Genomic DNA, 123453 nt, shown 5'->3' with positions numbered 1-123453 from the left:
AACACAAATACAACAACTATGGGTACCTACTGTTTTAAAGTGGAAGGGCTGAACTTCCTTAGAATCTTGACAAATAATATAGAATACCCTCTTCTCGTTCCTTCCCCTCTCTCAGTGTTTGTTGATGCTCCAAGGCTGTTGGCCTGTGCAAAAGCTCTACTCCTCTCTCCCTTTCTTTTGCTTCTTGTTCTTCTTCTATGGGGTTTCACGGCAGCAAGTTGCATCCATCCACGATGCTGCATTTGGAACTCCATATGAAGAGGTAGTTGCCATTAAGTGATGTCATCCTTTCATCTTCCGACAGAACATTCCATGTGGAAAAACTGTTCTGATATCGAATGACAAGTTTGGAACTTAGAACTGTGGAGCGCAGCATTATTCCTCTGAGTGTACAGCCTGCTTGAAATCATATATATACTGTACACACTGTGGCTCCAAAGAGGTTTGGATTATTACCCCCACCCCTATCATTATCAGTTGGAAATGCTGGGTCTTACATTACTGTATGTAAACTTTACCTTTGTTGTGGATTTTAGAAAGGTCATAGCACAAATGTCATATAGACCCAGCCTATTCAAATGCTTAATACTTAAGTCGTACTCGCTCTTTTGTTTTTGTTCAGATTTTTGTTAAAGCACATTTTAGTGCTTGTTTAGTTGTCCTGCTGACATTAAGCAGTGGTTGGCCCCAACTATTCTTCATTTAAACAATGAGAAAACGGAATGTATTGTGTTCGGGGATACTGTGATGGATGGCTTTGGCACCTTGTCCTCAAAACTCAGTCCAAACATCAGGAATTTGGGAGTGACCTTTGACAGCCATCTGAGGTTTGATAAACATAAGCAACGTTGTCAGGACTAGTTTTTTCCAGTTGCATCTGCTGGCCAAAGTTAAAACGTTTTTAAGCCGTCACGACCTTGAGAAAGCCATACATGCTACTTACTGCAATGCACTGTATGTTGGCATTTCCCAGTCACCTTCAACTTGTTCAAAACGCTGCTGCCCGTCTTTTAACCAACACTAATAGAAGAGAGCACATCACCCCTGTTCTTCACTCTCTCCATTGGCTTCCAGTCTCTTTTAGAATCGATTTTAAACTTTTAATGTTTGCTTTTAAAGCTCTTCATGATCTTGCCCCATCTTATTTATCTGAGCTTTTAACTGTCCGTGATCTGGGTAGAGCTCTGATGTCAAACAACCAAATGTTGTTGGAAGTGCCTAGGTCAAAGTATAAACACTGGGGTGATCGAGCCTTTGCTGTTGCTGCTCCCAGGCTCTGGAATAAACTCCCTGTTGAGATGCGTCTTATCTCTGACCTGGGCCTCTTCAAATCAAGGCTAAAGACCTATTTATTTAGGATGGCTTTTAATACCGAGTAGTATGGTGACACTTTTTTATCTTTTATCTTATTCTATCTTATTTTATCTTGCACTATTTTATTGTTTTTACTGTTTTTAATTACTTTTATTTGTTTCCTCTTTATTTATTTAATTGTTGTAAAGCACTTTGGATCACTGAAAGGATTGTTGTAAAGGGCTGTATAAATAAAGTACATTTACATTTACATTTTACAATCCATCAAGTTTCTTCTTTTTATTAGGGGTCCAAGCCCAGCTGGGACTGGGAGGAATTGCATGCAAAGCATAGCATCACTTCCAGTGCCAGGTAGTAGCAGTTAGAATGGGAACCTTTTCACCAGGATTTTACCAACTGTACCACGAGGAAAAGGAAAAGCAATTACACTTAAACTGCGAGATGTTCTTTCTTTCTACTTTTCTACTCCGCACATCATTGAACTCTCAAAAACAACTTCACAGCAACAGTTTACCAAAGCTCGCGTATACAAAGACACAATTAATGAAATACATACAGTAGATATCTCCAAGAGCAGTTTATTGCAATATAATAAGTGTTTACAAAAGAGTGATGCAACGTCATAGGAACAGCACTTTCAAATAATGGGCTGGTATAGTTTTATAATGCAACAATGTTAAAACCAGCAGTATAGAATGGATTATTGGATGATCTCGTCTCTGCAAGATACTATACAATACATGGAATTTTAAATCGATACCTTGTAAAAGTGGCAATATACAGTATAAACCGATCACATTAAAAGTTAGAAAAAACATCATCATTACTGTTCTAGAAATTCTCTCTCTATATATATACTTATACACACAAGGATAACAACCTTTTTCATGCACATTTTAGACTCGTGGGCATTAACTACTCAGGCACAGAAATGGAAACACTGCTGCTTCGTGACTGAAAGATACGGTGTAATCACATCACAAAGTTGAGCTCACTATATCAAAACAACAACAAAAAAGGTCTTTTTAGCACCAGCACTTGATGTGTGAATTCTTTTTTTTTTTTTTTTTTACCACAATGCACTTGAAAAATTATTAATCTCAGTAACTTATCTATTATAATGGCACATGTGTCAAAGTTGCTACTTCCCCACCCAAAAAGGAGGTTCCACAATCAGGGTTGGGTCTGTCTGAAATAATAATTTCTGCATTTTGTTGTCTCTGGACAGAAAAATCTACTGTAAAATAAGAAAAAAAGAAAAAAAATCACACTGTGATAGTTGGAGTGTAAATCACACATGGCATGTACATGCTCATGTATTGCTGGTCAATAGATTATTCATTGTGAATTAGGTGCCGAGTGAATCATTTAATGAATTAATTGCTGTTTAATCCTCTATACAGGTACACACTGTACTGTACAATATTAAAATGCCTCGACTAAAAAAATAAAAGTAGAGAGCTACTATGAACTGATGAAAACATATATAAAAGAAACAAAAACAGGAAAACGTTAAGGGTAAAGTTAGAGGCACCGTGAAGTCACCCTTTGTAGTTACTATTGTGTAATGCACCCACCTGAAAGCTCCCAGAAATGCTATTAAGTTATAAATCCCAATGTTTCTCAGTAATAGTTTGTAATAACTCAAATATCAACAGTGAGCTGGAGGAAAACGAGAAACAGCAGAGAGGGGATCATTCTCTATGTTCAGGATTAATTAGGTGACAAGTATCTTACCACTGGAACTGAATAATTAAAAAAATAGTAATGCAACTTTGTAGTAAAATAAATGTCAGCAAATCACAATAAAATAAACACAATAAGAAGGCTCCAGTGACAAGAAATGTGTGCTTTCATCTGACAAGGTGGCAGATACACAGTAGAAGTTTACAGTTGGAGCCATTTCTGCTGAGGTCCATAAAAGTATAATACATTTTTAGGTTAAAAAAAAATATGATGTGTGGCTGAGTTGAGTTGAAGCTTTTTTGTGCAGGTTTAAAAAAAAACAACAAAAAAAAATCTGGATATTTAACGATGGACCTCAACTCACATTTCTTTACAAACACTGACAATCTGAAACAACACAGAACACTCCAAAATAATATATGTACTCCAAAGGCCTTTTTCATTACACTTAGCTGCCATGATGGTGATAGGCCTGGTGGATTGCATACACATTTACATGATCTTCTATTATACAGTGATGTATTTTTTTTTACAAATATGCAAAGTTGTTTCTTGCAAGCCATAAGAACTATTTTTTCCCCCCATATCAAATAAACAGAAATACGTGAGGCCTACACATGCTGTAGAGACTATGTACAGAGATATAAAAAAGAATTTACAGACAAATACATACACAGATCTTCTCAAAAAACACACCCAGGCCCCCAAAGTGATCTCTTTTCAACAGAAAGCACATTTTCATCCATCGTTAGTGTTGAACTCTAATTTGTCGCCTATATCTTCTGCAGATTTAGCAAAGAATCTGATCGGCTACATATTCAAAATATGGCTCCTTAATCTGACATTTTTTTCACCTCCAATTACCAGATATTGCAAAATTTGTAGACACAATAGACAGCCAATCAAAGTAACGTGGGCAGTACCTCTGTAAAGTTTCCCTTTTTCTGGAAATAACCATCATTCAGATTTTCTTTACTTCTAAATATTTTTTATCTTGAGCTGGTGGACTACTGAACAATTAACTTGTTTCTGAAAGTGACAGGAATGTTGGCCAAAGCTATCAAATGGTCTCTATTATTGTTATATGTGCTTTAACCTGCTAATAATCTTATTTTAAAATATCTGTCAACTGTCTGTTATGGTGAAGCAGGAAAATCAAGGGCTGAAATTAAAAGCGGGATGTCACAACATGCGTCTTTTTTTTAACATAAACACCATGGCAACCCACTGTCTGCGGACATCTACTTCCATCATGTTTGGCAGTTTGAAGCATCTTCATAAAATAAAACAAACAAAAAAAACTATTTTGTGCCAAATTAGTTGTCAGAACAAGTGGCTAAACCATAACAGGACGTTCAATATTTAATTTATAACCATTTAAGGATGACCTATGGCCTGAACACACACACACATCAACTACATAGATTTTGATATACAATTGTTATGGCAAATCATTTTTATAATTCTGTTTAAAGGTTGCATCTTACTGTCATAGTTGTAGCCAGTATACTGTTAAAAACTGAACTCACCACAGTGAATGTAACATGACACATATGTACTTTTCAGGTGTCTGCACAATCACCAACCAAAACAGTTGCAAGGTAAATGAAACCTCCAGCAACCATAATAGCACTGGTGATGTTCCAAACACAGCTATGGGGCATTATTGCTCACATGCAGAAGTAAACAAATGCTCTACTGGAGTCCAATGAGGAAAAATTAAATAATATGTTATGTGTGTTATTTCTGTTTTTCTTCTCAACATCAAACTTGGCTTGTGTATTGCTGCAGACCCAATGAGGTACGGTGTTGACTGTGGAAGATTTTTGAACGAGCACTTTTTGAGAAAGTTTTAAACATTGCTTTTCTATGTGGTACCTAACCTGAAAAACAAATGCAGAGCTACACAGTGCAGTACCAGCCCAATGTGCAGCATGGGAACGTCAGGGTTTTAAGAAAGTTTGAAGTGCAACTGCGATGGAGGAGATGTGGACACAACTGTGTTATGGCAGGTCGTCGAGTCTGCGAGTGAGGTTGTTTGGCTGATGCTCTGCTGAACAGAATCTCTACAGAGACCATGATGAATTCAATTTTATGCTATGATATACTGGTTTGAACCAAACTATGACAATAAGATGCAGCCTTGCTGATAAAGCAGCCTGAAACAACATGTCAGCAGCTGATTCCACCTTGTTGTCAATGATGTTGCACAGGGATCTAACTACTGCTTATAATGTGTCAGTCAGCACTTTGGCATCATCTATCATTCATGGGTGTTTTCGGTTCGTACGGCAAATGTTTTCTTTTACTCTGATTATGCTGAAAATGCAGAATAGAACTCAATTAGGGTAACTGTGTCAAAAAGAGCCAGTCATGTGTCAACTGGAAGGTCTGACAGGAAGAGTCAAACAGTCAAAGCATTTGAAAGGAACTAAAAGGCTACCAACTACTCAGATTTGTGGCAGTAAAGATCTTTAAGGGCTTTAAGTTCTTCGATTAGAGTCTTGTTTTGGTTCTCCAGGACGGCCACTCGGTTTTCCAGACACTTAACATACTCCTTCTTCTTCCTGCGACATTCACGCGCTGCCTCTCTGTAGGAAGGACAAGACATTTTTGGTTTTGATTGTTCTGTTTTTATGGGTTTGGAGAGATTTGGGAGTATTATTTCTCGTGGCAAAAACACATGATTGATATGATTAATAAAACTATTTGGAAACCCTATTAATTCTAATTTTTTCTTTAATAAACAGACTTCTTTGTCTGATAGACCCAAACAACGACTTCACTAGGAACACCATACTGACATTGGGTACTTCCTACTCATTAGAAATAAGCAAACAACAAAAAACTCAGTTTTGGTTCCACAAGATATCGGAAACTTTCCTTTGAGGGCACTGAAAATCATAGAATTACGAATCATGTTCACAGAACCAGCCATTTGAGAATGGTAACCTGGCATCTAGAATAGTGAACGTGGTTAGTAACAACAGTCAGACATGCTGTGGCATTCGCAACAGCAATCTGGACTGCTGACTTAAGGTAAGCTGAGTCCATGGATTTGCACCGTTGACGCCAAATTCTGACCCTGCCCTCTTCATGCCTCAGCAGAAATCCAGATGTATATTCATATTTACTATTGTCTCACTGATTCTGCTGCTTGATATGAACATTAACTGAGGGTCCTGCTCTTTATCTGCAGGATCCAATGCTGCCATGTCATTGGCTGATTGGATAAATGCATTAATAAGAAGTCGTGCAGACATATTCAGAGGGTGTAAGACAATGTTTTATACTACTTTGAAAAATTATTTGGCTGAGGATCATGAGGAATCAGATTACAGCGATATATATATGTTCCTGTTCATACCTGTTCTTCATGAGGCGGACCTCCCGTTTGCGTGTGACCTCTTCTGTGGCTCCCTGCACAGGGAGGGCAGGGGTAGAGGTCATGACCACACCAGGGGCGATGGTGCTAGTAGGGGCTGCCCGAATCTGATATGCCTGGACCTCTCCAGAGGCAGCTGAATGTCAGATGGTAGAAAGTGTATGTTACATTTTGTATGTGCTGCTAAAAACAACATTACCTTTACATAACAAGGAACATTAAATAAACTGGGTATATTAATCAACAGATCCCCATTCTCACCTTGGACGACCACCTGATTACTGGGAACCAGTATCTGTTGGCCATCGCTGGTCTGTGCATACTGAAGGATTGTAGCTCCTTGCTGTGCAGCTGCTGCATTCGTCATGGTCAGAGTTTGAAGGCCCTGGACCCCATCTGTGCCGTTATTAGCCAGCTGAATGGCGCCACCCTGTGTTATTGCAACTGTGTGATTTTGGAAGAAGGGACAGGAGGTTATACAGGGTATATGCAGGAATCCTGAAGTTAATTTCAATACCTTTTTTAAGACTTTTTCAAGACTGCCTCAAAATATTTTAAGACCTTATTGCCACTTCAAGCTGTAATAAGCAACACATATTTAACTTACAAAACCATTTTAGTTTGCAATAAACTAACATTTTCCCATGTCTGTCGATTTTTGGAGTTTATTTTGTGCGATTTTGGAAGTTATTTTGCGCCAGGACGAGCGCGTTCACATGAAATCATGATTAAGACTTTTTAATACTTTTTAAGGACATTCATTTTCTCAAAATTGATTTATCAACTTTTAATACTTTTTCAAGATCTCGCGGACACCCTGTGATGTCAGAGTCACACCTAACTTGACTGGAAACAAACAAACAAACTTTGTCCTGCTAGCAGGGTTCGTACACTTTTTTAGCAATAGTTTTCATTGACTTTCCAAGACCGAAAATCGGTGCCATCACACAGTCTTACATGAATGTCCATTTGTTTTGACTGCAAGTCTTTATTAAGACTTTCGTCAAATAAAAAAAACATATGCAGTTTGTTGCGACACGTCTTTCATTATCAGCATTTTGCACGTCCGTGGTCTGCGTCTTTTAGTAGCCAAAGTTTAAAGCTCTCCTTAAAAAGCCGCTCTGTCGTAACTTTCTTTCATACTTCATTGATTTGAATTATTATATTAATAATGCTTTAAGCAATGGTTAAAAGAGAGGAAGTGGTTGTATTCAGTAAGGGCTTTTTTGTTGTTCACATTTTGGTTCACGCCTGCAGTATACACTTACAGCCACTGTATGCATTGTGTGCATGTGAATTGTTGTCCCCTATAGGCGTTTTTTTTTTTTTTTTACCTCAGAGTAACGCTCCAGGAAGTGTGTTGCCTTGTGTTTTTAGCTTCTCCGTGAGCTTTTGTGTGTTAGCCGGCGAAACCCACACGCCAGGACTGAATGATCGTCTCCGTATGCCTTATTCGCAGTTAAATCATATCACACTCGTTGAAACTACACTTTCCTGGCATTTTGTTGTTGAATAGAGCGCAAAATCCATGTGAGGACTGGAGGGTCGCTAAGCACTGCGCCAGTGATCTGCTTGTTTCCGCTTGGCACTTCCGTGTCAATTTAAATTATAATCATGCATTACATCATTTTATTTATGTTTTACGCTTCCAAAATATTATCCATGCAATATTTCATGACTTTTCCAAAACTTTACAGGACATTTTGTTTTTCATGAACTTTTCAAGGACCTAGAAAATGCATTTTCAATTCCAAAACTATTCCAGGTTTTTCATGACCGTACGAACCCTGTGCTAGAGTAATTTTTTCCATGCATCATGAAGAACATACAAAACAAAAATCCTACATTCCCTTTCTTGACACAATTATTTGGCTTTAAATTGTACTGTTATAAACTTCTTTTACCAGGTTTTATAACAATTCCACTGAGCCCACTATCACCTACTATATTGGCCGCTGCTGGTTTGGTAGATGGGTGTGGGGACAGTAACAGTGGTAATTGCATGCGTGGCAGACACAGCATCCTCCTCCGCCCTTTCCTCTTCGATTCGCGGAACAGCCGGCACATCGGACGAAAGGTCGTTCAGGATTTTCCTGTGACAACAAAGAACCATGGGAGTTACTCAGGGAAAAAAAAACAGTGGGCAGAGTTACTGGGATGTCTAGTTATAGAAAATGAAAAAAATATACAATGATATTGGCTGAAAGAAAGCTGGTGGTTCGTGAAACTCTTCCTCAGACAATCCTAAAGTCTCACTCCTGCTCTGCTCACATGCCCTAACCTGTAAGCAAGTTGGGGGGAAAAAAGTAAAAATAAAACATGAATTAGTATTTTTTCCTAACAAGTTACCTGTATGAAGGGCGTCTTGACAGAATCTCTCTGCGTTTCTGTGAGTCAGTCACACTGTCTACTGACTCCTGTGAATCCTCACTTTCTGCTATGGTGGAGATCTGGAACAAACCAACAAACCAGACTGTACCTTCTAACTTTAGCTGCTTACAGGTCTGTGTTTGAGCTTGTGTGTGTGTGTGTGAGTGTGTGTTTTACCTGTACAGTCTGGACCTGCGGGGACTGGATGACTGAAGGCTGTGCAGCCTGGATGACACCATGGACCTGAACTGTTTGTCCATTAGGAAGTTGGACCAATGTGACCGTGGGACCTGTTGCTGAGGAGTGACCCGTTGCCATGGATACCTGAAATTGAAAAAGTAACATGCCAATAATGTTGGTGATAAACAGCACAACATTAAACCTACAGCCATCGGAACTATAAACAAGCTTTTTGCAATATTGAATTATGCACATTCCACCTGCGTTACCTGTGCCAAAGTAGCGATCTGTGCCGAGGTGATCTGGTGGCTCTCAACCTCTGACATGACAGACTCCTGAGCCTCCACTGCTGACTCCATCTTCATTGGCTAAGCTGAGGATGGAGTTTTGAAGAGCAGCTGATACAGAAGAATGTGGAGCTGCCGCTACAGCATCTGTAATACCAAGATCTGCCGTTAATGAGACCAAGTCAAGACAAAGAGGACTACATACTGTATGAATTATCGTATGGCTGAGTTACTTTGACTAAAAAGTAAAAACAGAATCTTGTGGTGACAACCTGTTCAATAAGTAACACGTATAAATGTTTTTATATTGTATTCAATTCATTCCAATTTCAATAATTTCAAGTCAATTAATTCAACCATTAAGTTATTTGAAATGTAAAGCAATCATACGATAATAAAAACACATTTAAGGGTAATTCTGCCAATAAATGCTTCAAAAAGTTACACACTGGACCTTTAACCCTCATATATCGTTTATATTTGAAGTTTCCATCTCAGTATGGTCAAGCTGTGTCTGATATTGACAAATTGATGATTAAACCTTTAAGTATCGCTCATTGAAATGTAGTGTTTGTGTAATTTTTTGGTGAATTTGTTTTCATTTAGGAGAAATTGAAAATAAAAAAATTAAAAATAGTTGATATTTTACAAGATAATTGTCATGTGATTGTAAATGAATTGCTGATTTTGGCTGTCAGCAACCCACAGTGGACAAACTAAACATCTTGTGGATTTAAAATGTTAACCGAAGGCAACATATGAGTGATGAGGGAACATGCAGCTTCATCCATCCATCCATTATCTACCACTTTATCTTCCAACGGTGGGTTACGGGGGTGCTGTGTGTATCTCAGCTGACATAGGGTGATAGGTGGGGTACACCCTGGCAGTTCGCCAGTCAATCACAGGGCCACATATAGAGACAAACAACCATTCACTCACACTCTCACGCCTATGGTCAAGTAAGAGTGACCAATTCACCTAATGCCCATAAAGCATGTTTTTGTACTGTGGGAGGAACCTGGAGAACATGCACACTCCTTGCAGAAAGGGTTGTTCCAACTGGGGCTCGAAGTTGTTCATGCAGCTTCATGTTGCAGCCAAATAAGGTTTCACATGTTGCAGCTTGTAAGGTTTCACACAGACTTGTATAAAATACGTAAAAAGGGAAACTATGAGAAAGTATGAGGAAGTTGAGGTCACTTTTTAGTGTAAAACTATAGTGTAAAGCAGCTCATCAAAAAGACTTGAAAAACTCTATATAAATACAGACCATAACAACTCTTCTTCTTCTTTTATTTGAAAGTAAAGCAAAGACAGATAGTCCGCATGTAATGGTGTAAAAGTTGCTAAAATACATAAATGACAAAGTACAGATACTTGAATTGTACTTAAGTACAGTAACAATTAAAGCATAACAACACTGGATTCACACAACTGGTTTTTGGAGAAAAACATCCACTGTGACACAAAGTCCTGTCCTGTTTCAATGTCAAAATGAGTTTGGCAATATTCAGTTTAGAGTAGTAGTACGCGTAAAGGATTGTTATTATTATTATTCATTTTTTAAATAATATATCAGTTTTACAAATGCAGGCTCCGGTGTGTGGCAGATTTGAGAGAGAGAGAGAGAGAGAGATCTCGGAAGTGTTAAGTGATCTCACACAGTGCGTAGCTTCCCTGTGCTGCATGATTGGCTTTACACATTTCTCCCTCTGCTTTTCAAAAATCACTTGGACGATGTCTCTCTGAGTGTGTGTGTGTGTGACAGCAGAGACACATGGCCGGGCAACGCCCCCCTCGACTCACACAGACCGGTCACATCCACGAAGGCGAGCGAACATTTAAAACCTCTACCCCGACTTTAACAGAAACACCATGTGCGTAAAAGTCAAATCTCCAGGCCCGAGTACATTTTTTTTTCTTCGTGCATCCCAAACACCACGGCCTGCTACGTACGATTTCTGCCCACACTACATTTATGTATAACCATAAAAAACAACAATTGTCCGATTTGTAGATGCGATATAAGCAGCTGCATGTTACTACTGATCAAAAATAAAGCGAGTACAGTTGCAGAGATGGAGGGAAATATCACGACTAGTGGTTTGGCGCCGTGAAGAAAACGGCGCAATTTAGCGCGCAAAAAGCGTTTTCCCTCGCTGTAGCCGAATGAAAGAGTTGAGCGTACTAACGCAGCTGTGGTGTAGTTACAGTATGTGACGCGCGAACACATTAACTATCTCTGCTGCTTCACTGTCAGAACCACACACTGGCTCCGTTTTCTCCCAAAACAGCCACAGCCGCAGCCTCCCCTCCCTCCATTCTGCTACAAACGCACCGCGGCGCCATGATCTCTTTGTTTTCTTCGGGCCGAACCCGACCAGACCGACACTTCCAAGCGGCCGCGTGCCGCGACTCCGAGCTGCGGACACCGCTCCGTCCTTACCGATACTGGCTTCTTTCGTCACTCCCGGTCCTCCGGAGCTCCACTTTTATTCTGGCCGACACGTAAGAGCCCGCGTCAGGCTACACCTCCGCCGCGTCACCGGGAACAACAACACGGAGATTGGAGAAGGACGAGAAAGCAGATGGCGACACTCACCGGAAATCAACGAAGTGCACACGGAGACGGCCGGAAAAGTCCGAAAAGAAGCGAATCGAGACGACAGAGAAGACACATATATCAATGTCCATGAGGTTTTTCAATCTTTTTTTCTTTTTAATGACATAATTAGACATAGACATAGAGATACATACATATATCGTTTTAACCAGCATATTTCAATTCTAAAGTCTGTGTAGACTCTCCTTTTACATCAAATCGTATGCATAGTTTTGACACCACAACGGAAAACAAAAAAAAACAAACGCCTATTTTCACTGTTTGTTCGAACACATCAATGTAGTAGATCATTGGTAATGTTACGAGTAACAACACTTATTATTCTGATGTTGTGACCAATGTGGAGCCATTCTCACAAACACCACTAGAGGGAAGCAAAAGACTATAATTTAATACATTTATTGGCGCGTTTTTCTCTGGATTACTCACCACAGACCAGTGGCGTGCACAGACAGGGGCAGGGGCAGACATTAAAAGGGTACCTACTATGCACCAATGAGGCCTGTACCACTAGTATATAATTTCCCACATTCTCACACACCTGTGCATACAATGCAGGGACATCTTTTACAGCACATTTATCACTGAGATGGCCATTTTCTATACAGCATTGAATATCATTTCCTCTAAGAACACCCATAACGGCATCCTTTTTGATTTGGGCACCCATAGGAAACAAAGTTGCAAGGGCATCTTTTAGGGCACTGCATCACCTCTTCACTAAAAAATTAAAACAAATATAAATAAATGTGATAAACCATAACTGGCCACATGTCCAGGGTGTATCCCCGTCTTTTGAACTATGTCAGCAGAGATCAAATAGCTTTTGCAACATGAGACTCATACCAGACTTATAATAAAAATAAAAAAAAAATAAAAAAAATGAATATATACATATATATATATATATACACACATTTCAGGATGGAATAAACCCTGCTTCAATATTCTCCACCACACCAGATGACTGGGAAAACTGGGATAGAAATATAACTTCAACATGTTAACTCATCATAGCATTACCCAACTCTTTCTATTTACAGTACAACCTCAATCAGATGTCAAATTTCAAACAAAATAAAATATGACAGAAAACTATGACACAACCTTACATGCTTATGCTGACACTGAGCTATCTTTTAACTGCATTCAATCATGGAAATATTAAAATATTAAAAAGGCACCAGCGTCCCCCGCAAACCCTCATGTGAAGGATAAAGCTGTAGAAGATGAATGAATGAAAGAAGGAATGAAAATAATAAAACTATTTATTTATTTGTTGTCTATTGTCTTATTGATCCCGAGTTGGACACAGGCATGGGAAGGCAGAGTGTTTTTTTTTTATTCTCCCAGATGGTGGCACTGTAAAGCTGTGTGAACTCCGTGACCATGTGCCGTCTCTGCCTCCACTCCTCCTCCCCAGTGACGGTGCTGCTGGTGTGTCATCACACAGATATGTGGAGTTTATCAAGGCAATTCCTTTTATAATCCTCCTGATGCTCGTTGCCGGTGTTTTATCTGTTTAATAGCATTTTACTGCTACACACCATAAAGTACACCCTTTTTATTGTGACACCAAACACATTGTTTGGGGAATTGACCCTGCCTGGGTAATGAACAGCAGTGATTTTGAAGCTAGTTATAAAAAACGGGTGGAGGGGTTTAGGGGGTTGACAATTTTGACCTGCAGAGGCGAAGAGGAATATTTAGTGTTTTACAGGAGGGAGGATGAAGCCTCTTCTCCACCCTCCATTTGACATTTTAGCACGGCTGATTTTAAAATAACACCATATATATATTAGACGAGTGGTTGTCAAACTTTTTATACTGAGCACCACCTGAGAAAATATCGAGCTCTTGAAGTAACACCATTACGGCGCTGAGCGAAGTCGGCTGCAGACTTTTCACAGGAGGCAGATTTATTCCCAATAAGATCATTTGCTCTCTCATCATCCTCCTCTTCCTCACACATACTTCAGACACTGGTCTAGCCAAAGATGGAGCGAGAGATAAGGTGATTCTTATTATTACCACCAGAGGAAGCTTGCATACCACAGTTTGAGAACCATGGCTTTAGACCACTGTACAAAGCGTATAACTACAGACAGAAAATTCACAAAAAAAAATAAAATGGAAGAAATGGGTGGAGAAACGAAGCAAACACGTACTCACAAGAGTTCACTGGGTTTAAAATCTGGCCTTCACCAACATGGACATCACAACACCAAACTCAGAGAAAGCACTCGGGGAGCTCAGTTTCCACAGAAAGTCAGTACATTCCCCCTGTCTTGGTTAACAAAAAAACTCCTGAATCCTCATCGGCTCACCACCAAATTCATCAAACCTGAGTTATGGTGCTCACAAACAGACAAACAATAGCCACAAAGATATACTCCTCGGTGGGGGACGTTTTGAAAGGTCTTCATTACTGCAGTAAAGCTGAGAAAATCGGGGAGTTTATGTCATGTGTAGTTGTGCCCTCTACCGTTTTAGGATCTTAGACGTAAATCAACACCTGCTCAGGTTTGCTGCTAATATTCTGTAAAAGCACTACTTTTGCTGCTTTATTCTGCACATGAGGGTCAAAGGGGGGCGCTGGTGCCAATCCCAGCTGACAGAGACAACAACCATCCCCTCGGCAAATTTGTCTTATCACCAAATCTGCACCTTTTCGGACTACGGACCATGGAGAAATCCCATACACACCAACAAACAAGGAGACCATTCCATGCAAGGCCCTTGTTCCAACCGGGTCATGGACCCAGGTCTTCTTGCTGCAAAGTAAGAGTGCTAACCACTAATGGCAGTTCTATCATTCATATTTTGGTCAAGCAGATGAGCCATTGCATCATGTCAGAAACTTCATCAACCTCAGCAACAGACAATCGAGGAAGCTTAATGGACAAGTGAAGACATCCAGAGACTCTTTGGAAAGCAAGAGTTCAGAAAACTCGGGTGAACCAGACAATATATCAGAGACAGAAAGATACAGGGACACAATATCCATCTAAAAATGCAAATAAAGTAATAATGAGATGAAAGAAAATCACAGGAATGAATAAAGGATATCATCGCACAGAGTGGAACATTAAAAAAAAAGAACAAAAAAACTATGAGGTGGTTTTATCCAATCCAGGTCTAATGGCAGTGCATTCTGCATTAAAGGCACGCACGCCAATTTTTCACATGCGGTTCAATTTACTTGTCACAGGGAGTTCATCCACAAGCCTGTGGAAACAGTTGAATAATGCATTCCGCAGCTCTAAATGGACCTTTCCACAGATTGAAAAACAGCATCAGGATCTAATGAAAAATGCTGTACAGTTGCATTATGGGAAGTGTAGGATCTAGTGTTTCTCCAGATGAATACTTTTTTTCAAACATGTTTTTGGTACGTTGCCAATTTATATGGAGATTCAACACTTTATCCATCAGTTACCATTCGAGGGCTAGAGGGGGAGCTGGAGCCAATCCCAGCTGACACAGGCAAAAGGCAGGGGATAGTTTGGTCAGGTCACTATATCACAGGGCCTGGATCTGTTATTGCTGTGACAGGTGGGATTCAACATTTCCACGGCTGTCACCGATGAGTTATATGTATACATAATTTAGATCTTGCTTTGAAGTGGAGAGCTTATACAAGCACAAATATGTGTACATCGCAGTCAGCACGTTCTTTTCTTTTTATTGAATTTAAACTCCTGCTACTCATTTTAGGAGTTTGGGAGTCAGTAAAAGAAACAGGGCATATGACATTGTCATTGTGGATGTATGTTTGTGTTTAAAATAAATATAGATTAGAAGTTTACTGACAAAACAAGATTCATGTCACTAAATAATAGAGAATGACTTATTATGATGAAGAAGTCCATTTTTGACCAAAGGAGTGCGGGGGAATATTTCAAAGAGGGAGAGGGAAGTGTGTTCCCCACCTTCCTCAACTACACACACACACACACAGAAGAAGATAAATAATCAATAGAGGCATTTGGTCTATTATCATAAATGTGTGTGTGTGTGTGTGTGTGTGTGTGTGTGCGTGCGTGAAAAGAATAGTGTTTTTATCTCCAGATGGTTGACTGAGACTTGGCTGGATGGTACAGAGAGTCAGAGAGAGAAACAGGCAGAAGGCGTCTTTTCTACTTGAGCTTGACTAAAATGTGTGTGTGTGTGTGTGTGTGTGTATACCATGTCTGCCAACCTGCCTGCTTGTGTGTGTGTGTGTGTGTGATTGACCTTGAGAGAGGAGGCTCAGTTGGAGGAGAGAGGGAGAGAGGGATGAGAAGTCTACCCCCCCACCCCACGCTGTGGCTCCCCCCCTGGGTAAAGGACGACTGGCTTCTCATTCTCCGTCTGTCCTCTCTTTCCTCCTTCTTTCTTCTGTCATCTTTTGCTTTTCCCTCCTCTACTTTCCTCTTCTCTGCTCATGTGTCACATGTTACAGCATTCCTCTCCTTTTCCCTCTCCTTGTTCCTTCTCATCTGCTCATCTATCCCCTTTCATTTACTCACCTTGTTTCCTCTCATTCACTCTCCCTCTCTTGTCTCCTTGTCTCCTCTCCTTTCATGTGCTTTTTTTTTGCAGTATCCCTCTCTTCGCCTCCTCTTTCCTCTCTTCTCCTTTCCTGTTGTTTCCTCTCCCTGCATGTCATGTCTCTTCACATGGAATAAATGTGGACTCCTCCAACAGTTCCTTTCAGCAGCCAAGGTGTTTTGCATAAAAAGAGAAGAGAAGGAAACGAAGGTGAAAGAAACACAGACCAAAGAAAAGGAGAGAAGGGATTCAAATGCCAAGCTAAAAGCTTTTTGAAAAGCTTCGGAGGTGGCAGGATGTCCCTGCCATGGTAAATGGTCAAAGAGAAGGTGTGACAGTCAAACTGTGATATGATTCATATTCACAAAGGGTGCGGAAGCGGTACTTCAACACTTGTATCAGCATGCTCCAGTGTGTTACATGTTTGGTTGGCTTTTCAAATAGACGTCAATTCATCACAATGTGTCCGTGTGCTGCTTCGCATTTCTGTTTAGTCACCGGCGGGAAACGCAACTAAAATCCCTCGCCTTAATTGGAATTTGTGCAGTATGAAATCTTGATATTTACAAATGTGAGAAATCATCTCTTTCAACCAGAGCATCTGTTTCATCTAGAATGTGGTGGAAAGTGGAAAAAGGAAAAAAAAAAATCAAACACAAACAAGGAGTTTCTGTAGACTTGCCGTTTCCGCTTCATCCATCTTTTCCTTATTTTCACTGTGACCTTTTAAAAGAGTGGAAAAAAGAGACACAAGTGGAAGCAAGACCTTTATCAGTGGACTGTGTCCTTATCTTATACGTTTCCACTTTATCTTTCTACTCTTACATTTACCAGTGTTCACTAAGTAGATGCTCCTTGCTGTTTGGAAGCTGTCACATCCGTTTTACAGTGTAAATACCTCATCATTTATGCGTTTTGATTTAAAGCGGACCTAGACCGGAAGTTCCAATTAATGCTGTTTTTTAGTGTGTATCTGCGTTATTACCTTGTTTAAGAAGCCCTGAATTTTCTAAACAAACAGTTCAGCCACTGCTGAGAACGCTGTGTTTTATTGTAATCTCAGGCTCAGTGAGATCTCTGAAAAAACCCGGTCCGGTTACGTAAACAACGGTTCTCCGGAACAGCAGATCGTCCTGCTCCGGGCACATCCGGTTGCGTACATTGAACTGCAGAGGAAGAATAACGTCTGTTGTGGAGGTGATCACGAGCGACAGTGTCTTCTGACTCTGGGTCAAAGTCATAAAAGGGACTGCGGCGGGGAGTCCTGATGAAACTGTTTTGATAATGAGGAGCAGTGCATCCACCGTTCCAGAGGGGGGAGCTGCGCTTCTGAGAGCGGGTGTGCTGAATATGTCACTTCCGGGTACTGGCCAATCACACGACAGTTGGGAAGCCGGGGTGAGAGTTGAGTCTGAAACATCGTGGCTGGGGAACAGCGTCAGAAAAGAGGATTTCTATCGGCTCGTTTACAGCAACTAGGAGGTTTTTGACCATAAAAACGAATGTAAGTAGACCTCCATAACTAACATATGTGCAACAAGACGACCAGCATCTCAGACAAAAACAAATGTAATGCCCGATATCAAATGCATATAGAAGTACAATCAATACTGTATAAAGTTACCACGTGTACAGATGAGCCAACACAAAACACAGCTGTTGTGCAGACTGGTACATTGGTAAATTCATCCATTGGTCAGTGCTGTTGTTGCCGTCTGAGATTCATTCCACGTTGTACTTGATGACCTGTCGTGCTTTATGTGGCTGCTGAGTCATGATCGGACAGTTACTGCTTGTTTGATGGGTTTAGCAAATGTTCAGCTAATTACAGTCGTAATTCAATTCCTCACATTCAGCTATGGAAAGTTTTCGCCTCTCAGAAAAAAAGTTACTTTTATTTACTTTTTTTCCTGAAACAATACACATTAATCTACATTATAATTATGTAAATGACCTTGTTTTCATGTACATCTAAAGTTTATCTTGTAAATTATGCAGAACAACAATACAGTATGTTTTTTTAATGCCTCTGCTCAAACACTCTTCATAATCAATTACGCAAAAGGAGACAAAAAAAAAAATCACTTAACATCACGGTTTAGTTTAGCATTGACTTTCCATACGTCTGCTCTGTGACATAAATTAACCTAATTAATACGTAACATATTAACAAAGACAGGACACTCCATTTAGCGAACACAAATCTAGATCAGATGAGATCACAGTGGTTTTCCACAACCTACTTCCCTGATGATTCCTATTCATGCACTGACAAGGAACTTTATTACTGCGTTGCAGTGGAGGAGCAGACATCTCATTTTTCTGTCTGCGCTTCCTAGTTTCTACATTTAATGTCTGGGCAGAGCAGTTCCTCATTTCCCCTGAGCAGAGTCTGAGTGCATGCAGAGGAGGAGGAGTGGGAGGTGAGGGGAGGCAGCGACACAGGCCTAAGCAGGGCTATTTTTATGAGGTACATAACAACGATATGGAGATGAAGTATCTACATGCTGAAAGACCTCTTCACTCCGAGTCTGGCCTGACAACCTCTTCTCTTGTTTCTGCTCTCCATCTCCCATGGTGGACTGAAAGAACAGAACCGAGATGAACGAGAACAATAACCCCACTGTCAGGAGAAAGAGAGCGAGAGAGCAATGGTCACCATGGTATAAACACTGGAGTGAAAGCTTGCAGGTCTATGGTTCTATTTATACTATGGCACTGAGGGGTGGAGGTGGCAAAGGAGAAAAGAGGGATGGAGGGAGGGAAGGAAGAGGAAGTGCTATGAAAATGTGAAGTCTGCATTATTCATGGACCCTGTGGAGGAGCATGGAACGGCAGCTAGGACTGCTCCCACAGCCAGCGCACACACACAGTTGTTCTTAGACACTTGTGGGGACGCTCGCTGACATTAAAGGACAATGTCAATATGTGTGTGTGTTTTCCGTGTTTTTTTTTTTTTTTTTAACCTGTCCTGTCCAGTACCTTGGGCATGCACTATGGTTGACTGCATGTCTGTTGGTGTTGAACAGATTTTGCTGTTTGCAGGGCGAGTGATTATAGCGCTGTAATGCCCGTCCTGCTATTTATTTTTATGCACATTTTGGATGCGCACAAACAAATTTGAATGTTTGAGGGAGGTGGAAAAACGTGAATGCAAATGAGTGCAGCAGTGAATAAAAGAGAATGTTAAGAAATCACGTGACTGACAGGCCCCTCCCACTTCCGCATTTGACTGCACTTGAAATATAGCGAGAAGGGTTCAACTGCAGTTGCAGCCACTCGGGAGAGTTTTCCACACAACACAACCACTGACCTTAACCTTTTTAGAACAGAGGTTTCAAACTGATGGCCTGAGGCCCACATTTTGCCCCCCACTCAATTTTATGTGGCCCATTACCTGAGATTATAAACAGAATATAATACTAAATATGATAGCAATCATCATTAGCAGTGAGGAATATTTGTATAATAATAATTATACCTAAGGTTATATGAATGACACTCTCATTATGTAATAAATCTAAAGCAACTGGTAATAAAATCCTCCTAATATGTCACAGAGACTCAGGAATAATGTTCATCACTCACCAACAACAACAGTACAGACAAAATATTTTGCAGACTGCAAATCATGTTTGTGTTTTTAAATCATGTTTTGGCATGTGGCGCCACCTACCGCCATCTACCAATCATTGCAGTCTCAGCTGCCGAGCAACCACGGGTTGCCAGTTACGTCAGTAAACCAAACCTAAAAGACTTCTGTAGTTTGAATTTGTATGTAGTAACTGTTTTTGGCCACATTCTTACATATGGTACCTTTAAATGTATTCAACGTAAAATTATATATATGCGTTTTTATTACAGTTGTCAATGTTATTATTTAATTCTTGATTTCAATTTGCATCATAAATATGTTTTTTTTCATTATTATTATTGTGAACTTTGTATTATTCCACATCACAGCACATCACAGTGAAATATCATCATGCATATATAGTGTGGCTGTGGCTGCAGTATTTGAAAATAGTAGAAACGCTGATAGTACAAGAAGCAAATGTTACTACAATAATGAACTAAAGCAGCAAGGAAATGTGATATAAACAGCTATTACTACTCTTTATTAGTTGATTTCTTATCCTTCTGTAGTAACAGTGACTTGTGCACTGCACTCACTGCTTATCTCGGTGAACTCACCGTCAATATTCATTTAACAGCAGATAAAATGTGTATTTTCCTTGAAAATCAGATTAGAATCTAGAAAACATTTTCAAGGAAACCTATAATATTGGACTTCATTGGGGAACACAAACACACACTTTGTGGCCCTTAGTAAAAATGAAGTGTCGGTGTTCATCATCCTTGTGGAGTACCTGTTTACGTTTATGTGTATGTCCTATATACTGTACGTATGCACCTCATCCAGATTTCATTGCTCTTGACCATGAAATGTTCCTCTTGGGTCATATTTAGCATCTCCTATTTTATAGCAACTTTATGGATTTATTCATGTCCGCATCTGATATCCTTGTGCGTCTCAGTATCGTTGTCCTATGCGGTGCGTGTTTGTTCATGGATGCCGTATTGTTTACATGCATGAGTGTCCTTCACAGGGTCGTGTCACGCTCAGTAAACCCGTGCGGAGTTTTCAGTCGCCTGCTCGTTCCCTCGGTCCGGGACAAATATCATGTTCTCCTATGACCGAGCTTCATGAAACAAACAGGTTTATGTTGCACACTAAAGTCTTATAGACTCACACGACAGCAGGCTTTCACCAACGGTGTGAAGAATAGGTCTGTCTGCTTATGTAATGTAACTATTATTATTATATTAACATATCTGCTTCCTCATCTCATTGTTTCTCTTCTAAATATATTCCATAGAGGCACGAGTGGGCACTGGAGTATGGAAAATGATTCTGGAGTGCTTTCATTTCCTTGTAAACAGTAAATCTTGTGAATATAAAGTCATTGTGCACCTAATGTGAACATATAGCCTCCCCTAATGTCAATAGTTGTTCACATTGTTTGTACAATGTGTTAACTAGTGAGTTAATCATCACTGCAGCTGAGTGGCGGTGTGACATGTTGTAACTTTGATACAGCACTCTCAGCTCGTGGCGAGAAAGAGAATAAGCAATGTGGAACAACTGCTTTACAAAACTCATGGGACGCTGAATATAAAGTATTGAAATAAATTGAAAATATCAGCAATGGCGTGAACATTTTGGAAGACACTGGGGAACAGGATATACGACCTCTATAATTCAGATGAACGATAACAGTTATCACTGAGTATGGAGATTAAAAGAAGATTGAATCTTAAACCATACACAGCTCTTTCTTCACACGTGTCAAACGTGGCAGGTTTTATGGCCTGGTACACATTTTAACTCACCATTACAGCGCACACACGCATACATCATCATATATGACACTTTGTGTTAGATAAACTGAAACCACATGACTGTGTTTTTATTGCTTCATCATTCAATCAAATAGAAGTATTCCAAATAACATGTGCATCATCTACGACGCAACATTCAGCCTGATGTATGTGACGGGTACGGAGCGTGTACTGTGGGTGTGGAAGGGAAAAGCAGTTTGTTTTAGTGGTGATTAAGTTTTACCTTTCCATGTCGTCAAATTCCTCTTCGACCCTTTCCACTAATCCTCCACTTGTGTTTCAGGTGGCAAAGAGGTATGGATTTATTGTAATGACCCAGTCTTCATTGGTGACCATGATGAAATTGTGCCATTGCTCAACCCGACCGCTCGCCTCACCTCGGCTGATGGAGCAGCATTGTCCTGCAGAGACACGGAAGACACAGAGACAGAGACCCGGGCAGAAGACAGAGGAGAGGTAAACAAAAGGGAGGATGTAATCTATCTGCAGCTGCTCGGCTGCTGGACATGATGCTGCAGCTGTAACATCCTTAATCTGACTGGCAAGGCCTGATGCTGATCTGACAGCCCCTGCTGATGTACCGCGGAGAGAAGCGATAGCACACTGACGCGCACGCACGCATGAACACACAAACACACACGTTGTGTTGTTGCAGGGAAGTCTCCACTCCCCCCCCCAAACCCAAAGACATCACAGGGTTCCAGGATGTTATTAATAATTTAATCATAACTGCTGCTGCGTGATGGCTGAAGAAGTGTCCAAACTGAATGACGAAATACGTTGTTTGTTAAATTGCCCTTTAGAGTGACAAAAGGAAGTGTTTTATGATGCGGCGCCTCTAACGGCAAGCGTGACCTCATTTGTCAGTGCTTCTAAAACGGCTACAAATTAGGCCCTGCTGGGTTACACTTTTATTTTAAGGCCCTTTATTTAGCATTTATGTGCATTATACACCAGCATCCACTAATGGATTCCCACAGGAGGAGTTATAGCTGTTGACAAAATTATTAACATACAATTATATCTGCTATACTGTCTGTAAATATTAAAAGGACACGTTACTAAAATAACTATACATGCCAGATGGCTAAAATATATCTTTTATTTTATTTTCCTCACGTAGCCAGTGGGAAAATGTGAGTGAAATGATTGATCTGTCATGTCTCTACTATTTTTTATGATCATCTCTGCCAAGAAGGTTATATGTTTTTGCTTGCACTTGTCTGTTCGTGAGCAGCATAAGACAAAGTAAAGGACATCTTTTGATAACATTTACTGGGGGTGAAGGATTTGGCCCCTGGGAAGAAATTATTAGATTTAGGTGGCGATCTGGATATCCATTATCCACCATTTGAGTGAACTGGCACAGTGGGAAATTGAGAGGCCTTGGCCTTGAGGTTTGTGCTGTCTCGATTTATATAAATATTTTTTTTTCCCCCCAAACAAATCTCCAATTCAAGTCAACTTCTCATATATTTAGTGAGTACTCTTGATACAGTAATGCTGAACTAGTTCAAGATTTCATGTCACTTCCCAACATCTGGCGCTAATTAAACAGTGTGAATATGTCCAGGAAATAAAACTAACAAACTGTATAATGAGCTAATTAACTTCAAAAGAACAGACTCCATTGTTCTGACAGTCCCAGGTGAGCCCACACACACACACACACACACACACACACACACACACACACACACACACACACACACACACACACACACACACACACACACACACACACACAGGGGACTAGTCTTCCAGGAACAGTATGAGGGGGGAGGGCTGTTTGGTGACGTGCTGTTCAGAAGCGAAATCACAGAAAAAACATGACAAAGCAGGATTCCTGTTATAAGTCAGAGTTTGTGTTAGCCAGCACATGAACTTCTCCTCTTTTCTTGCAGTCAGTGAATAAAGTGAATTTCTCTCTCTCCATCTCATCCTCCTGTCAAAACCACCGTTCCCCTGCTTTTTCCATTGTTGTACGACCGCGACAAAGCGATGACCTCCTCTGTCATCATCACCTACATCATCAACGTCAAGCCCCAATTAGCAGGGGAAAAAAGCACAGGTGTTACTTTAACGAAGGCTCTCTTCAGTTCATGTACAGTATGTCGAGGACAGTGTGAAAGTGAGCGAGCGTGGCACCCTGAAAATGACAAAACTTAACTCAGCCATCATTAAATCGAGTATTTACACCTGTGATTTTCTTACTGTGCCCTGTCAAAAATGGCTGCTGTGCAAAGTGCCCATTGTGTAAAATGTAGATTTATTTCCACATTCAGTGGATTAAGTGGGTTAGGTGCTCTTCCCCGGTGTAGGCTTTTTTTTTTATAGTCTTGTCTGCCTAGGGGGTGAAAGGATATGTAGAATGTTGTAGAGATAAAACAGTCCTGTGTGGAAAATTTGTACCAGGCTATATAAATAAGAAGTTTTTCTTTGGATGCTTAAACCCTGGAGTTTTTGATCTGCTTTTGTGTACTTGTGAGAGTCGATAGAGTCTTGGCCAGCAGTGTAGACAGCAGAGAAATCAATGTTCTCCAAAAAAAAATCTGGTTTTTGTCATCTTCTACCCTTGATTATAGAAACACACAGTTTCTTCTATACATAACCTTTCGGAAATCATCTTACAGGAAAAGGTGACTCAGCTGCTTAAATGCATGTAAGCACATTGATTTACACAGGCTATCTTCATTTACCTGAGCAGGCCTCGCCACTATCAAACCTGAGGCTGCAGTTGTTGGCTGTCTCACTAGGAAGCATAAATCAGACGGCTAATTAGGGAACAGCGCTTATTATTTGTCAAGTTTCCGTTGCATGCGAGGCGACGCCACGTTTATTTTTGTGTTTATTATTCTTCTAATGCTACGTTCAGCTGAGACACGGGAGAAGAAAATGATGCATAATCAGTAATGACAGTCCCACAGCCCTCTGATCCTTATTCTGTTCAGTGTGTGTGACTAGAATAGCAGGTGACTTGTTTTGGTGCTGGGCCCCATATGTGTAGAGGGGGATATGTGTGTGCGTGTGTGTGTGTGTTTTCTAGCTCTTCATGTGTGGCTGAGTGCACTCAACAACAACACCCCATCACCAGACAGACAGGCTGGCCGGCAGGGACCCCTGTCCACCATCTGTGTGTGTGCGCGCGTGTGTGAGTGTGTGTGTATGCGTGCGTGTGTAAATGACACACACATAAACACACATAAACACACGCAGACTGGTGGTAGTGATGGTCTGGTCTCCACCTGTCCCCCCCTGTCATTACCCAGGAGGTGATGGAGGGGAACAGCGAGAGAAATGAGGGAGGAGGCACAGGAAGGAGGGAGCAAAGGGTAGAAAACAGGGAAGATAAACAGAAAAGGAAAAAAAAAGAGACAGAAAGAGCAGAGAATCCAGTGCGACAGAATCACAGGTGAAGAGACCAGACGGAGACGCTGAGAGACTGCAGCAAAGATCTGATGCGACAGTGATAGAGAGACAGGATGGGGATGGACAGATAGACACGAGGTTGGTTAGGGAAAGGACAAATCAAAGAGGAGGAGTGATATGGAGGGAGAACGTAGAGAAGAGTTTAAGAAATTTGAGGAGTTAAGCAAAAATTCCCAGGGGGCCCTTCCGACCAGTGTTCATCACCATTATGTTACAAATAATCTGACAGCAATGAAAAATGTATGAGTTCAAAATATTTTTTTTTTTCAAAATGAATGAAATAACATGGAAAAACCTTGTAATTATGTAAAGTATGTGGAAAATATAAATGTAAATAACAATATACTGTAAATAGCTTTTAAAAAAACTATATAAACTTAGTAAAAAAGATACATTACACTTATGTAATGCAAATAATCCGCTTCATTTTCCAACTTGCAGAACAATAACTTCACAGAGGTTAAAGTGAGGTGGGGCCCCTTTAGGGAGGTTTCCTACTGAGATCAATCATTGCAAATCGCCCATTGTTGTTTAAGAGGGACGGGGATGCGCCTGGTCACTGCACATTTCAGCAAAAACAGCCCTCAGGCTCCAAGTGTCGGGGGCCCCCTATCGGCTCGGGGGCCCCAAGCAGTTGCCTGCCTTGCCTGTTCACAAGCTGCGCCTCTGTGAACATGTACCATATAGAAAAGTAAAGGTGCAGGACTGAGGACAGGCTGAAGACAGAAAGCTGTCACATTTAGCCAAGAGTGAATGTGACAAAGAAAATACAGATACTACGCTGTAACTTGTAATATTATAATAAGAATAAAACATGTTTAGTGTGCAATAAGATAATAAAATGTCTTGTTTTAGAATTGTTCCACCTAACACCTGGGTTTTGCCATTTCCAAAATCTGAGCTACTAAAGCATGAACACAAACAAGTTGTGAACAAGACCACAACATTTATTTCCCTTAACGTCTATTTTAAGTGACCATATTTCATCAGCTAAGCAACCCTATAGGATTAAACATATGCCATCATAAATGAGACGACAGTGGTACTAATAGTGACAGTGCCATGACATGTTGGTGGAAGAGAACACGTTGCAGAAGTGAATATGGTTCTTGCATATTGGTGTGATGAAGCAGTTCATTGTCCATCTGTTTTGTGTTTAAGTGCCTCCATCTGGTGCCGCTCTGCACTCGCACAAATTCATTGTTTCCTCTCTCTTGAATGTTGCTTCGCCCCAGAGGTCTTTGCAAACAATGTTAGTACGCCATTTAACAGTAATGCAACACAAACACGATGTTCATGAACACTCAATCTGACCAACTGAGGATGTGGATAATATGCCAATGATTATTTTAGGTTTTATTTTCATTTTGTGTAAAAGGCTGTCGTGTTCAGTAATTCAAGACAAACAGTAAACTGTTGTTGTCAAACAGTGATTTAGTGAAGCACAGTTTTTTTGATGAATGGCTGTATAAGGTTCTGACACATATTCAGAAAAGACTAAACACACCACCTGCACCAGGAACCACCAGAGTTGACTTATCTAGTAATGCTTAAGTATATGATATCTTAATGACATCAGGCAGGTCTTTTCTGGCAGGAAAATTAAGATAAGATAAGATAAGATAAGGAAAGGAAAGTAAAGGAAAGGAAAGGAAAGGAAAGGAAAAGGAAATACATTTTTTGGAATTCATCTTTATATACTGTATTGTACATTTTTTTGGTAATGCATGTTTATTATTTATTACCTTTATCTTTACTGTCTTTACTACTGTAACAATGTTAAAAGTGCCATATGTAAAAACAGTTACTACATTCAAATGCAAAATACAGAGGTCTTTTAGGTTTCATTTTCTGAGGTGGCACCACATGCCAAAACATGATTTCAAAACATAAACATGATTTGCAGTCTGCTAAAGATTTTTTTTAATGCAAATATTTTGTCTGTACTGTTGTTGTTGGTGAGTTCAGTTTGTTACATGAACATTATTCTTGAGTCTCTGTGACATATTAGGAGGATTTTATGGCCAGTTGCTTTAGAATTATTACATAATGCACCTTAAATTTCCAAATCTTATCTTAAAATTAAGCTTGTAAACTTTCCTGCACAAAAGTAAAAATTAAAGTGAAAGTTAAAATCCACTTTTTTAGCTCATGGGGATACGAGAGCTGCTGGTCTGATGCTGCATTGTTTGGTATTTTTGTGTCACTAGGTTAATCTGAACCAAGATTTCAATCATTAAAGTCTCTCAGGTATTTGAACTTATTTTTATTGAAATTTGGTGCAGGGAGTGAGTGGAAGACACAATCTTCAGTTTCCAGTCAGATGGCTGTCCAATACAGCAGCAACCAATAATGTGTAAGATGACATCATCTTAAACATGAGCCTTTTTTAATCTGCTAAAATCAGCTCGTCTTTGTGTCCTCGCTGACAGCCTTGTTTCGAGTGAGTAAGAGCATCTGTGTCTCAGAAATGGTAACATGCTTAATATAGAAGTAATGACGATGTGTCTTCAAAAAAAACAAACCCTTGCTTTCCTTTGTTTTGCTTAACCTTTAAGTTCAAATAAAAACTTAATGAGAGTGAGCGTCAACCTTGAACTCATGCAGCCAAAAGCCATCCTGCCCTGCTGTTCTCTTCTGTGGTTTTCAGCCTGAGGGTTAACGTAGGGTTAAGTCAACTTTTCAAAGCTGAGGACACACACACACACACACACACACACACACACACACACACACACACACACACACACACACACACACACACACACACACACACACACACACACACACACACACACACACACACACACACACACACACACACACTCTCTCCTCCATCCCTCCAGCTCAGCACAATTCAGATGTCATATGTGTCGCCTCCCTGGATCAAAGGGAGGTCACGTTAATTAACCAATTTCACACTCCTCTGCCAGCATACATACACAAACACGAATACACACAGACACACACGCGCGCGGTCGCGTACACACGCATTCATGATCCACTGTCACACAGACATGTTAATTACAGAATGCAGCACAGAGAGCCAATAATAAGGCTCGCTCATGATGAACTGTTGATCTGGTGAAGTCAAGCTTGACTGTTGAGCTGCCGCTGTTTGACAGAACCTTCCACTACAACGCACTGCTTCATGTCATATGTGCTGCTTTCTGAATTACACATGTAGGGAGTGCACATATAGAAGACATTTTCAAAAAGGGTGGGGGGAGGAGAAGCAGAGGGTGCCTCCTTTTCACCATGGCAATGTGGGCTTACACTGTGCATTTTCACCAGTAGGTATAATAATATAATTTGTTTATTTACCGCATCTGTGTCAATAAGCTGAACAAGCCGTATGCATTACAAACATAGAGTATATACTCTATATACTCATAACTTTAATGTGCATTGAAATCACAGATCATAGACAAACACAGTCTGTGATATACTGAAGATAAGGACATGAAATACTGGCATCTATTGCAATGTCAGCGTCCTCAAATTAGTTTTTATCGCTCAAGTGTTGTGAAGAGGTTGGAAGCTGTTGCTAGGAAACAGCTTCCACTTGTTCAAACAGTAGTATTATTCCATTTATAAATCTATGAATACATAATTAATGATTGCTTACAAGTGACGATATTAGCAGGATAGAGTTGTTCTCTCTGGCCAATGAAGTTATATATATATAAAAAGCAACAGTGGAAACGGCTGTCCATATGGCACGGTGCAATTTACCATTACCAGAAACTGCAGCCTCCAAAATGACCGTAAATTTGAAGAAAAACACCTCTCTCAGACATTTTCAACACAAAACGCGGCATCATAACCTTCATGAAGGAAGGATTTGTGGCAAGACAGATGTATTGGTGCTTTGTGTTCCTGACAAAGTGGCATCTGAGTGCATTTTTCATACAGTAAAATGCTATTGCATCCATAATTGTGCCTGTATGCATGAGTTAAAGGATGGGTTCACAGTTTTTCAAGTCTATCTACAAACAAAGGGAAGCTACTTAGGTAAAGATAGAAAATAGCCTTTCTTTGTTCTTATTGTTTCTTCTGTTCAAATTGACCATTAGAAGATCTATAAAGCACATTCAGTGTAAGTGACGAAGGACAAAAAAACCCACTTGATTTGTCTTACTCAGACTATTGAAGCCTCATTAGCCTCAGACAAACCTCTGCGTACGTTTTTGCACAAAATGAAGTCTGGGGATTTCATTTCCCGTCACTTCCTCTGAAAGCACATCAGGGAAGGAGCCATTCCGGCTCAGTGTGATCAGGGGGGCAGCATCACAATATACACAACAACTATGTTCACGTAGGGAACTGCTATTGCTTACAAAAACATGTCCCATAAATGGTTTTAGGCAAAAGCTTGTTCCCTTTATGACAAAGTATTCGGTAATTTCTCCCAATATTTTCTTGCCAGCAGGTTTTTCCTGCAGCAGCATGTCTGTTTACACATGTGCATATGAAAGACTCTGGAGATTTTGGCCATCTGTGCATGTTTGTGTGTTTCCTGCATCTCTGCATGATCCACACCTGGTACGTAACCCCCCCAAATTACACACATCTTAGTATAATGATGCACCTGCACACACACACACACCTTGGCTGTGGGAATCTGTCTATCCATCCATTATCTATACAATTTAGATCACATTGGACAAAAGGCAAGCAACACCCTGGACAGGTCACCATCAAACAACCATTCACACTCATTACACTACATTTAGTCATTTAAAATATGCTTTTATTCAAAGCAACTCACAAGTCATCAGTGTATTATGGTATATTGCAACATAGATTATACAATAATATGCAGGAGCAGAAAGTATTATTGCTTGAGAAAACAATCTGCTAAATAATAAGGAATTTCAATCGTCCCTTTCATAGTGCAAACATGTTCTGACTCTACACTATGATAGTATTTTATTTTAGACGTAACCTGATATCTTGATATCTTCCTGACCACATTAGCAATCTCACAAAATCATCACTTCAATCTTTCACCATTTTAGAAGTTCAGCCGTGTTTATACTGTATGTTGAAGCTATGAATTATTTTTTTCAACCAGGTTGATGGACACTTTTCTCAGTTACCTTCAAATTGACATCTCAATGCAATGCAGGGAGATTTTAAATAAATCAATACATGATGGAAGGAATGTGCCCGCATAAAAACTTATACCCAAAATATGAATTCCAGCCTGAGGCAGATATTCTCGAGGCAGTGTTTCTCAATGTGGGGGTCAGAGGCCTTGAGGGTTAGATGCATCTGATGGGTTGTGAGACGATTAAAAACGACAGGAGAAGACATTTCCATCACACAAAATCATTTGTTTCCTTCCCTCAAATCTTCTACTTCTTCAACACAAGTAACTTTTACCACCAAATGTCCTTACCCCTCTCTTGATAAATTATGGTAACTTTGGTTGATTCCAAAACTGGCATCAACATGGGGGAAAATGTTTGGATTATCAAGTCATCTTTAAGTATAACATGTAATTAAAGAGTGTTTCTACTCGTGGTTTAACATTGAATAAAACATTGAATTATTTCCTTTGAAAGTGGGCACTTCCATTCACAATCACGGAATTGTTATGGGACAATGAAAAGCTTACAGTTCATTAACCAAAGCCCTTCTCTTTGTACTAAGATAAAACCCTGCTGCTGAATTCCGGTCATGCTCCGTCATTGATTCAGCTCTGCTCCCTCTATACTCTTATTGCTGTGTTAAACTGAGTATAAATGGACGACACGGTGCTATCTCAGAAAGGCCAAAGGTCAAACCCTCAGGATCCTAAACAGCCTCAAGCAGCTGCTGCTCTGACCCGACAACCTTGTTGAAACAGTCTCAGAGGACTCACGGAAAAGAAGGAGAACAAAGGAAGAAAGACTGTGACTGTGCACAGAATTACAGCACACCTGAATACATCACAGCCAGGCATGTAATGGCATTGTTTCATTTGAAGGAAAAAAAAAATCATTTTCTCCCCTGATTTGGCCTTCAGTCAACACTCAGCCAGCTGATTCCACCCCCAAGCTTTTCAAAAATGCTATTCACTTCACAGTAAATGGAAACAAAAAAGATGGCCTTGCCTTTCTAGAGAACAGAGCCTTCTCAACACAATGTTGAAAAGCTGTGAACCTTCAGAAAAACACATACAAATACACACAGAAAAAAATACTCACCATAGTGAGAGACAAGATATGGATCAAAGCCTTCACTCTGCAGCACACTGATCCTTGCTATGCAGTATGTTGATACTGGACGAAAGCACAGTCATCAAATATAGACAAAAAGAAGAAAGAAAGAAAAATAATTAGATCTAGAAGTTTCAATATGAAAAGTATATATCTTATACATTATACGACAATTTTAGCTGCCATACATTGGCAGCATCTTGATTTGATTTTTCAGCATGCATCTTTTATTATGTTGGTTTGCTCTCACAGCTCTTAGGCTGCAGCAGGCACACTATGTACGCTATCAGCAAAGCACCAAACAGCAGAAAGACAAAATGGTGATCAGTACAAAAAAAATGATATTGCCGTTTTCTAAATGTAAAAATTACAAATGTCTTAAATTTGTTTATTTATTTATATTTAACTGATGGATTTTTACCGTGGAAGAAGTGACTTAAGTAAACCAGGCTTTTAGCTAGGATTTTTCTAGAGGGTGTCCCCCCCTTGCCCTTTGGTCCTGTGCACAGCCCCTGCTGACTGTTCTTCTCTCTCCTGCATTGTGCACCGCACAATGGATAATTTCTCTATGCGCAGTTTTATCCCCACATCCATATATGACACATACATAAGGATGTTTATGACGAGGATCGAGTACAGTCACGATGAAATACAGGGGATCCAAGTAGATCGTAGTAAAAGGTGTTGACAGATTCTCAAGAGCGCACTTCTCATTGTCATCACTCCATGGTCTCAATCTTTGTTTAGAAGACGCTTTAGCGCTGTTATTAAGGGAATAACAGATGCATCAGATGAGCTGATCTCTTTAGTTAACTGCTCAAAAAGAGAGAAAGAAGAGAGTTCTGTCCCGGGGAGTTCATAATCTGCGCTGAAGCCAAGTTTTGCTTTTTCGCTTTTGAGACATTCCAGCATTTAATAGTTGTTGTTTCACCGTGTCCTCACATCTTGTTGGAATCGTTTTATTGGCGTTCCAAACTGATCTTTTGCGGCCAGCGCACACCTGTCTACACCCGTGCGTCATCACAACATCGTTTCGGTGGTTTCCAGGGGAAACAGGAGGACTTTGAAATTGTATTTTAATCATAATCAATCAAGATTTTGGTTTCTCATTAATATAAGTGTTTGATTTTGAAAGCAATCAAGCACTCCCTGAACAGCTGACTGACTACGTGTCTGCAGTCACAGCTGCTGCTGTTTTCTTTACCACGCAGCTCCAAGTTTCAACACCACAGAAACATCACACAACTGCATCACTTCTTTCTCTTCACTCTCACTGTGTGTGTGTGTGTGTGTGTGTGTGTGTGTGTGTGTGTGTGTGTGTGTGTGTGTGTGTGTGTGTGTGTGTGTGTGTGTGTGTGTGTGTGTGTGTGTGTGTGTGTGTGTGTGTGAGAGAGAGAGAGGGTGGGGTGGGGTGGGGTGGGAAAGAGAAAACTAGATCATAGCATAGAGCAGCCACTTTGAAATATGAAAATCCTTTGTGGTCCATACCCAAACCTTATATCACAACACTAGACTATAATCAGTAATTCCCATACATATTGTTTTGGATTTTAAAATAATAATAATAATAATAATCAGCGCACATTAATCAGTCCACTACTTTATTTCTGAACTTGAAACTGAAACCGAAAACTGAAACCACAGACCCTACTTTTGTTTAAAGCAGAACTAGACCGGAAGTTCCTATTAACGCTGTTTTTTTGGTGTGTATCTGCGTCATTACCTTGTTTATGAAGCCCTGAAGGTTCAAAACAAACAGTTCAGCCATTGCTGAGAATGTTGTGTTTTATTGTTATCTCGGGGCTCAACGAGATCACTGAAAATCCCGTAGTAGTTACGTAAGCAGCGGTTCTCCTGAACAACCGATCGTCCTGCTCCTGGCACTAGTCCGGGCACATCCGGTTGCATGAACCGCAGAAAAAGAATAACGTCCGTTGTGGAGGTGTTTCACGAGCAACAGTGTCTTCTGACTCTGGGTCTGACTCCGGGTCAAAGTCATAAAAGGGACTGCGGCGGGGAGTCGTGACGAAGCTATTTTTAAACACTGTTAAAACAATGTTTTGATAATGAGGAGCAGTGCATCCACCGTACCAGAGGGGGGCGCTGCGCTTCTCTGAGAATGGATGTGCTGGATATTACTGGCCAATCACAAGACTCTGTCTTCTGGGGGTGAAAGTTCACTCTGAAATCTCGCAGCAGAAATACACCGTCAGAAAAGTGGATTTCTATCAGCTCATTTAGAGCAACAAGGAGGTTTTTGACCATAAAAACAAGTTAATATATGTAAGTAGACCTCCATAACTAACATTTATGTGCAACAGGACCACTCTATGTCACCTTTAAAACGCAGTCAAACTTATCACTGTCATTGTTTTTTTGTAAAATCGGAATAAAAAGAGTTGGAAATAAACCCCACTGTCAAACTAATGAATAGTTCAAAAATATATCAAAGTATTTGATCATCAATTGACAACTAAATAGTTGTAAAATATTTTGAGAGTCTTGTTGAAGCCCGAGACTAAAACACTTTGTTTGTGATGCTTGAATGACACTTTGTCATGTCAAAAAAATCCAAAAATGTAGATAAACAGGGATGTGTGTCAAGTTATAACACTAACATTATAGATACACAGTAGATAATGTTAAAATGAGAGAATAATATCTGTAAGTAGTTTTCTTCTTGCATGTGACTGCGAGCTTTTAGAAAGCACAAATCTCAAGTCCCTACACTGCATGAGAACTGTTTCATTCATAAACTATGCTTTCAAATGCAGCCGCATTACATTGTCATCTCTGCGCACATGACTACGGTTTGGCTGTAGTCTTTTCCGCTCCAGAACAAAGTGCAAGTTCATTCATGACTTCAACAGCAATGTCACTGATTAAAGCCGCAGGACTGATTCACAGCTTCATGTAGCCTTTAAACAGCGGCACACAGCAGCAGTGAGACGCTCTGAGTCAGAACTCAGAACAAGGTTAGAGACCTGCAGGAGTATCAGACTGGTAATTACTGAGACACACACACACACACACACACACACACACACACACACACACACACACACACACACACACACACACACACACACACACACACACACACACACACACACACACAGAGTCATCTGACATCTGCAGGCAACTGGTGCCATGGCAGCTAGCAGCTAATTGGATCATTGTCTGGAAAGGAGAGAGGAGAAGCAAGGGACGAAAGAAGAAAAAAAGAGAGCGAGAGAGGAAAACTGGCAGGAGAGAGCAAACAAGAGATTAATGAGACCAACAGCTCTCATGAGACTCCTGGGCAAGGTGACACTCTCCAGGGATAAGTGCTTTAGATTTATGTTTTCAAGCAGTTATGCAAAAACACATTTTGTATGTTATTACCATGAACACCCTTGATTTTCTGCTCAGTATAACATCTTGATCTTGTATCATTCAGACGTGAGAGCATCAATAAAACAAAAACACACTGAGCTGCATCGCTGGATCACAGCAATATTTCAATTTCATGGAATAATATGGAAATGCACACAATCAGTACATCCATCCATCCATCTTCCAAGCCGGAGAACCCAGAGAAAACCCATGCACACATGGAGAGAACATGCAAAGAGAAAGGACCTTGAGCTGACCACGTCACAAACCCGGGTCTTCTTGCTGCGTGTGGCCCACAATGACTACATTTTCCCCCCCACAAAAAAGTTTTCAATACTTCTGCAGCTCTGTAAAGACGTTTTTTGATTCAATCTGGAAACTATGACACATATGAAGAAAGCAAAAGGAAATTCCCAGAGTCAAACACAGTCCCAAAAGTAGGAAAACTCTGGAACTTCCAGAGAGTTGAGAGTTTGCACCTAGGTCATGTGTGCAGAAGGCAGGACACATGCCCACTCCCTCGCTGTGGATTCTTTTCTGCTGTAATGTCACATGTGCTGACTCTGACATTTAATGGTAATTTCACTATAGGGGTCTCGCAGGAAAGGTTCTAGTAAACGTCTAGAGTGGCATTTGTGGGAAAATATCTGCACATCAGTGCTTGTGTGAAAGCAACTTAAGCTAGTGGAGTAAATTGGAACATTTTAATTAAAAAGAAAGATTTCTTCTGTCAGGAGTTGGCATTGAGCTTCTTCGATTTTAATTTTTGGCAGTAAGAGAGTAGGGAGGGGTGTGTTTAATGGTAGTTTAGTGAACAAAACAAAATTAAACTGCGCTTAGGCTAAAAAGAGAATTTTTGATTTTAAAAAGTAAAGAATTACTTTTCCTGAATGAACCTCGTCTTCATGTGTGTGTGTGTGTGTGTGTGTGTGTGTGTGTGTTCTTTAGGACCTATTTCTTGCCAGTGGTCCTAATAGAGACCAAACCTAGTCTTAATAAGGAAGAATTTCATTTCTGATGAAGTGATTACATTTATGGTTGAGATCTGAATTGTTGGTTACAATTGGGCATGAATAGGACATGGTTGAGACTCGAGATAAGGATTTATTTAGGCTGTCTCAATGAATGTAGTGTCCCAAGAAGAATAGCAGTGCAAACATGTGTGTGGGTGTTTTAACTGGAAACTGAAGTCAGTGGAAGAATGACTCATGGATAGTCGAGTGAGACAATGAGGCTAACTGGAGGCTATCACTATGCATGACCGTGTGTGTGTATCTATGTGTGTGTGTTATGTGTGTTACAGTGCTGATTGAGGGAATGTCACAGTGCAATGAGAAGGAACCAGGCCAACTGCCACCAGAGTGCTGACGGTCAATTTGGACGGACTGTCACAGTGGCTCACCTCATCGTCTGCATCATCTTCTTCCCCCTGTTGCTCTCCAAGTGCTAACAGCACACTGTGTGGGTGATCAGTGTGTACGTGCAAGTGTTTATGTGTGTGTTCGCTGGCCTATATCTGACATTAGTATAGCCTTATAGCCAGATGGTAATGATGCCCCACTGGCACTGTGGATGTGAAGCACCAATGAGCAGTGACAGCACCAAAGCTTCTGCTGCTGCCACCACTGGATACAGCAAGGACAGGCTGAATCGCGCACACACACACGCACACAGACACACACACACCATCAGAAAGGATGAAACAGGAAGCTTAATAACAATGTGTTTACATTGATATTCTGCATAAAAACACTGACGAACAGTGACGTTCACAGACTTTGGTGCCCACTAAACTGTGTGTTTGACACGTCCACAGCGTCTCAGAGCAGAAAATGTTGTTGAATTTGAAATTATTTGAAACTTAATTTTTCAAATATGACAAGGTGGTTAGAAGCAAATGTTCCTGTGGGCTGAGAGAAGAGATATGACTTTAACCCTTAGAACACAGAGCATTTGTGTTTCTTTCTTCCATTACTATATTAAAAATGTATATACAGAGGCTAAGAACGTACAATATGCATCTTATATCCTGAATTTAGCACAATCTATAGGCAATCTGAATCTGGTTTTTATGAAAAATAGAAGAAAAACAGGCTATTTTTGCTTAACTATCACTACGCCCGTAGAATTAATCATAACTGACTCAACAAGAACATGAAAAAACAGATTTTGTAAAGCATGAAGATATGATCTATAAACACATACAGGATGTCCATATAAGGAGTTAGGAGTTGCATGAGTCATCAGTTAATGCCTCACCCTAATCTTAACATGACCACAATTCAAATCTTACCTTTAAGGAAATAACTCAGAAATTATGTTATGCTTCTTTAGGACGAGGTTTTGGTCTCTATGAGGACTGCTGGTCCTGACAAGGACAGCGTTTATGCGAGATGAGGTTCGGCAGAGATAACAAACACACACGCACACAGACGCATGAACAGAGAGAAAAGAAAAGGATTGTGATCCTGAAAGCAGCTACATTGATAGATTTTTTTTGACACAATCACAGAATCAAATGACTTCCTGCACCATCATAGGTTTCTCCTAGATATCTGAGATGTCAGAAATGGTATGGTCTTGCTCAAAAATCCCGACTGAATTTGTCATTTGATTTTCAAACGGCCCCAACATGCTGATGCAGTACTTCTTACTTACATGGAAAATACTTGTGAGTGATCTCATCATGGTCAGTCAAGACATGGAGGAACAATAGCAGTGTCTGATAATCTGAAAGAGATAAGAGACACAGTAAGACGAGCTTCAGGATATCACATTTATGGCTGTGATCTCTTTTGTTTTTGTAAATCAAGGTGGACCCTCTTCATGTCCAGAAGAGGGTCCACCAACTCCCCGTTGGTGGTAATGGTGTGTGAGTCCACCTGCACCATAACGTTGTGCTGCACCTTAACCATCTTGATCTGTCGCTGTGTTTTTGTTGTTTTTTCACTTCACAAACACTGATTTTATTTGACACATTTAACAGTTTTACAATGAATATATCTATACTTGACGTTTCACACATGAAAATGAACATGAACCACACATGTTTTTCCTCTGATTGTGACTACACGCTGCAGGAAAATACAGTAATCTGTGTGTGGGACTGTGTGTTGTTTTCTCTTTTTCCAGCTGTATCACAGCAGATCCTTGAACGAGGACCGGAGGACCTTGACTCTGAAGGAAGTGATTGTTACATGTGTGAATAGGCTTAGCCGCGTAAATGTGTGTATGTGGGTGTGTGTGTGTGTGTTTGTGTGTGTGTGTGTGTGTGTGTGTGTGTGTGAGTGTGTATTACTGCAGGCTTCCTTTTCCTTTTCCTGCTCCACAATGCACAATGCATCAGGTGCAGAAAACATACAAATGGGACTAAACACATGCACACACACACACACACACACAGAAAACCCGAAGGTTATACACAAGACGAGATTCTTTGTGAATCACCTGTCTATCCAGTGATGCCTCCTAGTTTATTGTACACATCGTTCATCTTTGTCACATCTCTGACATCTTAAAAACATCTTAATTTCTTAAAAAAAATACCCCGTCTTCAGTGTGAAATATTATCTAAAATATCTGAACAGCATTCAGTAGATACTTATTGATCAACCTTGAATCTAGAGAGGTGAAAAGCGCTTTAAAGGCTTCTCTTTCACAGCTCAATACAACAAGATCCACTTAAGCAGCTTTTTATACTGTTAAACACATTATGTGATAATTATAGAAAGAAGCAGAAAACTTGAGGCTTTCAGCGGCATGGACAGTTTAAATCATGAACGCGCCTACAAATCTCTTAAAAAAAAAGGCATCTCCATGGCCAACATGAGCAGCTCCTGTAACTTGTGTGTTCCTGGTGGACATCGGTGGTGAAAAGAGACTTTACGGGTCATAAACCAGCTCACGCTGCAGTACGGTCATTTGGAGGCTGCCCCGCAAAGTTCAAAAACCTCAGTGCTTTATTGTTTCTGTCGTACAGTTTTCCTACAGTGTCCTAAAAAAGTTTGACGGACCAAAGGAGAAAATCTGATTCACAACAAATAAATATAAATATGAAGTTTCTCTGCATGGATTAAAGAACTGTCAAGGTTATTTTAAAACTAATTGGACTCTGTATAATAATGACACTAGAGGACATGACAATATGTAATGAAAAAACTAGACATTATATAATCTACAATGTACTTATGACATATGTTCATACTGACCACAGGCCACAATATCCGTGTAATGATACTATTATGCGGATTTATGACTCTATACCATTATTTTGTGGCCTATTTGATCAGTATAATTATATAATTTGACAATATATAACACTATTGACACTAAAGCACAATATAAACATATTAATAGTGTTTACAAATCATGTAATGCAATGCAACAAAAGCATTCATCAACACTGATAACAGCTACTCTAATACAGTATAGCATATACTCATATAAGGTATAAATGGTGTATTGTAGCATATGAGGATAAAGACCACTGTACATCACTTAATCCACAGCTGCTGAACACCATTCACACTTATATCTGCAGTAAAACACCATCGACAAACAGAGGATGTGTTTATTCTGGTAAAAGCTGCCTAAACTGCTGTTGGTGCAGTGACATGAAAGAGGAGGTAGAAGCTGCTGCTACAGAAAATCTCTCCCTCACTCTCTCAATCTGTGCTTGCACTGAATTATTTAAAGCTTTACAGTAGAGCCAATGATAAAGTCGAAACCAAACAGCAGAAGCTCTGCCTGAAACAGAGGAACATGATGGTAGAAACACTTGTGCTGGATATTTGACTACCTATGATAGGCAGAACAAGCAGCTCTCATCATTACTGCTTCAGATAAAACCATGTTACCGGATTCCATCGTAATCATATTCAGGAGGCTCTCACTAACTGAATTTGAGGAACTATAGTATTATAGCATTTTGAGGCTTCATTTTTAGTTTAAATCATTCTTTGGATATATAGCTTTCATTTATTATTATTAAATGCTGACATGTGCATGAAAAACCATCCAAAAATCACTCATATGTGCTGTGATCATCAATTTTCCTCCAAACGGGCGCATAATTCACTGAATTTGCTTCATGTTCTGTTGAAGAAGACCTGAAACTAGCAGGTGAGAACATTAACTCCCCAGGAAAATATTTATTGATGTTATAAATCAAGTCAGTAATAGGCTAATTTTCACATAGACTTCTATTCAAACAGAATTCCTTGTACAACCCATGGAGTCGCCCCCTGGTGGCTAACTGCTACTTCCGTGCTACTTCCTGGGCTTCAGTTTTAAAACCAAAACACTACATCGATTTTTAAATACAGTCTATGGCCTATACTGGCTGAGAGAGAGAGAGAGAGCTAGTGAAGTGTGGAGGAAGCAGCGACTGACAGGGAGAAACAAGATTGGCGATGATAGCAGGCTAATGTGTGTTTGACCTCCTGAGTGGCTGTAAGCAGCAGATAAGCTAAAGACTTAATTGTCTGTGGACCTTTGCAGACACTCGTTGTAATTAGTTCATCTACGTGAACATGTAAAGACACTAGCTACACCGGCCGCTTATCTGCGCTCCACTGAGCCCTGAAAGCAATGACCTCTGACCTGTGCAGAATAAGTCCCTGCGGTCAAAGAGAAGTCCATTTGTTGTTTCCCCATCGCTAAAAGTCACCACATACACAGGATACGTGCATTTCAATCAGGAGAGACAAGTGAATGAAAATTAATCTAATCTAAAATTACTAAACTGAACAAAATGATGTGTGCTGATTGAACACAATAATGTGTATTTTGTCTTAAAAGGTTGAGTATGCAGGAATTGTGCGAGCTGATTGCTGAACTGAAAATTGGCCCCTCCTCCTCCGCTCACTACCAGTAGCATATAATCTGCGATAATAAAGCAGGATGTATTATATGAACTAGATAGAGCTCCGCCCCCTCTGCTTTGAAGACAATTTTTACATGGTGGCTACTGTGGGTACTGCAACAGAAAACCCCATGGAGCCCAAAAGCAATTTTCCCATTGACCGCAATAGTAAAAGAGACGCCTGTAAAAGTGTCCACAGGACACGTCGAGACATGGACACGGTCTTTTATAGATCTTTATATGCTAGTGACACTACTGCGCATGCTCTATGGGCCCCATAACCCGGAAATAAACGCAGTCAAAAGTCAAAAACTTTTTTGGCATATGCGCTGGGTGAGCAGCTTCATAGGAATGAACGGAAGCAAGGAGCGGTGCTCTATCCAGTTCATATAATACATCCATGTAATAAAGTCACTAACACCTGAGAGCCACACAGTGGAACTACAGGTATGCTAGCACATGTGATAGCTAGCATTAGCCACAGTGGAGTTCAAACTTAGAAGTACAGACCTCCAGGGTTAGTTTGTCAAAACCTACAGTTATTAGCAGTAGTTCACAGTATATACACTATGTATACTGTATTCCATACTACAGCAGGAATGTTATACATTTGTTGTAGAAATGCTTATAGTTAAGCTAGTCAAGCTACTCATGCTAACTGGTACAACTTACCTGTCTAACAGATAAGAGGCCACCTCTGTGTTGCACTTCATCCCCATCTTCTCTGCCAGTGCTCGCCAGCACATGAAGGACGGCCCCTGATCCACAGCTGAGCCTTCAGCCTCGCTAAACTAGCATTGTTTCAGTGCCATGTCTGCCATGACAGCAGGTTCTGCCCATGGGTGCACCTGCCTGGCTGTCACCTGATTACCCCACCCCCTCCCCTTATTGGCTGGAGGATATGCCCCAACCCACAGCAAAACAAAGAGAAAACAGTAAATACCAGCAGAGGGCAGCATCTCAGCAGATAAATACATTACCACACAATTTTAGTAGCTCAATAAGGATGATTGACAAGGATTACTTTTGGATTAATCTGTTCTGTATTTTTTTTTTTTTATGTAAATGCTGCATACTGTACTGTATAGCGTTCAAAACAATACATTTTTGCGACTTTGGAGTGTGTGATCACTGTCTTGCTTTAAGGCCGAGTCTAATATTAGTCACACTCGTACTGCTAAGCACCAAAACATGTTTTTTTTTTAAAGCAAGCTATACAAATATTACACATTATTATATTCTACTTTCATTGAGCTGATTTTCTTTTCTGACCATCTGACCTAATTATTCATGTCAAATACTCATACATTTTTAAAGATTTTAACCCTTTAATTGGCAGGTTTTTGTGATGACGTCACCATGTTTTTCGATTAAAAAACAATAAACATATATTAAAGGTGTAAGAATGTGGCCAAAAACGGTTACTACATTCAAATTCAAAATACCGAGGTTTTTTAGGTTTTGTTTTCTGACGTAACTGGCAACCTGTGGTTGCTCGGCAGCTGAGACTCTACTGACTGCAATGATTGGTAGACGGCGGTAGGTGGCGCCACAAAACACGATTTCAAAACATAAACATGATTTGCAGTCTGCAAAAAAATGTTTTAATGCAAATATTTAGGCTGTACTGTTGTTGTTGGTGAGTTCAGTTTGTTATATGAACATTATTCCTGAGTCTCTGTGACATATTAGGAGATTTTTATGGCCAGTTGCTTTAGATTTATTACATAATGCACCTTTAATTATTTTCAATATGTTAGATGCACGGTCATTTTTTATGTTGCGTTATTACAGCCTGGAGTATGTCAATGATTAACAGAAACACTCGTGACATAGCTATCTCGTGGAAATAGCATGTTTTTTTCTCCATATGTCAAATATGGGCAAAATGAAAATCTGGTGGAGAGAAAATGATAAATTCCAAGATATAACAAAATGCATGAAGTACGCTTTAATTGAAGTGCGATCGAAAATTGTTTGAATGGGTTTCGATGGCACATTTATTGCTCTTAACGCTATGAGTGTAACACTTGTGTGTACACAGTGTATTTTAGCCTTACTGTAGGAGCTGAACTGGATATAACAAGATCAAATAAAAATACCTGAAAAACTCATACCATATACATGAACACATGCGCTTAAATGCGCACAAACGTCACTCACATGTTGTTTCCCCATTTTCCAGGAGCAGTGGACATACTGTGCTTCTTGCATCTTTTGAGTGTTTTTAAAGCATATTTGGTGCTTAGACACAAGGAGGAGGAGAAATCCAAGTTTAGGACATTTGTTTCTGAGCGGTGACTAGGAAAATACCCTTATGTCGAGACACTGGTGGTGACCGTGGTTGGTGATCTGATGAGACTAATGAAGGGTGAAGAATGATGGATGATGGAGGTGGAGGGTGCACATGACAAGCAAACAAGAGAACTAAGGCAGAGAGAGGCAGCAAGGAGATGATTGGCTAATGAGTTAGGCGTGTAGCAACACTATGAGGCAGATGAGACCAGCTGACAAAGCAGACATACTCACAGCAGAGTAAAATCTCCCTGACTGAACTGATGCTAGAGCTTCATTAAACTGAAAGGGATTTTTTTCCGGAGGAAATTATTTCTGGTTCTTGTCTTGTTTTAGCAAGGCTAGGACAAAACTGGGCCCGGGAGACAGGCGAGCAAACATTATCAACACTGAGTCAATCTTAGAAAGCTAGAGTCTGAAATTGAGGACGACAGAGTCACAACTAATCAGGTTTCCCACCCCTGTAATCTGGCAGCGGCTGTATTGAGTTTGGCAGCCTGAAACGATCCAGCACACCAGGAAACCAACAGCAGAGAAACACACCTGTCCAAGAGAAACACATGGTTCCTTTTAAATCACAAACAAACACAATGCACCAACAACAAACTCTGCTGTGGGCTTCTCAATAAAAGGATATGTTGGTGAATAAAAAATGTGTTGCTTTATCATTGATGGTTTAATTAAGTCATAAAAACCGATAAAATTACCCTATAAAGACTATCTATCAAATACATGATATGAATCTAACAATCTGACTTGCTTTGGCTTTGTTTCTTCCACAGGTTAAAAAGTCAGAATCAGAATCAGGATAACAGCCTGTTCTATTGCCAAGTACATATTAATATACAAGGAATTTGATCAATGATGATTAAAGCAGAATATAGTAGGGGAATGAGCAAAGGGAAATGTATAATATATACAATACAAAAGGTCCAGCATGCTATATGCTGTACAGTACACTATTTTATGGCATTATTGATAATTCCATAAGGACATTTCAGCACAATGTAAGTCAAGTGATCTGAGAGAGAATGACACTCCTGCACTTCTCTTTACAGCCTTGAAGAAATCTAGTCCACAATGAGAGTGACTGACCAATCACTGACCAGTTTACACAAAGAGAGGATGCTTCCATTACCATACTTGCTTTTCATTCTGGTCCCCTAAGTGCAAAGTTGCCCATCATTCTTTAAGGAAAGGGTAGGGATCATATCTTCCAGGTTCCTCCTGCAGCCAAATAGGAGGTGAAAAAAATAGTGAATAGCCACCAGGGATGAATCATTTTAGAGTGTGCATACGGTGCACAGTTGTGATGCTTTCCTCTGTCCTCGACAAAGCAGTATTTCAGAACTATTAGAAAGGTGGTTGGGCACAATGTGGCCTAAGAGTCAGTCAAATGAGCTGACCTGGTCCTTCAGGGAGATAACCATAGAATATGCTCTGGGGCAGCTCCACCACATTTTAGTTTATTTCTGCTGTTAAAGAGAGCTGATGGCTGCTGTTTCTGTGAACACTTAACAACACGTCCACACTAATCAGCAGTGCGGCTTCACATTTTCTCGCCAACACAGCCCACTGCTGAGGAACAAAGATAGTCCTCTGTGCTTACGCATGTAAACGCAAAGACTGTATTTACAGAAAAGCCATAAGACCACTTAAGATGATTTAAATCACAGAAATGAATATCAGCCTGTCCTTCCAGAGAAATACAATCACAATTTGGTGCCTTTTAATTAGTTAATTAGCAGTTTCTATGTGAGAGGACAAACTTACGGAGCAGATATGCATGTGAGTTCCATTTCCTTCACCTAATTGATCCCCAATTAGCCATTAATTATTTGATTACCCCATTTAGCCTGCATGTCTTGGTTTGTAAGTCATCTCACACAGTGACAAGTTGGCTCTAATTAAAGACCAGGACAGTCTCAGCAGCTTTGGAGAAGCCATTTACAGGCAGGGGAGAGCCATAGATATTCATGAGATTGTTCTAATTTGTAATAAAGACTTAAATTACCCCCGGTGTTGAGAATATGAGCCGTTTTGTTATAGTTATATAGTGTGACGGTGCTTCTTTGTACTGTGCTTCGTTGCTCTTACCAATGGCTGGACAGGGTGTTTCCATCTGCTTTAAATGGCCATTAAGAAGGAATAATGTGCCACCGTGTTACTCATAATTAAAGTCACCTGGGTGTCCATACAAGGGTGATTTCAGTCATTTAGAAGGTTATATTCTGAGTTTCTGGCAGGCCTGTCAAAAGTGAAGAGAAGCAATTAAGATGAAAGGGAAGAAGAACACTATAACTTCATTCATTTAGAATGTGTAGAAAAAAATGTAACTTCAACCCATTCATTTATTCATTCATCCATTCACTCAGTGAGTGGACATATTCTGACTTAAGTTGCCAGCTGAGGCGGTTCGGGCATCTAGGTTAGAATATCTCCTGGACGCCTCCCTCGGGACATTTTTTTAGGCCTCTCCTCAGGGTCGACCCAGGATACACTGGAGGGATTATATCTCTCGGCTAGCCTTGAAATGCTTTGGTATCCTCCCGGAGGAGCTGGCAGAAGTGGCTGGGTCGAGGGCTGTCATGGCTTCCTTGCAAAGGCTGCTGCCCTCCCTGACCCAGACCCCGGATAAGAGGAAGACGACAATGGCGACAATGTTTGTCGGGCAAAACAACACATAATGTTCACCTGAGGCATTAACACTGTTTGATAGGCATGTTTTCTTTATTGCTACTGTATGGGACCAAGAAATCCATCAACTGAGAATGACAATGAAAATGCTTATCTGTGTATGTCTTCTGTTTTAGCAAGCCATTCGTCATCCTGACAGACAATCTTACCACTTTGCCTGGTCACATCATAGGACACCTGTAGCACTGGACGAATAAAGGAATATATTTGTGTATTTAAAGGTGCATTATGTAATAAATCTAAAGCAACTGGCCATAAAATCCTCCTAATATGTCACAGAGACTCAGGAATAATGTTCACATAACATACTGAACTCCCCAACAACAACAGTACAGACATTAAATAAAAAAAAATATTTTGCAGACATTCTGCAAATCATGTTTTGGCATGTGGCGCCACCTACCGCCGTCTACCAATCATTGCAGTCAGTAGAGTCTCAGCTGCCGAGCAACCACGGGAGACGTCAGAAAACGAAACCTAAAAGACCTCGGTATTTTGAATTTGAATGTAGTAACCGTTTTGGCCACATTCTTACATATGGCACCTTTAGCAAAAACAATAGTAAAGTTCCTATTATGAACTTCTATAAACCCCTGTGGACGTCTGAGACACACACACATATTCACACAGAGTATTTGTACTGTATTTTGGTGAGTTACATATCATTTATCTGTTTTGTTTTCTTTTGTGCAGATTGCATTCCAGAATCGTGGAGCTGCGTGGTGCAGGAACAGCAGCAACATCAGTCATGTAGTCAGAATTGGTTTAGAGGAGCACTTGATTTGCTTACATTTCCTTTGGCAGCTCTTGAATTTTCAATAATAGATAATTATGTTTCCGAGACGCCAAAAATTGTTGACTGTGAAGAAAATTGAAAGTTGTGTGAAACCTAACCCAGGGAAATAGTTTGATTGTAGTAGAGATTTGTTACACAATACAGCTTTAAATAAAAAGCAATACTTATCTACATGCTCTGTAAGAGTTGATAATGCATTCTTTCCAGTGCTTATACGGTATAATGTTACTTTTGACAGTAATAAGAGGTTAAAATTTGTAATACAGTAATTACATTACACTTATTGATCTCAGTGATGCCCTGTTATGTTAATCAGAGGTACTTTTCACACATTAGCTGTCATTGCTCGAAGTGGCAGTAGATCCTTCTTAACTGTACAACGTCCTGCGCTGCATTGCCTTTCTATATCTACATGTGTAAAATATTAAAGAATATGTTTTAATAAGTCATGAGTTTGCAGCTTTAAAATGTGTTGAGGGTTATAAAGGTTTAAGATTCAACACAACAGAATATAAGACAGTCGTGTGCAGATTCTACCATTTATTACACATATTACATTCTTAAATAAAAATGCTCCACTTAACAGTTCTTGCATAGATATCTTACAATACCAATTTAGAAAAGAATTATGAAACAGACCAGTAACAAAAATAAATTTTTCTTCTTCCTTAATAAAGAACATTACCATACTAACATCATATAATACAAATAATATTTTAAACAGTTTGTACAGCAAAAAAAAATAATAAAGCAAACTCAAAATAATAATAATGATAAAAAAACAAACAAAAACAAAAAAAAAAATGCACGTAACAGATGTGACCGTGACAGAGGAGAGGAAGGTGGGTGAGATAGTGATTATGGATCAAAGGTTACAGAGCCTCGCTAGCACGTGTGCAAAGAGATGTTATGATTGTGAAGTGATCTACACGTCTATTCATCCCAGAAAACATACAGTTGCTATTACTTAACAGCTGACTGTGGACACACACTAGAAGTTATAGTGTGAGAATACCAGTTTCCACGAGGATCGGTCACTTTATCTAAATATGAGGATTGACACCAAAATCTCCACCAGAGTTTGTCTGGATACTGAAAATGTCAGTTTTTCTGTTCACGTTGATTATTGTGTACTCTCATTTCTGCTGATTACATTTAATACAGGTTCATATCATCATCTTTTGTTTTTGTTAAAAAGGTCTAAAATTATATAAGTTTTTAAATATTAATAAATAATAATCTATAACTTTAAATTGTATCAACTTTTAGTAAATTGATTGCAAATGTTTCCCATGTGCGGAGGAGATTGTTTTTTTTTTTTCTTGGAGAAGTAAGAAAATTACAGCTTGTAGCTGAACAGATGATTACACTGGAACACATAATTAAATGTATTTCAGGCTTGTTGAAGAAAACATTCCAAGGTATCTATTATTTACTGCAGCTTTTGTAGCAGGAACTGATACGATTAAACCCCATAATTACATCAATGATTTTTGTAGCTAACAGATTGATTTGATATTGAACTGTGTTGGAGCTTAATACCAACATACAAACATATCTTTTTTTTGGTACCAATCCTCTTTTCAAACTGGCAAATCAAACAATGGGGCAAATTCTTTATCTAAAAAAAACAAAACAAGAAAGGTTCACGCATCGGAGACTAACTGGCAAGGATGGAAAAGCCCCGATGACGATGGGTCAAATTAAGTTAAACAATTTGACCAAGGACATTTTAGCTGGCAAGGTGGGAACGTTATTGCAGTTTTAACTTCGAACTGCCTAGGGCGCCCAAGCAGCAGAGCTCATCTAAGGACTATGCACATGTTGGGCCTCAGCGGGCTCTGACAGTTGTGGATTTTGGTCGAGAAGGTGTGGTGAAGGTGAGGTGAAACATACAGACACAAGAAGAGGGGTACAGATCTGTGAATCTCTTATACACTGACACATCAAGGATGGACGAACACAGTAGTTACAGACAGACACACACACACACTCCGGGATGCGACTGATACCAAGAAAGGTCTACTGAGTCACAGCATGACTTAAGTACGACATATTCCCCCAGACTGATAAGTGATGAAAAGGCATTGCATTGGGAGTGGATATGTCAGTCTGATGTTCCGCGATTGGACCTATTGTAAATGGTTCTCGGTGGCAAAGTGCATCCTGGATGTGCAACGCATGTTAAGTGGATATTTGACAGAGTGCTCCGACAGACTACGCTAACAGTGAGCGGACGAGAAGAGTGCAAAAGCTAAGTATGATCATGTAGTGCAATGAATGCAAGAGCTAAAACAAATCTATAAGAAATGCTGAAATGTCTGAGACAGTGCTGTCGCCACATACACAGTTAAATTCACACAGAGCAGTCTGTACGATCTTGAGCTATTTACAAAAGCTGCCAGTAGTAACAATCCTTCTTCAGGGGTGACATGGTGGAAAAGCGTGGAAAATGTATTTTGTTACAAAATGATGTCGACAGGCAGGTTTTCACACTGGGTTTGTGAGGAACTATTTAAGGTCATAAATCACATGTTTTTGAAACAAACAAGAGCCTGGAACTGTGTCACGTTTGCACATCTCTTTCCTCAATAAATTGCAACTGTTTCTTATGAGGAATTTTGGCGATCCGATGCAAGAAACATTGTGATCCTACTGGTACAGGGAGGTTTGCTTCTCTACGTTGGAAGTGACCTTGTGTTTGATAAACATCACAGGTGTCATCATGGCAAGTTTGGCTGGAGAAAGAAACTGGAGCAGAGTTCTTAAAGCTCACATAGAGTGGTCCTGTTGCACATATATGTTAGTTATGGAGGTCTACTTACATACATTAACTTGTTTTTATGGTCAAAAACCTCCGAGTTGCTGTAAACGAGCCGATAGAAATCCTCTTTTCTGACCGTGTTTCCCAGCCGCGAGATTTGAGACTCAAATTTTTACGTAACCAGACCGGGTTTTTTTCCGAGATTACAATAAAACACAGCGTTCTCAGCAGTGGCTGAACTGTTTGTTTAGAACCTTCAGGGCTTCATAAACAAGGTAATGACGCAGATTCACACTAAAAAACAGCGTTAATTGGAACTTCCGGTCTAGGTCCGCTTTAACCGTGAGTTCAGATTACAGAAATACAATTTTATCAAATGTGTAAAAGAACTCTTCCCACATTTGAACAAACTGCCAGTGTGAAAAGCTCCTTTAGTACATCTCTCTTGACCATAAATGGTGAACTCATTCAATGTTGGCGATTAAACATTTCCAAAGTCTCCAGTCCACTTTTTCACTCTTTTTGAAATATGAGACATGATAGTGCTATTTGCAGTGTGCTAAGAAGCTAACTTAAACTAAAGCTACTTCATTCCTGCTTAAGCTGCAGGCGCCACTATAGTGCGCCCCCCTATATGACAATGAGAACATTATTTTACATTTTGTGAACAATGAGTTTGGCTCCAGCTGACAGTGGACAGGAGAATGAAAATGATACCAAGCATGAAGATTAGGAGCATACCGGTAATTTAATGGGACGAGTGTGTAAAAAGAGAAAGAGTCCCTCTCCTTCCTTCCTGCTTCCATCTATCACAAATTTTCCGAGCACTGCCTTTCGGCTCATTCCTCTATACTTCCACTACATTCACAGCAGTTAACTTGCAAATATGCAAATCTTTGGGCAAAATGTGTAAAGTGTGCATTCAGCATTCCTGCAGCTGATAGTGCATGGACAACTGCTGTGGACAGAGAGGGACAGATGGGGTCAGGATGGGGGGAAATGATGAATGGCACTTAAATTGGGTAGAAAGAGGGAGGGTTGGAGGACACAGGGTGAACTGAATAGCTGAAGGGACTTTTATTTTATCTGTAACGCATAGTTAAAATGCAGTTTTACTAATGGGTAAATTGCTAATGAGTTTGTTCACATATTTAAACCTCTCGCTGTCTCCTGGCATTTCTGTGTGCTAACAGGATCTTCTATTTTTTTTTTTTTTTCTACATCAACTCTGTCCACTGGGTACAGACCGCTCGTATCAGTCTGGTTGCTGCTCAGTTTCCCTGTGACCCAGAGCCATCTCATTAACTGAACTGCAACCAGAGAGCAGGACCTGGTACAGTGCTTAATGCTAATCAGAGCTGTGAGACGGAAGCATGCTGTGCCCGGAGGAGCCTGAGAGACGGTGGGAGACCTGGAGCGACACAGTGACAGAAAATCTGCTCCAACAAGCTGAGAGACATGGAGGGAACCCGATGTAAATTTGTATCAGAAGTGACTTTCGCATCTGTCACATGACATGATGGAATTTAATTAAAGAGCAGATTTTAACACAGCAGTGAATTAATGCTCCACCATAAAACAGTCACCGATGCTGCACTTTTACATCATTTTACATTTCTCAATGTATCAATTCCCATAAAAACAACAGCTTTTTAAAGCTCATCATATTTTGAAATAGGATGATTATTTTAAATGATCAGCTCAATTAAAACGGTTTTCGGTCACTGTGTATGCAAATGTTGAATTCCAGCTGCAAAATAGCCTCCCTCTTGTCTGTAAATCAGGTCCTCTCGGGGAATTAGCAGCTTATAAAATGAGTCGTTTAAAAAAAATAATAAATGTGTGAGAACCAATGACTACAAAATGCAAATGAGCTGCTGATTCTGCATCTGGCTTCCTTTAATAATTAAACTGCAGTGCTGCAAATGATCATTTTAAGATTAAGAGTTAAATTAGAATATTTGTTGTATTATCATTATTATTGTTATCCCTCCAGTTCTTTAACGACCAGAACAAACACTAAATAATCCTGTTATTTTACGGGAAGGAGAAAACATAAACTATATTGTATAATGAGCCATTAGTGTCGCTTAAATTTCAATTAACTTGTCCGCTTTTAACGTGCTTTAATATTAAGTGCAACTTTGCATCTTATTGACTGATGTCGTCGAGCTCCGCGACTTTTACAAATACATTAATGAATCAAGGGTCAGCGCAAAATCCCAATTAAAACATTGTGGGGCAATTTCTCTGATTAAAAGTGTTTTCCAAGAGCAAATACATCCACCACCAATTCTCCCACGTGGTTGCACACGTTTATCAGTTTAAAAACCAGCTTGCTGAATCGCTGCCTCCCTCACACAGTTTGCCGAATGGGACACATCACATACACACAAATACACATTCACGTCATCAAAAGCCTCAGAAAAGTGCTACGATCTCTATGCCGCTCTGATTGTACATCTTTATATGAGGGCTCCTTCTTCTTTCCCTTTGCATGTCTTGACATTTTTTTTTTTTTTTTTTTTGGCATGACTTTGCCAATTGACACAGATTTACCCAAACCAGTAACAAGTGACATGAAATGAAAAATAACACTGGTTTCATCTGAAATGTGTGTGGATGTATGTTGTATTTTGCAGAAAATGAGTAAGCACAGAAAGCTCCTGCTGGATATGGAGGCCTCATATGGAGGTGATCTCCCACTGATCTCTCCTGACCATGAAGATGAAGTTCCAAGCTGGAGGTTTTTGATAGTGATTGTTTCGAAGCTGCATTATGAACTCCCTCCTAAAGAGGAATGTTTTCACGGTTTCTCCCAATGAGGGCTGGCACATGAGAGGATGTGAAACCAGTGAGCAGCAGCGAGCATTGGACTTTGAGTGACAGGGCATAACAGTACAGGTGGTGGTTGGCAAAATGGTGTCCATCAGTATGTTTACAGTAAGTTATTATGTTAGTCTGACTAAAATTGGACTTTTAAAATACATGTTAGTCTGATTGAAATTGTACTAAATCGAATTTCTCAAAGTCAGACTAAAGGCCACATTATACTTCTCCGACTGCGTAATGCGTTATCTGACCACGGAGACGCCTCGAGCCTTCATACTTCTCCGTCGTGGTGACGGATACGCACTGCAATTTCCCGCCTGATCAGTAGGGGTCGCCACGCAAGGTTGTTGTGCTTCTGGCTACAGTGATCAATGGTGTTCGAGAAAGACGCAGAGACTCTACGAGAGGCTCTCCGTCGACGCAGAGGGCTCTGCGTAACCTACGTAGAGCACTTTACGCAGGAGTATAAATTGGGCTTAACAAACTCAGATCATGTGATAAGGAGCGCGTGCTCCACAGTTACCGCCTCCTGGCTTTGACCCAGAAATAATAGAAGAAGCTGTCACACAGAAGAAATCAGCAAGATAAACATAGCAAAATCCAGAGTTGGACATTTTTGGACTGACAAAGATACCAAATGTATGCTCTGCCAGCTTCAAGATTTAATTAGCTTGAAGTTAATGGATGGTAAAAAAGACATTACATGGCACTGGACATGCTAACTCTAACTGTCTTCTGAGAAACAGCAGGTCAACCAGGAAGTGCCTACTACTAACAAGCTAAAAAATGGGAATACTGTCACCTATTATGATGGAGGTTCATTCAGTAAATGGCTTCCCTGTATGCTGGGACAAAAACAGAAGTCCAGTCAAACGGTGTAGTCGACTTAACTGTGCATGGAAACATACTGACTTTTACTTTTGATGTTGGCCGTATTGTTAATGCCCTAAACACCCTCCAAGGCAGGTTTATTTCTTGTGCAAGCGCAAAGCAAAAGGAACCGGAGTGATGGGGATGTGCTCGCACCAGTTTCTGCCTCTCACCATGTATTATTTCTTATATATGACATTTTAAAGTAAAACTAATTGCATTCAAGGTCACAGAAATGAGCCATTGTTTTCATCAAACATCGGTTGGACTTTGTTCAGTGCAATGTCCACATGTGAGCGAGCTCGCCCAGCTGGTGTGTCTGGCTGGGCAGAAATATCGGGAATCCTGTGTAATGTTTATTCGTGCCAACTGTTGATTAGTGGAGTGGAATTTAAAATGTGCAGTGATGATTTTAACAACACACATTTAAAAAAAACAAACAGAAACGGCTATTACCACCATTCCCCTTAAAGGTGCCATATGTAAGAATGTGGCCAAAAACGGTTACTACATTCAAATTCAAAATTATCGAGGTCTTTTAGGTTTCATTTTCTGACGTAACTGGCAACCTGTGGTTACTCGGCAGCTGAGACTCTACTGACTGCAGTGATTGGTAGACGGCGGTAGGTGGCGCCACATGCCGAAACATGATTTCAAAACATAAACATGATTTGCAGTCTGCAAAATGTTTTTTTAATGCAAATATTTTGTCTGTACTGTTGTTGTTGGTGAGTTCAGTTTGTTATATGAACATTATTCCTGAGTCTCTGTGACATATTAGGAGGATTTTACGGCTTAAGGTTTATTACATAATGCACCTTTAAGGCTTCACAAATTTTTTTGTAGAACTTTTCCAGAAGTGAAAAGTGAGTGTGATAATTCTGGTTTTCATTTTGAGTATAAACTATTGTTTGTACAATTACGGCTACAAAACCTGTTAAAATTGTACTAACTGCTTTTGCTGAAACCAATGGCTCATTGTTACCAACAATGTAACCAGAGTGGGGAGTGAAAAATGCTGATTAAATGAGAGGCACAAACCGTAGTGAGGGGTATGTGGGTGATTGTTGGAACTGAGAACAAGCTGATTTCTCACTTCAAAGGATTTGAAAGCGTTTGTTACCTCCAGCTGAGAGCTAAGATACTCTTCTACTAAACAACAGTCACTAATTTCCTACTGTGAAAAAAGATTTGGGAGCAGAACATATAATTCCTGGAAGAGTGTGCATGTGTGCGCGTGTCCTCGTGAGCTGGTGTGTGTGTGTGTGTGTGTGTGTGCGTTTGCAATAAAGCCTGCCATGCAGTGTTTTGTTTTCTGACTTTGTTCATTAGTTTATTAATTCTTTCCCTAAATCTTATTAGTCTTATCTCACGAAGAGCCGCAAGCAAAGAAACTGCTGTGTGTGTGTGTTTGCTTTGTATGCAACGTGTAGAGCAAAACAGAATTGTTTTTGTAATGTAATTTTTCAAGCCTTTTTTTGATTTTTTTTTCTTTGTCTTTTTCCTTTTTCCATATTTTTTGCAGTAGAAAAAAAAGCACAGATAATATATATATTAAAAAAATCAGTGCTGTCAATGGATACGAAACAGGCAAATTTGACCAGGCCAGTGTGACCGTCTGTTCAGTACCACCACACAGAGGTTAGTTGGCATCTTCAGTCCCGTGAGAAAAACCTCAAAACCACTCTTTCGCCTCCTTTCTTGCCGAGCAGTACTTCCTCAGTGACGTGAGATCTTAGAGTCTGTGAAAGCGATCCAGGACGACTTCAGAATCAACAAAAAGCAAAGAGAAAACAAGACAACGAACCGAGTTTCTTAAGCAAGTCCTCCGTCCGACTCTGATAGTGTGTGAGTCCATGGAGTCTAAAGCAGGGTTTTTCAGCTCCAGTGAATCGTGGGGCAGCAGGAGCAGCACAATAAACCGAAGACCTCTCTGCTTTTGTTTTTGTCCAAAAGAAATACAAATCCGTTTTCTGAGCATTGGTACGATTCTGCTTTTTGTTCATTCTCTGGTTGCTTTCAGACTCCAGAAGCAAAGTCAGTTCACATGGGAATTAAAAGACCAACAACGCTCTCCTTCTCCTCCCACACATTCCGTTGAAGTCATCGTGGATTTTTCAGTTTTCTCTCCAACATTTCAGTGAGTTTTAAGACATGTTCTCCAAGAGAGAAGAAACACAAAGTATCATTCTTTGTAATAACAAAAAAAACAAAGTATTGTCCTCTTAGTAGATAAAAAAGGGAAGAAAGTGTCGCTGCGCATTTCTGTCAGATAGCCAGTGGAGGCCGCAGGCGTCTCGGTGAAGGTGAGATGCAAACACCCACTGGAGGAGAGCCTGAGAGTTGCCGTAGCACCCGCTGACCGAGGTCCCATAGGTGCACCAAAACACCCAGCAACCGAGCCCTGGGTTCGATTGTCAGCCATGCTAGAAGTCAATCTGTACAGTCTCTCTCCTGCAGATTTGCCATTGTTGTTTTCTTCACGTAAATTACTGAAGCTGACTGCAGCAGATGATGATTTCTGATATTTTCCGAGTATGAAAAACGTTACAGAAACAATGAAAAGAAGCTGAGTATTTGATTTGAGAAGCTGGTAAAGCACTAACGACCGACTATACGGATATTTAAAGTTACTCCACTAAACTACCTCCTCACCCAAAGTGACTAAACACGTTGAAAAACAGAGAAAGAAAAAAAGGTGGTGTGTAATGTTTTGTTAAGTTAAGTGTACGTTGATTTGGCAGTGTCCAATCCCCCGGAGCCACATGACAGCCGCCGGGGGTCACCGGGATGATGCATTAAAAGACAAGTGCATTGACTGTTTACTACTGCGAGAGTGTGAATGTGTAATTTTTTAAGAAAAACAACAATCTATCTACTCCTCATTTTCCTCCAATCACCGCCTTCCATGGGAGGGCCGTCATTCCGTCTGATCTTTATGGCCCTTTCAGATGGACGTGCATTATGGCTGCTGACTTGTTTTTGGACTGGGTGAATGAGGCGGGCTGTTGGTGGCTCGACTGCCCATCCCTCCTTCTTCCTCTTTCTCCTCTGCCTCCTCCTCCTCCTCCTCTTCCTCCCCCTGCTTCTTCCTCTCTCCAGCTCATCCTCTTTTCACCCTCAGATGTGCCTCTTCATGTGCAGGGCCAGGTGGTCCGAACGAGAGAAACACCTGCAGAAAAAAAAACAGAAGAAGGAAATAACGGCAGAGGAATTAAATCTACGATCCAACATATGCAAGAAATTGCATAAGAATGACATAAAAAAAGAAGACAAAACGTAAAGCTGTCTCGGGGCAGCAGAAATGAAAAATAATAGAATAAACCTTAACAACTTTCACACATTTAAAGGCGTAAAAACTGACAAGCGAGAGCAAAGGCACAAAAATTAATCACAAGTTACGAGAAATTTGCACAAAAAAACAACCATAGTATGTCATGTTGGCAAGTGTTGCTGATTAGTGCCACAGGCTCTGTGTGCAGTATTAGTGGTGCCACACTCTTTAAATCCCTGCTGGCTCTGTGTATTTTTAATGGGAACTCTCCATAATCTCATGTCCCTTAAACCTCCCACTAGAAATGTTCCACACTCTTCTCCACACTTAACATTTGTCTCTGTGAACACAGTACATGGAAATGATTTGAAGGTGGCGAGAACTTGGCAGCTGGCGTTAACCACAGAATGTAACAAGGTGTTCCATTTTCAGTGTCTGACAACATAAAAAATGAGGGCCTTGAAGTTATCCTTAGGTCAAATGTGTATAAATTACACAGTGGAAAGATTATTGCTGCTGATGCTACTTATGTATTTTATTGATTGTTGATAGAAGCCTGTGGAAAAAAATGATTCCTCAGGGCCAGAGCTGCAAAGTCACCCTTGGTTTTAAGCCTGATTGGGACATCGAGAGTGGGGAGGCGTCAGTCAACAAACCTCAGTGATAGACATAACGTGACGCAGATTTGGACCAATTACAATCATCAAAACATGTATGAATGTCAGAATGTTAGACACATCTGGTCAGGTTGGTTCCTTGTGGCGCTCAGTCGCAGCGGCTCTGATCATCCCTCCATTTAACCTGTCAATTTCGTTATAAAGATCCTCTCCTTTTCTTAAAGCTCACATAGAGTGGTCCTGTTGCACATATATGTTAGTTATGGAGGTCTACTTACATACATTAACTTGTTTTTATGGTCAAAAACCTCCTAGTTGCTGTAAACGAGCCGATAGAAATCCTCTTTTCTGACGGTGTTCCTCAGCCGCGATATTTCAGACTCAACTCTCACCCCGTCTTCCCAACTTTCTTGTGATTGGCCAGTACCCGGAAGTGACATATTCAGCACACCCGCTCTCAGAAGTGCAGCTCCCCCTCTGGAACGGTGGATGCACTGCTACTCATTATAAAAACATTGACACTGTCGCTCGTGAAACACCTCCACAACTGATGTTATTCTTCTTCTGCGGTTCAACCGGATGTGCCCGGACTAGTGTCCGGCGCAGGACGATCTGCTGTTCCGGAAAACCGTTGTTTACGTAACCGGACCGGGTTTTTTCAGAGATCTCGCTGAGCCTGAGATTAGAATACAACACAGCTTTCTCAGCAGTAGCCAAACTTTTTTTTCTTTACCTTGCTTCTTAAACAAGGTAATGATGCAGATACACACTAAAAAACAGCGTTAATTGGAGCTTCCGGTCTAGGTCCACTTTAAAAAAAAAAGTGTTTAACAGTGTTTAAAAACACAAGCGATTAAATACCTGAATACAACTAAACCATAAATCACAGCCATACCGCCACACAGCACTGCAGTCTTTTCCTCAGCTCAGATAAGATTCTCCTGTGGAAACTAATTAGATATGAACTGTGAACACGGACACTAACGCACACAGGCTGGCAGTGCAGTCTGATGCTGGACCATTTAACTCAAGCCAAGACTGCACCTGCTATCAGAATAAAAAACATAAAACCAGGTGCTGGGTGATGCATAATTTAAGATTCACAGAATCATGTCATGTCTTTATAATTGAGTATTTTAATTTAATTACACCATTGTGAAGATATTAATGCTAAACATGCACAATAAAATGAATCATGAATGATACGACTGATGAAGGAGCGGCAAAACAAAAATGTGGGAGAAACAAATTAAAAATTCAATTTTGCCAGAGGCTTGATTCATTATTAATTATGGCCATTCTCTGTGCGTTTGTGAGCAATGAGAGAGGCTGTCGGTCTATCCAGATACGAGCAGACGGAGCCCAAAACACTCACAAGTACAATAGAAAGTTTGTCACGCTGCAGGAGAATCGGATGTCTCTCTTTATCTCGTGGTTTTACTGTGAATCGCTCTCTTAATGTAGCTCTTTAGAAGCAGCAGGAAAGCGGATTTGTGGCACAGTAATTAGGGTCCAAGTTTGCATCAAACAAGCAAGAAATTATCCTTAAAAAAACAAAAATACAAACTTATCTGTGTGAGTATGTTGGTCTGACAAACCTGTATAAACCATTATTATTGATTAGGGACGGACACTTTTTTATGCGCTGATTCACCTTAGTGACCCAGCTAATCAGAAAAAAATGGCATTCGCTGTCACACAAACCAATTTTTACATATATATACAGATGAATAAGAAGCTGGGATAAACTATTTTCTAACTGGTTTGTAACAAAAATAGCTCCTGAACATTCATTGTTGTTTAAATCCCAACACTGACCATCTCCTAATCTGCACATGTATGTATTTGTGGATTTTAATTTCAACATGGTGCGAGCGTAAATGTAACAGAGTTAATTAGTATGATTCCACTTGCCGTATAAGAAAAACTCATCTCACAACACGGAAACTTGCTTGTCCTACGGCAATTAAATGCAGCACCCCTGTAGATTAGGGTCGTGCAACCCTGGGGGGGTAACAGCAGTCGGACCTTGCTGTTTCCCTGGTAGGTGCATGAGCTATGAGCTCCGCCATTGTTTCATATTAATTACTTTTATTTTTAATACTAAGTGGTGGTTTAAGATGTAAATTGTTTAAGCATAAAGCTCCCGAACGGTCGAACATGCCCTTTTTCATAAAAGGTTGACGGTGTTTTCTCTTATTCTTGTTTACAAAATAGCTAGTGCTACACATCGTTAGCTAACCTGCACTTTTTTTTCAGGCATGTGTGTGTGTGTGTGAGAGGAGTCGGGACTGACTGTACAATTGGTATCTCTGCCAGGTACGCTTTGTGCGCATATTGCCTCAAATAAACGGCAAGACTGCCAACCTGAAGGTCTGCTTCGTCTGTTATAAACTACACAACGCGACGTTAAAGTACAACGCCGCTACATACAGTCGAACTTTGCTCCGATGTTTGTAGGGTTGTAGTGTTTTTCCCTCAGCCCCTCGCTGACCATGTGGTACCTTGAATGCACCTTCACTTATCTGTGTGTGAGTGTAGCTGGACAGATGGCCATGCCAGTTACTGTGTCACTGTTGGGGGGCCGACCAGCCACACCAGCTGGTCCCTAAACCCCCCCCCCCCCCCCCCCATCCAACACACACTCTCCTCCTTCTCGATTTCCTCTTCTCCTCCTCTAAACTCTTCCTTCTCCCATTCATTTATTTTCTGTCCTCCTCCTTCCAGCTACATGAAAACATCAGGGGGTCCCCGCTTGATTAGGCAGGATTAATGACAGACTGCCATGTGTGTGTGTGTGTGTGTGTGCGCGCGCGTGCATGTGTGTGTGTGTGTGTGTTTCCCCAAGAGATACACTGTCAGATTGAACAGTCTATCTAATGTTAACCTCTCCATGGTTGCCACTTTTTGCCATTCTCATGTTAATAATTTTTGCGCTCCACCCACCACAGATGTGTGTATGCGTGTGTGTGTGTGTGTGTGTGTGTGTGTGTGTGTGTGTGCTACTGTAAAAAGTGAAGTGTATCATGGCTGTGTTAAGCACATTAGCATTTACCTTACATTTCGAGGTTAAAAATCAGTTTTATTGGTCCAAACCACAGACGTGTGCTTAAACATGAACGCAACATGACAGCAGAACAGGAAGTAGAGTCACGTCGTCAGTCTTTATTGATCAGGACAGAGAACTCAGAAGCTGTGGACGCAACATAATCTTCTCCCAACTTCATGCCGACTTTGAAGCATGTAAATGTGAGTCAGTATTTTCACTCCGGCTTTCTGCATACTGTGCATGCATGCGAGTGCATACTAAGTGCGTGTGAGTGTGTGCCAGAAAGGAGCTAATACAGTCCCAGCTCTCAGCCAGGATTAGAAGCTTCCAGCAGGTTTCTGGAGGGTTTAATATCTTAAACCAAAACTAGAGGGAACCTACAACAGCCAATTACACTGTCTCTAGGGCAAGTGTTTTGTGTGTGTGTGTGTGTGTGTGTGTGTGTGTGTGAGAGAGAGAGAGAGTGTGTGTACCAATCTGAACCACACACAAACAGTGTATGTTAAAGTGGAGCTGGCATCTGGTGCCACTCAATTAGTTGAAACCAGTCTGCCAATATAGCCAGAATCCATTTAACTGGCAGTACAGGGGCATGAATAGGTGCACGTACGCATGCATGCACACACGCACGCACACGCACACGCACACGCACGCACGCACGCACGCACGCACGCACGCACGCACGCACGCACGCACGCACGCACGCACGCACGCACACACACACACACACACACACACACACACACACACACACACAGAACCTAAAGGGCAGAGATGATGTGACTCTCTGGCTTTTGTCACAAGATTCAGTTTGATTTTATTTCAAATGCACACGGCCTCATCTTCTTCGTTTTTTTTTTCTGCACCAAGGTCAAACTGCGTCAGAGGTGAATCAGTGACGAAACGCTCTGAATGATGAGTAAAAAATCTTTCACCGGTGATGAAACGATAACACGACATGAAAGCAACTCAATTTTCCAGACCATTTACACCTCCATTATTAGAAATACATAATGAATTTGCATCATTTAAAGATAATAACAGTCTTGAAACGTAATCATTCTGACGGATGTGAACCCACCTGAGCTCATCTTTGTACACAAATGCTGAAGGAGGAATATAATATTAAAAAAACACTCCTCACATCCACATTTGTGACATTTTTTATTTAATCTGTTTATTAAGGGATTTGATGTCTGCATACGAAATGTTGTTGTAACATAATTGCATTGTCTGTGAAGCCCTTGTGAGATATGTGCGGAGCATGGCTGAAAGAAAGAATTTTGTTATTTATCATTTGTTGAGGCTCTGTGCGACTCCCTGCTGTTTTGAATGAATTGCCAAGCGATGTAGCAGGGGAATTTTTTACAGAAAAGTATATATGTCTGTGATACTGCGGTACTGTTGCCAACTGCTGTTAAGATCACTGTGTTCAAAAGGAAGAGTTATGCAAAGAAAAGTTGTTTGCGAGGCTTGTGTGTGTAGTGAGAACTGGCTTAGTCAAATACACAAGATACTTTTCTTTGTCTGACACATTGACTGTCATGACAGAAAATGAGTCACTGCTTTTAATTCAATTATTTATCAGCAGCTACAGGACCAGAAGTGTCTGAATTTCTCATTATACTTTTGTCTAGTTCTCTAGGTAACAATATACAGTTACAATAAAACTATTGTATTGCATTGTATTTATTGTCCACTGAGGTTGAAATTTGCCCTCGGGTCACCAACATAAAATCATGAAAGGAGACATACAGGAAGTCACCAAAACAACACGTATTTAAATATGATGACAGAAACAAGAGATGGAAATAAGACACAAGTGTAAAAACAAACTGACACAAACAGTGTTACAAGGTGCTTACTAACATATATAAGTTGCATACTAGCTCCTTATTAGTAATCATTAAGCACGTATTAACAACTTATTCTACCTCTATTACAACATCAATTAAGATTTTTCCTCCACACGGTGTTAACGTGCTTAATATTTACTAATAAAGGGCTAGTATGTGACTTACATGCATGTTAGTAAGCACCTAGTTAATGGTGAATAATGTATTCCTTAATCTAAAGTGTTGCCTAAATTACATTAAAGTTGCCGTTTACTACAGCTGTGGATTCAAAGTTTGGTGAAGTTAACAATACATATTGCACTTGGAATGAATGATGGTCACGTTCCATTTAGTTTCATCAGTTTCAGGGGGGCTTGCTGGTTCACTATAGTCACACACTATCAGGAAGTGAATAGAACCATCATTAATGTGATCAGCATCACCTGTGCAAAGGTCTCATTAGTGCAATTTTGGGGACATTGGAGACACATGTGCAAAGTCCAAAGACCTCTCCCCACTTGCTTTTGGTCTGAGCTAAGCTAAGCTAACTCAACTCAGACTTTTATCTGAGCTGTACTCACAAATAGAACAGTTTTCAGTCTTTTCATTTAAATTTAATTAAAGCTGCATTCCAGTGCACCAAAAAAAAAAACAGAACTTCAGATATCTGAGTCTGTGATCTGCCAAAGGGATGCCTGCAGAAAAAACTTCTATAAATAATAATTATGTGGTTAAAAAGATTTAAGAAACCTCGTAGTTACATCTTTTCATATCTGAGGATTTTGCTGCTTTTTTCCAATTTTATAAATCGGTTTCTGTTTTTCAAATAAGTTTTTATTTGTTTTGAATTAATAAAATGTTAACTTTTGTCTTAAGTTTGCCTTTGTGTGATCACATTAGCACATTATCTTATACAAACTGTATTGTTTTGATGCCATAATTTGCCTTACAACACTATGCATTGTATCAATTTTTGAATCGAGAATCTTTTAAATCAAGAATTGTATGAATCGAATCGGTTGAATCGAGAATCGATTTTTGAATCGAATCGTGACCCTAAGAATCGGAATCGAATCGAATCGTGAGCCACCCAATGATTCCCATCCCTACTGTTTGGACAGTGTCATCATAGTCATTTTTAGTCAAAACAAATGAAATAAACATTTATTTCATATTTCATAGATTCTGACTTATTATAGTAGAAAAAGCACAGGTAATATTAACATGTTTTTGTTGCACAGTATCAGATATTCCATATAAATATGGATCTAGCTGGCACAGATTTTATTATTGTGCTTTTCCGATGTAAAAATCTGAGAAAAAAACTTTATTAGTGGCCGTCCTAATGAACAAAAAGATCCACCGAGCCCCATTCCTCGGTAACAATCTCTTTCGTGGCTCTACTTGTCGGCAAACGCAGTTTGAACACCGGCCTTGACAGATGAAGGGCGTCCCGGTGTCCTGCAAATATTAAGTGTGTAAAGTGTGCTGCTGATGTTTTGTCATTGCCTTTGTCATTTTTGTGTCATGCATCAGTTGCCTGCGTGTTGAGTGTTTACCTGTCGCAGTGGTTGCACTTGAATGGCTTCGCTCCGGTGTGTTTGCGGTAGTGTCGTGTCAACTCGTCACTGCGGGCAAAACGCCATTCGCAGCCCTCCCATGAGCACTTGTAGGGCTTCTCACCTGAGAGAGAGAGGGAGAGAGAGAGGGAGAGAGGGAGAGAGAAAATGTTTTATTCTCATTTCTACATCTAATTTCACATGTCTAAACTACAGCTGTTCACTAATTTAGGTTACCACCCCTGGTTTTTTCTGAAGCCAAATACACACACACACACATACTGACACACACACACACTTGGGGGCCAGGCGGGCAGACCCGTCTTAACACCACAGCCATTTCAATGAGCCAATACACTCAATTAACTGTAAATGAATTCTTTCAGCACTGCGGCGTGTTAATTCATAATCCCAAATTCACCCTGAAATTAATCTCGTTTTGTTCACCTCCAACATTAACCCTGAGCCCCCCTTCCCTGCACACACGCACACGCACACCCCCCCCACACACGCACGCACGCACACACACACACACACACACACACACACACACACACACACACACACACACACACACACACACACACACACACACACACACACACACACACACACACACACACACACACACACACACACCCTGAGGTGGTGGGATCTGAAATGTAAATGAAGTTTCATCCCCCAGTTCACCAGATGGGAGAAGAGATGGTCTATTGTTCTCAGCCTGTAGTTATCTCTCTGTGATAGAAAGCCTTCCAGCTGTGTGTGTGTGTGTGTGTGTGTGTGTGTGTGTGTGTGTGTGTGTGTGTGTGTGTGTGTGTGTGTGTGTACATGCGTGTCTCTTGGTTAGAGGTGTGTGTGTGTGTGTGTATAATGTGTAGGAGCAGACTGCCTTCAGATGGGACTCGATGATGTCTGACTGTGTAAATGCCTGTATGCGAGTGTGCTTTCCTGCAGCTGCTTTCATGGAGAGATCCTACAACGTTACTGATAAGAGGACTCCTCGTTGCACTGCCTTGTTTACACCGAAACAAACAAGACGGCACAAGTGTTTGATTTTAAATAGTCTGCTGCCACCGCGGAGGCAGAGATGTGACGCGTAACTCAACAAAGTTGGCATCTGTGTCGCCCTTTAACACCGACTTTGATCCAGCTCTGTGACTGCACCTCCAGTGCTGGCACAGTGGTGCAACAATAATGCCCCAAGCTATTTAGCATGTCATGGGTACTTGATTTATAACAGAAGAACAGCACACTAACAAGCACTTTCTGGATTATATTTCACACTACGATAAAACATTAGTTTTTCATGCACAAACATATTTCTGTCTTTTTTCCGTGTTGTTTCTTGTCCGCAACAAGGGACTGTGTTGGTGTACGTGTGCTGCTGCATGCACCAGGAAGAAATTGGAACATATTCCAGGAAGTCAAAGTGACCTACAGCACATGTTTTAGAACTCTGAAAAGTTGCTGCAGTCATATTGATAATTTTATTTACACTTTTGCAACAACATTCTCAGATTTCTTCCCTTCTTCATACACTTTATAGCAACTTATTCCCAAATGTGTTGGAAGCAAATAATGCTTCCCCATATTTTTGCAGCCTCAACACACTGCTCTAATTTAGAAAAAGATGGCACTTATTAACAATTAAAAAACAATAATAGAGAGGAAAAAAAAACCCCACATAGCTTCCTAAACTGTGTTTAAAAATATGGCCAAAAACTATCTGCTGACCTCAAGATTGTGCCACTTACTGTGTGTGGGTGTGTGGGTGTGCGAGAGAGAGGGAGAACTGGGGGGTGGCAGCTATAATTGGGATCTTAATGACTCTTAATAGGGACTAATACAGCAGCTTACAGTCAGTTAGCCAGATGTCCCGGCAGCACCTCCACTCCCATCACAGCGCACACCAATCTTTGTAAGGAGACAGACACAAACTCAAGCCAGTCCAACGCAAAGTGGAGCTAATGTGCAAACTGAAGCATTTCCCCATATGGTGGAAACAGATTAGGAAGCAATATAGAAAAGCATACGTTCACAAGTGCATCTGTTACCACGGGCCTTTGTAATTTGCACCTTCAAACATCCACAATAAGAGTTCTCGTCTCTGCCAAGGTCACCTGCGATTTTGCTCTGTCGCTGTAATGCAAGGTTAAAATGATTAAAGGTGCATTATGTAATAAATCTAAAGCAACTGGCCATAAAATCCTCCTAATATGTCACAGAGACTCAGGAATAATGTTCATATAACAAACTGAACTCACCAACAACAACAGTATAGACAAAATATTTGCATGAAAACAAATATTTTGCAGACTGCAAATCATGTTTATGTTTTGAAATCATGTTTTGGCACGTGGCGCCACCTACCGCCGTCTACCAATCATTGCAGTCAGTAGTGTCTCAGCTGAAAAAACATCAGAAAATTAAACCTAAAGGACCTCTGTATTTTGAATTTGAATGTAGTAACTGTTTTTGGGCCACATTCTTACATATGGCACCCTTAAAGGTGCTCATCAGTCCAACCTGGTTCCATACTTTTGTGTTTTTTTTTTGTTTCACTTACTGATTTAGAAAAGCAAACAATCCAATCAAAACATTGTTGAAGGGATTAAAAATGTTGTCTCACTGTGCAGAGAAACAAATGTATTTATAATCATGGCTTCTATTGTCATTTGTCTTTGATTATTTCTTGTTATTCATTATTTTGGAAGAACTATTGTAGACGAGTTCAGAATCGCAGACGTTTCTGCTGCATGATTTTTGTCGCAAATATCTCGATTCACATTCAATCGAAGTAAAAGAAACTTAAATCCAATCTACAGATGCAGCATCCTATTTCCCTTTTCACCCACACATCTTCAGTCATACTGCAGGGCAGAATTTCTCCATCAAATACTAACAAGAATATCGAGCATGAGACGAAGTTTCTGAGCTCTAATTTGATCATCGTGCCAGAACAACGCAACCAAAAGAAAGCGCACCTTCACAGGTGCAGCTCTGCTCTGAGAGCGAGTGATGCAACGACAAGTAAAGGGTGATGTGCCACAGGAACATCCAATCGTGAATTATACGCTCTTCCCCCTGTATTCCCCTCTCAGTTCCTGTCTCTTTGAACGGAGTCATCTTTCACAGTATATGTCTGCTGGGTGACGCAGTTCTTCTGGGACTAAATGAATTTATTCCAGATCATGCGCTCTGCTCTCCAGGCTTTGCATATTCAAATTCTCCAGTCAAATCGTGCAGTTGGTTACTGGTTTCAACAGCAGGGATTTGGGTTTTGAATCCATCGCCACTTTGAATTTTTTTTGGAAACTGGTCTTTTTCTGCCAGCCTCTAACACGGACAACGTGTCCAGGGGTTTACACAAATGTTGTTGCACTGACTGGACTGGTGTTTCTGGTAATTATTCACATTTTAAAAAGATTGCTTATTTGGCGCAGTCTTGAGGAGTGTTTACGCATTTGTTAAAAAAATCTTATTTTGGCAGCCTTAAAGTCAGTCAGGGCTGAGGACTACAAATTTTGAAATTTAAAAGTAATGCCATTGAGAGTATAACCCACACAGCAGGTCTGCCATATTCTAACACATTTTCTGTGTTGCTGCGCTTATGCGGATATAAATATGTTGAGAAAATACAATCTCCAAGAAAAGGGCTCTCTGTCAGCATGGGAAATCTCTGAAAATACTCAAAATATAGCAAACGAACAAATGTTTTCTCACCTCAAAAACAGTATCTAAATACTTTTTAACTTGTGTGCTGAATGTGGTCTACTGTAATATACTGATTCTCCCCTGACAAATCCTGAACTACCCCTTATTCTAGGTTCCTCTTATATCAAATATTTTTAGACTTACAATATATAAGCAATTTACATGTAAATGTTTAACTTATATAGCTCCATGCATTTTTTTTCTTCCATAAGAAAAGAACCGGATATTTACCCTACTTTAAATGACCAACAGGACGTTTCACAATCCTCATCTGGTAAAAATTGTGTAATTCTGCAACTGCGATTATGTCTATGTCTTTCATCCATGTTAAATCTTCAAGGATATCTACACGTGTGAATCCTCCTATGCACTCCACACAGTCCGTCACACTTCAGACTTCAGAGTACAGGACCAATATTTATAACTTACAATAGCAAACCACTTGGCAGCTTATCCCCTAAGCCTGCTGAAGAAATGCTACACTCTCAACCTGCATGTGAGTGTGTGTAATGTTGGGTATGAGTGGGGGCCGCAGGTGCCAGACAGGCGGCCGTTTCGCACCCGTCTTCTGTAATTGGCCAGAGCACCCCGTCTTCATTCAATAGGACCACCCCCCCACACCACACCACTACACCCCCACCCCAGCACGAACACATAGTGTTGGTGGAATGAAGCAAGGCCAGCTCGGGCCTGACGCCAGAGCAACCATGACGCCAGCCAATTATAGCAAAGCAAGGCAAGGATGCGTGATAAAGTCACCTAGCAACTGAGAGAAAGAGAAAGAGGGGGTGGGGGTGAGAGAGAAGGACAGAAAGAGAGGGAGAGAGGGAGCGAGAGAGAGAGAGAAAGAAAGAGAGAGATTAACAGGCATGGGCAATCCACCAGCCACCAACCAATTATGGAAGAGTGTGATGCAGTTGCTTGGCAACCCAAACTGAATGAGCAAGCGGGGTAAGGTTGTAGGTTGGATTTAGTGGGTGTAGAACAGTATAGAGGTAGGTGTGTGTGTGTGTGTGTGTGTTTGATCCCACATGAAGCTGAGGTTGGTACCTTCTGAGTACAGGGCCCCGAACAGAGGTTGAGTTGTGTTAATATGTCAGGCTACATCCACACTATTCAATTATCATTTAAAAGACAAAATGTCTGCCTGCCATCCATACTAACCTGGCATTTTGAGCCGTAAGAGTTAGAAAATGCTGCTGGTCCAATTTTTGATTGAAAGTCTTAGGGTGAATTCCAATTCCTTGCTTAAACCCTGAATCTTAACCCCTCAATCTCAAAAATGCGCGCTCCCTCTAGTGCAAGTACTGTCCCGATTCTCAGAAAGTTAAGTTGAGGCGCAAGTTTAAGGGCTGTATCGCCCTCAATATTGAGATTTTCGGAGACCACCCTTGGGAGCAAGGGCTACCCAGAATGCATTGCCCATTTGCCATATGTTTTGCCAACAAAGTTGGTGCCGAAAGCAGCGAAACGAGTACGCTATAAATTAAGTATTTTCTTTGTTAATAGAGATATAAAAATTATGAAAACCATTGTATTATCTTAGTTTAGGCTCATATTATGGATTACTGACGTCATTGTTGCGTAACATTTATTTTTATTTTATTTTACAATCTTTTGTCAATAGCCGGCCGGTGCGGACAAGTGATCGTTTACTATGGTTTACTTTTCAATAAGCCGTGGTGTGTGGTAACTGTCAGCTGAATATGTCCGTGGTTGTGGTATTTGTATGAGTATCATCTTATAACTAACTGACAACCTAATAACTTGACTGACAAACGGATCGTAATAAATAATCGTGACGTAAATGTGTTCTTCTTCTTCTTTTTTGGAGTTGACAGACTGGACGCAGCTTTCGAGTTATTCTGCCCCCTACAGTCTGAAGACGTATCTGCATTTAAGGGGTGTCCCATTTCTAAGTGACAAAAGAGTTAAATTAAGGGTTGAGCTCGAGGGTTAAGATAGGAATTGGAATTGGCCCTTAGTATGGACATGCTGAAACTGAGATTTTAAAAAAAGGATGTGACAGTGAGCCACATTTACTTCCTGATTGGTTGTCTCATAACAGAAATCCTAGCTCTAACTTTTCAAACCAATACCCGATACCCAGACACACACAAAACAGTTAAATCCTGGGTTTTAATTGGTTTTCCACTTGGGTTTTTACACAATTTATGCATGGAACACGCAAGGGTTAAAGAAAACACCACAGGTCGTATTTATCTGAAAACAATGCTTCAAATGAAAACTCAGTCTGGATGAAGCCTTTAAATGAACGACACTTTACATTGTAGATAACCGTGTGGGAGATATTGTGGAGAAAAGGTTGCTGACACAGTCCAGCACTGCTCTTGTGTACACATAAACCAAAATGTATCACAACAGAATAACAGTTTTCTGCCCTTGGGAACAACAACTGAAGTCACACAGCAGCACTGCTACATATTTTCTAAATTGGTGAATGTCTTTTGTATCATTTCTCTTGTTGCACTTCCATTTAAACTTTATTTATCAAGTGTTTGTTGTTTGCAGCTGTAGAAAGAGTTGGCCACACACTGAGATGGCGCTCCACCCAATAATTTCATTAAGTGCTGCTAATACTTTAAAAAGACAACAATTTTTCACTCCGTCCAAAGCTGCTTATCTCCTCTGCTGTTCAGCGCCAAGTAAGTGGTTAAGTATATTCTTCTGGACTGCTGCTTGAATAACAAGCGAGATACTGTTATCTACTGTTTTTAGAGATCCAACTTTAATCCAAGAGAGTGGAAATCACAACTCCCAGAACACTGGAATATCCTGGCTGAGATTCAGAGCTGTTCTGCTACTGGGACTTAAGAGATTTACTGAATTAATTCATGCATCTGTTAGTGTTACAAGTCATACCCTAATTGAACATTTTCAAATGAGGAAATAAAACCTAAATTCACCTCATAGCGGCAGCTCAGAGAAATCGCTTCGCTTATCAACAGAGGAATGAGATTATCAACATAATGTGGAAGTGCAGCGCATGTACAGTGTATTCACTCCTCACAGACCTGGCTTTAATGATGTTCCTAATGGCCTCTGGTGTGCACTATGTGACAGTAAGTGTATTGATGCTGCGCAGGCATTCTACAGCAGCTCCTCCCTGTCTCTGAGCTTCGTTAATCCCTCCCTACATGTATGTTCAATGATTTATGGTCATAATAACCAAAAAAGAGGATTAAGCTAATTAAACCACAGTACTGTGCTTGTAATGAACATGTCGGGAGGGAGTACACCGCCCCCACATTTATACACACACACACTGCAGTGTCATTAGGGTGCCTTCTTATTTTTCCTCAGTGAATGATTCCAAATTTTAAAGCTCATTGCTAGTTACCATGACTCGACTGGAGAATCGTCAACATATACTGCAGATAGCAGTCGTGCTACCAATAGACTAGCTCCCTCCATCTCCTCCAATGTGGATAAGCTACTGTATAACAAAGCCACAGCAGCTATAGTGCCCTTGGGCCACGGTAGGTGCTGCCCCAGAACGTAATACCATACTTGAAGTCATGAAATGGTCACTGGGTTTAAATAATCCTGTAACACGCTGGATTAACGACGCTAAGGTTGCCAGTATTAATACAGTGGTGGTCTGCAGGCTATGTACAGTAATCCTGGTGAACACCAAGGAAACCGCTATCAGTGGGAGAAGAAACTTGAGGCCATAAAACCTCCAGATTCTGTAAATATTGCTATGGTTAAAGCCAGAGATGAATAATGCTACCTTCAGGTGGTACAAGTTTACACGTGTCTCATGCAGCAGATAAGTGATGGATTCTGCCTCAGGTTATTCATGGCTCAAATTATGTTCAACACAGAAACTCGACTTGAAAATAAAGAAATGGATTGCAACAACTTTTCAAATCTGTGGTTCACTGCTCTCTGTGGCATTATAGCTCTATGTGACAAGGGTTGATTAAATCAATTCCTCAAAATTCATTAAGTCTCATTTTTTAAGTGCTTTGGCAATTTTGTTGCCCACTAATTGAGGTTTTTGGTTACAAAATACTTTCCCGTGTTGAAAGAGACAATAGACTGAAAAAACACAAACCACTTATTAATTTCAGGGTTCATTCATCTTCTACCCCTTTATCGTGCACATGAGGGTCGCAGCCGACACAGGGCAGAAGTTCACTCTCTAGAGGTTGCCAGTCCATCACGGAGCCACAAAGAGACAACTATTCACTCTCACCCTCATATGGTGAATGTAGAGTGTCCAATTTACCTAATCCTCAGATCTACATGTTTTTGGACTGGAAGAAACCGGTGAACCCACAGACAAGGAGAACATGCACACTCCATGCAGAAAGGCCCTTGTTCCGACCGGGTCATGAACCTGGGTTATACTGCACAGACAACGGTGCTAAGCACTACACCAACCGTGTGGCCCCAAGTTAGACCAAACATTGACTACATTTTTGTCATAACACAAGTATTATACTGAGCAAGACGAATCGAATATTTGTCACAACTAAAGATTAAAGGTGCATTATGTAATAAATCTAAAGCAACTGGCCATGAAATCCTCCTAATATGTCACAGAGACTCAGGAATAATGTTCATATAACAAACTGAACTCAACAGTACAGCCAAAATATTTGCATAATTTTTTTTTTTTGCAGACTGCAAATCATGTTTATGTTTTGAAATCATGTTTTGGCATGTGGCGCCACCTACCGCCGTCAAGCTGCCGAGCAACCACGGGTTGCCAGTTACGTCAGAACTAAAACCTAAAAGATCTTGGTATTTTGAATTTGAATGTAGTAACCGTTTTTGGCCACATTCTTACATATGGCACCTTTAAGTAAAATTAACATTCATTGGTTTCTCAACCTCACCCAATACCGACCCTACAACTGCAGCTTCATCTTTTCTTTGGTCTGAATGTCAGGTTGTTTTCTATAGACTAGAGGTCTACTCAAGTTGGCATTCTGGTGAAATCTACTCAAACATCAAAGCACAATAATTTTCCCATTATTGAATGTTAAACAAGAACATTGACAAGTATATCCATTCCTCCATCCCTCGATCTTCTGCTGTTTTATCCTCCACATGAAGCTCGCAGAGGGGAGCTGGACCTGATCATTCCCAGCTGACATAGGGTGAAAGGTGGAGTACACCCTGGACAGGTTGCCAGTCCATCACAGGGCCAAAGTACAGAGACAAACAACTAATTCCTGTCACATTCTATCCTACAGTCAATTTAGAGATTCCAATTAACCAAATCGGCATGTCTTTGCACTGTGGAAGAATTATTAATTCTCCAAATTAATAGAAATGTTTTGTTTTTCCATATAAATGTTAGGTCATTCACAAAGCCGACCATTCCTTACGATGACGGCTGTGCAGTTTCAGGCTGAGTTCAGGGATAAAATCCAGCAAATCATGCATTCACTAGACTCTGCCTCAGTCAAGACAAGTGTCTCCATCATCAAAAAAAAGGCCCGTCTCCACATACTAACACTGCACAAAGCTCAGTGCTACACGCCAATGGACACCTGGTGTGTGTTCTGCCTGAGGGTCAGTGACAGGGCAGCTGTGGTTAGCAGCTAAAACTGCATGTCAGACCCAGTTGGACATGGCTGAATTCGCAAGGTCATTTACTACCAGTCTAGTTAATCATCAGGCAATCGCTGAGGTGGGGCGTAATGGCACCAAGATGGTATCAAGATTAATGAGGACATTAATAACTAGAGAGAAACTAATCTATTAAACAATCAAACATAAAAAAAAAAATCTAAATTGTCTTTACAGAATTCTGAAGGAGCTCATTCAAACTCACAATGTATGGTGTACAGATGCTGGAGGTTTCAGGTGTAAGACCATTATTGCATCTTGTATAACAACAATTCTGGTAAATACTTAATTCTCAAGCTCAGTCTGGTGTTCAACATCACTTGGAAAGTGATTCAAAGTGTCTAGTTTTACCAACCAAGACCACGCTTGGCTCCTTGGTTGCTGTATCTGTATGGGTTTGTGACTTTCATGTTTGACTAATGACTGTTGCAGATTTCCTGTATGTGCATAATTGGGTAATTAAGACTTAATTAGTAAAATGTATGAACATGAGTGAGATGAAAAGATCTGATTCACAGTGTCTAAATGTAAACAAAAGAGTACATGTCCTGTATCAGTATTAGAGTGAATTATCCACCAGAGTGGGGAAATAGTCTAAAATGTTAGAATCTTGTTCTGCAGGTAACAATAGAGAATGTAGTGAATGTCTGACCTGTGTGGGTCCTCTGATGTGCCTTCAGATGGGAGCTCTTGGTGTAAACCTTCCTGCAGCCATTGAACTGGCACCGGTGGACTCGCTTCTTGTTCTCTGGTACATCTCCTGGCAGACTACCTCCTCCTCCCTGCTCACTGTCACTGAGGGCCCCTCCCCTGCTGGGCGGAGACGGTAACGCTCGCGCTGCCACCAGCTTAGCGGCACCCAAGCCGACCTTCTTTGCCACAAATTTGAGTGTTAAGGTACCGTCCGCTGTCGCAGTAAGTGTTTGTGTTGGTTTGATGAGGTGACGCCCAAGTTCTGGTGATGACGGCGGTGTTAGGGACGTAACGGCAGCACTAAGCTGTGCAGCGTTGACTCCTCCAAGAGCCGTCTCCTTGGTTGTAAGGGTTTCAGTCGCTGCTTCCGCCTGGCTCTTGCTCAGGTTGGGCACCTGGAGGATCTTGGCCTGAACCTTTGGGAGCGTTACAAGTAATGGAGGCGGGCTGGGTTGGTCGGGCAGGCTGGGGAGAAGGGGGTCCATCAGATCCTCGTCGCTGTCACCACCCTGCATGAATGCTGGCGTTAAGAGACAATCCAGCTCCTCGTCAAAGAGTTCTGAGAGCCGCTTGGGCTCCGTCTGCAAGTACCGTTCCAACTCTAGACATGTCTGCAAGACAAGGACACACACACAGATCCAGAGTCAGACTTTAAAAAAAATACTTAACATCTGTCAGTTAACACATATATCACCACTCACAGCATGAACAGGGAAGGGTTTAACATTTAACAAAGCTTACCAGAACACTGATATCCTGCATGTATGAGTCACTTAACCATCATATTACCGTTTATGCATTTATGCAAACCCCATGATATAACATGTAGTCACGTCCATAAACATGGTTGTATAATATTAAGGAGTTGATGTCATAAAAACAATTATTAGCACTGCTGCAAACATTATACCATCCTTCTCATTTTTCCCTTACGAAAGATCTAATATTTGCCTTAACAACTTTGCTTATTTGAATTCACACGTTTAATATGCTCCTCAAAGAGCAGAGGCCTTTTCATATAATTCATTTGGAATGAGAGCTGCAACTAACGTTTATTTTCGTAATCGATTAATCTGTCGATTATTTTCTCGATTAATCAATGAATCATTTGGTTCATAAAATGTTAAAAAACGTTGATCAGTGTTTGTCAAAGCTGGAAATGATGATGGCCTCAAACGTCTTGTTTTGTCCACAAACCAAAATCATTCAGTTTTAATGATTTCTTTGTTTATGTGGAGCAAAGAAACCAAGAGAATATTCACATTTAAGAAGCTAAAACAATCAGAAATCTTGTATTAATCATGAAAAAACTTCAAACCGGTTATCGATTATCAAAATAGTTGGCGATTAATTTAGTAATCGATGAATCGTTTCAGCTCTGTTTGGAATCCAATGGTTGTTTCTGCTGTTACTACCTTTCAAATAACCAACATGACTGCTCCAAAAGACAATCATATGAGTGGAGTGCAATATTGCTATTACTGATTACATTTAAGCAACTACGACTACTTGGTAACGGCTTGGAAATGAACTTTAACAATGTGCAAACCCAGTGTTGACTGTTTTCATCATAGCATAGTTACACTACACACAACCGTCGACACTGAGAGCATGGGTGGTCGTCTGATATGACTTTCTGCTTTGCTGCTGGGTGACAGGAGTCATTATTCGTACAAGGGTAGTTGTCAGGAAAATGTGGGTTAGTTTATAAAAATGAGTGATGCATTTTTGATTTGAAGTGAAGACATGCGTGCCTCTTACAATTTCTTCTGACACTGGTATATTCAGTGATTTTCCTCAGACTGTAGAGCGAGAGAGGGACGATGTTTGCTGGTCTATTCAATTTTAAACTCCCACTATAGGCTATTTCTCTGCAGCTGTTGTCCATGTCACCTGGCACGCAGCGGTCCTAAGAGAGGAGGGATTTAGTCTGTGACTGATTGCTGCTGCCTGGCTAAGCTCTCTGGAGCCCTGAACTGTGGCGGCCTTTCCTGTTTCCCTCTGCTCACCCAAATCAACCAGCCATGGAAGTTACATCGCAAGATAGAGGAAGGAAGGAGAGTGAGATGATGAGGGAAAGTCAAACAAAGAAACAAAGGAGAGTGAAGGGAGATAAGGAGTGAGGACCCGGGGAAAATAAATGAGTATTCCTATAACTGTTTATTCAACCTCTATCCACAGATAACAGAGACATCTGTGCTTTTTTTTTTTTTTAAACTACAATGTTCCAGATTTTGGCAGCAGTAAGTCATCAGGACAGTTGTTACTGGTCTCTAGTGTTTCAGCCAAAAGTACCTGACACAAAATCTCACAGGATTTGAGCAAGAAGCTTTTATGTCACTTATCTATTTTTCTAACCTCAAAGGTAGCACTCTCCTTCCTACACCTCCTCCCTTTTTTTGTCTCTGTAATTCCTGCCCTCTCTCACTCAAACTATTTTTTGTATGGGATTTTTATGCTGATCCTGCTCTTGCTTTGATCACCGGCAACACTATTTTTATGTTAATTCTTTGTTTCATTGCGCAGGTAAAATGCAACACATGTAGCCTGCAGAGAAGATCATCTTAATTTAAAAAGATGACCGAATAGTTATGTCACTTACGTGTATAAAATAAGTATTCTTTACAGTTTTGAAAGACACAGTACAGTATAAAGCCCACTTTATACTCCTGCGTAAAGTGCTTTGCGTCGTCTCCGACTGAACGAAATATTTTTTAAGTGTCCGTCACTCCGTCAAGGGACAACAGAGACGCCAAGAGCTGCGATTGGTCCTCAGGACAGGCCGAGCTAAGCTGCTCTGTGCCGGCTCACAGTGAGCACCGAGCGTCCACAGAGGCGGCGCTGATCACCGCCGACAACGTCGCTGCCAAACTATAAATACGTCATATCTTATCACACACGGCACATGTTTAGACTCTAAATGGCCAATTTCTCGCCTCAAATTATCTTAAAACTGCGTTCCGTGACACAGAAAAGTGAGAAACGGCCACTGTTTCAACAACAACAGTCTTTCTCTCTCTGACACCATTGCTCACTGTAGCCAAAAGCACAACAACCTTGCGTAGCGACCCCTACTGATCGGGCAGGAAATTGCAGTGCGTATCCGTCACCACGACGCAGAAGTATGAAGGCTCGAGTGGTCTCCGTGGTTACGCAGTCGGATAACGCATTATGCAGTCGGAGAAGTATAATGTGGCCTTAATTCCTGTGATGGTTTAACATAGAACATATTCAGTCTCAGTACAAAACAATGCATTTTATCCAATGCCAAACATTCATTCTTGATCCAAGCAATAACAAGTTATGGTTTATAAGGTAGCATTTTAGAAGGGAAATGCTGAGCTACAGCAAAATAGGTTTAACTTTCATGAAAATGCTTTGGAATCTGCTTGGAGGTCTTAGCTCAGCAGGAGGTCTTAGATGTGGCTTAATCAGACAAATTAGATGGAGGCTCCATCCCAGCAGCTCCTGTTGCAGAAGTTTCTCTCACTGCACATTTAAGCCTCACATCAGCAGGAACGCATGACACCAGTCGGATGACAAAATAACACAACGCAAGAAATTATATCAGATTAAAACCAGGAATGGTGACTTAGTTGAGGAAGTAAAGAGCTTCAAATACCTTGGCTCAAACAGGGAAAGCTCAGAAAAGGACATAGAAGTAAGGAAGGCTCTAGCGTGGAGTAGCTACCACAAGCTAAGGAAAATTTGGAAATCTGAAAACTGAAACTTTTCATCGCCACTGTAGAATCCATTTTGCTATATGGGAGTGAAACAAGGACACTCATATCATGAGTGTCCTTGTTTCACTATGATATCCAGACTTTCAACACTAGTCTGGATATCATAGCCTCCAGACTAGTGTTATGGGAGCCTACAAAAGGGAAAGGAAGCCGTGGAAGACCAAAAGGCACCTTCATACTGACCCTAAGAACAAACCTCACTGAAGTGAAGGAAATCCAGTCCCTGATGGAAGATAGGGTGGAGTGGAGGAAGCTTTCAAATTTGGTTCCAGCGGGAGTTCGACCAAAGTAAAGTAAGAAATAATATCATACAAGGACATTTGAAAACAGAAGCCACTATTCATTATCTCCATACTGTTTTGTGTTGTTAATATCAAGTTTCTACCATGAATCACATGTAGTTGTGTCAAAGTAAAATCACTGTAACCTACAGTTAATACTTGATTAAAAAAATCTGTTTTAGCGACGTGTGCCCTTCTGTTTTAGTGATGTGTGCCTCCGTTAAAAGACAGCAGGCCACTCTCGAGCTGTATCACTGCATTAAGCACTTTCATGAAGCCACCATCCTCTGGCACTGTCCGTTAACAGGGTGCTCTCACTTTGGCCAAAGGCTTTTGGCAGCTGAAGCTTCTCATCCTGATCCCTTGGCTCTTTCCACCTCTGTCATCCGAGCAAATTACAGCCACAATACAAAAGTTTTTTCCTCGGCTGCAGCTGGCTGACTCGGCCCATTCAGACGCGCCAGCACTGGAGCTTTACGCCGCTCAGAACAAGTGACGGGACGAAACCAACACATTTAGTCTAGAATATCTGTTGAGTGGTGATAAGCTAAACTTCCCTCTCCCTTTTCTTCTCCCTCTAAAAGAATACCCTTTCCCTAAGAATGCTTTTTTGCATATGAATATAAATCAAAGATATTTCTTTAGGGTTTACAATGCTTCATCAGGAAACTTGAAAACGATAAGCAAATACTGTATGTAAAGTAACAAAGACGATGCCCATAGCAGTGTCTTTTGTAAAGCCGATACCTTCTGGTTAACTTTTGGTCCAGATTTTTGCAAAGATTTGCAGGAATTTGTCATCCTTCAGTAATTTGCTGTGTTTAATATAATATCTAGTCACGCTAAAGGGGACTATTATACCAAATCTCTTTTTAAATGTAATCAGTTGCTCAGTTGCTACTAATGCATCTGAAACCCAATAGTGGGGATTATAAAAGTGCCTTCAGGTTGTCTGGGATGAGACTTTAACAAGCCATATGCTGTGTTTCAGGACAATGGAACTGTAGTGGATAGAGGAACAAGGAGCTGTGACATCATTCATTGATTAGTCACAGCAATGGACTCCATTTCCTGGAAATAAGAAGAAGACCTGCTGAATTGTGTTACACCTTAATTACTAACAACAGGTTATGGAGAAAATGTGTTTTGTTTTGTTTAGAATTAGTTTTAGGTCTGTGCTATAACATTTATTACTGTTTTCAGTAGTCATTCATTGTTAAGATCTGGGGATAGATTGGTTCAGAATGGTTCAGCAATACAAATATCTGTAGATAATTCAACTATCCGTCTTATTGTAGGTGTTCACCACTGAAAAGTGTAAAATTCAGTGAAACAAATGACATTCATTCGTTCTCACCCTTGAGAACAAAGATTTGTGCTAAAATATTCCAAACTCGGGCTTCACTTTCTGACCTTCGTAGATCTTCTAATACATAAACACTTATCATATTATGACACTTGGGTTTCATTTGCCAGAGAAGGTCATTGAATGCGTTGAAAAACCCCAGGAAAAGATGCTAAAGTGAACCCTGAGATTACACTTTTATCACAGATAAACAGCAAAACTTTGTCTGGATGCTGCATTAATGAGGGGGTAGATATGAAACAGCCGCTGCACATCTGATAATGTACACTTCAAAAGAGCGCGGGGGACACTTTTCCCTCATCTTGAGGGCCATTTGTTTCATTGCTCAGTGAAAACGTCATGTTTATCTTAAATCATGAAAATGGTGAACAAAGGACATATTTTGAGTTCTCCTTTGAAAGACCGTGTCTATATAGGAAGTCAAAGCATTTTTTTTGATGAGAGAGACTGGGAACATTGCTGCTCACAGGAAGGAAAAATGTGTCTAAAAATAATATGGACATTTTCTGAGAAAATGCTAAATGTATTTTCCCTTCATTTAAACAGTTTTCCTCCTCATCCTTTCTCGTGTAGAATCCCATGGATATTGGTTCTCTTTGTTACAGTCAATATAATCACTGTAAAAATACTGCAACAGCGTTTGCACTTGGACTAGAAATCAAAAATAGAAAGGTCTGTGTGTGTCTCCTCCTGTTGGGGCTGGACTGATGCTGAGGAGTGGGGGGGGGGGGGGGGGGGTGGGCGGGAAGGACAGAGGGTAGAGAGAGCCCGGAGGCTGAGGAGAAGGAGCGAGCTGCAATCAAACCCACGGCCGGCAGTGAACGCATCGTCTCTGACATCACATGACCTTCCCCTTCGTGTTTCTCCTACAAACCATGAATATCAGGTAACAATGACATGTTGGGCCTGCAGCGTGTATGTGTGTGTGTGTATGAGCAATTGGTGTGTGTGTGTGTGTGTGTGTGTGTCAGTGACTGCTGGCTAACATCTCAGACTGATAGCATGTGTAGGGCTCACCTCCTGTCCCCCTGTTCAGTCCCACACCATATGGAGAAAGGTCACATCGGATAACACACACACACACACACACACAGACACACACACACACACACACACACACACACACACACACACACACACGCACACACGCACACACACAGAATGGAGAAATACAAACCGAGACGCACTGAAATACACGACTGACACTTTGAGCAACTTGGATAAACATGGAACTCTTCCAACTGAATCACTGGAACGATCTCTATAAACAATGGCTGAAGAAAAATTGACTCAGCAACAAAATGAAAAAAAGTCAAAGGTAAAAAAAACTGCAAACAAAATGTAGGCCAATAATAATAATAATAAAAAAAAGCTCTTGCTGCAGCAGCATCGGAAAACCTTGCTGAATTTGTTTACAATAATACATTAATTTGCATTGATTAAGTGCACAAATATGTATACGAATATAAATCACTGCAAATTCCAGCAAGTAATTCACCTGTGGCCAGATGATTGATTAACCACAACAAACAAGCAGGGGTCAAGGTCAAACAAAGGGAAACGGAAATGCAGGCAGCTGTGTTTGACCGTACTGATATGCTTTGCATAATGCAGAGCAAATCTGTATTTTGTTTACTTGTTAAAATCAACTTTATTCGTGTGCAATTGGTTTGTAGAAATATCAGAGCTGAAGGGAAAATGAGGGGAAAAATTCCCTCTTTTGCTACTGCATTCCCTATCCCCGCAATGAACTGAATGAAAGAATAGTTGAGCGTTGGATTTAATATCTTGTCTAAAATAGCTCCCAGTGATGTGTGAATATGTGTGTGTGTGTTCTTAGCCTGCCGAGGTCCATTAATAATGAATGCAAAGAGCAGAGGGCTCTGGATGGAAATGCTAAGAGCTTTTGACAGACAAAGGATCATTGAGGACAGAGCTACACAAACAGACTGGAAGTGAAGATCCAGCAGGAGATGCTCCGTCTCTGTTTACATCCGCAGAGTTTTGGCACGATTTCCGACATGGGACAATAGCTAAATTAAACTGGTGACACAATTCTGTAAAGTGACACTTCCTCTGATTATGTTCATCGTGTGTGGTAACTTTCTACGCGAGCATCTGACTGAATTTCTACACACTCTACACCAGGGGTCACCAACCTTTTTGAGACAGAGAGCTACCTTAAGGGTAAAAAATAATATGGAGGGCTACCATATAATATTTTTTTGTTTGTTTACCATTTAAATGATTAATATTATGCATTCAACTGCATACACATTCCTTCCAGTGCTTACTCCTAACGATTACCAGTTTTTATAAACAATATCAAAGATATTTTACTGACAGATCATACGGATACATGCAAGTGAGGTGAAGTGAAGTGAGCCCGCGGGCACCGTATTGGCTGCCCGCGGGCACCACGTTGGTGACCCCTGCTCTACACAAATCTGGAAACATTTCACCAAGAACTGACTGGAGAACATGGACTCGCCCACTTAATTAGTGGTTAAAACAGGTTTTGTGGCAATTATAACTTCTTGGCTCAGTTTTACTTATATTTCCACAGTTTTTTCCAACAAAAAACTACAGCAACGTCCAGTAAACTGAAGACAAACCTATGAGTAAGGAGGCAGAATGGGGCATTCATTAACCAGTCAGTGTTTCTTGTTAAAAAGCACCAAATATATTATACAAGAAGTAAACTTCAGAAAAGGTGATACATGAAATAATGTATAGCAAAGTTATTATCTATTGCACTTCATGACATTCAATACTCCTAAAAAATAACTGCCAAAGGTGAGATTTACTTATGCACTATATTGTCAATCACTGTAAAAAAAATATATATAATTAATTAATAATTAATAATATATAATAATCATATTATATTATATTATTCTAAAATAAATGTTCTTTCTTGCTCATAGGATTAATACTTCTGTGTAACATTAGCAGTTGCCACACAGTCAGTCAGGTATACACAGTACCTGTGATGTACATATTGCATATATTCACACAGTAGGGAGGACAGCGTCTGTGTCCAACAGAGGGATTTTGCTCATGAGACTTTGTGAATGAGCTGAACAATGAGAGTGTGTATCTACACTTCGCAGTCACAGGTCATGTCTGAAACCCCCCCCCCCCCCCCCCAAAAAAAACTAGTGTTCATGCCTGATTGATTCAGCACCCCCTGGGTTATTGTTTTTCTGTTTTAAGCTCATCAACTTTAGATGCAGAAATCCACATTGACAACAACAGCCACAGCTTCACAACAATGACGTTAACCGAGACCATAAACCTGGCAGATCTTCAACAAATCCTGGGTCGCACAACCAGACCATTCTACAGTGAAAGCAGAAGTGTTTACGGTCAATGAGGGTATGATCTGTTTTTAGTGTCTCTTCTAACACAAGTTGGAACAAGTCTGATGTCACTGCCTTGTCTTGATATTTTAGTCGTCAAGAGTAGCATATATTCAGATTTCTTTAACCTAAACCTCCTCAGTGACCACAACAGAAAACTGATGCTTCGCTGTGAGAAATCACTTTCTCTTCTCATAGCTGTAGAAATCCCGCTTGTAATGATCTTTTCTCTGGGAATCTAATCCTTTTAGTTTGTTCCTGTCTGCCTTTATCTGTGTGTGTGTGTGTGTGTGTGTGTGTGTGTGTGTGTGTGTGTGTGTGTGTGTGTGCATTAGTATGTGTTTATTTTCACTCCGTATTATACAGCGCTTGGCTTCAAATTATGTTTTTTTCTCTTTGCCTTCTCGTACAAACAGCTCCTAATTAAAGTGCTTTAGCATCCATACACTGCTCTTTGAAGCTCTACCTCTTGATGGATCTGGCTCTCTCCACACAGCAAGCTCTGATGGCTAATTAACCACTCAAAAGAAAAAGCAAAAAGGGGCTCTTTATTCAGCTAATTTGCTGATGTGGCTGTGTACACGGCAGATGTGTGTGTGTTTGTGCGCTCGTAAGTGTGAGAAGAGCATAATGACTTTTAACTGATGTGTGTGAATATATAAATGCCTCATGCTCGAGAGTGTGTACAATATCAAACGGGTGCCACTGGCGGCGAGCTGCTTCTTTCATGTCTGAGCAAGCATCAGTGCTGCAGAGTGAGCGTGAGCTTTGTTCCACACTGAAGTGCAGTGGGTGCCCATGAAAAAACGCTGGAGCTGTTCTCACTCCTTAGCTTTTGTGCTGAAGTCACCAAACCGTTTTACGCTCACATTTAATGGTCCGGCGTGTAAGAATTAGTGACATGTAATGGTGAGGCCGCAGATTGTAACAAATGGAGGACTCCCTACCCTCGGCCCTCCCTTTTTCCAAGCGCGTCAGGCAACTACGGTGACCCTCACATACCAGAAAGGGACGCCATACTTCTTCGTTAGCGTGGTAACCTTCTGCTTCGAACACACAAAATGCATGCTCTTGCTTGGTTTTTAGAAACATGGCAGCACACGATGACAGCTTCTGTATAACAAGACCTTCACCGAAAGCACATATGAAAGGCTTTTTTCTAAGGCTCTGGAAAAGCGAACCATTTCTATTGTAACGCAATCGTACACGCAGGTGTATGAGTAGAATTCAATTCCTCTCAATAGACCCTCCTCAAAGTTGCACACTGGACCTTTCAACTCATCGAAACTTCATACATTAAAAGTCGCGAGGTCATGTTTCCATCTGTAACATATTAAATTTCCTATTTTTAGAACATTTAATCAGGAATAAGAGCTCATAATTAATAGTTTTTAAATGCCAGAGGTGTTGACATTTCTCCTGACTTTTTCATTCACGAGGTAAAGTGGTGAATGTGTGAAGGCGTGTAGCAGCTGTTCAGTTGAGTGCGAATGAAGAATAGCTTTTCTGCAGGTCATTAAGCATTGGAACAACCCACTTATCAATGTGGTTAAACTATATGTGGACACCTGATCATTCAAACTATGTGAATGTTGAACGTCTCATTAGCTTTAATCTGCCATGGTACCTGGCTCTGCTTTTAGGCTTCCTGCCACGTTTTGCGGCATGGCTGCAGAGATTTGTTCCCATTCAGTCACAAGAGCATAAGCGAAGTTCAACAGCGATGTTAAAGGTCACATAGAGTGGTCCTGTTGCACATAATAGTTATGGAGGTCTACTTACATACATTAACTTGTTTTTATGGTCAAAAACCTCCTAGTTGCTGTAAACGAGCCGATAGAAATCCTCTTTTCTGACTGTGTTTCCCAGTCGCGAGATTTGAGACTCAACTCTCTCACCCAGAAGACAGAGTCTTGTGATTGGCCAGCACCCGGAAGTGACATATTCAGCACAACCACTCTCAGAAGCGCAGCTCCCCCCTCTGGAACGGTGGATGCACTGCTACTCATTATCAAAACATTGTTTTAACAACGGACATTCTTCTTCTTCTGCAGTTCAATGTACGCAACCGGATGTGCCCGGACTAGTGCCCGGAGCAGGACGATCTGCTGTTCAGGAGAACCGGTGTTTACGTAACCGGGCCGGGTTTTTTCAGAGATCTCGCTGAGCCCGAGATTACAATAAAACACAGAGTCCTCAGCAGTGGCTGAACTGTTTGTTTTGAACCTTCAGGGCTTCTTAGGTAAGGACGCAGATACACACTAAAAAACAGCTTTAATTGGAACTTCCGGTCTAGGTCCGCTTTAAAGAACCGGTCTGGTTTTCAGATTTCATCACAGTTCACCCCCGATATGCTAAAAGGGGCTGTTGTCATACTGCAACATTTAAATACCACCACTGCTTAAAATACCCCAAATGGATCCATTTATTCTGAGCGAGAACATGCTTGTTACCCAAAGTACACAAACGTATATAAATAGACGCATCTGCAATACTTTTGGCCGTGAATTGCAAAAGCACACATGAACTGTTTGGATGCTCAGCTCAGTTGTGGACAGCTACCATTTTAGAGACACCAGTTTCCACATGCCTTCGCTGCATTGGACTCAGAGAAAACTGGGCCAAAATCCCTGTGTTGGATGGCGCCTCTCCAGCCTGCTTCTGCTTACAGTACCATTACTATTGCTTGTGGTGCTAAAAAGTCACAGAGCATCACTGATATTTATTTCCATCCATAAGGGTTTTTCAACAGAGTCACTGAGTTGCAAGAATGTGAAATATTATATCTCAACCAATAATTAAATAGCACAGCAGCTTAAGACAAGTCCGAACATGCTGGACGGAATCGTATATGATCCAAATTTTCAACTCAACTCAAATATCCTAAAAATAACACGAGAAAGAATGGAACTGAGTTTGATTGATGATGTTCTATTGTTTCTTTTGGTGGATAAATGATTTATGATAGATTTGTTTCCTTCGAGCTTGCTTTTAAAAAAAACAATAAACAGGCAACACTGAAATTGGAAATTGAAACAGAAGATTGAGGAACAGTATTGTTCCTTCACCGTGGTTGAAAGATGATCTGCTGTTTGGGCTGTGAAGTAACACAACACCTCTACAGATGAAGATGCTTGTATAAAACATACTGATGCAGAGTTAAAGGAAGTGATGGACTCAGCGCAGTGTGTTCACAGTTTGCCTTCCATGGATCATGCTGTTCCTTTTTTTTATCTGCAGAGATTCAGACTTCACATACATTCATGAGCAAAGAAAATCACCTCAGACTCTGTCTCTGCAGAGAAACATCTTGGAGGTTTTTAATTAGAGTAACACAAAATATGTGATAGTCCAACCTTTACTAATGTTTTTTTCTAATTTAGCAAAATGTGCTATGGACCAGGGCGGAGGAGTGGCAGGCTCTGTTGCCTCACAGCTAAAAGGGTCCAGGTTTGCGACCTGGTGTGAAAGAGGGCCTTTTTTGTGTGGGGTTTGAGGAAGCATATTCCCCCAGCGTGCACGCAGCTTCCTTCATGTTAATTAGACACTCTGCATTGACCGTAGGTGTGAAAGTGATGTGTTTGTAAGTGTTGGCCCTGTGATGGACTGACGACCTGTCCCAGATTGTAATCTGGGATTGGCTCTAGCTCCCCACAACCCTCATGAGAAGGATAAAGCGGTAGAAATGAATGAAATGTGTTTCTTTTTCACGTGAAGAAAAATTTAATTAAGAGCTATACAAGGTCCCATATTATGCTAAATCAACTTTTTAATCATTTAAATACTTATATTTGGGACTCTGGAGGTCCTATCAGTCACCAAAGTGTGGAAAAAGATGACTCAGTCATGTTTTTGTGGTCCTCCTCAGTCTAAGTACAGGAGATAAAACACGCGATGTTGACTTCCGCGCTCCTTGGGACGTCACAAGATGCTAAATTCCTGGAATTGTTGTCTCGCGGAGCTCTATTCTTGGCTCCACAGTGCAGCACAGAGTGCTACACAAACGTCCAGCCTCAGATGATTTATCTGTCCAGTGGATACATGTTATATATGACCGCAATGTGCCTGCTAGAGCCTGCAAATGATCAGTTTTCCAAATGCTAACTGCTGTTAGCTCCCAGTAGCCTCTGTGGCTGATGTAATTTCCTGGCCCTTTTTAAGGTGGACCTTTAAGGTGGACCTAAACAGATACTACTAAACAGAGCGTTCTGAACAGGGCTGTTTTTGCAGGGTGATTGAACTGCTGTGGTGCTTCATACTTATGGTATTTCGATCAAAGCATGTCACAGACATGTTTATTAGGACACCAGGGAACTAGGTTAACTTGGAGAACTAGGGTATAATATGGGACCTTTAAAATTATTAAAAAAAGATCCAATAAAATTGTTTCAAACAGGAATGGCTTTTTGCTGCCTAATGCCAACCATTTCACACAGTGACAGTCAACAACAGTCAGTTATGTATGAATCTTGCAGCAGTGACAGAGGAGCTGACACAACATGATGCTGCTGCAGTGACAGCGCTGACACCGTGTTTGTGTGAACACCTGTGCATGCTGCCAGTTTGTTCAGGTATCCTCTCGTTCTGCCTTTAATTGAAAAAGCAGCACGACAAAAGAAAGTCCTGCGAGGTCTGATTTGAAAAACAGGAGGGGACTCAGATAAAAGTGGTTAATGGGGGCTGCGAAACGGTACTTTGATGTTTAAAAAATAATGAATCTGGTAAAAAAAAAAACAAAAAAAAAAAAGAGGCTCCATCTGCAACACCTTAAAAATGAAAAACACAGACCAAATGTGATGATGGTGTCATTAAAAATGTAAGATGTGCAGTCTTATCCGTTTGTTCTCTGATTGGATACTTTTTGGTTTAAACCATAAAAATAAAAAGTAATTCAGTAAAAAAAAAAAAGAGTGTAAGCTCAATTTAATACCAAATCCTACTTATACACTTAATGTGCTTACATCTTGATGGAAAGCAGTAATATTTCAGACGTACAGCAGAATATTAATGAAATTAAATTAGTCCTTTATCAGTCCCGTAGGGGAAATTCCTTCTCTGCATTTAACCCATTCTTAACTAGAAACCTTCCATGAATTAGGAGCAGCGGGGCAGCCACTGAGCAATGCCTGGGCAGCAATGTGGGTTGGGTAGCTTGCTCAGGTGTACCCCAGCCATTTTTTTACCTGGTGGGGACTTGAACCCTGCAACCCTTTGGCTAGGTAGGTTCCCTTTCCACTAGGCCATGGGCTGCCCCCAATAGCCATCTATAAAGCAAGTTGTGTCTGTCTGTCTGTGTGTCTGTGACAGGCATATCTCACTGACCATTAGTCAGATCACCCATTGGATATGGGTTAAGCATGGCCCGATGGTGTGCATCCTTGATTTTCACATTTTTTAGAAGAAATGTTAATTTATTTAACATGCTGCACTTTCGCTGATTTATCACGCTACACCAGGCAGGCAGCAGCTCATCAGCAGCAGCCGTGCTGTCTGGAGGTGGGAGTGAAGAGGCTGTCCTCATGATGGGTGAGACATTTTCACACGGTTCACCACAGAAACGTGTCCACTCACCAATACGCGAGCACATATTTATTTTGCATTAGCATGCTACTACTTTGCGGCTAACTTGGCATTCCTGTTTCCAAAGGTAATCTAGCGAAGCTACGATCAGCATTACTGTAGGGCTAACATAATACAAACGCTGTGCAACCTCATTAAGCACAGCACAAATGTTTTCATTTTCAATTAGCATTAGCGTAGCTAATACACTGTTTGTACTATGTTAACCTTTATGTACCTTACACTCTTTGAAATAAGGGTTCCAAAAGGGTCCTTCTACAGGGGCTGAGGTTCTACCTGGAACTACTGCTACTGCTTCCATTTTGAACTGAATAAAGGGTTTTAAAAGGGTTCTTGGTGGAACCTTTATGAAAGGTTCTATCTGGAGCCAAAAAGGGTTCTCCTATGAGGACAAGCCGAAGAACTTTATATGGTTCTATTTAGCACTTTTATTTCTAAGAGTGTATCATGCATTACCATAACTGAAAAATCTTCTTCAGCTCCCACTATAGGAATACATTTTAGTATATAATATACTAGTATTGTATAATAATATGGTATTATGATAATGCTATTGAAACAATACTGACTCATAAATGTAATAACAGTAACTAATCACATTTCAAGTCAAAATAAGATGGCATTTAGCAACTAAAGCTAATTACAAAGCAGAGAGTTCAGGAAAATGAGAGACAAAGAGATGATAAGTCGAAGAGAGAGAGCAAGAGAGAGAGAGGGAGAGAGAGTAGGGGTGAGCGAGTGCATGAAGAGAGTAGCTCTGTCTGTCTCTCTCTCACACACACACTCTCACTCATCATTCTCACTGAGGACACTCATAGACATAATGCATCTCCTTACCCTAACCCTGATCATCAAAACTATAACTATTACCCTTAACCTAAACCTAACATAAACACAATTCTCCCCCTAACCATAAAACCAGGTCTTAACCCCCCAAAAGCCATTTAAAGTTGTGAGGACCAGACAAAATGCCCTCACTTTCCCAAAATGTCTTCAATCCCGATGGTTTATACGTTTTTCTTTTTTTGGGTCCTCACAAAGATACACATACATGAACAACCACACACACAGAGCAAGAGAGAGAGAGATCATCACCTCCGACCTCCAGCCTCAGCCAATGAAATTTTAATCAACAGTCTCTGATGGGGGAGAGCACTCAGACTCTCCTGCTGTGTAACTGCTCTCTCTCTCTCTCTCTCTCTCTCTCTCTCTCTCTCTCTCTCTCTCTCTCTCTCTCTCTCTCTCCATCTTCTCTGTATTCTCTCTGTTTCCATGCCTCTGAGCACCCACCACCACCCCCACCTCCTCTGCTCCCCTCTCACCTCTATAATCATATCCTCCTCCTCCTCCTTTCCTTTCTCCTCATCACACACAACACTTCCTCCTCATTGATAAAGCAAAGGTCACCTGCTCCCCTGTCTCTCTGTCTTCCTCCTCTCTTTCATCCAATCCAGTTTGTCTCACTTTTCCTCCATTCTTCCTCCTCCTCCTCCTCTTCGTCTCCCTCTTATCCCATCGCGCCCCATTTCTAATATCTAAAGCGTCTCATAATTTTCAGTGTGATCACTTTAACTGCCAGACAGAAAATGATTCACAGTAATTTCATTTCAGTCACAGGTGTTATATTCACTGTCTGGCTGCACTGAGAATAGCCAATCACAGTCGAAGGAAAAAAAAAAAAAAAAATATATATATATATATATATATATATATAAATAAAGCAAGAAAAATAATCTCCCAAAAACAAAATTCATTAAAAATACGCATGATTTTAGCTCACAGGGCAAAGAAGTTGCTGCTCTACTGCTGCTTCCTGTGGTAAGTCTGTGTTAAGAGCGATTCACGAAAAAACAACACAAGCTTTACAAATTTTGTTTGGCATTTTTTTGTCAGAAATGGCATCCACATAATTACATACATATTCACTTTCATAGGTGAGCCTATTTTGCTGTCCCTCCTTGAGGTACAGCATCTGTACACCAATATGTGTATTACAATCTGTGTCCCCAGTCACAACACAATGTTTGCAACACTGACTATGTATATGTATAAAGGCCCTGGTATACTTCAGCGCACATGTCGCACCATCTCAAGCGCGTGCCGCAATGAGCGTGAAAGTGATGTGTTTGCGGGTCAGGGTCTTAGTAGTATCCCACTTCACCATCAGGTGGCGGTACACGTCTGGATACATAGGGACAATAGGACGCATTCCTACCAAAGAAGAAGAGAACAATGCTACAGCTCCCTCGGACACATCTGGTTCACACATTTAAAGGCCCAGGCCCAGCTTTTGCCGAAATGTGCTTTCTGCTTGGTGAGCCGGGGCTTATACTCCACCTAGTGGAAGTTCAGTTAACACATTCGCTGTCCACGCGCAACCAACGCACTCTTTGCGCGCAGTTCCAAAATCTGGGCTGCAAGCTGCCTGTGCGTTGATGGCACTATTCCAGTCAAAGTACATGGTTCTCGTTGGGTCCACGTGGACGTACACCAGGGCCTTTAGTAGCTCACACAACCCCCACGATCCCTTTAATGGTTTGTGTGAAGAATTAATAGTTGAAATAATAATCATCAGCCATAATATGAAATAACTTCATGTATAGTGCAATGATCTGTGCTCCTCTATCATGTATTCGACTACACACACACAGCTCCGTGAAGTTGGCCCCCCACCCCCAATAAAACCATTTCAAAATACTTGTAATCGATTGTGCTTCGTTTGTGCAGGTTTGTGCAGCAAAAATTTTCGTTTGTGCTGCTTTAGTTTTTGAGTTATTGACATGTTTATATCCAGCCCCCCATATCGTCCAAATGAGCTGAAAATGGTCTCGTTTGTTTCGGCTTCGTTTGTGCTGGTTTGTGCTGCAAAAATTTTCGTTTGTGCTGCTTTAGTTTTTGAGATATTAAACATTATTTCAAAATGGGGCGCGCGCGCGCGTGCCCGCGCCGCACAGAGCGAGCCTCTTCAGCACTCGGTAGGTGAGGAAGAGGAGGATGAAGCAGAACCAGCCAGATTTGTCCAAATGAGCTGAAAATGGTCTCATTTGTTTGGGCTTCGTTTGTGCTGGTTTGTGCTGCAAAAAGTTTCGTTTGTGCTGCTTTAGTTTATGAAATATTAATAAATCTATATTGTCACGTAGCCCCCCATATTGTCCAAATGAGCTGAAAATGGGCTCATTTGTTTGGGCTTCGTTTGTGCTGGTTTGTGCTGCAAAAAGTTTCGTTTGTGCTGCTTTAGTTTATGAAATATTAATATATCTATATTGTCACGCAGCCCCCCATATCGTCCAAATGAGCTGAAAATGGTCTCATTTGTTTGGGCTTCGTTTGTGCTGGTTTGTGCTGCAAAAAGTTTCGTTTGTGCTGCTTTAGTTTATGAAATATTAATAAATCTATATTGTCACGCAGCCATATCGTCCAAATCAGCTGAAAATGGTCTCATTTGTTCGTGCTTCGTTTGTGCTGCTTTACTTTACAGTACTGGGGTTAATATTAACCGTTTTCCGGGGTTTTAATTTTTTTGGACCTCCAGGCTCCACACCGGGACTTCCCCGGAGGTCTACCCGGCCCAGGGGGCCCCTGTCCCGGCCACAGCCACCGCCACACACCGCCCCCAAATCCTGGAAGTCAACACTTTGACATTTTTTCAAGTGACGTTTCGGTCAACGTCACACCTGTTTGTGCTTCGTTTTTGTGCCGTCTTTTGGACCCTGGGGTCTTCTGTCAGGTGTGACGTTGACCGAAACGTCACTTACCATCAAAGACCAAACTTGTGTGACAAAGTGTTGACTTCCAGGGTTTAGGAGCGGTGTGTGGCAGTGTCTGTGGCCGGTCTGGGGGCCCCCTGGGGCGGGTAAGCGTCTGTGAAAGCCTGGGTGTGGAGCTCCAGGAGTTAGTGAAAAAATTTCAAAGTGTTGACTTCCAGGATTTAGGGGCGGTGTGTGGCGGTGGCTGTGGCCGGGACAGGGGCCCCCTGGGCCGGGTAGACCTCCGGGGAAGTCCCGGTGTGGAGCCTGGAGGTCCAAAAAAATTAAAACCCCGGAAAACGGTTAATATTAACCCCAGTACTGTAAAGTAAAGCAGCACAAACGAAGCACGAACAAATGAGACCATTTTCAGCTGATTTGGACGATATGGCTGCGTGACAATATAGATTTATTAATATTTCATAAACTAAAGCAGCACAAACAAAACTTTTTGCAGCACAAACCAGCACAAACGAAGCCCAAACAAATGAGCCCATTTTCAGCTCATTTGGACAATATGGGGGGCTACGTGACAATATAGATTTATTAATATTTCATAAACTAAAGCAGCACAAACGAAACTTTTTGCAGCACAAACCAGCACAAACGAAGCCCAAACAAATGAGACCATTTTCAGCTCATTTGGACAAATCTGGCTGGTTCTGCTTCATCCTCCTCTTCCTCACCTACCGAGTGCTGAAGAGGCTTGCTCTGTGCGGCGCGGGCACGCGCGCGCGCGCGCCCCATTTTGAAATAATGTTTAATATCTCAAAAACTAAAGCAGCACAAACGAAAATTTTTGCAGCACAAACCAGCACAAACGAAGCCGAAACAAACGAGACCATTTTCAGCTCATTTGGACGATATGGGGGGCTGGATATAAACATGTCAATAACTCAAAAACTAAAGCAGCACAAACGAAAATTTTTGCTGCACAAACCTGCACAAACGAAGCACAATCGATTACAAGTATTTTGAAATGGTTTTATTGGGGGTGGGGGGCCAACTTCACGGAGCTCACACACACACACACACACACACACACACACACACACACACACACACACACACACACACACACACACTTGAAGAAACAGTCATCCTGATATGATTCACAAGTCAATAAACATTACATATTTAACATATTAAATATTTCCCTCTTTGTCTTTCCTCTGACAAGACTGTCACAGCACACTCACTGATCCTCTCTGTTTCTCAAACACATGCATGTACACACACACGGACACACACATGCGCACACACACACACACACAAACACACTCCATTTTAACTGTCCACGGTTATTAAATACAAAGACATTAAATTAATTAACAGCTTAATTACTTAGGCACACACACACACACACACACACACACACACACACACACACACACACACACACACACACACACACACACACACACACACACACACACACACACACACACACACACACACACACACAAAACGCATACACACACAAAGCTGTAAAAGGACAAGTCAGGTACGGCCTTTTAATTTGAAGGAATAATTTAATACTGCTTAACCAGGCTTATGGCCATCCTCTCTCCGTGTCCCTCCACATAGGCAATGTGTGTGTGTGTGTGTGTGTGTGTGTGTGTGCTCGCCCAAGCTATTTCATTAATTGGCTGTGATGAAGGGATTGAAATCTGTGGCAGAATCATCTGTTCCTCTGTCTGTTGAGCTTTCTGTTAATGAAGCTACTCTCTCTCTCTCTGTGTATCTGTCTGCAGGTCATTTTTCATGTCAGACGGCCTTTCCTCCACCGTGAGGCATTTGTCTAGGCTAGAGAAATGATGGGCTTGCTGTCCACACATCACATCCAATGAGTGCACACCCTTCCACAGGGATGCATATCATTTCCTGTATTTGTGTGCATCGAAACGCACACTGTAGAACATAAAAAAATCAGAAATCAGCAGATCATATTAGTGTAAGTTTGTGTTACTTTTATTCATTTAGCAGTTTGAATAATTCAGTTGAACAGAGAATGAAATCTGTGTTTACTTTTTTTCTTTTACAAAAAAAACATGCTCTGCTGATATTGCCTCTGTTCCTGTGCAATATCTGCTTGAGTAATAAAATCTTTTTACACGCTGAAAATATTTTTATGTGATAAAATTAAACCCCCCCACTAACTACATTCTTATTTAAAACTTAATGTTTTTTCTACATCTCATTCCAGTATTCTGCAACAATGGCTCAGTTTCCCCACAGGGATCATTAAAGCTCGGTACTATCTAATTTGAGCATAAAGTGCATGTTTTTTTCCCCCCTCTCATGTTATTACAGTGCTTATCAGCCAAAATATATCTGAGACACTCGAGGTCCTGAGTGGTTTTGTTCACCTCCATCCACACCAGAGTGCGAGAGCCTCACAATGGAAATGAATCATTGGACACTTGACTTCGGTGAAACCATTGACTCCGCAACTTAAATTGAGAGTTAAAGCAGAAGGTGAAGAGACACTTCCCAACAAGTGGCCTGATAAAAGCTACTAGAGAGGTTGAAGAATGACATCAACAAAAGCAAATTAGGTGAAACATTTTCTCGCTTTTGGAAATGATTTGTTTGTTATTGAACAACTCGCACAGGCATCACTTTGGCTCACATCACTGCACAGCCTCAAAACCCCCAAAAAATGTTGTTTCTAACAGTAGAATGTAATTATAGAGTTTTATAGCACTTTTCCATTATACCGTGTGGCACGGCTCGGCTCTGGTTTGCTCACTAGGTCATTCTAATTCTAATCATTAGAATCAGTAATTACAAAGATTTGTTCACAGAATCGTTCAGAATCGTGACCGGAGCGCGGATTCGTCGTGACACATTCACTGAATTAAAATACAGTGGAAGGGGTTATTCGCCACACGATCGCAGGCTTTTGACAGTGCTGTCACTAATAATATAAATAAATAATCAATAAAATAAAATAAATAATATAAATACACAAGACTCCTCCATTAAATATTACGATTTTAGAAATGTCCTTGCTGAATGTTGGAGATTAACACTTTTTTGTTTTGATTTCGGGACTTGAATGAACTGATCTGCAGTTCTGCATTGTTTGGTTTGATTCCTGCGTTGGACGTCGCACTCACGACTCTTCCAGTGACGTCACATTCTGCCAATCGGTGGCCGGTAGTCTGTCGACGTCACATTTAAGTACCGGCTCAGCTCGCTTGGAACCGCACCAGATTAGGTACTGAAAAAAGTACCAGGTACTGCTACTACTTGGTTCTGGCACGATGGATTGCAGGTTGCAAGCCTGAGACCCATGCACTTTGGGCACCCGCCTTCTCCAGGTTGGGGTGCACTGATCACACGATCCCCACTCCACCTGGTTGCAGTTTAGTGTCATACCCAAGCATTGTTTGAAAGGGTTGTACAAATGTCCACAGATGTAGAAGCACATGCACTTTTCCAACCAGGTCCCAAGTTAAATTTCCTGAAAAATTCAAGTGAGCCTACATGAGTACAGCAGGAAAATCAATTTGCCCTATGTGGGAATCCAATTTTCTGGACATTTTCTGGAGTTTATACCTGGAAACAGTTCAACTGACTCCTCCAGCTAAAGTCCTTTTAGTTAACAGGCTAAAGAGACAAATTCCCCAATTATCTGAATCGATGACTGCTCAGTTTTTACTAGATTTGTCACAGGAGCTCAACAGATTTACTATATTAACCACAGCACTGCTATGGTAAGCGTATGAACTTAATGCGTACCTGCAACTGGAAAGAAAAGCAACAGCTCTACATCAAACCCTTAGACAAAACATGATAATATGGTCGGCATTTACCATTTTAGTGTCCCATTATGTTTATTAAACTGACATCCATTCAGTTTAAAACAAGGACAAAAACTAATGTGTGGGATGAAAAGCTACTCCCACAAAGAGATGCTAATCTGTTTATGTTATGAAGACACTGAAGATTCCAAACCCCACAGCTCCAACTTACTGCACTATAGGGTTCATTAAGACAACACACTAAAGTGCTGCATTAATCTATGAACCATTTCATTAAACTATCTTTTCTGAGAAAGTATCAGAGAGGAGAGAAACAGCATATATCTGATTGAGTTTCTGCAAACTAAAAATATCCTCCACTGAATGACTGCAGCAACTCTCTGAGGGAATCTACAGTAATACAACAGAGAAAGGGGAGAGTTTTGAGTGATACTGTGCGCTTGTGTGTGTGTGACACAGCAAGTGTGTTTGTGTGTAAACGCACGCTAATGTGTTCTATGCCGAGTATAGACCTTCATTGAAGATCCACTGAATATTAGGTTGTTGATGGTTTGTTGAGCTGACACTATGCTGATCCATTAGTGCTCCTTAATCTGTCCATATTATAAGACGCTTTGTGTTTAGCAAGAACTGCTTCAAATAATGGTTGGTTTACTTTTGAACAGGAATACATTTTTTTAAGTGGCCAGACATCACTTCCTCTAAACCAAGGCTACTCAACTTAAGGCTCGGGGGTCAGATCAGGCCCTTCAAGCAATTTGGACCATTAACCCCTAAATAATGAATGTATTATTTAAAAGCCAATAAAAACCATAGCTTCACCTATTTCTGGCACTTTGCGACACTTCGCGCATCCCTTTTTGGCAAATACTAGTACGGCTGTAATTGTAGGCGACCTATGTAATATTTTGCACTATGAGCCAACTGCAGCAGTTGTACTTGAATATTATTGGTACTGTTACTTATATTTCTGCAAAAATAGCCTTTTGTGGCCATTGCACCTTAATGTTGTTTATATTGTTACCTCTAATTTTGTAAGAGCCTTATCCAAACGTTGGTGGTACTGTAACTGTAACCTTTTTGCACTATACGCAAATTGATTGATCGTACCTGAGTGTTGGTGGTTTTGTTACTTACCTTTTTAGCACTAAACTAGCAGCTATTTCAATAAATGAGTGCTAAATAATTTGGAACATTTTGTATCTATTTGTATCCGTTTACTGTACATGCAACACAAAATAGAAGTACAGGGGTTGACCGGCCCACTGGCTGGACAGCCTTCCGAAAAGCTGGCCCTCTGGAAATTTTGGTTGAATAGCCCATGCTGTAAACTCTATTGATGTGTGATTGCATCCTCAAACACAGCTTAAGTTTAATTCATGTCAACAGCATTAGCCAGATATTAACTTTTATGTCAATAATTATTCTCTTCAGCTCTGATCTTTGTCATTTCATATAGGATCCCTCAGGGCAGAGTCATTTTAACATTTTTCGAAACAAAAGGACATTTAGCCACACCTGCAGTCAGCTGTGTAAAAAGTAATAAAGACGAGAGATAAGATCGTTCCATAGGGAGCTTCTGCTTTCATAAAGGTAATGTCAAACTTTATTATTCAGTCAGAAATACTGAGGTGTGGAGGATTCCCGGGTGACTATTTGAGATGATATTAGTCACTTTCAGCCACTTCTCATAGGACAGATCTGATGAGGTTTGATTGACAGCGCATTTACTGTGGAGCTGTTGCAGTCTGACTTACGTGCTGATCACAGTGACACAAAGCACTGCGGGTCAGGACAATATCGACAAAAACGGGCGTAACCCTGTCTGAAGCTAATAAGCTCATGCCACGCGCACGCACACACGCACGTCCGAACACAATAACCTCCCCTATTGGGCCTTACTCTCCCTTCCTAATTGACCATGAAAGTACCCCATAAATCGAGTTACTGCATTGTGCCTGTCTAGTCATATAAAAGTGCTTTAATGGTTTTGCTAGGAGCTCTGTTGGGAACATTAGGCAGAACTCTCCACATTCATTAGCCCATTAACCTGTTTCAATATTGATACTGTCTCATTTGTCTGCCCCCCCCCTTCTGTCAGAGGCCAAGACACTCCGGGACCTGGTCTGAAATCTGCCCTCTGTCTCCACTTTGGTCCGGTTGAGTTGGTGCTGTTCCACCTCTTGCCAACAGATGTGACATTATTGTTTTGGGACATATCTTGAAGATGAATATTGGCACAGGGCAAAATGGAGGACAGGCATTTTTAATTTGTCAGGACCTGGACACTTGGCACAGATAAAAACATACATATAAAAAACCTGTTAGCTATGATTATGATAGATCATCTTTAAGTTCTTGTTTACTAAACCCTAAATGGCACACATTTCAATCATATCATGCACATACAAACCGATAAGATAAAGATAGGAAAGATCAGGCGAAAAAAATGGTCCTCAAAGAATTCTGCATCCCAACAAAACCTGCACGGAATCCCAATTTTACAATAAGCGAATGAGGGAATGGGGGAAATTGTAATTTCCATGTAAATCACTAGTGCATTTCCATGTGTATTTGCATGCAAAAGAGTGTCTCAGCCGGCAGACACCGAGTGAAGTCTACACAGCACACAACTCCACACTGAACCATTCACAGCCCCTCTGAAGATCCTCCAGAGGATCCACAGTATACGTGCAAACGCAAATGTCAGCAGAAGTCTTTCCAGAGATTCTTCCCAGTTTCTCCTGTCAGCTCCCGAGTATAATCTCCTGATGTGAGTGAGCTCACATCAGAACGCAACCAGAGAAACCTCGGGAGGAGCATCCACCGTGAATGAATGGGTGCTTCCTGCATGCTCAAGCTCGGCCCAACCCCCTTGCCTCAGATAACATCCTGCTGCATTTGTCATAATGTGAACAGCAAAGATCCAGAAGCGTCGGGACAAAAGGCTTTAGACATTACTCAAAGTTCATGTCTGTAAACAGCTAATGACAATGACAATTGTTTGTCCTACTATCAAGGAAGGGTATGACATTTTGAATTCCTAAAAGTTGCATTACTGAGTCATTCACAAATGCACCTCTGACAAAACGTCAAAGAAGACAGCGAGCAGAGCGGCGATGTCCGCTTTAATGCACGTACATAAAATAAAGGTAGAGGCATAAATCGATGTGCAAACTAAATTATTGTTGATAACAGAATAATAAGAGATACTGCTCTGTTTCCAGCAGGCTTAGCGAAGAACACTGCACTGAACCCAGTCAACCCGCTGACGTAGAACATTATGTTAATGTTGAGATATGAGACTGCATTCCTACCCACCAGCCACACACAGCACGTACTCACACACACACACACACAGGGAGAGAGAGAGAAAGAGAGTTACCTAAGCAAAAGTTACAGAGAGTCATTAATTTCCTGGAGATTTCACCAAACCCAAACCATGACTCCCCTTCAAGTAACCTTCACTAACTGACCGATTCTTAGTTATAAATGTGTCCCCGGGGTAGCTTGTGACAGAGGAACACACACACACACACACACACACCTATACACACACGTCTACACACACACACATAAATATTATGTGTCATTCTAATCCACTTGGGGTGTGTGGCTTTATTTAGGAGTATGAAAGAGAGATACTGCAGTATGTATGTGGCAGCTGGTGCAGTCATGATAAGTATGTACATTTACATTTGATTACTTTTATTGGTGTGCTTTGTAGAGTGGGGTGCGTTTTACTTAAGTATCAGCTGCTGTCAGCAGTGAGCATTGCTTTGAGTCCTGCTTTGGAAAATGCTGATATTACTTTTTGTGTGTGCGTGAGAGAGCGAGAGAGAGAGGGAGAGGGAGTGAGAGAGAGGGGGGAGAGAGAGAGAGAAGAAGTAAAAGTCTGCTTTAGGTCAGTCAAGCTGTGTTGATCATGGCCTTTACCATCACATCTCCCCGTGCAGGGTCCTGGAGGGCTGCCTGCATCGCGTGACCAAGTTCACTGACATTTTTTTCATGTTGTATTGATATCAAAAAAACAGAAAAGCGTGAGACTTTGCCACCTGAGGCCTGCAGATGCTGTCAGAGGACAGAACCAGGCGACATCTAACAAAACCCAACACTCAAACCCAATGGCATTGGTACCAAGTGGGATGGAAGCAGAGTCTTTTCTCTGCTAATAGAACCTCTGCTTTCTACAATAGCAGAACACTACAAAGCACTACTTAAAAAAATATAGTTTACAAAGAATTCCAAATCTTGATTGTAAATGGAATATTGATCGATCTCCACCTTCAAAAGCAAAGGTGGAATCGAGGATTTCCAAAGTTTTCTGTATGTAGCCAATGTAGCACAAGTACACGTAACTTCCTCCTGCTAAACTGAAGCTGCTGCAAACTAATAGTAACCATGACAACTGCTGATTTGGGGCCACACATCGACCAAATTTGGACCCCTCCTGCTTCTCTGAAATCAGCGGTGTGGACATATTTTGCATTCTTGTCGACAATGCAAACAACGACGCAAAATATTTCCTAGCACGCTGTGTAAGCTATGCTATGCACGTGTAGCAAAGCATAGGACATCAAAAGGACATAGACATAACCACGGAAACAGAACAGAAGCAACTCGTCCGTCTTCATTTAGAGAATTGGTTCTCAAAGTGCGGCCCGGGGGCCAATGGCGGCCCACAGAAACATTTCTAGCGGCCCGCAATGAATTACAGTTGATAGTTTTAATCCAGGAGGTACTAAGCTTGTTAAATGTTTAATGGACATTACTGGATACAGACCAATAGATGTAAACAATTTGGTTTCTGTAATGTGAATTTTAGTGTATTATTGGGTTACAAGCTGGTAATAAGCAGGTAGCTACAGCCCCCAATTTCTATTTACCCAGTAAATATATGGTAACAGAAATGTGTAACTTGGTATTAACCTGTAATTAGAAGGTAAGAACAATGGCCAAAATACTGGGTAATTGCAGTAAATTATTAAGCGTTATTATATTAATGCTTAAATTATATCATATTAATGCATCTATTACTTAACGCTAAACTGGCCCTCAGTCCAATGTTGGGTTCCTAAATTGGCCCTCAGGTATCAAAACTTTGAGAACCCCTGATTTAGAGTGAAACTTCCTCAAAATTCTAAGCTAAAGTAATAACTAGCGCTATGTATACGCATGTTTGGAGCATCAGACGTGACCTTATTTGGCAGCGTAAAACCCTGGATTTAAGCATTTAATGGTTATTGTCACATTCATATTGGTCATAAATTATTTAAATTTGACAATAAGGCCTGTGGTGCATTGCAAACAAACGACGGGCATTATATCAGTCATGACACCGTGTAGACAATCGAAATGGGAATTAAACGAGTTCTCATGACATAAAACCAATGATCCTAGACTAAATGAGACACGTCTGAAAATGGCCGACCCATCTGCGCCAAAAGATAGAGAGAAAAAAAGAGATAGAGAATCGAATCGTGACCTTAACATTGAAAATCTAACCGAATGAAGAATTTTGAGAATCGAGACACCCCTACACAAATGAGTTGGAAATGAACTAAATCATATTATCTCAGATTCGTGTTATGTTTACGTAGCCTTGGTCATCATGAACTGGTTATAAATAAAGTCACAGGAACATTTTGAACATAGGAAAACTCTTGGTTAAAGAGTTAAAAACTCAGTAGAGCGCTGTCTACTGAGGACTCTGAGGTAGATATGGCCTGTTAATAAGGTATTGATTAATGTCTTTTGCCTATTAAAAAGGTTTGGAGTTCACACTCATTTGCTTCTCTTTGACTCCGTCTTCTTGCTGTGGGAATGCAGAGTGTGCAGTTTTGCACAGCTAAGGAAAGTTATGGTGACTTCTGTCTGCTAAAAATTCAAAAAAAAAAAAAAACATTCTGCATGTTATGGTGTTTTGTCCGCTGGGGACCAAAGCAGCTGTCATTCTCCTGACTGTGACAGTCTGAGGTGTGAAGTGACGAATAAATCTCCATATGCTGCAGTTTGCACACACGTATAAATCAACCCTGTGTTAGGGTTGGGTACCATTCTTATATGAATTGATATCAGTGCCGCTACCTTGAATTTGGCACACGATGGTAGCTTATTTTGGTACTTTACTCACTCTGTTATAAAAAAAAAAAAAAGTAGTATAAAGTGAAGAAAACAGTATAACATTTTGACATTTATAGCCATGATTTGGTAAAGTTTTGAGTCACCATCCACCAGAATCAAAAGGCGGGGTTGGATACGTTCATGTTTGGTTATATTCTCTTGGTCCAGAGCAACATAATCTTGCTCTCCCATTGGGATTTACTCTCTTCCCTTCATATACTGTATTTTTAACATAGATTGATTTAACTTACCAATACAGAAAAAACTACAATTAGGGATCCAACCCCATGTTTAACACTCATCCATTATATTATCTTTTAACCTTTGTTTGTTAATGTTCATGGTTAGGATAACAATTCAGAAATTACAACCCCCCCCCTGTTTTTGGTTCTCTTGGTTTGAGCCGACAGCAAATATTCCTATATAGATTCCCAATGCAGCGGCATACAGTCACATAATGGGCCTTCAATTTGTAGTCAGTGACTTGCATATAAATCACCCAATAAGTAAATAAAGCAGAAACATATCATTAGCCCTTATTTTCCAGTCGCAGCTCCAAATTCTTATTTTCATATCCGCACAGGCGGCGAGCTCATTAGCTCACCCAGCAGTTATTTAGTGAACTGTTACTCATCGCCAATTTCTCACTCCTGTTAAATGAGGTTATTGTTGGTGACGATCATTTTGTTTAAATGACTGCCGAACAACAAGCCTGATTTTTATCACCCGCACATCCATCTGAACACGAACAGACACCGCAAGCTGTTAAATGATGTTCTGCATGATGATGGTGGAGATATATGTCCGTACTGTGGTGTGTGTGTGTGTGTGTGTGTGTGTGTGTGTGTGTGTGTGTGTGTGTGTGTGTGTGAGGACAGACTCTGTGCTACAGCACACATGATGACTTTTGCCCCCTGATTAATTCTTGGCATATTGCAGACAGCTTGCATTGTGAGAAATACCTTCATTAAATACCTCTAATGTGTGTGTGTGTGTGTGTATGTGTGTGTGTGTCAGTAAATGATTTGAATGTGTACAAACATCAGTCTCTTTACTGCTCACAGGAGTCACTGGATTCAAACAGGTCAATGCACAATCACCAGTATTTCGTGATTTTTATAGAGAACAGATGGAGTCAGTTAAATTCAATTAAGACCACAGATTAATACATTTAAAAAAAAACAATAACATCTGTTGACCATACGGTTAGCAGTTTAGAGTTTGCCATTGGGACGATTTAAGCAATAAACGCTTTTGAGTTGTGGAAGTGTCTGGATGTCTGTATACTGCAAAAGCCAACAGCTAACATCTGTAAATAATCAAATAAATGAAATAATCTGTATATTATAGGAGCGTAATCATCTCCCAGCAGACATTTAGGCCAGTTTCTAGTCTATTATGGTTTGTATTGTGATTTTGAATAATATATATAGTACAGGTGGCACTCATAAGGGTACGGGTCTCAAGGACTTTTTCACTAAAAGATTAATTTAATCACACACATGCACCCGACCCAAATTAAATTTATGAGTCTAACTTTTCACAAGATCAATTATTTTAACCTCCATCTCTACTGAGTTACGACAGTCTGCGCACACACTCAGTCATGACTGTGTTTGCACATTATTTGATTGACCCAAAATGAAATGTGGCAAAGAAAGAAATTTGTGACAGGTCCAGTCCTACCTCCTTTAACTTGTTTATTACCAAGCCCGCTGTGGCCTTGTAAACTTGCAAAGAATAATTTCAGAGATTCAGTCCAACTTCTGAGAGACTTTCAAAGGTAAAAAAAAAAAAAAGTGTGTTCAGTATGTGACAATTTGGTTGACAAGCTAAAGAAAAAAATGGTTCTAAAAATAACGTTGAACACAGATATAGAAAGGCATGGATGCACTTTTTTTTATGACTGGTGGCACCAAAGAATCAAAGACCTCGTGTTGTTGTTGCAGTCGCTCTTTACTGTCACTGAGCAAACATGAAAGAAAACGTCCTTTGAAAGAAAACAAGTACAAGATGTTTGAACAGAAAACATCACATCCAGCAATATGAGTGGCCCAGAAACACAGACAATTTAAACAGTTGTCACTTCAGTCCTCTAACGTACATACAGTGTACGTGTGTGTGTGTGTGTGTGTGTGTTTACGAGTAATCTAATCAGGATATATAGAGATTACCATTGAAACGTCCGGCAGGGATAACACTTTCACTAAGCTGATCCAAAGGTCACACTTATAAACGGGGTTAACAGCTTGTTTTAAGAAGCTGGATTGTGCGCCTGTGTGTGTGTGTGTATGTTCTTGTACTTGTGGCATACTGAGGACCAGTGAGGTTTTTGACCAACATAGTGAGGTAATTTTTACGAAGGGAGGACATTTTTGCTTTGTTTTCATTGAAATCACTTCCTTAAGTTAAACATTTTATACTCTTTTTTTTTTTTACAGAGGTCCTCAATTTGGTATCAGTTTGGTCCTCAGTGTGCAGCAAGTACAATAATGTGTATGTGTGTGTGTGTGTCCTAAGTGCCAAGCTAATCGTCTATGGTCTGAGGAACAAGAGGTCTGAGGAAAGGCAGTCATCCTCGTGAATAACACTGAAACAAAGATGTGATGAGAGATGAGAGGAGAAAGGACGGCAGAACAAAAGACACGTTTGCAAAGCTATTCTTCTTAGGACACTGCGTTGACTTCGAGTCAATTGGACAACCTAACCAAAGAAATGGGCTTCTGCTTATTTATAGGACCTGGCTTCCATCTCTATAAGAACTACTGGTCCTGACAAGGTCAGCATTTATGCCAGAAAAGTACACAAACACACACTCACACAAAGAAAATGATAGAGTTCGATGCTCTACTCAGGCAGCAATAACAGTGAAGCTGTGGGTCGTCACCTTTACCCTGCGTGAGTTCATATCAACAACTCTCTCTCAGTATTATGTGTGTTTTCTCTGTCATAACTTAAAGCTGACACACACATGGAAATAGTATCTTTCACGGGGTAAAGTACAGTTTCTCTCCACACCACATGGCCCTGACTGGATCAGGATGTTGTCCATGTTAGGCCTTTAACTCTAATAGAGTTACTTACTAATGGCCTGATTAATGTGATGCAAAAGAAGAGCAGGTGAAACAGTTCAGAGGCAGGTAGAAAGAGTTTAGCATGCTGATTGCACCTGTGCATGCATCATTTCCCCTGCAGACTCCTGCACTATCCACGTTCATTGATCTGTGTAAACTGCTGCTCTCATCTTTGTGGGAGTTTCACTCCATCACTGCAGTTTGCACAAATATAAAGATTGTGTTCCCGGGGAAAGAATAAATCAATATGGTTCTGTGCAGAACCTCTATCTCCAGCCAGAGAAACTCATTTTTAAAAGCAGAGCTGTTTGCACTGGATCCGCTGATGTATATCAGCAAGTCAACAACACTGTTGACCGGCCGATGCTGTTGTTTGGCGGAGTTGTTTACAGACCAAAGAGAAGCGGGGAGAGGAGCTTTAAATCAACACTCGAACCAAGTGGAGGGAGTGAACACAATGCAATATCTTCATTGTGACCCACTCGACTGCTCTGTGCACACTCTCTATTTCCACTGATGAAAATGTGAACATACATGTGTCCTGACTCAGAGCATCATTACACAGCGTCACCAGGCAGAAACATGCTGGGCCAGATGCTTAAAGGTGCATCGTGTAATAAAACTAAAGCAACTGGCCATAAAATCCTCCTAATATGTCACATAGACTCAGGAATAATGTTCATATAACAAACTGAACTCACCAACAACAGTACAGACAAAATATTTGCATTAAAAAAATATATTTTGCAGACTGCAAATCATGTTTATGTTTTGAAATCATGTTTTGGCATGTGGCGCCACCTACCGCCGCCTACCAATCATTGCAGTCAGTAGAGTCTCAGCTGCCGAGCAACCACGGGTTGCCAGTTACATCAGAAAAAGAAACCTAAAAATTTTGAATTTGAATGTAGTAACCGTTTTTGGCCACTTTCTTACATATGGTACCTTTAAATACTGACTGTATGTGCATACAATCTGTATGTCCATGAAGCTTTTCAGGGGAAAAAAAATCATTTTGGAAGATGTTTTTAAAATAAACTTTTACCACGTGAGTTCATATCGATGCTCCCTAAGTCTCTCTTTCACTTAGTTATCCTCTTGGCCACTGGGAAGGAGGTTTCATGGAAGAATAACTTCTCAGTTTACAGCACAAAGAAACCGTGTCATTCAAACCAGTGGAGAGCACAGTGTTTCACCATGTGTCTATTGTATTTTTTCACACAACAATGCTTTCTATGACGCAACACAACATTGGCTTTGAGAAGAAGAAGACAAAAAAACGTGTCCTGCTAAAACAGCATTTTTATGACTGACCAAACCACCAGCGACAGGAAATGTGTTTCCTGTTTAATGAAGCTTTAAGCCGTGTTCGTATTACACAATGCACACGAAAACATAACCTAAAACCAACTCGTCTTTGTTCCCTATGTTGACACCTTCCCTCTCTATCCTCTGATTCATACAGTTGGTGTCTTTGTTGGCTGCAGGGTCAGGTGTCAGTGACTAGGCGTTAATAACAAGGGCTTGAGCTGTGATTCTGTTTTACTCGACGTGTCCTTAATATCTGTATTGGACGGACAAAGAGTGTGAAATGTGCAGGACACGACGAGAATGAAAGTTATGTCCTCGTGCTCACTCTGCCGTAGAGAAATATCACCGCAAAACATCACCGACCTACACACACACGCACACACATGCACAGTTGGAGGTACAACATTCATCATAAGTAAATGCACAAGTGAAGTCATCACTTATACACACACAGTCTCATCGGCCTTTGTTTCACACACACAGTCACGCATGCTCACACCACACAATGACCTCATCCCTCACATCACCCCTCTTCCACCCCATCACACTCACACACACACACACTCACAGAGAAAGAGAGAGCGAGAGCAAGAGAAAGGGTCAATCCATTAAGACCTGACTGCAGCTGATCCCTTCCTTTATGTTCCTCTCGTTTAAATTCATTCACTTCATTATCTGTAATGAGAATTTATCAAAGAGAGCCAACTCATATCAGAATGATTAATAGAGTTATTATGTCTTGCACAGTAACATGTAATCATCAATACAATGTAAAACCATTTCGGAAATTAAGTGCGTGTGTGTGTGTGTGTGTAATCATTGTTTAGGTTCCCCAAACTTCACCAAAGCATTAACTGCACTTTTCAGAAACAACATACACGTAATAAAAACACCACCAGGCTCCAAAAAAACCAACATCTTTATCACACTGAATAATTTAATACATGTCAGTCACATGACTGCAATGTCAGACACACTGAACCATACCTTTTTGCACAAATCTTGACCTAGAATACACAAATGAATGCAGATTTCCATCACACACGACCTGCCTGTCAGTGTGTCCCTAATGCAGTGACAAGGAAAATGTTTCTTTCCTAATCAGGATTCCTGCTCATACGAGCAAGTTTAAAGGTGCCATATGTAAGAATGTGGCCAAAAATGGTTACTACATTCAAATTCAAAATACCGAGGTCTTTCAGGTTTCGTTTTCTGACATAACTGGCAACCCGTGGTTGCTCGGCAGCTGAGACTCTACTGACTGCAATGATTGGTAGACGGCGGTAGGTGGCGCCACATGCCAAAACATGATTTCAAAACATAAACATAATTTGCAGTCTGCAAAATATATTTTTTTAATGCAAATATTTTGGCTGTACTGTTGTTGTTAGTGAGTTCAGTTTGTTATTTGAACATTATTCCTGAGTCTCTGTGACATATTAGGAGGATTTTACGGCCAGTTGCTTTAGATTTATTACATAATGCTCCTTTAACGCTAATAGTTCAATATGTTCAAATAGAATTAATAGAATTTGTCCGTCATTATTTTGCTTGAAAACGAATGTGTCTCACGAAACATCTTGCAGGTTTTCATTTGCTTCAAAATCTTAGTGAGTGTGAAGGCAAAAGCACATGATTCACATCTTCACTGAAACGATCCATTCAAACCTCCTGCCACTTTTAAAGTGGAAAAGCCTGAAGTTGTTATGCACCTTCCTCTTATCTAACACTGCGTTTTGTTAAATTAACAAAAATGCAAATAAACAGTGAATATGTCTGGGAACGTTTTTATCTCCTAAAGTGGAAAATAACCTAAAGCATAATTTCAGCTGCTGCTGGTTTGTCAAAAAAATCTTTCTCTTAAGGAAACTTAATTATTTTTGATAAAAGTGTGCAAATGTGTGCTGTTATTACTGCAGGGATTTATTGTAGGCAGAGGACAGTCGCCCAAAAGGATGGTTGTACAAGATTACGCGTGAGTGTGTGTGTTTGTGTGTGTGCGAGGGAGAAAGAGAGAGAGAGAGACTCTCCAGGGAAGTGTCTCCTGTCATCACACCTTTTCTTTACACCAGGGTCTCTCTCTTTCGCTCCCTCGCGCTCTCCTTTACCTCCAGAGGTTTTCGTTTTGCTGGAAAGCAAAACAGGTGGACACATGACTCATAGATGCCTCCCTCTGCATGTGTGTGTGTGTGTGTAATGTGTGTTTGGCCCAATGAAGCCTCCCCTGCAATAAAAAGTTGTCTTGCGGCTAAAAGAGAAACACCCTCTCTTCCTCCACTCTGCTTTGTCCTGCAGTTCACCCTTAAATAATTCAGATCTTTCCCCTCCTCCACACACACACACACACACACACACACACACACACACACACACACACACACACACACACACACACACACACACACACACACACACACACACACACACACACACACACACACACACACACAACTATTCCTCTCAGGACACTGCACTGACTTCCATTCAGTTGGACAGCCTTAACAACATGTTATCCCGAACCTTAACCATAACCTGTTAGTGCCGATAACCTTATGACCTCTCCATAATTTAAACCTAACCAGTTCCAGACTACTGGTCCTGACAAGGTCGGTGTTTATGTCAGGAAAGATCATGAAGAGGCAACAAATACAAGTCCACACACACACACTGCCCAGATTTGCCACCAGGGGGCGCTTCCACTGGTTGCAATAGAACTCTGATTGAATGGAAGCCTATATGACATGAAATATGCATGGAGGTATGTGTTATTGTTTATATTATTAACTAATCTGATGACTGTTTAATTCATGAAGTAATATTGTGTGCCAATGAAACATATAAACTATATTCAAGAATGCAAACATTTACAATCTCAACAGCCCATATATGTTATTTGTGTAGTCATAAAGTGATAAAAACAACATACAGTCACAATGTTATTATTAAGACTAATGTCTGCTCGTGAGGCGGAAAACATGAAATATTAAGCTGCAAAAACCTGCAATTGCATTATTGTGACACACTTTTTCTTTCATTCTTTACATACACAGTCTTTTTGTCTTTGGTTTTCTTTTCTTTTCTTTTTTTCCCTGAGCACATGTACACCTCCCTACATACAGACACGAAAAAACACAAACGCACACGCTGCAGCACTCGTCTATTCCCTAAGGTATTCCAGGCGACATTGTGGATTAAAATAGCTGACGACCCACATATTCCAGTTTAGCAGACATGGCACTGCTGGGCCAGACATCACAACTATTTTGTCCGTACAAAGCAGCACAAATGGCCTGATTTAGAAAACACTTGTGTAAAAACGCAATTATGACAAATGTTGGAGAAGCCAAAACTCTAACATCAATTATGAAAATGTGAAGACGTTGTGTTGTTGAAATAAAAATGGGTGAGATTTTTTTTGGACATTTTCATTTTTCACTCCGTAGTTAGAAAGTCACTGGTGGTAATGACATAATGTGTATTCAGTTAGTGACATTTACCTTTGCTGACCCTGCAGCTGCTTTACATATGTGTGTGTGTGTGATATTCTGTGATCAAATCAGGTGGATCGAGCCAATAAGAAGCAGAGGGAAGATGAAAGAAGAGATGACATCAGCACAGGCCACTGAAGTTGAGATCGCGGATCAGCAACTCTAAAACAACGCAAAGTTTGATTTTACTTAATTGTGAGTAGAGCCAGACACTGAAGGTACGAGTGGGGGAGAAAAGGGCTAATATTTCAAACACATATTGTTGTGCTGATATCAGAAAGAGGAGAAGTGAATATGTGAGGTCTATGTCATCGCCCCGAAACACGTACTGTACTTTTGCTCTGGTTTCATTTCATACGTTTTCCTTGGCTCCAGTTGAGGTAAATGTGTTAACACTCAATTGGTGTTTTAGATGTTGTGGTGATGAATGTGGCTGAATGTGTTGAATCTCCATTCTCTGTCTCCCCACCTCTCTCTCTCCCTCCCTCTTGTTTCCCCGTCTCTCCGACTTGTGAGGAAAAACAGGACAAATTCCCAAGGTCATCTTCCTCCACTGCATCTGACCCATTTACTGTGTCCTAGGCTGCACACACACACACACACACACACACACACACACACCAATCATGCATACATAAGTGCGTACACGAGCGCGCCTGACGCACTCTGTCATCAGCGCAACTCTGTCTCTTGTTCTGCCTGAGCACAGACATCGTGTGCACCTATACACACAGACAGTGTTCATGCTCAAATGCCCTGAAACATTGTGGCTCTGCAGCAGGAGTTGATTTAATTAAAAAAGACACTAGAATACAACATCATCTTATTTCAGTAGGGAGGAGCCTCCTCTCCTCTGCTTGACTTCTTCAAACTGTACCAGAACGTCCCGAGGATTCTCCGTCCCCATGCTGAGGAGACGAGCGCTGACATTTGTTATCTCTGTTTGGGACAAAATTCTACAGAAGTAGAGAGCAGCCATAGTGTTAGAGAGGTTAGTGTGATATACGGTGTGTGTGTTCAATAATTTAGTACGGCCCTTGAAGGATGCTATAAAATTTGAAGCAGCCCTGGATTGGAAAAAGGTTTCCCATTTATGAGTACTGATGTGACTAAATATGCCAGTGCTCGTGAAAGTTGTCATTTTAACTGCTTCAGTTAATTGTCTACCATTCTCCACCTTCCTTGCATGATAAAAAAACCCAGAATTTTTTTTTTTTTTAAATAAATGAACAGTATACAGTGCTCCTGATATCTAAAGTTGAAAGATTTGTGTATTACACACTACTGCAGTTTCCTCCACTACAAAAGTGCAAAAAACAAACCATGAACAGAGCTACAGTGATTGGAAGCTATTGAGCTAACCTGAGGAGAGAGGGATAACCTTTTAGATTTTGCTAAGAGATATGCTACTTCTATAAAATATATGTATAGTTGCATACAATAGTCCACTACGGATCTTTGTGAAAGCTGCTGCACTTGTGAGTTAGATCCTGAATGTTGTACTGCCAACTATAGGCCTTGGCTAGCGAGAGCACACACAAGCATGCACGCATGCACGCACGCACGCACGCACGAACACTTCCTTTGCCACTGTCAACATCCTCTTGCACACTATGAATGATGTCATTAGCAAAACACACACAATGGTGCGTGTGAGTGTATTTCAGCGGAGCAGCAGCAAAACTAAAGAGGCAGGAAGAGGCTCAGCTGTTGAACGACTTTGAGGAATAAAGTTTGAATCACTGTGATTTCACTTTGCAAAACTTACTGTTGTCATAACAAGACAAAGATATGTAAAATAATAAAAAAAACAACAACAACAAAAAAACTGCAGGCATTTCATTGTTGGTATTTTTTTGTTTTCATGCTTCCTCCTGTAAAACAATATAAAAAAGAAAAGGGAGAAAACACAGAGTCAGTGCCACCCTTTCTTTGTTTTTTTCTATAATAAAGAAAAAGAAAAAGAAAGGAAAGAGGAAGCGATGCCCCACAATGTCTTTGTTTACTTGGAAAAATATGTTTCCATCAGCGTTTATTGCACCCACTCTTTGCTGAAACATCAACTTAACCTCAGACCATAAGCAAAAAAAGTGAAATACAACCCAGTGGTTGGTTGGTTGTCGTTGGGCATTTAAAAAAAAAAGAAAATCTGTTTTTAAATGTGCAAATTCAGAATAAGCATGAACAGAAGGATGTTAGGAGGAGACTGTTGGAGGGAGGAGGAGACAGAGACAGACAGACAGACAGACAGACAGACAGACAGACAGACAGACAGACAGACAGACAGACAGAATGCTGGGCAAGAATGGGAGTGTTGGACGGACGCCAGGTCACAGGGCTTTATCACTGAGCCAATCGGTCTGCAAACACTGGCTCAGCAGGATGTAGAGACACAAACACTATACAACCCACCTGTGTGTGTGTGTGTGTGTGTGTGTGTGTGTGTGTGTGTGTGTGTGTGTGTGTGTGTGGCCAGCAGGGGTGGAAATGACAGGGCTCCTCACTATACGATATAATACGCAATACGTGGTCCATGATAGCAATAATATCACGAAACAACGATACCATGTCAATCGATATCTTGCAAGACAATCATACAGTGATACATCACCATATCTGTCTAACTGAAGAAAACAGAACGTCTGTGAAATGTAAAAAGTGCAGGATTTCTCTAATTATTCAAAACATAGTGCATAAAGTCTATGTATTGAAAGTGGATTGTGCATCTCTTAACATAGCTTTCTTTATTTGTGAATTAAAATATCTTCTATTGCACGAGGAAGGACGATGATATGTTACCAAGGCGACGTTTTGGCCCACCCCTAGTGGCCAGTAGAATAAATTGTGTATCCTGTAATCCTTAATTATACTATGATTTAGTGCTTTCATTAATTTGGTCAGTCCTCTGCTATATTCTGGTGTTGGGCTTTAACAACAGTTTATTCTGCAGTATATTGGACTTTACAGATCGTAATGCCTTCTTAAGTTAGCACTGTTATGCTAACTAAGTTAGCATACGGTATATGCTGTCTAAATTCAAATAGATTTTGGATGACGTGAATGACAAAATCTCTCATCCTTGCATCATTAGCTCGAGTTGAAATACAGTATTTGAACTTGACAGAAAAGAAATTGCTTCTGCTCTTTTCTGAAAGCAAACAGGTAAATATTTGAATGTTAGTCATGCAAGTGATATGCAAAAAAAAACAGAAATCATCATGCTGCCAACCTTGTATTAGTAACACCAAACTGCTTTGGGCTAAATCTGAAAGTTCCACAATGTTGTTCACAAGTGTCCAGAAGAATTAAGCATCCAAAAGTATTCAGTTCATTATGACTGAAACAAATGCTTCTTTTCCATTATTCATGAATATGTTTATACATTTTTTTTATCACCAAAATGCCCCAGAAATTAAAATAGATGCACTTTAAGCAGGATCAGCTACTGTAAACAAAAACAACAACAATTCCCATAGGTGTGTGGTACACATGTTAATACAGGCAGAGTGAAAATAGCTCTCTGACTTGTGTTTTCCAGGTTTTTTTTTTTAAGCTCGTCTAGCTTAATGTTAAGTGCAGATGACCGTCAGGTTTTCCATCTCAGGGCTGATACTACAAAAATAAAGCCAACACTCAGCCTCTTGGAAAAAAAAAATACCTGGCGTTCTTCCTCAGTACATGGAAAAACAATTAGCAGCAGAATTATCTAAATATATTTTCAAATCCAACTGTGACTCTCTTAGGATGCACTACGTTATTAACTGAGAAGAATATTAGGCATCTCTGGAGTCGTTGTGAGTTCACACATCCACACAGAGATTATTAATCAAGACCCTTAAACTAATATCCTTACATGTCAGTTTGTTGCTTAGAATAATGTAATTATATACAATATATGGAACACATAATGTACCATATGATTCCTACAATGTAGTTGATTTTCCCAGTGTACGTGAAGCATGAAGAGATGAATGGGTAATCCTCCTCGTAAACTGTAGTAATCGTGCTTCATGGTGAATAGCGCTGGAGCGTTGCCCTCCATAGAAAAGCACTCATCTTGAAAGATCAGGCCTATGGCTTTCACAGTATAAGCTCTCTCCATCACAAGTGCAGTTCATTTGTTCTGCTTTCCTGCCATGTTAGCCTGACTGCTCACTTTCTTATCTAATCTCTGTCGCCGTAGACTGACTGCCTTATTCACTTACTGAATTATGGGTTCTCGGGCACGTCTGTGTGTGTGTCTGCGTCTGACTCGAGTGATTTCAAATTATGGGTCAAAGACAATAACTGTATGTTTGAGTCCATGATAAAAAAGAAAAAAAAAAAAAAAAGGATGAATACAGTGATTAGAATGGCTTACACTGAAGGGCTGGCACCAGTTTCCACACTTTAAAAAGTGAAGCAGCAATGTTTCAGGATTTTAAACAACAATTATTCTTCCATTTATTGTTGTCACTGGACATTAGACAATGGGAAATGCAAATCCCCTCCTAATCACATCAACAAAAATGCTAATTTTAGACTTTCAATTCATCCTGTTTTCCAGATGATATTGTGTTCTGGGTCACAGGGGCCTGCAGTCAGTCACTACATGCAGTGGACAAACAGTGGCTCCCCGTGGACTGGTCACCGGTCAATCACAGAGTAGACTTACGTCTAAAGACCCACCACAGTTCTGCTGATCGACCTGAGCTTAAGGGCTTCAGTTCTGACAGAAATTACAAGCAGCTGTGAGGTATAAACCCAGTTAGCTTCCTAAATGTCATTCCAAGGACTTGTTAATCCATAGTAGGTTATTTAGACAATAACTGTGAAGAGATTTCATTGTGGGGAAAAGTGCCGGTCACACATTCACACAGTCCAAGAGTCAAGATTGGCATTTAGTTTATCTTAGATGCATTTAAATTAAAACTCACATAGAGTGGTCCTGTTGCACATATATATTAGTTATGGAGGTCTACTTACATACATTAACTTGTTTTTATGGTCAAAAACCTCCTAGTTGCTGTAAACGAGCCGATCCCAGCAGCAATATTTCAGACTCAACTCTCTCACCCAGAAGACAGAGTCTTGTGATTGGCCAGTACCCGGAAGTGACATATTCCCTGCCGCAGTCCCTTTTATGACTTTGACCCGGAGTCAGACCCAGAGTCAGAAGACACTGTCGCTCGTGAAACACCTCCACAACGGACGTTATTCTTCTTCTGGTTCAATGTACGCAACCAGATGTGCCCGGACTAGTGCCAGGAGCAGGACGATCTGCTGTTCAGGAGAACCGGTGTTTACGTAACCGGACCAGGTTTTTTCAGAGATCTCGCTGAGCCTGAGATTACAATAAAACACAGCGTTCTCAGCAGTGGCTGAACTGTTTGTTTAGAACCTTCAGGGCTTCTTAAACAAGGTAATGACGCAGATACACACTTTAAAACAGCGTTAATTGGAACTTCCGGTCTAGGTCCGCTTTAACTGAAGTATAAACACAAATGTGTTGTAATGCTGACATACAACTGGAGGAAAAAAGAGAATGAATTCAGTTTTATGTTGCTCTCTCTCTCTCTCTCTCTCTCTCTCACTGCAACTATATTCTTCTGTCTGTCTCCTCCTTATCTCTCCATTCCTTTGTTTCCTCCGTTCTCTTCCTATTTTTTCATCTGCTATGACTATGAGGAAGCAGCTGTGCTCCGCAGACAATTACATAACTGTGTAGCATGTGTGTGTGCGCGTGCATGTCTGTTAGTGAAACAGGATGAATGGAAAGACAGACAAAAGGAGGATGGAGTAAGAAAGGATGAGGGGGGAAGGTCTTCCCTTTCCTGACTGACTTACACATGTGTTCATCTTCGCTCATTTGTTAGATCTTCTGTTTTTTTTTTCTGTTTTCGTTCGCTCTCATTCTTTCTTTTACTTGTTCCCTCACTGCCACACCACTGCCGTGCAGAGTTACTGGGCTGTGAAACATAAAAAACTGCAGCATGCATAGCAATTTATTATCTTGTCAAACTTCCCTGGGCCAGTGTCACGCGGTGGGGAGGGGGGAGTGTGTGAGAGAGAGAGAGAGAGAGAGAGAGAGAGAGAGAGAGAGAGAGAGAGAGAGAGAGAGAACACAATAAGAGAGAGAAAAAAGTTGAAAACCCACTTTTTTAAATGCTCTATTCAGTGGGTTATTCGTGTATCCAAAGGTTATTTTATGATCACCATCTTGCATTGTTTTTAAAAAGAATGTAATACAAAAAAAGAAAAAAGTGATAGAAAAACACATGTAGAATTTTTTGATATTTTTTCCATTCACCCATCCATTACAGAGGAGCTGCTCACCAGGCTAACAAAGAGCCTTAAAAGCTTTTTGATAATTACAAAATTGTACTTATGTTTATATAATATATATATATTATGTATTATATTCATATAAGTGATTAATCGATTAATTACATTTTCAGGTGCATAAAAACATGCCTGATATATAATTATTAACTCTCAGGTGTGGTACTTGCTCTCAGCATGAACTGTCGATGTGATATTGGCAGATCTTTTTAAATACGGGAGAACAGAGAGATTTGAAATGTCAGAGCTTTTTGAGATGTGTATACACAGAGTGAGCTCTGCTTCTCCAGGCAGGAGACAGACTTGAGCATTCAACAGCAGTTAACTGGATGATTTTTTTCTGTGGAAAAATGGCAGCGATTGTTCGTCTTTTGTTGGAAACACGAAGGATTGGACAGAAATAGATGGAATGGTTGATGCTTCACTGTTGCAATCAAGGACTGCAGCAGATATAACACTGACAAAATGCCCTCTTGAGAAAAACGCAGGGCTGTATAGGTTGCAGAGCTGGCTGCTCTACTACCACAGAGCTGTAACAACACCACAGCAAAGGAATCCATCAGCTGGAAAACAACTACAGACACACAGAGCATGTAAATTAAGAGGTGAGGAAAACAGTTTGCCAGTTTATTCTCTACTTAAATGTTCGCCTTAATCATCCTTCTCTTTTCAAAGGGTTTTTAACCAAAAACAATTTACATAGAAATGTTTTTCCATTACTTTTTCCATGACTACAGTATGAAATAAAGGGATAACATAGCCTTCCTGGGTGGACTCCACTCCAGACACACTTACACCCATATAAAGCCTTTCAAATCACCCTAAGCCTGTGAGAATGCAGCAATTATATGCACAACATGGGCTCATACTGTCAGAGGCAACGAGGCTAAAATGATATAGACAGGTGAGAGAGAGAAGGAAGGAAGGGAGGAAGGGAGGAGAGAGGGTGGAAGGGGAAGGTTGCACATGTTAAGCCATGATGTAAAGAAATTGATAAAAAAAAGAAGCCTGTACCAGGAAAGACCAAAGACCAGGGGCACGATGTCAGGACAGAAAGGAAAATATATGTGTTTGTGTGTGTGTGTGTTTTTCTCTGTCAGTCTGACAGCAAACAGCCAATTACTGTCGAAAGTGGCGAGATGAGTCCTGCCAGACCATAGCTTTCCATTAGTGCATGCCAGCCTGTATGTGTGTGTGTGTGTGTGTGTGTGTGTGTGTGTGTGTGTGTGTGTGTGTGTGTGTGTGTGTGTGTGTGTGAGGGGGGGAGAGAGTGATGAGTGAATGAGGGGAATGGAGGGAGACAGAAGACACAAGAGTGAGAAAAATATGACTGTGCCCACATGGTCTCAGTGTGAGTGAGTGTTTCTCTCTCTCTCCTCCCTGCGACTGTCCTCACAAGTGCGCATACATTTAATAACACACCTTCTTGCATCTCTGGCCACTTCCATTCACAGTAAGGCCTTTATCGCTGCAGACATTTTGACACATTTTGGGGGAAAAAGGCACAGGTGTTGCTGATAATCTGAACCATGGCTCAGTTCCGTCCATGTATTGTCAGTCAGGAGAGTGTGACAGTGAACCAGCGTGCACTTCATTTGATTATTTACACCTGCCTTTGAAAGAGGACCTATATAACCCTTTATCAACCTGAAATAACATAGCTGGGATAATGTGATGGGATGCATCTACAAAATAGTTTACAAGAATATTGAGACAATGTTGCTTGTTTGCTGTCTAACCAGTCGCCTAATGAGCAAATATATTACTTTAATCTCAGATCTAATCTAATCAAAGAGACACTAACAAAACTAGCATTACTTAAATAGTAGCCATATGTATGTTAGCCACAATTAGCCACCAACGCACACCCCTTCACCTAACTGCTGATGTTTAAAGGTGCATTATGTAATAAATCTAAATCAACTGGCCATAAAATCCTCCTAATATGTCACAGAGACTCAGGAATAATGTTCATATAACAAACTGAACTCACCAACAACAACAGTGCAAACAAGAAGTTGTATCAAAAGAAATATTTTGCAGACTGCAAATCATGTTTTGGCATGTGGCGCCACCTACCGCCGTCTACCAATCATTGCAGTCAGTAGAGTCTCAGCTGCCGAGCAATCACGGGTTGCCAGTTACGTCAGAAAACCAAACCTAAAAGACCTCTGTATTTTGAATTTCAATGTAGTAACCGTTTTTGGCCACATTCTTACATATGGCACCTTTAAAATAAAATAAATAAATAAAATAAATAAAATAAACAATACTGATGAATACTTTATGTTGGTGAAATGAAACATGTATGTAGCTGTGCCAAATTTGGCAAAAAAAATGTCTTGGACTAGTCTATGTACTGGATTTTCAGCAATGAACCACATGTATTTTCATCTGGTTCCTGGTAGTAACCAATTAAAATGTGTTAAAATGTAATCGCACCCAGGCCAAAAAAAGTCTTCAGTTATTTCCAATTACTATTAATTGCTTCTAGTCGTTGCCAGGGTGACAAGTGATGGGGAGCAAATCCACAAAAACTGTCTCTCTCAGACTGCCCATGTGTCTTTATAGCAACTCACATAAAACAGGTGCAATTATTCACTTGTGTCTTTTGTTACAATGCCATCACCGCTCAATCCCATATGAGAACTTACAGTGTCCTCATGTTTAATGAAAAACAACTCCCTGTGAGTAAAAGTGTGGAGCTGCTGTTCCCCCCCTCAGCTCCACATTCCTGTCCACACATCAGCTTTAACATCTTTTCCAGCCTCTCACACACTGTGGAAAAGGAGACACACACTAAAAATCTACAACTTTATGAAACCTCCCAATTAATATGCAATATGATAACTACAGAAAAAAAAAAGTTACATGGGATGGAACTGTTCTGTGTGAATTAAAAATGGGACACAGCAGTGTAGATGTGTGTCACTAAGGCAGTCAGGGAGGTAGAAATGCAGTCTGGGTCTCATTCAAGACCTCCAGAATAAACATACACACAATATAACCCCTCTCTGTGAACACACAATGGACTGGCCCAATGTCGTCTGAGTAGATTTGATTCCATGCAGGGAACAGAAGACTTTTTAATAGCATGTAAAAGTGAACCCACTCTGTCTGCAACACACACTCACAGTCACACAGAGTCTGAAGATGGCTCCCTATGAACAGCCTCCATTAGTCGAGTTAAAAGCACAAAACTGGAGACAAATTGTTTTTAATCAATTCATTCTAAATTCTGCTAGGAAACAAACATCAAAAAACTGTTGCATTAATAATAATCCACAGAAAATAATCATTGTGATCTCACAAATTTACATACAAACACAATTTTAGTTTGTAATTGTGAGATAAAGCTTATGAAAGAGTCTGGGGTCTCATGGAGGGTACTGAATGTTCTATGGTTGGTGATGATGTATAATTCAGCAGGATTATCCGCAAACAAACAGTGGCAGATATAGATATATTATTTAAGAACATGTCACTTTCTATTAAGCATGTGTCCATCTTCCATGTGGCTGTACATGTGTGTGAGACCACAACCTGGTCCTAAGGAGGCAGAACCTCATCTCTGAGGAACTGGTTCAGTTTAAGATTAGAATTGTGATGCGGTTAAGGTTAGATGTGAACGGGTTATGGATAATGTTATAGAGATATGGCTTTTTTTTAGGATGTCGAAAGTCAATGCAATGTCCTCAGAAGAATAGCTGCACGGACCTTTGAGTGTGTGTGTGTGTGTGTGTGTGTGTGTGTGTGTGTGTGTGTGTGAGGCTTATATTGATCAGAACAGCCACATTACAGACACCATCACGAGCCAGGATCCAAATACTCACATTATACATCATCAGCTCAGACTGAAAATCACAAATCACCGCCAGTAAAATTAAACTGATAACATAAATCCTACTTTATTCATTCAAATCTTCACCATTTTATCCTGTTTAACTTTCAGTTTTAACACCAGGGTTAAATAAGCACAGAATGTGGAGCCCCGTATTGATTTCCGTTGAAAGTCATCTTTCAAGAAAAAACTATAATAAAGCAGCGTTTTAAAAATGTCCCTATAAGCGTTAAGAGGTTGATTGATTGTCTCATGGTCATTGGGGAAATGGTCCTGGGTTTTTTCACGAGGATTCACAGTAAGGTTTTAGATTCATAATAATAATAAAAAAGGTTTTAAACACATTTTAAGAAGCTTTTATTTGCAGCACTAAGAGGCAAATGTGTACATGTAAAGATGGTGAAAATGGTTTTTACGCATTTAAAATGCGTTTAGTCCATTAGTGCCATTAGAGCGAAATGCTGTGTCTGTATCCTCCTCTCCTCACCCCTCCCTCACTCTCTCTCTCCCTGTGTGTGTGTGTGTGTGTGTGTGTGTGTGTGTGTGTGTGTTTGTGTCTTTTCTCCTGTCAGCGGACCTCGCCGTGCTCCATGTGAGCGAGAGAGAGGAAAAAAAGAAAAAACGCATCTGCACGGGGCTGTTACGCGGAGCCTCCACTCATGCAAAACAAAAACACACCCAAAAACAAAACAAATCCGACATGAGGAAACATCACCCAGCTCACACATGTCATCTCATCACAGTTTCTACAACCCTGTCTAGTTCCCCCCTCGCAAAACAAGAGAAAACGCATCATCGCTGACCTGCTGCCAGTTCTCCTCCAGGGAAGGCATCGCGGAGAAATAACCAGTGTCATGGACGAGTTGGAGTTCCTGGAAAATACTGTAATTCGCCAACACATCCATGGTCGATGCAGGAAAAGGAAAAAGTCAGTAAACAAGTCCAGAATCCAACCGATAAACACGCACTTGTTCTTCCTTCTTCTCAGACTTGTCTAATATTTAAAAAAAAAACAAAAGCTGGGAAAAGCCCAGCTGGTGCAGAGGAGCGCACCTGAGCACTTTAATTTAAAAGGGGGAGAAAAAAAAGGAGCGTTCAGGAAGGAAAGAGTTGATTATTTTTGTTTTGTCAGTGCTCTTCCCTCTCCTCTCTGCTCCTCTCTGCTCCTCACTGTCACGCTGCTCTCCTCACTCCGCGCTCTGGGCTGCCAGGTCTATTTCCGCATTGCCAGATTGCCAATCGGTCTCCGTACGGGCTGCCAGGTTGCCAGGTTTGCTCCTCCAGCAGCAGCAGACTGGACCCCGCTGCAATCCAGGCGACCGGCGCGAGAGGGGAGGGGAGAAGGGGAGGAGCTACCTGTCAGTCAATTTCGTGCGTGACCTAATAAGGTAAATAGGGTTGATGATGTCACTGGGATCCAATTAGGGAGGCGTTGAGACTGAGAAAGTGGGTGGAGCGTTCAGGGACATAGGCGTGCTATTGGCTGCAGGAGGCTGTCGGTCCGGCCCACAGATGGCAGAGAGGGGTGAGTTATTTTTAGAGGCCTATATAAAAGCAGCAGCATTCCTTCTTCACTCAGTACAAGATGCACAGGCAGAGAGGACAGACACAGAGAGCTGCTGCTGCCGCTGCTTCTATGGCTGCTGCCATGGCTGCTGCCAGGAAACGACAAAAAGGGACATAAACTATCATCAGAAAGAATCAGTCAAACATCACAAGCAGTTGATGTTGGAGAGGAGTTGAGCTGCTGGGTTCATTTGTTTTTGTTTTTTTCCTGACATGTGACAGCTTCACCGCAGAGACTCCTCCATGTGGTTTCCATGTGGTGATGAGAGCAGAGCCGAGAAGAGAAGAGCTCGATCCGCCCACCTGTTCAGTTTAGGAGAGTTTATCCCTCTTTTCCACATAAATGTTTTAGTGACACGTGTTAAATAAACATCTTCCAGACTCACCCTCACCAAATGTCACTGACAGAGTAGCACAGACTGAAATGAATACTAATAGTGGAAGGGTTTACTTTTACTGCAGTACACCTAAGTAAATGTACGACAAGTGCACTGTTTAGATCTGTTTTCCTCCTAACTTTTTTAAATGGAAACCCACTTTTTAAAGTTGGCAATCCACAATGTAAATTATGACAGAATTGTGCAAAATAAAGTGTTTCTGATTATGTTCATTGCTTTTTCTGTATCACTTGAATCATACTGAATAGGTAAACCAACCAAAAAAAATGGCCTAAATGTATTCAATGCATGCATTGAAAAACAAAACAAAACAAAAAAACAACTATTAAAGGTGCATTATGTAATAAATCTAAATCAACTGGCCATAAAAGACTGGGGAATAATGTTCATATAACAAACTGAACTCACCAACAACAACAGTACAGCCAAAATATTTGCATTAAAAAATTTGCAGACTGCAAATCATGTTTATGTTTTGAAATCATGTTTTGGCATGTGGCGCCACCTACTGCAGTCTACCAATCATTGCGGTCAGTAGAGTCTCAGCTGCCGAGCAATCACGGGTTGCCAGTTACGTCTGAAAACGAAACCTAAAAGACCTCGGTATTTTGAATTTGAATGTAGTAACCGTTTTTGGCCACATTCTTACATATGGCACCTTTAAATAAATCTGCAAATGTATGAATGACCCAATCTCAGAATCACTAATTTCGATAATATAATGAACTTTGAGTAGTCAAGTAATAATAGAAGATGTTAAAGCTGCTGCCACTTTGAAACTTGAAAACTTGCAAATAGCTTATTTTTTTTGGTTAAGGATTCTTATTTATTTATTTATTTATATAATTATTTACCAACCAATCTGTTAAAAAGTTGGAACACACAAACGTGATACTTTAGTTCACTGCCAGGATGCAATACAACACAATAAGACATTCATGTGGTTTAATAAACGATGCTCGTCGAAGTTTATTTATGTAGCATGTTTCATACGACAGGTGCAAACTCAATGTGCTTCGAGACAAAACACAACATGGGCAAATAAAGAGTAAAAAAAAAAAAATCACTGGTGAAAGTACAAGAGTGTGTATGTTGCCAAAAAAAAAAAAAAAAAAAATCAGCACAGTTTGAGGTTTTCTCATTCACTTCATGTGTAAAACCTTACACAGTTATGTGTATCTGCAGCACTGAGGGTTCATTCATCAGTGGTGATATTGACTGCCAATTTTGTGTCTCATTTCTGGGTGATTGTAACTTGTGTTACTTTATATATTTATATACATATATACATAAAAAATTCTGGCTATTGTTGCCCGTCACCTCCATCGCAGCCTCCCTGACTGTCTTTGTCCTGTGTCTAACTTATTGGTATCTTGTAGTTAAAGGTGCCATATGTAAGAATGTGGCCAAAAACGGTTACTACTTTCAAATTCAAAATACCGAGGTCTTTTTGTTTTCGTTTTCTGACATAACTGGCAACCAGTGGTTGCTCGGCAGCTGAGACTCTACTGACTGCAATGATTGGTAGACGGCGGTAGGTGGCGCCACATGCCAAAACATGATTTCAAAACATAAACATGATTTGCAGTCTGCAAAATATATTTTTTTAATGTAAATACTTTGGCTGTGCTGTTGTTGTAAGTGAGTTCAGTTTGTTATATGAACATTATTCCTGAGTCTCTGTGACATATTAGGAGGATTTTATGGCCAGTTGCTTTAGATTTATTACATAATGCACCTTTAAGGCTTCATTCCATGAAACTTCAATGTTTGGAATGTGCTAAAATGTGGACCAGAATCCACAGCAACTCACCATGACATCATCCAATTGTTACATGAGATGCAGCAAAGGTTTTAGTAGTTTTCTAGTCGTCAGAGGAGTGACTGATCCACTGCATATCTGCACCCGTGAATATACAGGATAATACAACCACACAGTGCATGTCCCAGTACCTGGATTTTTGTCTATCTGAATCTGAATGGGACTACCATTTTCTGGCATCATTTGGGATTTAGAAGGACCTGTAACTTTGAAATGAGATGATAAAACTTCTCATTCAGATCATACATAAAGTAAACTGTAGGCCCATTTTCTGTGAGACAGACAGTGGTTTCCCCCGATGGCCATTCAAGAAAATACAGGTCCACTTTCCAGAGGAGACTATGTCAATATGAGTGGAATGTCTAACAGTTGATAGTTGTTTCATCAGGTTTAAAGGAT

At 40.7% G+C, this 123453-nt stretch overlaps 2 protein-coding genes across 2 annotated transcripts; both read right to left on the bottom strand.

Moving 5' to 3' along the window:
• Nucleotides 1-5446: 5446 nt before the first annotated feature.
• On the bottom strand, nucleotides 5447-11733 carry LOC310943447 (cyclic AMP-responsive element-binding protein 1-like; the record flags this gene model as incomplete). The annotated part of the gene is made up of 8 exons (XM_083909018.1): nucleotides 11672-11733; nucleotides 9205-9369; nucleotides 8933-9079; nucleotides 8735-8835; nucleotides 8330-8478; nucleotides 6647-6829; nucleotides 6368-6521; nucleotides 5447-5591 (listed from the first exon to the last, which is right to left on the bottom strand). Exons 2-8 carry the CDS (start codon nucleotides 9298-9300, stop codon nucleotides 5447-5449), a joined length of 975 nt encoding a protein of 324 aa, XP_083765144.1. The 5' UTR covers nucleotides 9301-9369; nucleotides 11672-11733.
• A 44298-nt stretch (nucleotides 11734-56031) lies between these two features.
• On the bottom strand, nucleotides 56032-120173 carry klf7b (Kruppel like factor 7b; the record flags this gene model as incomplete). The annotated part of the gene is made up of 4 exons (XM_083908369.1): nucleotides 56032-56083; nucleotides 63246-63369; nucleotides 73222-73873; nucleotides 120072-120173. The coding sequence occupies 4 exons, from the start codon at nucleotides 120171-120173 to the stop codon at nucleotides 56032-56034; spliced, it is 930 nt and encodes a 309-aa protein (XP_083764495.1).
• Nucleotides 120174-123453: the final 3280 nt, after the last annotated feature.

This window comes from Microchirus variegatus (genome assembly GCF_963457635.1).
Source record: "Microchirus variegatus genome assembly, chromosome: 22".
Lineage (NCBI taxonomy): Eukaryota > Metazoa > Chordata > Actinopteri > Pleuronectiformes > Soleidae > Microchirus > Microchirus variegatus.
The sequence above is the reverse complement of the archived record's forward strand: the minus strand, read 5'-3'. Positions and strand labels throughout refer to the sequence as shown.